General features: G+C 40.5%; 1 protein-coding gene, 1 pseudogene and 3 gene segments (V, D, J or C); 4 read left to right on the forward strand and 1 right to left on the reverse strand.

Moving 5' to 3' along the window:
- The first annotated feature begins 7,689 nt into the window (after positions 1-7,689).
- Positions 7,690-65,501, forward strand: LOC122739518 (zinc finger protein 2 homolog). The gene is made up of 8 exons (XM_043981241.1): positions 7,690-7,788; positions 13,278-13,349; positions 16,451-16,577; positions 34,604-34,758; positions 35,164-35,292; positions 54,404-54,530; positions 55,144-55,239; positions 62,808-65,501. The coding sequence occupies exons 1-8, from the start codon at positions 7,690-7,692 to the stop codon at positions 64,346-64,348; spliced, it is 2,346 nt and encodes a 781-aa protein (XP_043837176.1). The 3' UTR covers positions 64,349-65,501.
- Positions 28,280-30,667, reverse strand: LOC122740208 (annotated as a pseudogene).
- Positions 65,502-80,676: 15,175 nt separating the features above from the next.
- Positions 80,677-85,084, forward strand: LOC122739519. The segment is given in 3 exon segments: positions 80,677-80,735; positions 80,970-81,395; positions 84,921-85,084. Coding segments are annotated over 3 exon segments (642 nt in total).
- A 10,052-nt stretch (positions 85,085-95,136) lies between these two features.
- On the forward strand, positions 95,137-95,864 carry LOC122739520. The segment is given in 2 exon segments: positions 95,137-95,216; positions 95,533-95,864. Coding segments are annotated over 2 exon segments (381 nt in total).
- Positions 95,865-100,395: 4,531 nt separating this feature from the next.
- Positions 100,396-101,192, forward strand: LOC122739521. The segment is given in 2 exon segments: positions 100,396-100,447; positions 100,681-101,192. Coding segments are annotated over 2 exon segments (564 nt in total).
- Positions 101,193-108,709: the final 7,517 nt, after the last annotated feature.

Raw genomic sequence — 108,709 nt, forward strand, 5'->3', positions numbered from 1 at the left:
ATTCCCTTTTAAGGGGATCCTTCATCTATCATTAAGATCCCTCATTTGCTTCTACCCTTGAACCAACATAGCATTTTATAAGCTCTTTCAACTGTAAAATGCTGTTAGTTCATGTGCAGAAGCAAAACCAATTTGCCTGACTGGAGAAGGGTAAGGAGTAGCAAATGAGAAATTAGTAAAGAATTAGCTTTGTGTATTATATATGTTGTATAATGGAATGCAGCCAAAGCAGTCCTTAGAGTAAATTTTCATTAACACTTTCATTAACAAATGGGAGAAAGAATAGATTAATATATTGGGCATACAAGTAAAAAAAAAAAACAATTCAGAAAACCAACAAATTAAAAACCACAAACTTTGAAATAGAAATCCTGAAAGTTAAGCAAAAGATTAACAAAATTGAAAACATAAAAACCCTTTGAAATAAAAAATAATTAGGAATCAATAAACCGTGCACTAATTTGATGAAAAAAAATAAAGAGGGACACTAACTTACGACTATAAAAATTGAAAAAGAATTCACAAGAAATGAAGAAAAATATAAGGAATATTATTAGAAACTATTTTAGAGGTAAAAGAAAGGGAAAACATGAAGGAAAGGGAATAAGCATTTATATACTACCTAAAACATGCCAATTAGGCAGCTGGGTGGCATAGTGGATAGAATGCAGGGCCTGGAGTCAGGAAGACCTGGGTTCAAATCCTGATATATTACTAAGCTGAGTGACCCTGGGCAAGTCACTTAACTCTGCCTCAGTTTCCTCATTTGTAAAACGAGCTGGAGAAAGAAATGGTAAACCATTCCAAAATCTTTGCCAAGAAAACCATGGAGATGGGGTCATAGAAAATCGAGCACGACTGAAATGACAGAACAACAACAATAGACACTATGTGCTACCTGCTTTTACAGATATCTTATTTTGTCCAATTATATACCAAACAAAACCAACAACTTAAATGAAATAAAGATTTACAAAAATATAAAAAACCAAATTAACAGAACAAGAAATAAGGAATTTAAACAATTCAGTTAGAAGAAATTGAACAAGCGATTACTGAACATCCAAAGGGGGAAAACCCTAGGACCAGATGGATTCACAAATGAATTCGACAAAACATTTTAAACAACAATTAATTACTTACATAAATTGTTTGGAAAAATAGCACATGAATGGATCCTACCAAATTCCTTCTATGACACACCTTGTATTGATAAACTGGGGAAAGTAAAAACAGAAAAAGAAATCAACCTTAGGGACCAATATCCCTAATGAATATTGATGTAAGAATCTTTAACAAAATATTAGCAAAGAGGCTAAAACTATGTATCACAAAGATTCTACACTATGACCAAGTTGGAGTTTTGCCATGATTGCAGGGTTGATTTGTATTAGGAAAACTATAAACAACTGAAAATAACTACATGATGCTTATCAACAGATGCAGAAAATCTTTTGACAAAATATAAAACCCATTTGTTTTAAAAACCACTAGAAAGCATAGGATTAATGGTTTTATCTTTAAAATGAGAAATGGTATATATTCAAAGCAAATATGTAATGGAAATAAACTAGAATACTTTCTTTTTGTTTTTGTTTTTGTTTTTTTTGCTGGGCAGTTGGGGTTAAGTGACTTGCCCAGGGTCACACAGCTAGTAAGTGTTAAGTGTCTGAGGCCGGATTTGAACTCAGGTCCTCCTGAATCCAGGGCCGGTGCTCTATCCACTGCTCCACCTAGCTGCCCCCACTAGAATACTTTCTAATAAAATCAGGGATGGAAGGAGGATGTCCATTGCCACCATTTCTATTTTATATAGTACTAGAAATGCTGACTATAGCAATGACACACATGAAAGAATAAGCATGTAAAGAAGAAATGAGAAAAAAACAAAAAAGAGAAAACATTTTTGTGGATGACATACTAGTGTACTATAAGCACCTTTTTACATAATAAAATTGAGGATTAGAGAGTGAACTAAAATTCATTGAAATAATAACCAGCAGATTTGCAGATTATAAAATAAATCCATATAAATTATCCATTTCTATATAATACCAACGTAAGAGCCAAATTTAGTATGGGAAGAGTTAATTGGGCAGCTCGCCATGGTATTGGGGTAAGAAAAGAAACAGCCTCTTTCAAAAACAAAACAGGTTTATTAATGGGAACAAATTTAAAACACAAGTGAGGTTAATAGAGCTAGGAACAATGTCTAAATCTCTGGGGTAAAAAGGCCCCAGGCACCCTGAACCTGCCTCCAGCCCAGTTAGCTCCAGAGAGCTAGCTTTGCCTCAAAAACACAAGCTCACCAACACCCAAAATCTGTAGCTCTAAGGAGAATTAGCTGTGTAGTCTCTTCTGTTTTTGTCCGAAGGTCAAACACCAGCAGCTCCTCTAAATGTCTCTGCCTTCTTTCCCTGTTTCTCTCAGAAAAATTCAGAAAAACTCTCTAACTACCTCTAACTGTCTCTCCCACAGGAAGGGGTGGTTCTTAGTCATGCCGAGTCTCCAATTGGCTCAGCACACCCACATAGGCTGTCCCCATTATAATCTGGCCAGGCCCATGTGGGCGTGGGGGAGCTGTTAGAGGAGGCTTAGTTACTTAGTTTCAATAAATGTTCACTGTGGTCAGAGTTCCTCTTGTTCAATTATCTCCCAAAGTACACACCCATCTTCTCTTAGGCTTTTCAAGCTTACTTTTTTTTCAGTCTGACCATAATAAAGCAAAGATAGGGTTATGAAAACCCCAAATCACACTTAATTCCTTACTCTAATAAAAACTCAGCAAGAAGAGACAAAAAGAGAAATTTCATTTAAAAACAACTGCAAAATGTATAAGATATTGAGAGTTTACTTACCAATATACATACAAGAACCATACAAATATTGCTACAAACCACTATTTATAGAAATATAGACAGACCTAAATAATTGGAGAAGTATTCATTGCTAAGGGGTAAGATGAGTCAATGTAATAAAGTGTTGTACAAAAAAAATTATTAACTAATCTAACCTGGAAAATATAATTTTGCATTTATGAAAAATTATGATTATATGAAAAATTATAAGTTCAGAAAAATTATAATTGGGCCGTAAGTCCCATCTGGGTCGCCATTCAAATGTAAAATATTTTAAATTGACTAGGGCCTGATTTTGAGGGGGCTAATCTGACTGGGGTACTTAATCTGGGACTGTTGACTGTTTGGCTATCTGACTGCTATTAACTTAGCATGGGCCGTTTATAAAGTTCCACCATTACTGCTCCACTCCCAAATTGATAAGCAAAATATTAAGAAGCCTCTTAACTAAATAATCAAAGCAGAGTTTATTTATGAGATACTATTTAAAATTAAGAATACAGGGAAATAAAATATACAACCTGACTGCATTGTGGTGCGTCTCTTTCCACTGCGTCTCTGCGGAATTTCTTTAATACAATAAGGGCCTTAGCTGCCTCTTGCCTCAGGGCACTCAGGTACTTTATTCTAACTCTGAGCCCCTTTCACTTTGTAAATCCCCCTGTTTCTAACTTTCCTCTCCTTACTGGCACCACTGAACCCCTGTGTTTCTCCCTCACCGACCTTCTGTCTGTCTGCTCTGTCAGTCTGCCCTTCGGCCTCTCTTTTCTCTGCTCCTAGTCCTTCTCGTCTTCTCGTCTTCTTTGCCATCTCATCAGCTGCCCCCTTGACCTCTTTTCAGCCCCTCCTGAGTCTAACCCCCAGGTCTATATATACCTTTTCTTCTCTCCACTCCAATCTCGGGGCTTCTTGCACCCCCACAGACCAAGCTAATCTGCCAGCCAGGGCTGCAGCTGGTGGTGGTGGTGGGGGGGGGTGTGCTCCAGCCTCACGTGCCTCAGGCTACGCCATAGCCCAGCCTGGACGAGCCCAGGATCTCTCAGGTAGCTCCGCTCAGGTAGGAGGGAGCTGGGGGCTTTTTTTCCCCAGCTGTCTGACCTGGCGTCTTGTACAACCCACGGGGCTTTTTGGCTCAGCTGAAGCAGAGGGGGAGGGGAACCAGCACCTCCCACCCAGAAGAGACCCTGAGGGCCTAAGGCTTTCTAATCTCAGCCTAAAGGTAGGGTCCCCAAATCAAAATAAATTTCCACAGTGTCAATACCTAAATTATTTCTTCAATGTCATACCAATTGAACTACCAAAGGATTACTTTGTAGAACTGCAAAAATAATAATGAAATTCACATGGAGTTAAAAAACTGGTCAAGACCATCAAGAAATGAATGGGAAAAAGTGGGAAAGAAGGGGAACTAGCAGTACCATATCTTAAACTATACTACAAAGCAGGAAGTCTCAAAACACATTTTATGCTAGCTAAAACAAGAGATGGCTCATTGGAACAGATTAAGTACACCATGTTTAGAAGCAAACAAACTAATAGCATTTGATAAAACATGAGTCCAGCTACTTGAATAAGGACTTACTATTTGGAAAATTAGACAGTGTGGAAGGAATTAGATTTAGACTAACACCTCAAACTTTATGTCAAGAGAAGCTCCACATGAATATGTGACCTGGATATAAAACACCACTTCCTAAGCAAATTAGAGAAACATGGAAAAAATTACCCATCATCAGATATTAAGATAGAAGAATTAATATCTGAACAAGAGATAGAGGATCACAGAAATTTTGATAACATAAAATTAATTTTTTGCACAAACATATAACAAAGCTAAGATTAGTTTTATTCATTCATTTATTTATTTTTAGGTTATACATTATAATCATGTTAAACATTCTACGTTAGTCATGCTGTAAGAGAAGAATCTGAACAAAAAGAAAAAAACAAGAAAGAATAAACAAGAACAATAACAAAAAATCAACAAGAAAAGTGAAAATAGTATGCTTCAATTTGCATTCAGATTCCATAGTTCTTTTTCTAGATGTGGAGAGCATTTTCCCTCATAAGTCTTATGGCACTGTCTTGGATCATTGTACTATATTATATTAACAGAGAAGAGTTAATTGTATCACAGTTGATCATCCCACAATGTTGTAGATACTGTATACAATGTTCTCTTGGTTTCACCCAGCATCTAAGTCCAGGTTTTTCTGAAATCTATCTGCTCATCATTTCTTACAGCACAATAGTATTCCATTACATTCATACACCACAACTTGTTTAGCCATTCCCCTGGGCATCCCCTGAATTTCTAATTCTTTTCTACCACAAAAAGAGCAGATATAAATGTTTTTGTACATGTGGGTCCTTTCCCCTTTTTTTTTTTATGATCTCTTTGCGACATAGACCTACTATTGGTATTGCTGGGTCAAAGGGTATGAACAGCTTTAAATCCTTTTGGGCATGGTTCCAAATTGCTCTCCAGAATGTTTGAATCCAAAGCCAAAATTAAAAGGGAAGCAAACATTTGGGGGAAAACATCTTTACAGCCAATTTCTCTGATAAAAGTCTCATTTCCAGAGAACTGAGTCAAATTTATAAGAATAAGAGCCATTCCCCAAATGATAGTCTAAGGATATGAATAGACAGTCTGTAAGGAAAGAAACCTAGGGTTTATAGTCATATTTAAAATGTTCTAAATTAGTCTTGAACTAATTGAGAAATACAAATTAAAGCAATTCTGAGGTTTGACCTCACACCAATCAGATTGGTAAAGTTGATTTTTAAAAAATGGCTAATGTTGAATGGGTTGTGGTAAAAACAGTGTAAGATTAAAATTGGATATTAGATCATAAATCTCCCCTACTTAACCTTTCCCTTAATTTATCTCCCAGACTAGTAAATGGAAGAAGCTTCTGGTTTTCTAGTTAGAGCTTTTATTGTATGGTAGTCACAAGGTGATGTTGATTAGAAGGATAGGAAAGTAGAAACACAATACAAATCGTCTTAAGTCTAGGCTTAGTCTATATTCCGTATAAAACTCACCAAAACCCAAGGCCACCTTTGGGGAGAGAGACCGAGTCAAGCGTGTGCTGTTAACCGAGAGCCGGGCCGAGTCAAACTCCAGTCAGCGTCTGTCTGTGCAGCGCAGCCAGGAGACCAGCGGAGCAGGAAAAAAGCCCCCACTTCCGTTCTCTCCTTGCCTTTTAAGCTCGCACCCCGGAAGTCGAGTGCTCAGCAGGCAATCTGGCATGTGTCGCAGGCAGACTGGTGTGCGTAGCTCATGCTGTTGGTCTCCTCCCCAAAAGGGTGGTCCTAAAAAAAACCTGGCATCTCTCCATTATCTAACCGACTGTTAAAACTTTTTACCACAACAGGTACATTGCTGCACCTGTTGGTGGAGCTGTGAATGGGTCCAAGCATTCTGAAGAGCAATTTGGAATTCTATGGAAAAAGTTAGTGAATAGTGCACGTCCTTTGACTCATCATTGATGCCACTGCTAGGCCAGTAGCCAAATAGCATTTCTCAGAGTCAAGTAAAAGAGGGACAGCAGAGGAAGGATATCCTCCCCCTTTTGTCAGTTCAGTTCATGGCAGCTGTGGGTTAACTGGACCCTTAAACCCTCTGGACTCAGCAGGAAAGACCAAGAGTCAGAAACCAACCAAAAAAGGTTACGCCCACCTGAGTGGTCAGAAAAGAAAGGAGCCTCTAGGTTAGGTGATCTGGGTATGCCCCGTCAAGCCCCCTTTACAATTAGAAAAACAAATACTTTTGAAGGCTTTAACCACTTGTCCCAAAAGACTTAGTGCAGTTTTCAGCTATTAAAAGAACATAGTATAGACATTATGAAACACATACATATGCATGTAGTCTGTATATGTATATACATACACGTATGCATATGGCTACAAATACACACACATATGTATTTGTGTGTACATGTACATGTAAGTATATTTTTATATACACTTATATGTGTTGTTCAATCATTTTGGTTAGGTTGGGTTTGGTCTCTGTGACCCCCACAGCTAAATTGGTTCTGAAAATATTCCCCTATTGAGGAATTACACTCACACGCATTTCAATCCGAATTTAAGTAAAAGTTTTTATTATTTGGCACTTAGAAGTGTGGCCCGGAGAAGTCTAAACTTCAACTCCCAGAACAAAGCAGAAGATGACAGTCTTATAGAAGAGAGAAGGGGGTAGGGGGGAGAGACTTAAGACTGAAAAGTTACAACAACCTGGAAAATGATGATGTTAGCTATTTGGACATATGAATAATAAAAATTCCACATTTTTAACTTGAGATTATTGTCACTACCTGGTCCTAATCACATAGCAAACAAGCTCATGCTGTAAATTCAAGGCACCTAGCTTTCTGAGTGACTGCTTTGTTATCTATTTGACTAACCACTATCTGGTTAATTAACTACTTTGCTTTTCTAAGGAAAGAGTAATCTCTAACTGACCTCAGCAAGTTGATCGGCTGTATTTCTCCATGGTCAGAATGTCCCCCTCAGGGCCAGAGCATCCCTAACTGAACCTACTAGGCTGCTACTACAGGGTTTTCTTGGCAAGGATCCTAGAGTGGTTTGGCATTTCCTTCTCCAGCTCATAAGATAAAGAGCGAGAAAAGCAATTTCTGTTCATTAAAAAAATCTAATATTTAATTTAAACAAAAAATATAAAAAACGGGGCAAAAATAGCCTGTGGACTACATTTCCCATAATCCTCGGAGCTGCGGAATAGTCTTAGGATGAAACTCCGACTCCCAGAATCCATCCCCGGAAAGCCTCTGAAGTTCATTTCGATCATTTCCGGTTTTTGATGGATTTTGGGAATTGTAGTTCAGAGCTCAATGTGAACCAGCCAGGGGAGGTTTCAGCTATTCCAGAATTTGGCCACTCCACGCCTACACAGCTGCAGGTGAGTGAATGTCTGGGATATGTATGTAGGTGTGTGGGAGTGGGGTGGGGGTGGGGGTCTGGCCTTAGCCCCATCTGCTGCTGGCGGGGGGGGGGTGGGTGGGGGGGGTTGGGGCTAGGGGAAAGGCAGGGCCCTTCCTCAGTTTCCTTCTCTGTTAATCGAAAGGGGAGGGGTTGGACCCCAAGAGGTAGGATGTTACAGTGGAAAGAGAATTGGCCGTGGGTTCGGATCCTCCCCATGTCACACACCACCTGTGGGATCTTGGGTGCAGGACGTCCAGCTTCCACACAAAGCCAGGGGGTGAAGATGAGGAGGGAGAGCATTCTCGGCAGGGGGCACGGCCCGTGCAAAGGCTCAGAGGCTGGAGATTGGGTTTCATCTTTGAGAAGCTGCAAAGCAAGATCTCACAGTGGGCAGGGAGTGAGGGCAGCTTGTTCAGGGCTTTCAGCCAAACCCCTGTTGTGGGAGGAAGTCTTCTCTTCCAGGGGTTCTTTGTACTCAGGACAACCAAGATAGACCCTGGGGGCACGAAGTTTTTTAAAAAAAGTTCTCTGTTAGTCCTAGATCCCCACGTTTGGGGTTTTCTTGGCAGAGATACTGAGGCAGGCGGAGGTTAAGTGTCTTGCCCCAGGTTATAGAGATACTGAGGTGGTTTGCCATTTCCTTTTCCAGATCATTTTACAGATGAGGAAACTGAAGCAAACAGGGTTCAGTGACTTGCCCAGGATCACACAGGTAGGAAGTGTCTGAGGCCACATTTAGGGCAGTTTGGTGGCGCAGTGGATAGAGCACTGGCCCTGGATTCAGGGGGACCTGAGTTCAAATACATCCTCAAACACTTGACACTTACTAGCTGTGTGACCCTGAGCAAGTCACTTAACCCCATTTGCCTCAAACATTCAGGGCCATCTCCAGTCATCCTGATATATATCTTGCCACTGGACCCAGATGCTCTGGAGGTGAGAGTGAGGTTGGTGACCTTGCATAGCCCTCCCTCCCTTAAATACAATTTACTTGAAGTCATGACATTTGTCATGGTTCTCTTTGAGAACAAAGGACAAACAAAAACAACAATGAATCCAGATTTAAACTCAGGAAGATGAGTCTTCCAGACTCCAGGGCCCATGATCTATCCCTTGTCTCACACAGAAAGTGTTTAAGGGCATATTTGAACTCAGGTCTTTCTGGCCCCAAGCCCAGTGCTATAAGGGGAAGGGAGATAACAGCTCCATACATAAATACATGATGTATATAAAATAAATACAGAGTAATTTTGAGGGGAGGGGAAGGGCACTTGTAGCTGGAGGATCAGGTGGAAAGAAGGTGTATTTGAGCAGAGTTTTGAAGGAAGGGAAGTCAAAGGTCTGTTTCAGAGGGTCAGCTAGGTGGCGCAGTGGATAGAGCACTTGCCCTGGATTCAGGAGGACCCGAGTTCAAATCCAGCCTCACACACTTGACACTTACTAGCTGTGTGATCCTGGGCAAGTCACTTAACCCTCATTGCCCTGCCCCCCCCCCCAAAGAAAAGTCTGTTCCAGAGAGCCTGAAGGGATGGGTGAACCATCTTCTGGGGCTTCAGATGCTGGACCTGGAGATTTGTGGGCCCAAGGCACTGAGCTGGATCCTGGACTTACTGGGAGATCATAGTCTAAGGGAAGGTGAGCAGGACACTGATAAGGCAGAACTGGGGAGAGGGTGGGAAGGTCCAGGACTCCAGGATGAGATGGGGGTGGGACAGATGGGGAGGAGAACAGGTAGACAAGGAAAAGTGGATGCCTAGTACTGATAATGCTCAGAATGAGGAAGGGATTTATCGGAAAATGCAGGGGAGGTAAAAACAAAAAATGTCAGTAAAAGTCAACAAAAAATAATGATTTCCTGAGCCGTTATTGGCAAAGGTAACTCCTTCACCTCTTCTTTAGTTAATTTTTCTTTTATATGGTGTGAAATGTTGGCCTAACTCCCATTTCTGCTAGACTTGATTTACAGTTTTTCCTAGCAGTTTTTGTCTTTTTAAAAATTCTAAACTTAACAACACACACAATCAGCATTTCCATATACAAAGGAAGGGAGCAGCTAGGTGGAGCAGTGGATAAAGCACCAGCCCTGGATTCAGGAGTACCTGAGTTCAAATCTGGCCTCAGACACTTGACATTTACTAGCTGTGTGACCTTGGGCAAGTCACTTAACCCTCATTGCCCTGCAAAACATATACAAAGTAGAATGAAATAAGGCTTATAATGAAATCATAAATCTTTATTATATACAAATTCTAATATGTAACTTTTCAAAGCTTTCTTACTTGTCTGTATTTTCTTTTGGCCTTTCTCTTATTTTCTTCTGTGCATTAAAAAAGCTTCACTCACTTTTTTTTAAAACAACCTTATTGCTAGTATGCTTCTCCTCTCAAGCCTCCTTCTCCAAAGTTAAAAAACAAGAAAAACAAAATCATTCCAACAAATAACACATCATCAATCAAAACAAACTTTCACATTGTGTTAAAAAATGTAGGTCTCATTCTCCAATTTGACCTCATCAACACCTCTTTCAGGTGCTTTGTCACTGGTTCTCAAGAATAATAGTTGGTTATTGCAGTGATCAGAGTTCTTAAGTCTTTCAAAGTTCATTTTCTTGACAGATTAGCAAACCGAGGTATAGAGATGGTAAACCCAGGGTCATGTAGCTGGTAAGAGCAAGAGGCAACAAAGGGCTATAAAACTGTGCATGCCCTTTGATCCAGCAATACCACCGCTAGGTTTATATACCAAAGATATCCCCAAAAGAGAAAAAGACCTATTTGTACAAAAATATTTCTAGCAGCTCTTTTTGTGGTGGCTAAGAATTGGAAATCAAAGGAATGCCCATCAACTGGGGAACGGCTTAACAAGTTGTGGTATATGATAATGATGGAATATCATTGTGCTATAAGAAATGACAAACAGGGTGATTTCAGAAAGGCCTGGAAAGACTTGTATGAACTGATATATAGTGAAGTGAGAAGAACCAGAACATTATGCACAGTGACAGTAATATTGTTTGATGAAGAATTGTGAATGACTTAACTATTCTCAACAATACAACGATCCAAGACAATCTCAAAGGACTAATGATGAAACATACTATCCACCTCCAAAGAAAGAACTGATATTGATGGAACACAGACTGAAGCATGCTATTTTTCACATTTGTTTTTTCTTTTATTCAAGTTTTCTTGTACAAAATGACTAATATGGCAGTGTTTTACATAATTGCACATGTATAACACGTATCTGATTGCTTACTGCTTCAGGGAAGGGTAGGGAAGGATGGAGGATAAAATTTGGAACTCAAAACTATAAATAAAAATGTTCTTTTATTTAATCAAATAAACAAACAAACAAATAAATAAATATTTTGGGGGCAGCTAGGTGGTGCAGTGGATAAAGCACTGGCCCTGGATTCAGGAGGACCTGAGTTCAAATCCAGCCTCAGATACTTAACACTTACTAGCCGTGTGACCGTGTGCAAGTCGCTTAACCCCAATGGCCTCAAAAAACCACAACACTATAAAAAAATAAATATTTTAAAAGATCATGAGGCAAGTTTCAAACTCAGGTCTTCCTGTCTCCAAGTCTGACACTTTATCCACCTCACAACCTGGTTGGCTATCTTGTCCTCATTTTCTTCATCTGTAAAACAGGAATAATAATAGCCACCTCCCAAGATTGTTGTGAGCATCAGATAAAAAACTATGTAAAGTGATTTGAAAATCCTAGTGTTAAATAAATGCTAGCTTTTAAAATTTATTGTACAATAATACTTTTATTATTGCACAATAATATTCAATTCCATTAATTCTACATTTCATAGATTTTTTTCAGCCACTCCCTCATGCATGCGTACCCTTTTGTTTTCCAGCCCTTTGGAACTACAAAGAGGGCTACCATGAATAGTTTTATAGATATTGGATCTTTGTTTCCATCTGGAACTTCCTGGGTCATATACTAGGGTATATATGCCCCATAGAGGGATTTATTGGTCAAAGGTCAGGTATAGTTGGATTATTCTTCTTGCATAATTGCAAACTGAAATCCAGAATGGCTAGACCACTTCTACTTACTGTGTGTATCAGTGGTCTGTCTTCCCACAGCTACCCCGTTGTTGACTGTTCCCACATTTTGCCTTCTTTGTCAGTTGTCATGGTATGGAATGGAACCCAAGAGCTGTTTTATATAATATGCATTTCTCTTATGCTCAGTGATTTGGACCATGTTTTTATGTGGTCAAGTATGGTTTGTAATTTGTGACGTTTAAAATCCAATGTGTGCTTGCCTTGTTTCTACCCCTAGTATGGGGGGAGAACTAGCTAAGGTTTACTTGTAAGCTAGAAATGTCAGCACCAGTTTTGGCATTAAGCATTTATTAAAGAGTAAAGAGAACACATGGAGTATAGAAAGTAAAGCAAGAAAAGCCCATCTCCTTTCCCCTCTCTCTGCCACCAGCCTGAAGTCCTGGAACGAAAAGGGCAGACTCAGGGAGCCAACCTCACCTCCTACTTCCTGTCCCCCTCCCCCAGAAGGGGAGGTCCTTCAAGCTGATTGGTTGAGGGTGGTTTGGTGTTGATGTCGTAGTCCATAGCCTCTGAGAACAACACCCCATTCAGGACTGGCCAGGTGGCGGTATTGATTTAATCAACCTTAAGTAGGTTCTCAAGTCAGTCTCATCCAATTCAATCAATTCCAAATCAGTCTTCAGGTGGGGTTCCTGGGCATCTGCCAAATCCCATTATTTTCTCACAAATTCTTTTGAAAACCGTTGTTATTCTTTGATTGCTTATCTATTGGTGAATGGCTGTTGGTGTTAAAATATTGGTGTCAGTTTCCTATCTATTTTAGAAATCAGACTTTGGTCTGTGGTAATCAAGTCTTTCAAAGCTTATAGGAAGCTTGGCAATCACAGCGACACATTCTTTCAATACTCTGGGGAAGGAATTCCTCTGATTTGAACATATCAAAGTTAGCTAGGTGCTTTCTAGCCACCTTCATACTTCTCCATAACTAGGACTCCCCATTAGTAATTTTCATTATGTCTTTCCTCATCCAGGCAGAGAGCTGCCTGCAAACTTCAGTAAATGGATTCTTCACATAGTATGTCAATAATTTAATGACTGTGTTACGTAGAGAGCTTGACTTACATACTTGGTATCAGGAGCACATTGGGGAATTCAATTCAGGTCTCCTAATTCCCCTTACTGGAGCTCTGTCCCTTCAAACTCCTCAGGAGCTGAGGGAGAGTGTCAGGGTCCAAGACATTCATGTCTGTGACCCTTCCCTCTGACTAGGAGAATATGGGCCTGTTCCTGGCTGGGATTGAGTTCTTTCCCTCTGGAGGACCAAGGAACTTGTACCCAGATAGTGTGGAGATGATCCTATCCTAGGAAGTTTGGGAGATGCCCGGCAGAATTAGTCTCTCAGGTAATTTTTTTTCCTTTTTCAATTCTGTCTTTTCAGGACTCTGGACAAGAAGTGATAGTCAAGGTGGAGGTGAGAATGACTTCTGGGAACCTCATAGCTGGGTCCCAGGTGAGTGATTTTTTTCCTTTCTCCTCTGAAATGCCATATCATTCCTAAAAGTATGGATACTTCTTTCTCTTTTCCTACATTTCTAAACGAAGTCACATCCAGGGACCTGAGCATCAGTCATTATCTCCTAGAAGATTCTGTCTGTCCTCACCTTCATTTTTTGGCTCCCAGAACTGCAGCATTGTTGGAGTTGATCCAGATACCTAATGTGATACAGGAGCTATCTATGGTGCTGACGCTTCTTTCTGTAGCTCACCAGTAGACCTGGGATGCCAACCTGGATTCCTCAACATCTCCCCACATTCCCTTCCTCTTATGCCCTGGTACTTAGTCTTCTGAGACTGGTCCTACTTGCCAACAGCCTTCCCTCTCTCTCCTTCCTCCCAATCATTCTTTGAGCATAATGTTTGCTCCTTACCACACAAAATGCTATGAAGCAAGCAAAGATATGACAGAATTCCTATCCTTAGGTTTTTATATACATACATATATGTAATATAAATATGATATAAACATATTTATATCTATATTTTATTTATTATATTGTTGTTGTTTGGGTCATTTTTCAGTTGTGTCTGACTCTTTGTGACCCATTTGAGGTTTCTTAGCAGAGATACTAGAGTGGTTTGCCATTTCCTTCAGCTTATTTTATAGATGAGAAAACTGAGGAAAATAGGATTAAGTGACTTACCCAGAGTTACACAGCTAGTAACTGTCTAAGGCCAGATTTAAACTTAGAAAGATGAGTCTTCCTGACTCTAGGCCCTGCACTCTATCCACTGCACCACCTAACTGCCCCATTATATCAATATCATCTATATATCTCCATCTACCTATCTATCTATCACCTATCTATGTAAGTCACAAAGTTATGTTTGCCTCAGTTTCCGCATCTGTAAAATAAGCTGAAGAAGGAAATGGCAAATCATTCTAGTATCTTTGCCAAGAAAACCCCAAATGGGGTCACAGAGTCAGACGTGACTGAAACAACTGAACAACAAAATTTTATATTATAATAGAATATATAATATATACATATTCCTGAATCTGTTATCCATTGTGTTAGCCATGTCCAGCCCCCTCCCCCTAGCCTCCACTGTGCATATTTGATGAGCATGCATACCTTTATCCAAGATGATGATAAAAAATATTAAACAGCATAAACAGCACAAGGCCAGGCACAGATCCCTTATGGGCTCTACTGGAGACCTCCCATTACCTTGACAATGAACCACTGACATTTCTTCTTTGAATCTGGCCATTCAGCTGGTTCTGAATTCATCTGATTGGGTTATCATCTAATGATATCTCTATATTTTCTCCACATAATGGTATGAGATACTTTATTAAAAGTTTTTGAGAAAATACAGGTTAACTATGTCCACGACATTCCCTTCATCCAGTAGTTTAGTAATTCTTTCACAAAAGTAAATGAGATTGGGGCAGCTAGATGGTGCAGTGGATAGAGCACTGGCCCTGGATTCAGGAGTACCTGAGTTCAAATCCGGCCTCAGACACTTAACACTTACTAGCTGTGTGACCCTGGGCAAGTCACTTAACCCCAATTGCCTCACCAAAACCAAAACAAAACAAAACAAAAAAACCCAAAAGTAAATGAGATTAGTCTGGCATGAATTGATACTCTTGAAGAAGCCTAATAAAATCCAGCCAAATCTTTGATGTTGTTTTTGTTGTTTTGCTTTTTAGGGCAAATTTTCTTTTTAAAAAATATTTTTATTCTAAAGTTAATAAATCTAAATAAAATGGATATTTTCATCTGCCTAGTAGAACAGAAAAAGAGGATTATGCCTAAAACTGTGAATCTCTATTACATATATCTTGATTTTCTTTTCAATCATACTAAATTCAAAATTTAAGTTAAAATACAATTTGCTCAACCTATATAGCCTGTCTGTGATATTTTTCCTGGCCTATCTTTTTTCTACATTGTTTTTTTTATTTATTTGTTTTCATAAAGATTTCTTAATGCCTTTTTCTCTTGCTACCTGATCCCTATCACTATTATATTTCCCTTTCTCTTTCACCTCCATGGGAAAACAAACAAACAACAAAAAATCAGAGCTGTTATAATGCTTACAAATCTGAACAAAACAGATTTGCACATTGGCTGTGTCAGAAAACCTGCATCTTATTCTGCATCTTGGGTCCACCCTTCTTTGATATTAGGTGCATCACTATCAGTCCTTTTGAATAATGGTTGACCATTAAATTGATTTCAAGTCTTTCACAGTCCATGCTAGCTCTTTGTAGTCACCAGTTCCCTTTCTATGTTTCCCAACTGTCTCTTTAATGATCTATTTTAGCATATTGACAGTTATCAAAGTCAAATTCAATGGCCTATAGTCTACAGTTGTAGAAGGATTGTTTTATGGAGTGGGCATGATGAGATGGCCAAATTCTAGTCTTTAATACTAATTTCCTCCCCACAATCCCCTTGTACTGGGGGAAATGAATTTTTGTGTTATTGATACTTGGAAATAAAGTAATAGCTTGGGAGAGAACAGGCTCAAATTAGTTGTGAGGGGGTAAGGGAAGAGAGAGAAAAAGAAAGAGAAATGAGAGGAAGAGAAAGATAAAACATAGAGAAAGGGAAGAAGGGAGGGAGAGAGAGGGAGGAGAGAAGAAGAGAGGAGAGAAGGGGAGAGAGAAGGAAAGAAAGATGGGGAGAGAAAGTAAGGGAGGAAAGGAGAGAGAAGGATAAAGAAAGGGAAGAGGAAGAAAGAATGAGAGAGGGGATGGGAGAGAAAGGAGGGAGGAAGGGAGGGAGGGAGAGAGAGAGAGAGAGAGAGAGAGAGAGAGAGAGAGAGAGAGAGAGAGAGAGAGAGAGAGAGAAGCAGGAGATTTCCTGACATTCCATTTGTGGTCTGCCTTCAGAGTAATACTGTGGTGATCAGCAGTGGTGAGTGAGGGATGTGAGATGTATATGAAATATAGAAAGCTATGTGATTTTGAAAAATGAAATGCATGCTTTGCTTGGGGTAAGCCTTTGTTTCCTTTGGCCTCTGCTAGCTTTATACTTCCCTCCTGTGCCATGTGAGAGCTGGTTGCTGGGTGAACAGGAACATGTTCTCATCTTTCAGAAATCTCTGACCTTCCAAGATGTGGCCGTGGACTTCACCCATGAAGAATGGGGGCTGTTGGAACCTTCTCAGAAGGACCTTTTCAGGGATGTGATGCTGGAGAACTATGAGAACTTTGTCTCCCTGGGTAAGAACGACTTCTTTTTCCTGAGTTATTTGTCCATTGGAGGTTATTCTCATTTTCTAAAATTTGGAGGGGAGTCATAAGTGCTTTGCTTTGACTTGGTATGCAGAGATACTCACCTGAGCATGTTTAACATGGGAAGATTCCCCAAAGATTCCCAAATCCTTTGGTGGAGGAGATATAGTATTTCTACTTACTTTTTCCAGATAAAGTGTATTTGCTTTGTACATTTGGAAATCAGAAGCTTTTCTGTGTTGACCCCTGAAGCCACAACTCTCCTACCCTATGCTTATCCTGGTCAGATTCTGCACTCAAGTTCTAATGAGCCCCTTGAAGACATGAAAAGTTCCTAGCCTCCTGTGTGTTAAAAATGAATGTATTTTCTTGGAACCCAAATGAAACCCCTTCACTCATTCTCCTTCATGCTTTTTCTTCTATTTTTTCATTCTTTTGGTTTTGTTTTATTGTTTCTTGATTTCTTATAAAGCCATTAGCTTCCATTTGTTCAATCCTAATTTTTAAGGAGTTATTTTCTTCAGTGAGCTTTTGTGCCTCCTTTTCCATTTGGCCAATTCAGCTTTTTAAGATATTCTCTTCATCATTGGCTTTTTGTACTCTTTTACCATTTGCCCTAGTCTGTTTTTAAAGTGTTATTTTCTTTGATTTTTGTGTGTGTCTACTTTACCAAGCTATTGACTTTCTTTTCATGATTTTCTTGTATCACCATTATTTCTCTTCCCAATTTTTCCTCTACCTCTCTTACTTTATTTTTTTCTTACTTTATTTTCAAAGTCCTTTTTGAGAGCTTCTTTGGCCTCAGACCAATTCATATTTTTCTTTGACTTTTTTATCTTTTTCTGAGGGTGTATTTTGATCTTCTTTGTCACCATAGTAACTTTGTATGGTCATAATTGTTTTTGTTTGCTCATTTTCCCAGTCTATTTCTTGACTTTTAATTCTTTGTTAAAGTAGGGCACTACTTCCATGGTGGAGGGTGCATTGTCCCAAGCTTCAGGAGATTTGTATAGCTTTTTTCAGAGACATTTCTTGTGATTTGTAAGTCTTTAGTTCTTCCAAGGTGGTATGATTTAAGGAAAGGTACATTTACGACTCTCCTGGCCTGTCCTCTGGTCTGCAGGCAACCACAGGCCTGCTTTTTTGCTCTGGAAGTATGAGGAGCATTCAGCTCCACTGTGGCTGCAAATTTTGGTGTGCTAGTACTCCTCCCCAGCCTGGGACTACCACCCAAGATTGCAGCCTGGGTCTGTGTATGGGCAAAACAACAAATTCCTGCCTTAGTGCTAGTAAAAAGACCCCTTTAATCTCCTTCTGGCTAATTGTTCCATCCCTTTACCCTCTGTGGGCTAAGAGTTCCAGAAGCAGTTGCTGCTGCTGCTGATTCAGTAGCTCCCAAGGCCTGCTCCTGGTTTGCTGGGCCTGGGGCTGTGTTGGCAGGGCCTACGCTCCACTCTCACTCAGGTGCAATAGGCCTTTCTTCCCCATTTTCTAAGTTGTCTTTGGCTGGAAAATGATTTCACCCTGCCCTTTTGTGAGTTCTGCTGCTCCAGGAATTCTCCTATGTCATTATTCGAAGGTATTTGGAGTGGTCTCAGGGAGGGCTCAGGTGAGTCACCGCCTTTCCTTGGCCATGTTGGCTCTACCCCACCCCATCCTCATGCTTGATGGGAACACAATCTAAGGCATCCTTCCAAAGGCCTTCCTTGGATGCATCGATTCTTTAAAATGATTGTTCTTTAAAAAGATTGAACTTCTGAGCTATCTTTCTGTTCTTTGTCCTTTTCTAATTATTTCCCCATGAACAGGGCTTACAGAATCTAAAGCGGCTATGATCTCCCAGTTGGTGAGAAGAGAAGCGCCAGTGTTTCCAGGGGGAAAAATCCCAGGAAGCATTTTTGTAGGTGAGTGGGGGATAAGCAGCCGGATAGGTGGGTGTGATTGGGAGCAGCTGCCCCTCCTCAGCTTTTCTCTGCCTGTTTTCTAGATCCACTCTTTTCCCGCCTCTTCTTGGTATATTCTGCCCTTCGATCACTCCCTCATTACACAGTCCTTTCTTTCTCTCTCAGGTATAGAAGAGTCTCACCCACATTTAAAAGCTCAAGCCCATTGGTTGTCCCTAGCCTTCCATTTCATCTGTTCTTTGCCCAAATCCTGCACACTCACGATACTCACTCTCTTTCCTTCAGCTTTTGTTCTTTCTTACAGTGCTGAAGTCTGCCCTTTCTTCCCTCTGCTTCATGGGAAATCATGATTAAGCTTATCACAGGCTTCTTTAATGCTAGTCTTATAAACTAATGGTACTTTATGACTCACTAAGTGCTTTTTTTAGTCTCACCATGTTATAGGTGAAGAGGCTGAGTGAGGCTCAGTGAGGGTTTGATTTGCCCCCCGGTCTCTAGGTTGGGAGCAGCAGGATGAGGCTCAAATCCAGGCTTTCTATTTCTGAGTCCAGAACCCGCCCCTTGTGCCATGATGCTTCTCTTACTTCTGCCTAAAATTAAAGGATATGTTCTCTGGTCTTATCCTCTTTCATAACTTTGGCTGACCCTCAATGCCATTTGTTGGTAGGGGGAACTTTTGGTTGGTTACAGGCTGGAGCTTCTGCGGACCTGTCTAGCTCAGACTGTGATAGTTCCTGTGTATACTCTCCTCTTGGCAGGTCATGTCTGGTAATGTGGGTGTGGTTCCTACAAATTAGGAACAAATTGGAGGAGTGGGAGCATAATGGGGCAAGGGGCTAGAATGGCAAGAGGATTGGCAGAGTGAACTGGGTTTGTCTCACCCAAAGGAGAGAAGACTGTAGAGCATAAGATGCCTGCTTCCCAAGGATTGGAAGGGCCATCCTGTGGAAGGGGAATCAAACTCCTCCTTGGCCCCAGAGGGAAAAGACCATGGAATAGAGCATGGATGGTGCAGAGAAAGTTTTTGTTTTGATGGAGGGACAGCATCCATTAATTAGAGCTGCCTGTAAGTGCACATTGTGGGGGGGGGGGTAAAGAGAGTGTGGTTTCTCTGTCAGTGGAGACCTTCACAGAGATTCCAGTTGGCCTCTCATCAGTGGTCTTGTGGAGCACAGACTTGGTTATGTACAAGATTTAGGCCTGATGTGAGGAAAAGCTTCCCAGTAACCAGGTATCTGAGAGGCTGCCCCTCATTTGAGATGTCTGGGTAATAGCTGGATGGTTGCTTTTCTTTCTTTTTTCTTTTTTTTTCTTTCTTCTTCTTTTTTTTTTTTTTTGCAGGGCAATGAGGGTTAAGTGACTTGCCCAGGGTCACACAGCTAGTAAGTGTCAAGTGTCTGAGGCCAGATTTGAACTCAGGTCCTCCTGAATCCAGGGCCGGTGCTTTATCCACTGCACCACCTAGCTGCCCCTGGATGACTGTTTTTCAGTCTTGTGTTAGGGGAGACTCCTACTCAGGTCCAGCAGGGCTCAAAGGTCCTCTTGGATCACTCTCGTGTCTGAGATGTGGTGATTTCCTTTCTTGACACTTTACCATCTTGGTCCCCTTTCTCTATATAGAACTATCTTACTACTGTCCTTTTAATCTCCTTTGTCTCCCCAACTCTTTCTCATCCATCTTGTGTGTCCCTTCAAGGATGCCATTCCTTTCTGTTCTTCAGAGAGCTCATGTAGTGGTGAGACTTTGCTTGGCCTTTCCTGTCTCTCTGGGTACTCTCTTCCTTTGTGATTCCATTAGCTCTCATTGATTCACATATACTTAGCACAGTGCCTGTCACAGCACAGGTGTTTAAATGTTTATTGACTGACTTATCTATGCAATGTCCCTCAGATCCACATCTCCAGTTTTAATATCTCTTCTCAGCTCTAGTCCCCTACACATCTGCAGCTGCCTGCTGGTTCTTCATCAGCCTCTCTGAGTCAGTATGTCCAAAATGGAACTCACCACCTTTCCTTATAGACATACCTCTCTTATCTGAATTTTCTTGTTTCTGTCAAGGGCACTGCCATCCTTCTTTTCACCATTGACCCAGCTTTGTAATCTCAGTGCCACACCTGACCCTTTTTCTCTGTTAGCCCCTGCAGTCAATGAGTTGCAAAATCTTATCAGTCCTATCTCCATAACTTCTCATGCATCTGTTCTCTTGCTTCCACTTAGGAAGCCCCTAACCTACTTTGGACCCTGATCACTCACTGGCACTAGAAGAATATTCTGCATAATTGGCCTCCCTTCTGCAAAAAAAAAGAAAGAAAAAAGGGGGCAGCTAGATGGCACAGTGGATAAAGCACCAGCCCTGGATTCAGGAGGATCTGAGTTCAAATCTGGCCTCAGACACTTGACACTTAACTAGCTCTGTGACCCTGGGCAAGTCACTTAACCCTTGTTGCAAAAAAAAGATTGGCCTCCCTCTTTCCACTCTTCTTCCTTTCAATCTGTGCCCTATCCTACTATAACATTCTGACACTGTGCTAAGTCTTGCAAATATAAAAAGGAGCAAAAGATAGTCCCTGCTCTCAAGGAGCTAACCACATAATGGGAGAGACAACAAGCAAAAAATATATGTCTCTGTGTGTGTGTGTATACACACATTCATTCATATATATATGTATATATGTACATACATGTATATATTCATGTGTGTATATATATAACATACACATGGACATATAAGCTATATACAGCATACATAAGAAATAATGAACAGAGAAAAGGCCCTGGAATTAAGAGGGATTGAGGAAGGCTTTCTATAGAAGGTGAAATTTTAGTTGAGCCTTAAAGGAAGCCAGGGAGGTTAGTAGTTAGCAGAGAAGGGAGGGCATTCCAGGCATGGGGGACAGCCAGGAAAAATGCCCAGAGCTGAGAGATGGAGGGTGTTGTTCATGGAACAACCAGGATGTCAGTCAGTTGCCATTGTAAACTATTCAGACTTTGTATTTTCATGTTTTTAACAAATGGTTTTAAGACTGACTGGAACTTTTTGTTTGGAAAATATTATGCAGGTTATAAAATTCTGTTTCTAAGACTTTTTATGTTTGCAGATATGAGTTGTTAAAATGATAAACCTACATCATTTTTGGCAAAATAAAAGCTTAGTTTTAAAATACCTTGATAATTGTGATGGTTGTATATTGTCATCTAATATTTCAAGGGAGTTCATAGTTAATGATAGTGGCTGTAAATGAATATTTCAAATAATCTTGATAATTTCTTGGCAGATTTGCTTAGACACTGATTGTTTTTAACTTGCAGTGTAGCTTATGAAGAGGTATGTTTCCACTGTCACCATTACCTTTAATTTGTGGTTTCTTTGCAGAAATCTTTTTAAGCTTCTTGTCTATCCTGTGAAAGTTAATTTAGTTAAAATTAGGTAAAATAATCTGCAAATCTGCTTGACCTGACACAGGTAAACTGATACCTTGCAGTACTCTGAAAGGGAACGATTCATGGTGGTGCTATCAATTCCTCGTCATGAAAATCCAGTTCTTCCTTCAGGTACCTTACACGCCATATGAGACTATGGCATTTGGCATCCAGATTGAGTGAAGGCACTAGTGTCCATTTGTACAGTATATCAGATATTAGTATAGCTAAATATTAAGAGAAAATTCCCAGTCACCAATGGATTATCTTGTGTATCTCCTGAGCTACTTCACTTTTTCCACCTCTGTACTAAAGAACTCCCTAAGTCGACATGGACGTATAAATTAATAATCTTTGGCCCTGATCATTCACCCTTTCCTCCTCCTCCATCTCCTCTATCTTATTCTTCATTGTCATCATCATCATTAGCATTAGCATTTCTGTTGCACTTTAGGGTTTATAAAGGGCTTCACAGTTATTACTTCCTTTGATCTTCTCAACAACCTGGGGGGTAGGTGCTATCATTATCCCTATGTTACACACGAAGAAAATATGGCTGAGAGAAGTTAAGTGATGGGCTGAGGCTCACACATCTAGGAAGTGTCTGATGTTGAGTTTTAACTCTGGTCTTTCTGACCCCAGGTACGGTACCTGTCTAGCACATCTATCTTGTCCATAGGAATAGCATGAGAGACTTGGTTAAATGTTTTAGAAAAATCTAGGAAAACTACTAACAGTGTTCCTCTGATCTGTTTATAACTGTTTTTCTGGGGGAAGGGACCCCCAACTTTTGATTTCTTTCCATATAGATAGCTCCTTGTGAAGAAACATAACAATGCAGCTTGGCAGGTCTTTGGTCACTCTTTGGTGACTTGGATTCAGGAGTTTCTTGGAGTAGTAAGAGGCCAAGTGGCTTGCCTGGTATCTTCCTAATTCTGAGACTGGTATGCTAACCATTATTCTATGCTGCTTGCCACTGGTCCTATAATTGTCAAAATAGGAAAATGGGGTAGTCTTCTGTGATATGTTATTGATACATCTTGCTGACTCTTTGCTATCATTGCTTCTTTTTCCAGATTTTCAAAAGCATCCCTTTAGTAACACATTTTAGAATTTCAGCAGATATTGAAGGTAGTTTTACTGGCTTTTAATTTATAAACAACTCTTCCAGTTTTTGAAAAAAAATTGATATTTGAATTGTGAGGTGAGATTTATTTCCTTGCATCAGATTTTCTTGTTCCTTTGCTTATTACTCATACTTTGTGTATTCATTCATCTTTATAGAAACATCGGAAGCCATGAACTTTATTGCTGGATTTTGTCTAATCAGATTAGTAGCTATGTTTACTACTTTTTCCCTCCTGTTATTGTGGGTGCTCTCTGTGGTATTTAGATTTTTACATTTACAGAAGTTGTTTTCCTTCTTGTCTTGCCCCTTTAATTTAAAGCCTTTTTTTTGAGGCAGTTGGGGTTAAATGACTTGCCCAGGGTCACACAGCTAGTAAGTGTCTAGTGTCTGAGGCCGGATTTGAACTCAGGTACTCCTGACTCCAGGGCCGGCACTCTATCCACTGTACCACCTAGCTGCCCCTTAAAGCCTTTTTTTTTAGGTAACGTTCCAAGTTTCTAGGTTAATAAAACCTTACCATCCCTTCCTGAGTAGTGTTTACCCAGGACTTCATAATTCCTAGCTATCTTTTCTAGGTGTCTTTTGGAAATATCATTTGTCCCTATAAAAACCATTAGAATTGGGTAGTAATCATCTTATTTGGCCAGAATTGGGAGTTTGGTACTTCTCAGATTACATGCACAGGTTAAGCCAATAGTTCTTTTTATAGCTAATGTCATCAATAGATGGCCAGGCCTCCTTGGTACACTTCAGCAGGAAATCTCTAATCAACCCTATTTATCTCTTCTTCCTTTGACTTTGAGCAAATGATCTTTCTCTTGTCAGCACATGTGAAGTTAGAACATGGTTCCTTAAAGTGTAAGGAGTTTCTCCTTTAAAGGTTACATTCCCCACTCTCTTGGAAGAGCTATATGCCTTTTAGTTATTTCCGGTCATTCAGGGGTCCTTCTTTCCCTTCTCTTCTGTGCTCACATTCTTCCATTCTTCAACTTTTAGATACAGAAGGTTTCCTCTCTTTTTTGTTCAGTTTTCTTTGTTTTTACTTTGAAGTCTTGCTTCCCTTTTGCTTACATCACAGACAACATTGAATATTTATACCGGTTTCTCCCTCCAGATTTTCTTCATGAATGTAATATACTAGGAAGACTTCATCCTGGAGAAAAACCATTTGAATGTGATCAATGTGGGAAAGCTTACTGCAGCAAGCAATACTTAATAGAACATCAAAGAATTCATACTGGTGAGAAACCTTATAAATGTAAGGAATGTGGAACAGCCTTTAGTCAGAAGCGACACCTAAAAATACATAATATAATTCATACTGGGAAGAAGCCATTTGATTGTAGTCAGTGTGGGAAAGCTTACTGCAGCAAACAATACTTAACTGAACATCAAAGAATTCATACTGGAGAAAAACCCTATAAATGTAATGAATGTGGGGAAGCCTTCAACCGGAAACACTCCCTAGGCCAACATGAAAAAATGCATACTGGAGAGAAACCCTACAAATGTAATGAATGTGGGAAAGCCTTTGGTCAGACAAGACACCTTAAAACGCATAAGATAACTCATAGTGGAAAGAATCCCTTTGAATGTAATGAATGTGGGAAAGCTTATTGTAGTAAACAATATCTAACTGAACATCAAAGAATTCATACTGGAGAGAAACCCTACAAATGTAATGAATGTGGGAAAGCCTTCAACCGGAAACATTCTCTAGGTCAACATGAAAAAATGCATACTGGAGAGAAACCCTACAAATGTAATGAATGTGGGAAAGCCTACAGTCAGAAGAGACACCTTAAAATACACAAGATAATTCATACTGGGAAGAAGCCCTTTAAATGTAATGAATGTGGGAAAGCTTACTGCAGGAAACAATATCTAACTGAACATCAAAGAATTCATACAGGAGAGAAACCTTATAAATGTAATGAATGTGGGAAAGCTTTCAGTTCAAAGGCAAATTTTTATGTACATAAGAGAATCCACAGTGGAGAGAAACCCTACATATGTAATGAATGTGGCAAGGATTTTACACAGCAAGGACAACTTAAAATGCATAAGATCATTCATACTGGAAAGAAGCCCTTTGAATGTAATGAATGTGGAAAAGCCTTCTATACCAATTCTGGCCTTAAAGAACATAAACTAATTCATTCTGGAGAGAAACCTTTTGAGTGTATTGACTGTGGAAAAGGCTTCAGATTCAGTTCAGGTCTTCTGAAACATCAGAGAAGTCATTCGGAAGAGAAACCTTATAAATGTAATGAATGTGGGAAAGGCTTCAGGCGGAGTTCATACCTTATGCAACACGAGAGAATCCATACTGGAGAGAAACCCTATGAATGTAATGAATGTGGGAAAGTTTTCAGGTGGAAGGGAAACCTTGATTCACACAAGAGAATTCATATTAGAGGAAAACCATATTCATGTAATGAATGTAGGAAAGCCTTCAGGCACAAGGACAGCCTTAATACACACGAGAAAATTTGTACTGGAAAGAAATGCTTCGAATAAAAGGAATGGATAGTAGCTTAGTCAGAGGCTAAACTTTGCTGCACAGAGATGCTTTGAATGTAAGGAATCAGTGAAAACTTTGTCATTTAATATGTGCTGTTTACCAATTAAAACGTGGAATTCATACTGGGCAGAAATCCTATGACTAATGAATGTGAGAAAGCCTTCTGTTGGAAGCAAAATCTTAATATACACACAAAACCCTTGATATTTATAGGAAACTTTATTTTTGGTGTAATGACTATGGGAAAACCTTCAAATAGAATGAAATACTTAAGGAATTTGAGACAATGATGAAGATAACCCTGTTAGTGTACAAAATGTGGAAAAGGCTTAATGAGAAAGCAAACTTACCATGAATCAGAGCTTTCATACTGAAGGCATTACATTTAATGTGGTGAATGTGGCTTAACTAAAACAGAATAGAAACCTGGAGGACCACAAGAGATTTCATACTAGAGAAAGAAACCCTTTGGTTATAATGAATTGGGAAAGTCTTTGGGCGGAGTGAAACCTTTGCTACACATCATACAATTGTTACTGTGGAGGTTATTTTAAAAAAATGTATTTTGGGAAAACTTCAGCTTTACTTGACCTCAGATAATTTATCTGGGGGAGAATCTCCATGAATGTAGTAAGAATAGTTGCAAGTCCATCATTGACCTCATACTAACAATTAACTTTATGATGGAATGAATGCTTCAAAGAGTTTATAGTTTATAGTTTCAAAATTTCAGTTAAAGGGGGCCTTAGAGGCCATTTAATCAAGTTTTGTATGAAAAGGAATCTCCTATACAAGATGCAAGTCTTATCTAGTCCTTATTTTTGAGACTTTTAATGAGTGGAAAGCCATTTCTTCCTTAAGGCAGTGGGCTCCACCTTTGGATTAATCTAGTAATTCAAATTTTCCTTATATTAAGCCTAAATGTGTTCTTTTTGCACTTTTCCCCACTTTTTTCCTAGCTCTGCCTTCTGTGTCAAATGTAACATGTTTAATCCCTCTTCCTTGTAACAGTCCATCATATATTTGACGTCAGTTATAATGACCTTCCGTAGTCTTATTCTGCAGGAACATCTTCAGTTCCTTCACCTCAACTTCATATAACATGAACCAAGGCCCTTCACTGTCCTAGTTGCTTTTTTTAAGCACTCACGTTTATCACTTGTCTTCACAAAATATGGCATGAATGAATGAAATATGTTAATTATAATTACTAATTAGTTACTGGAGATACAAATACAAAGGAGAAACAATTTCTGCCCCCAGGGAACTTACATTTTAATAGGGGAAGAAAATATACATAGGGTAGTGATAGTTTGGAATAGTTGTTTTGGAAGTCCTAGAGATGATGAATTGTTTGATGGACCCTTTTCCCAGTAGCAATATTAATTCGATCATGGGTACAGAGTTGGAAAATTAGAGATGAAAGAGAGGGAAGGGTAGAAGGGTAGATGGTGTGACAGGTTAGATGGCAAAAGATGACAATGGTAGAATGTCAAGCTTGGTTAGAAATGGCTGGATATTGTGGGTTACTTTATATGCTCACTAATTAGAATGGCACTACCCAGTGCTAAGAATTTCAGAAGTGAGAGGGATAAGTCCTTGATAGCATGACATCTGGCCTATGAAGGTGCAGTGCTAGGGAAGATAGTAAAGTCTGGAGGGAGTGTCATAGGGCACAGAAGCAGGCAGGGCAGATGACTCTGTGGTAGAATTTCATGTGTGGTGTAACTACTTACATATGGGTCATGTGATACACTGGCAAGTCAGACAGTGAAGAGCCAGGAATTCTAGAGCTGAGAACATAGTCTTTGGTCTTCAGGATATTAGTATGATGGATAAAAAAGTCTGGAAGTCTAGAGGGTGCAACGGTAAGCAGGGGAGAGGGAAAAATGACTGGGGTGGAATGTGAAGCATGGCTCAGGCCAGCCAGATATACATGGGTCTTATGGTGGGAATTCCAGAGATGAAAGATGTATTCCAGAAATAGTGAAAATATTTTGGATAGATGTGGTCTGAGCAGTGCAATAATACACCAGTACTGTCTTCATACTGAATATTATGACGTGCCTAATGCATCCTGAGATTGAATTAGCCTGCTTTGGCCGTACTTTCACAATGTCTGACTCCTTTTGGGTCTCTCATCCACCAAGATCTCCTGACTCTCCAGCAATGCTTCCCATGTCTTGTCCCTGTGAAGTTGATGTGATAAACTCAAGTGTAAGACAGTGCATTTACCCCTATTGCATTTCATCTGATCCAATTTGGTCCAGTGTTCTAGCAGTTGAGCTTTTTTGAATACTGACTCTATGATCCTAGTGTGTTAGGTTTTCTTCCCAGGTTTCTTCCATTTGCAAATTTGATAAGCATGCCTTGACCTAACTATTAATAAAAATGTCAAATAGTACAGATCTCTGGAATGCTGCACTGGAGAACATCAAACAGTTCTCATCCAAAGAAATCATACTTTATTCATTGCTGAGGAAGTATTGTGTCAAATGACACCCCCCTCCCAGCTACAATAGTATTGCCTTGAGAAAAAAATGACTTGGAAGTTCCTTCCTGTGGTGTGGATCAGTGGTCTCTGCTGGCCGCATATTGACTTAGAAAACCATTTGTTAAAAATTTCCCAATATAATTTTTGGGCGGGGCAGGGAGGGTTAAATGACTTGCCCAGGGTCACATAGCTATCAAGTGTCTGTGGCTGGACTTGAACTCAGGTCCTCCTGAATCCAGGGACAGTGCTTTATCTACTGCACCACCTAGCTGCCCCTTCAATAACATTTTTTAAAGGTAAACCAACCATTTTATTTTCCTCTGATTAGTTCAGGAATTTTGATAGGCAGATCTTGACATTGGCTTTGAAGGGAGTGGGGGCAGCACCAGCAGGTCTGAAGCGGGGTTGGGGTGTCTGATCCTTTCGTGCCTCACGAGACCGATTCCTCACTACCTTGCTGTGGATCGTGCAGCTGACACAGTAATGCAGTTTCACATACAGTTTGGGGAGCACATAAGAGTCGAAAACACTGGCCTCGGAGATGTCCCTGATGGCCCCGGCTTCCACGATGTTGCGGATGATGAACTTCTTGATGGCCTTGTCCTTGGGCACTTAGCGGAGCACAGTTGGTGCAGTAGATGGGCTGCATATGACCGCGGCCCTTCTTGGTGCGCTCGTTGTTCCTCCTTTTCCTGGTCATCTTGTAAGTCAGAAGCTGAAAAAGGCTTTCAATAATATTTTAATCTGGTTCACACTGCATTGGGGAGTCTACAGGGCTTCTGAGTTTGATACCTTTGGTGTAAATAATAATCTGTACTGCCTTAAATTGGCCATAGTGAATCCACCTAACATTCTGAAGTGCTTCCTTGAATTCTGATATCATGAGGGCACCAGCTGAGTACTTTATTCACCTATCATTCATTACCTTTGCCATGTGACGAGCCCGTGTTCTTTCCCAATTATATGATTCGTTGATGGCATCTTTTACTCCTGTTCTTTGGAATTCCCCTTTGGTTATAAGTTATGCCCTGTTCACACCTACCATGGACCTCTCCATTGTCCTCTGTGTGATATTCATATCTAATTCTTTGGAGCCTTGTATCCCATATTTTATTTTCTGACAGTAATATTGGTAGAATGTTGGTATTAAAAAGATGGGCCTTTGCTTTCATGGGAAGCTTGGAGACATTAAATAAGCTTTGCAGTTTCCTATTGGCAATCCAGAACCCTATCCCACTGGTTGACTTTGGATCTGCCCATCTGTATAGTCTTTCCCAAAGATACATACTGTTGGATAAGTTGGCCATCAACATGCATGTTTTAAACTGGGCAGTAGACATTCTTCATCTACTTGGTCTTCCCTTTTTGGATGGTTAGGCTACAGTCCTTTGAAAGATAACAGATTTCTTCCAGAAGACTGCAGTATCCCAGACTTGATGCAGTCAGCATCAAGTCCACAAACAGAAGATATCACCTTTTCAATTTAGACTTTATGTTCAGCCTCCTCTATTATGGTGGTAGTTTTGGCAAAAATACATCCCCCTTTTTTGTGCCTTGCCTGATATTTATGAACATGGGGTCATAGAACAGGATCATGTCATCTTTAGAATGATTTTAATGTCTGGGTGGGGAGCCTGTTATTGCAAAAGGATCTGTAAAATGATATTTTGTTCTGTTTGATCAAATGTTTGTGTACAAACAGTAGGCACAGTGGGATCCCAAATCCCATACATCTTTCAATTAATTGTGCTATGGTATTGATGTGGCCCAATGTTGATGACCACTTGCCAAGATCCTGCTTAATCTTGAACCCTTATTAAGTATATTCTTAATTTGTGTTGTGTCATACTTCTCGACTCCATTAGATTATGAGCTCCTTGAGGTCAGGGACTGTCTTTTGCCTCTTTTTGTATCCTCAGCACTTAACACAATGCCTGGCACATATTAGGCATTTAATAAATGTTTTTTGACTGACTGACCCATGTAGATGATTCTTATCAAGATTTTGTATAACTAGAAGAGAAGGTATGTACAGTCAGTAGTTACTGATGTTCTCTTGGTTACTTTTTTCAGTATTAATAAGTTTCCAGATTTTTCCATTGCTTTGGTATCTTCCTCTCAGATACCTTGGCTATCCATCCTTCAATGGCCTCACAATTGTGTCATTTCTAGCACAGGTTTCCTCAATGTACACTTGGTCTTGGCTGCCCAATTTTCCCATCCTTGTTCTCTTTGTCATTTCTCTCTTTCCTGTGAACACACCCGATATTGTGATGTTAGTATATGTGTAGGATGATTCCACGGTTGTTGATGGAGAAAACATTTTTATGACAACTGTTACAAATCTTTTCCATTTGTCTTCTGTTTTCCTTCCATTTTCATTTTTAAGGCACTTTGGATGACTTTGCTTAGTTGGATACCATGCCAAACTTTTATCCTACTCTGCTTCTTCTGCTCTATGAGACCATGTTCCTGAGTACAACTCACCATTCTTCATTATAGGACTTTTAAAATGAAGTCATATTCTAATTGCTCTTCATATGTTAAGTCAGATGTTTGGTGACTGCTGTGCTTTCTGTGCTGTTTAAGCTTAGTAGCAAATTAATTTACATTGAGTTAACTTCTATGTAAAATTCTTATAGTTGATCTTGATATCTCTGTTGTTCATTATCCATTTTTGACTGTCATTTACTTGTTTAAATAGTTCAAGATTAGATTATTTCAGTTCACTTTCATGCCTTTTTCTCATTCTTGTTTTTTCTTTGTTTTTCTTTCTTTGCTTTTCTTTCTTTCTTTCTTTCTTTCTTTCTTTCTTTCTTTCTTTCTTTCTTTCTTTCTTTGCAGGGCAATGGGGGTTTAGTGACTTGCCCAAGGTCACACAGCTAGTAAATGTCAAGTGTCTGAGGTTGGATTTGAACTCAGGTCCTCCTGAATCCAGGGCCTATGCTTTATCCACTGTGCCACCTAGCTGCCCCTGTTTTAACTAATTATAATCATAGCTTTGATGATATATGGTTTGACAACTCAGGTAACTGGTTCAGGGATAACTCCTCTTACTATCTAGTCCCTTTTTGTCTGTTAAAATATAGTCTACTTTATTTTAAAAATGTTTTTATTTGGTTCTATGTTTTAAAATGTTTTTATTTGGTACTGTGTTCTAACACCTACCTATGTGTAGAGGCACATTCCAGTAAGCTTGCCATCTAACAATGAATTGTTTTGGTCATGGCAATACAAGAAACAAAGTAAAATGAAAAATGGCCCTTGGTCCTTTTCTACTCTCAATCTGCTGGTGATGACAAGAGTGGTGGGAAAATAGACCAACAACAAATATTAATTTGACATTTGATATTCTAAAGCAAGATCCTTGTCCAGTGGCCAAATGAACATATTGCTGAAGGAGGAGAATCATATCAATATGGATGTTCTTGTTATAAACAAAACTAGAAGATGGAAATTGTATCCAAATTATAGGATGTTGCTAGAAGACAACCTTAAAGGGCCTAATTTGAGATGCAAAGAAAGCTGGTAGATTGGGATATTTGATTAACTCATAATACAGCCCACCATAAACAAATCATATCTTCTATTATGGGAGTCTCCCATTATTTCTGTAGAGTGCTTTTAGTTTGTATTAATGTAAGACCTGAGTGTGACTTGGTAGGTGGACTCCAAGATATATTAAATATTTATAGATACATTGAATGGAATTTCTTTTTTTCTTTTCTTTTCTTTTTTTTTGCGGGGCAATTGGGGTTAAGTGACTTGCCCAGGGTCACACAGCTAGTAAGTGTTAAGTGTCTGAGGCCGGATTTGAACTCAGGTACTCCTGAATCCAGGGCCGGTGCTCTATCCATTGCGCCATCTAGCTGCCTTTTTTTTTTGTCTTTTTTTTAGGCAATGGAATTTCTTTTTGTAAGTCCTACTGAGTTTTGTTTATAATATACAGAAAAGCTGAAGATTTTAGAAGTTTATTTTATATCTTGCTATTTGACAAGTTATTGTTCAGTTAACTTTTTAGTTGATTCTTTATCACATCATCTGCAAATAGTGATAATTTCCCCCCTTTTCCTGTATTTATTCTCTCAATTTCTTTTTTTTTCATAGAGCTTGCATTTCTAGATTTGTATAAAATGATGACAATGGACATTCTTGATTTTTCTTTAGTCTTACTGCAAAGGCCTCTAGTGTTTCTCTATTTCAAAAAATGCTAGCTTTTGGCTTTAGATACAGGTTACCTTATTAAGGAAAAGTTCATTTTTCCTGATTTTTTTTAACACAGGTGTTTGAATTTGTCAAAAAGTTTTTCTGCATCTTTTGATATAATGACATGATTTTTGTTTTTGTTATTAATATGGTAAGCACAGTGACCATTAATGACTTTTAAAAGCTGATAATGAAAAGTGCCTCTCACCTCTGGATGGAGAGATGATGGAGTAAAAATGCAGAATGAGATGCATTTTCAATTATGACTAATGTGTTGATATGTTCAAATATATTCATTTGTTAGAAGGAGAGGGATTCTATTTGGGGAGGGGTGATTTAGTGAGAATGAAACATCACTAAAAAATACAAAGAAGGAAAAAGAAACAAGAAAATTTTACTACCTTGTTAAACAAAATGAATTTTTTTATCTTTTTTGTATATTAAAATATTTATGTATGTGTTTTATTAAGTTGGTAGGAGAGAGTTAAACATTTTTATAAAAAGAAATTCTTTGGATGTGGAGGAATCTACCTTCCTAAGGGTGCCTTGGTAGTTTTTGTACTCTTTGCAATTGTTTTTCATTCAAGATTTGTAAATCAAATCCTTCAATAAATTCCCTTGGAATATATACAAGTTATGTGTTGGGTTCTATTTTCACACCCCCCTCTCCTCAAGAACTGCTTTACTTCCTCCAAGTACCTCTTTAGTTGGATCTCCTAAGTTTTGGTCTGTTGTCTTATAATATCTTTGATGATTGAAATTGACTATTGTTTCTATAATTTGTTCTTTAACCCACCAGTTTTTTTTTTTGTTTTGTTTGTTTTGTGTACTGGGCAATGAGGGTTAAGTGACTTGCCCAGGGTCACACAGCTAGTAAGTGTCAGGTGTCAGGTCAGATTTGAACTCAGGCCCTCCCAAATCCAGGACTGGTGCTTTATCCACTGGGCCACCTAGCTGCCCCAATCCGCCAATTTTTTAAGATCATCATTTAGTCTCTAATTACTTTTCAATTCTTTAAGAGAAAAACCCCTGCATTTCAAACACAGATAGCTAGGGCAAAGGCATGGGAATGGGAGATGGGTTTGTCAGGTTTGATGGCAGAGTATGTAGAGTGGAGTTAAGCTGGAAAGGTAGGAAAGGGTCAAGTTGTAAGGCGCCTTACAACTGAGGAGTTTAAATTTACTCCTGGAGGTAAGAGGGAGTCATGGGAACTCATTGGGCAGGAAGGTAACATGATAACACCCACTTTAGGGGGTAAAAATCAATTTTACAGGAGGTAGAGAATGCATTGAAGTTAGGAGAAAGGTGGCAGGGCAACCCCCTACAAGGCTCTAGCCTTGTCCAGGTGGGAGATGATGAAGTTCTGAATCAGGATTTGGGCTGAGTGGGGAGAAAGGGAGTTAGGTTAAGAGAAATAGAAATGGAGATTGGATGAGTGGGGGGCAACACTGAGGTTTAAGGGCCTGAGTGATTAGGAGAATGGAGAACCCCATTTTCAGGTTTCCTTAGCAAAGATATTGGAGAGTGTTATGGGCACATCAAAGAACCTTCTCCTTGAGAAACTAAACCAGAGGACAGACATGCCTAGAGAGATAAGTGGAACCAGATTGGACTGAGCTAGCTCCGGGGACCCCCCACCCTTCATTCTAGTTTCCCTCAACCCTGGAGCGATAAGATTAGGTGTGGCTGCTTCCTTTGTGTCAGGAGGAGATGGCTTGTGAGAGATCTGCAGCCACCCCTCACCCAATTCCTCCAGCCACCACCAGTGGGGGATGGTCCTCTCTCACTAAAGGAACTTTCCACAGTCAGATGGTCACCCCCTATCAGTCCTCTATAAAAGTATCTGCCTGTCTCCTGCTGGAGGAGATTGGTATCTCAGAGCCACACTCTCTGTGCCATGCCTTTCTCCCCATGAGAAGTCCAAGGACTTCCTTCATGGTTTCCCTTCCCTTCCCTTACTCAGCCCCGAAATAAACAACTATCTTATTCTAACTGCTTTTGTGTGCAAGAGGGTATAATTCTTTAAAGAGGAATTCCTAAGGACCCCAAACCCCTACCCCTACCCAAACCCCCTACCCAATTTTCCCCATGACAGAGAGGTTTGCCATTTCCTTGTGCAGCTCATTTTACAATTGAGGAAACTGAAGCAGAGTTGAGTGACTTGCTCAGGGTCACACAGCTAGGTGTCTGAGGCCGGATTTGAACTCAAGATTTCTGGACTCAGGGCTCTCCCCATTGAGCCATTTGGTTGCTCCCACGGTTCTTAAATCTGTAGCCCATAACTTTTTTTGTGTGTGTACTGGTAACTGTCGTCCAGTGTGTCGGTCTCATTCCAGGTTTCCCCAGCCTTACAAGGAGGTCTCTGGCACAAAAAAGGCTGGGAACTCCTGAAATAGCAGAAGGGGGGCAGGACCGGACCTTCAGGGACACAGGAGTGTGGTGGACGGGATCCAGCAAGATCTGGGAAGGAGTGACCGGGCAGGTGGGGCAGGTAAGAGAAAAGAGCGCTGGGGAGTATGATGTAATGGACAACGAAGTCATCCACAGGCTCCAAGGCCTAGCTAGATGTCTGCCCTTTCTGCCCACGCAGCGGTCTCAGACACGCGTGGACGCCCCTGCCCTGCCCACCCCGGGGGGGGGGGGTTGCTCCCTTCTTCCCCGCAGCGTTTCCTGCTCCCCAGATACAGACCTGGTGCAGAGTGCGTGTAGGGGGAATGGGGGACGGGTTCTGAGGAGGAGGAGGAAGGGACGGGGCTGGGCCGGGGGTGGGATTTGGGAGAAGACAGATCATCTTCCACCCCTGCTCCGAGAACAGCAGGGGTGCGGCTTGGTACAGGCGCAGTAGGGGGACCTGGATGCGCCTGCGCAAAAACAGCGCCCGTACTACATCCCCCAGAATCCTCTCTTTGGGACGAGCCTTCATTACTGCGGTTCCCTCGCTGTAGTGCTTGGCGTGCGCAGGCGCAGTTCCCATCAGGTTGGGGTTTGCCGCTCCTTTGCTGGCTCAGCGCCACCCGGGTTGCAGGTGAGTATCTGCGAAAACTGGGGCACGAGGTGGGCGGGTCTGTGCCCCTCCCCTCTTCGCTCCTCCCCGCTCAAGGCCCGAGGTCCCTGGCACAGAACCTCCGAGAGTCCTTGGCTCCTCCAAGCCTCAGTTTCCACCTCTGTCAAATGAGATCGGGGGGGGGGGGGGAAGGGGAGGGGGCGAAGGGAGCTCGATGGTCCCTCCCCTGCTCCCCAAGGAGGAGGGCGGGGCTGAAGTGGGGAGGCTGAGGGGGCGGGTCTGACAATCTGAGGGGCGTGGGGACACCCCAGGGCGGGGGGAGGACGAAGTGGGCGCAGCGTGGGGGCGGGGTCTGGAATCTCTAGGGGGAGGGGGGGGGAAGGAGGGAAAGGGGGAGGGAGTCTGAAAATCTTCAGCAGGGAATTGGCTGCACTTTCTCCCTCCTTGATACCCCCCCCAAGTTGTTTGGGCCACGCCCTTCTGTCCCAGTTCTTGGTCTGTCACTCACACAACCTCCTTGGTTGAGAAGAGATGGGATCTGGGGAGTCAGGGGAGACCTGGGGTCAGATTTGCTTTGACACTTAACCAGCCGTAAGACTTTGGTTAAGTCCAGGAGGGTTGTGAGGCTCAATTGAGTTCATTGGTGTAAAGCACTTGCAAGCTTAAAGCATTTTACAGCTGCTAAATCACCAGCATCATCATTGTCAACCTCATAAACCACCATCAGTCTACAGTCGCCAGGTCTCCAATCTGGGGGTCCAGGTGGAGGGGATTGTATGCTCATATATTTTTAAATTTAATCTCTGATTTATTAACTTTCTCCGTTGCTTTCTTAAGTCAGACAATCAACAAAAGAATAAATCAAGCCCTAATTTGTAATGGTTTTCTGAGGCGTCAATGTCGACACTGAAAATTTAACAAGAGCTGAATCCAGCACATCCCTGGGTAACTCAAGGCACTTTCTAAGACCAGGTCTGGGAAAGGAGAATAAATAGTATCACTACTTATTTCCCTGGGATGCAGCGAGATTCCAAGGTGATCAATGGTAGGCGTGAAGTGCTTTGTAAACTCTTTATGAAGAACAATATACGCATCTGCTGCGATCTTGAGAATTTTTTGTTGTTGTTTCAGACCCTTCCCCAAACTTTTAGATCATCCTCATCTGCTTGATGAATTGAAAAGGGAATTTTATTTTGAATCAAAAGACTTGGGTTTTAATCCCGGTACTGTTATTTAGCCTTTCCTAACTTTTTAAACATTTTTTTATTCGTTTTAAACAAATACAAAACAAGAAAAGGAAAAAAAAAACCAACGTTCAAGTAGACAGCTGAACACAAGAGAAGATTCAATATAAAACAACAAAACCTATGTAATAAATACTACACATTGTTTTCAAAGCTACCCAGCTTTTCTGTGTTCTTCCTTTTAGGTTTTCTTTTGTTTTGTGCTGTACACGTGTTATTTTTTTCTCCTTCTGCACCTGTTCCCCTCTAACTTACCTTCAATTAAACATAAGTATATACATATATATCTATAAACATACACACATTATATATATATGCATATATACATACATACACACAAATATATATAGTCATACTATGCATATTTTTATCATTTCTTTTTCTGGAGGTGCATAGCATCTTCCTTCAGAGGTCCAGTCCTTCTAAAGTCAACCAGCTCATCATTTCTTATATCACAGTAGTATTCCATCACAATCATATACCACAGCTTGTTTAGCCATTCCCCAGTTGAAGGGCATGTATCTTTTTAGCCAATCTGATGATATCTCAAAGTCGTTTTGCTTTGCATTTCTCTAATCAATGATGATTTGTAGCATTTTTTTTTCATATGATATATAATTTTAGTTTCTTCATTGAAAAACTGATTTCATATCCCTTGACCATTTATTAGTTGCGGTATGACTATTCTTATAAATTTGACAAAGTTTTTTATATGTTTGGGAAATGACACTCTTTTCTGAGAGATTGTCTATTAAATTCTCCTTCCCCCCTAATTTTCTGCTTTCCTTCTAATCTTGGCTACATTGGTTTTATTTATATAAGAACTTTTTAATTTAAAATAATCAAAACTATCTATTTTACACCTCAACAATGCTCTCTGTCTTTTTTTCTTCATATATTAATTCTCCTATCCATGAGTCTGATAGGTAATATGTTCCATGTTCTAATTTTCTTGTGATATCGCCACTTATATCTAGGTCATGTATCTGTTTTGACTTTATCTTGGTACGTGGTTTAATATATTGGTATATACCCAGTTCCTGCTAGACTGCTTTCCAGCTTTTCCAACAATTTTTATCAAATAATGAATACTCATCCTCAAAACATAAATCTTTACATTTGTCAAATACAAAGTTACTGTAGTCCTTTACTACTGTGTATTGTGGGTCTATTCTGTTCCACTAATCTACCCAATTTTTAGCCAGTACCAGATAGTTTTGATATTTATTGTCTTTTTATATAGTTTAAGGTCTGGTACTGCCAAATCTCTTTCCTTTATATTTTTTCCCCTTAGTTTCTTTCTTTTTTTTTCTTTTTTGTGGGGCAGTGAGGGTTAAGTGACTTGCCCAGAGTCATACAACTAGTAAGTGGTCCCCTTAGTTTCTTTAAAATTCTTGACCTTTTGTTCTTCCAACTTATTTTTACTAACTTAATAACATAGTTTTTTAGTAATTCAATTGGGATGACATTGAATAAATTAGTAAGGTAAAATTGTCATTTTTATTATATTGGTCTTGCTTATCCATGAACAATTGGCCTTGCCTACCCATGAACAATATTTCTCCAATTATTTAAATCTGACTTTATTTGTATAGTGTTTTATATTTATGTTCATATGTCTATTTTGGCAGGTATACTCTCAGGTATTTTATCTGCCTAGTTATTTTAAATGGCCTAAAATAATATTAAATAATATTGGTGATACATAGTGTAGTTTCCCTATTTTTCTCTTTTAATTAAATCTATTTTAGCTTTAACTTTGTCTGGGATCATGATTGCTATCCCTGCTTTTTTTACATAATAAATTCTACTCCAGCCCTTTATTTTAACCCTTTGTGTATCTAATTTTTATTGTGTTTCCCAGAAGCGACATATTGTTGAATTCAGATTTTTAATCTATTCTGTTATTGGTTTCTGTTTTGTGGGTATATTCATCCCATTCACATTCAAAGTCATTATTACTTGTTGTATTTTCCCCTCTATCCTATTTTTCTCTTCTTAACATTTGAAGAATTGTAAACTGTAGGAGATCTCACCCTTTCTGGGCCATGTTTTCTTCGCATCTAAAATAAAAGGATTGGACTAGATGATTTCTAAGGTCCTGCCCATATTCCTTCTGTGTTGTCTCTTTCTCTTAAGCTCTCTTCTCCCTGATTACTTTTTTCTCTCCTGGCTGGAGGCAGCTTGGTAGATAGAGTGCTAAACTTGGATTCCAAAAAGCTTGGGTTCAAGTCATACTTGGGGTATGACCTAGGCAAGACACTTGGCTTTTCTGAACCTCAGTTTCCTTAACAACAGAAGGGTGGGGGGGTCATAGAAAGCAATAGCATATACCTCACAGGGTTGTTGGGAGAATCAATTGAGAGAAGTTATTTATTTACCTTAAAGTGCTACATAAATTTCAGCTATTGCTGTTTTTCTTCTTTTTGGCCTTGTAAGTTGAGCTTATTGTGATCATAGGTATGTGTTATATATACATGTGTATTTATGTGTCATCCTTGGATATGTAGAAATGTTTTTTATTTCTCTAGTATGATATTCTCTGCAAGTCAGACTTCAGCCTCTTTATGCCTTAGTAGACAGTTCTTTGTGAATTGCTATAGCCAGGTGAAATTCATTAACTTATTGATGAGATTCTGAAAATCTGACCAGACTGGTCCTTAGGCCCCTATCTGAAGCTTTTTCAGCTTGGTAGGATTTATTAGAAGAAATATCAATAGACTATATATATCTATCAATCTATATCTATATCTATATCTATATCTATATCTATATCTATATCTATATCTATATCTATATCTATATCTATATCTATATCTATATATCTATATATCAGAGTGCAACTCTATACATTCATGAACACACACAGGATTTCCTGCAAAGATTTTTCAGTTTATAACGTCTTCCATGAAAGTCTGTTCTAATGGCTTATTAGAGTACAATTGGCCATGATTTCCTGAAGGCCATATACCCCTGGGGCACAAGCCCTGGAATGGGTCACCAAGTTAGAAAGGACTTTGGTATGGACTGTGACAGATTGGAAAGGACAAAGGAACATGGGACAGCGTAAAGATCCAGAACACCGGGGTTCATGTTCTTCATCTTGGCCTTTACTGCATGTGTGACTTTGAGTGGTCTCCCCATCTCTAAAACTAGAGGCTTGGCCTACATGGCCTCAAAGGAGACTTCCTACTGTGGTTCTGTAATACTGTAAGTAAAGTGACTTGCTGACAGTCATTAAGCATTTATTGAATTAAACATTGAAGATATGAAGAAAGACAAAAGACAATCCTTGACAGTCACACATTCATAGAACCTGGGCAAGAACCCTGCTCTCTTGATTGCCAGTCTAGCTTTCTTTCTTCTGTCTCATGTGCTTGGGAGGTAAACATCTTGAGGGCAGATGCCATTTTTGTTTTTCTATCCATAGTGTATGCATCAGGGCCATGCACAAAAAAGATATTTAACAAATGTTTGCTGAATTAAATTTAATAGAATGTGCCCTATTATAGGTTCCCTGCAACTGTAATTAATTTATGCTTTTTAATATATTTCTTCATAGAGTATTTTTGTATGACTTTTGTTCTTTTACATCTTTTCTACTGATTTCCCAATAAATTCCATAAGCATGGGGATCATACTTTCCATTTTATATCTTCACACAGACTCTAGTGCTTTGCAGTACCATATGGTTTTTGTTTTTTGTTTTTTTTTGCAGGGCAATTGGGGTTAAGTGACTTGCCCAGGGTCACATAGCTAGTAAGTGTTCTTTGAGTAAGTGTTAAGTGTCTGAGGCCAGATTTGAACTCAGGTCCTCCTGAATCCAGGGCTGGTGCTCCATCCACTGCACCACCTAGCTGCCCCTACCCTATGGTTTTTATGGAACTGGTGTGTATATAAAGTTGTGGAGTTCAGAAATGACCTATGTAAATTTTCCCATTCAAAGATACCTAAAGTGCCATCATCAAATGGAAGTGGGCCCTTCCTTACACCTTCTTCATCTATCTCACATGATGAGTGATCCTTCTCCTTTGCAAGACAAACCCCTTCAGATTCCATCCTTCCTTCTCCTGCAGATTGTTCCTTCTAAGATCCCCACTCTCTCACTAATCTCTCCCTTTCTACTGGCTGTCTCTGTATTGTCTACAAACATTTCCATGTCTCCCCAATCCTCAAAAAACACATTTGACCCATCCATTCCCACTAGCTATTGTCCTATACCTCTCCTCCCTTTTGCATCTAAACTCCTCAAAAAGGCTATCTACTCTCTTCTCTTTAGTCTTTTGGGGACACTATTCTCTCCTGGTTCTCCTCTGAGGCCAAGGAAACAGGGCTAGCCCATAGAAACAAAAGCTTTTGTGTGGCCCTTGATATCTACATAAAGAGTCCTTGTGTATTAAGCACATCCTTGGCAGTCTGATGAAGTCTATAGGCTCCTTTTCAGAATCATGTTCTTAAATGCATAAAATAAAATACATAGGATTACAAAAGGAATCAATTATATTGAAATATAATCATGAAAATACTTTAAAAAGAAATCAAGATTGTGGACACCAGATTAAGAACCCCTGCTCAAGATGGGCTATGATCATGGCATAGAAATTTCCAGTTTAATGAAGACATAGCTTTTTTCTTTGTGACCACAAGGGAGAAATCTTTTCATGGTAGAAAGGAATTCTGTGGAAGAACTTCTCATACGTGGGCAGGCTTAACAATTTTATACTCTTTAAAGTCTTCACATGATGGCCTTAGGCAAGATCAATGGTAGAACCATACAAAGTAAGATCATTGAAGTTCACCAGCTATGGGAGGGGCTGTTTATTAATGATTATTGCTGATAGTTACAAACACCTCCATTGTCCTGAAGAAAGCAAATTTTCCCACCTATGGTCCTTCCCTGTGCTTAGATCTCTTAGGCCTAGAATCCTGATTCCATGCCTTCTCATTCTGGGTTGTCGGCTTCTCCTCAGGTTGTCTAAGATTGAATTGACTTTTTGACTGCTGTATCACACTGTTAATATTTATTGAGTTTATGATCATCTGAATTTCTGCTCTTCATCATGGCCTTCAGAAACTCTTCATCCTGAAAGACCACATTAGTTCTGTAACTCACACCTCCTCAGTGCCTCCAGTCCCTGGGGCCATCTCATAGTACCTGACTGTACTATGGACTTCATCATGCCGCCATGACAGGAACTTACCCTCCCCTCCCCCTTTTCAGTTTTTTAAAAATGTGTTGGTTCCCCCATTAGATTGTGAACTTGCTTCTCTTTGTATTCCTAACACTTAGCATAGTACCTGGTACATGGTAGGCACTTCATAAATATTTATTGACTGACTAACCTTTTTCACCTGATTTGCTGTTTATCTAGTTTATCTCTTTTACCCTTTACTCCTCTATCCCTTCTGAAATTGATCATTTGAACCCATGTGAAACTTTACATTTACTCCCATTAAATGGTATCTCAGATTAAGTCCTATATTCAAGTCTGTTGAAGTTTTTCTTACCTCCTGACTCCTTAATCTAATGGGCTAGCAATTCCTTCCAGCTTTGTTTTTGATGAAAATGTTAAATAGTACATGGATACTAAGGGGGTCACAGGGGTGCTCAAATAGAGATCTTCCAAATTGATGACTTTGTTGTTGTTGAGTCATTTTTCAGTTGTGTCTAACTCTTTGTGATCCCAGTTGGGGTTTTCTTGGCAAAGATACAGGATTGGTTTGCCATTTTCTTCTCCAGATTCTCCCAACAAACAGGATTAAGTGACTTGCCCAGGGTCACAGAGCTAGTAAGTGTCTGAGGTCAGATTTGAACTCAGGTCTTCCTGACTCCAGACCCAGCGCTCTATCTACTATGCCACCTAGCTACCCTGTAAATAAACTTCATGTCTTGCTATAAGTTCAACCTGTTTTAGATCTACTCAGCTATCATGTTTGTTCATCCATATGTCTTTGTTTTGTGTACAAGGATAGCATGAAGCAAGCTATCTACATCACTTCCTTACCCTAACAGTCTAGTAACCATGACCTGAATGGAAATGAAGCTCCTCTGGTATAACTGGTTTATTAAAGTGCTATTGGTGACTTGTTTGTTACACAAGTTCTTTTTATCCCTGCCTTCTTGTCCCCACCAAAAATCCTCTCATGTACACAGTGGCCATGTCAGATAGCAAGGCAACATTCTGATTCCCTTTCTCTTCCTTCTCTTCTTAGATCCAAAGGTGTTTTTTCTCTCCACCTGGGCCCAAGATTCCTCTTCCTGTTGAGGCTGAGATTAGCTGCCTGTTTAGTGTGGTTTTCATTTATGTTAATGATGTGATTGTGCACATTCTGCTTTCTTCATTATGTATTAGTTCCTAAGTCTTTCTGTTGTTAAATCAAATAGACTGAGTCACTGCATGCTGTGTTTCAGGAGATTGGATTTTTAGAAACACATACTTATTAATTTATTATCACTTGCTAGGAGGGTTGTTGACTGCCATGGATTTCCCCTTGCCAGCTGAGAGTCCTACCTCATGAGAAATCTGAAGGTTTAAATACTTTTCCAAAGGTCTTATGAGCATTCTAAGCAGTTACCTCTAACTAAAAGTCTGGTATTATAGTTGCAACTTGAGTGGAATGTTTTTTTTTTTTAATTGGGAAAATAAGGTGAAGATATTTGTGGCATTAAATCATATCAAATCAGTTATATATAGGTTCAACGAAAATCTATATGAGCTCAAAGTATCAAAGACTACAGGATGCAAACAACTGTAAAATTATTCAAATAGGAAGTCTCTGTATTCAATTCAGTTCAATTCAGTAAACATTTACTTAGCCCCCTCTATTTGCTGGGAACTGTGCTAAGTACCAGGGATTCAAATAAGAAAAAGAGAGTCCCATGAGGAGCTTACAGTCTAATAGGGGAAGAAAACACATGATGCTGGAGGGGTGTGTGGGAAGGAGGCACAATGTTTGGTGGAACAGAAACCAAGCAGAGCGGCTGATGGAAAATGGAGAATTGTCTGCAACGTTCTGTTCTGAGCCCTATGTAAAGGAAGGCTTTGGGAGAAGTGACTGTTCTACCCTCCAGTTCTCCAATCAGAAATGCGAATGTTCCAGTGCTGTTACTAGAACAACATATTCTAGTCTGTTGGCATGGAGACAGTCACTCTTGATTTTATAGCTGGTAGTTTAAGGTAATGGTCCTTAGTGTCCTTATAGATGGTCAATAGATTTTCCTATAGTACAAACACCTAAATTCTGTTACCTGTCCTTGAAACTTTCATATTCTGTTTATTTACTACATTTCCCTGAGTTTTGTATACTCATTGTCTCTTGTGGCTCACTAATAGTTCCTCATATTTCAATGCCATAGTTTGTTCAGTCATTCCCCAACAGATGAACATCAACTTTGGTTCCAGTTTTTTGGGGACAGAAGCTGTGCTGCTTTGAATATCTTGCTACACATTTGGAATTTCTTTCTGTCTTTAACTGCATTGGAGTATCTGTCTAGTATTGGAATTCCTGGGCTTGGGGATATGCATATTTTGGTGATGTTCCTCACATGATTGCAAGTTATTTACTAGAAGGCTTGGACTAATTCACAACGTCACTAGTAGTATTATGGTGTGCCTACCTCCTCATAGCCCCTCCAACATTTGTTAATTCTTTTAATTCACTTAGCAAGCATATAGTAGGTGTTTATTGTGTTAGAGGCACTTTCAGTACCCATGTAACACTATGGCACAATAATTAGTTAATTTTAAGCCTGGAGAGAAGACTCCTAAGGTCTACATGGTCTCTCCCTACTCCTCCCTCCCCTTTCAGCTTTACGAAGTTTATTTTAGACAAAAAATTATGAGTTCAGTCTCAATCACTCAGTCCTACAGTGAGGAAAATTACTAACGTTTAGGTAGAGATTCTGCTCTTTGAATAACTTTACATTTATATCTATCTCTATTTAACCTTTGGCCTCTTTGTGGTTTAGGAAAAATTCAGTTCATTGGAAACATTTGAGTAATAAAAGAAAATAGCAGATTATATTTTAAGTGTTTTGATAGCATGGGAGGGGAAGTTGGGGAAAGAGCTGAATTTTTCTTGGGGTTTTCCTGACCCCAAGGCATCTCTGCTCTGAGATGCCTGTAGAATCTGGTGCTGATTACCTTCCTCAGTATCTCTTCTCTACCATAACTCAGTTTTTCTTCCTTTGCTTCTAAGGTGTGCTGGAAAAACTGTACTTGCTATGATCTATTCTTTTGCAGACCCTAGTTCTGATAGCATCTCTCTGGAAAATACTATTTGACATGTAGGATGGGTCTCTGGGATGGGGCAAGGAAGGGGGTTATTTCAGGTAACTATGGTGATATAAGAAACAGAAAATATCAACAGAGGCTTATTTATAGCATGATCTACTTGTGAAGAAATCATGCTGGCTTTTTGTGAGTGCAGCTCTTTTTTTGTGAGTTTTTCCATTATTTAGAGTTCCACTTTCTCTTAGTGATCATTTGTATTCTTGTAGTTATTGTGTATTGTACAGTTTCTCACACAAATTCTTTTGGTTCCATTTATTTCACTCGCATATTTTCATACAAATCTTCCTATGTTTTTCTAAGGTTCTCTTCTTTGTCATTTGCATAATAAAATTTCATTACATTAGTAAAGTATAGGGTTTTTTGTTTTTGTTTTGGGGGGCAGTGAGGGTTAAGTGACTTGCCCAGGGTCACATAGCTAGTAAGTGTCAAGTGTCTGAGGCTAGATTTTAACTGTGACGAGTAAAATCTAATGTGTGGTCACCTTTTTTCTGCCCCCAGTGTGGGGAAAAACTAGTTAGGGTTTACTTATGTTAGAAGTGTCAGCACCAGTTTTTGGCATTAAGCATTTATTAAGGGGCAGCTAGGTGGTGCAGCGGATAGAGCACCGGCCTTTGAGTCAGGAGGACCTGAGTTCAAATCCGGCCTCAGACACTTGACACTTACTAGCTGTGTGACTCTGGGCCAGTCACTTAACCCCAATTGCCTCACCGCCCCACCAAAAGCATTTATTAAAGAATAAAGAAGGCAGCTAGGTGGCACAGTGGATAAAGTACCAGCCCTGGATTCAGGAGGACCCAAGTTCAAATCTGACCTCAGACACTTGACACTTACTAGCTGTGTGACTCTGGGCAAGTCACTTAACCCTCGTTGCCCTGGAAAAAAAAAAGAGTAAAGAGAGAATACATGGAGTTCAGAAAGTTAAAGAAAGAGACCTATCTACCCTAGCATTCAGACTGGCCTCCTTCTTCTCCTTCCTTTCCCTGCCACCCACATGAGGATACAGAGCCAGGGAGCCAGCCTCAATTCCTGCTTCCTGTCTCCCTCCCTTGGAAGGATTGGTTATATTGGTTCACTGGACTTTAGGGTGGTCTCTTGTTGAGTTCAAAGTCTTTAGCTTCTGAGAACAATACCCTATTTAGGGCCAGTAGGTTCTCAGTCAATCTCACTTAATTCAATCAATTCTAAATCAATCTCCAGGTGGGGCTTTTGGGTGTTTGCCAAATCCCATTATTTTCTCACAGAACTCAGGTCCTCCTGAATCCAGGGCCAATGCTTTATCCACTGTACCACCTAGCTGTCCTCAGTTGTTTTTTTTTTCCCCAGCCATTGCGTTTGTAGTTCTTTGCAATTATATAAAGTGCTGCTATGAACATTTTTGCATATATTGGACTTTCATTTCTGTCTTTGGCTTCTGGGTCATTTACTGGCTTATATGTCTCATAATGGGATTGCTGGATTAAAGAATATGGAGGCTTCAGTTAACTTTTCTTGCAAAATGGAAATCCAGAATTGTTAGGCCATGTTACATTGCCCACCAGCTCTGGCCTGTCTTTCACGGCCCCTCCAAATTGGACTCTTTGCATTGTTTGGTATCTGCCAATTTTGGGGGTATGAGGTTGAAGCAGAGATTTTTCAATCCGTATTTCTTTCACTGTTACTTATTTGGATCACTTTTTCATGTGGTCATTTGTAGTTTGGAATTCTTTTGAAAATTGGTGGTCTCTTTTAGTTAGTTATCCATTATACAATGACTATTGATTAATGTTATGTAGTTATGTCAACTAGCTGCATATTTTGGAAATCATACTTTCCTCAGTGGTATTTCAGTTTTTTAAAGATAATGTGCAATAGCTCAGTAATCACTGATGCATAGTCTTTCAGGACCTGGCACAGCTCCCTGCCCCTTGTGATTCTGCCTTATCAAAGGAGGGGAGGTGCTTTCTTTGTACTTCTCTGGAGTTTTTGGCCTCTCTTAGCCATTTCTGGCATTTCTTTTCCTCCTCAGTCACCATGCTTTCTGCAAATATTTCAGCAAATTGATTCCTCACACAGAATGTCAAGGAGAAGAAGGAAATGTTTTTCTTAATTCAGCAAAGGAAAGACTGAGCCAAAGAGAACCCAGGTTGCGTATACTCAGCAAGTGGCACATGGTGGGAAATTGTGTGAATTCAACATATATTTCCTAATTTCTCTTTTTGGAAATGTGATCTTTAGAACTTGATAGGGGCAGAGGGAAAGAATTTCATTTTCTGGTATTGATATTCATTATCCTTCCTTCTGATTCTACAAAAAGAGTTTGTTCTTGGGTCGATTTGACTTCTTCTGTAAAGGACCAAGGAACTTACAGTCAGGTTGTGTGCAGGAATTCTGTCTTGATGAGTATAGGAACTGCTGGGCAGTGTTAGTCTCACATTTCACTTCTTGCTCTTTCCCCTGTTCTAGCTTCTCAAGACCCTGGCTTGACTTAAGAAGAGAGAATTGAGGTGGAGCAGAGAATGACTTCTGGGCTCATCAGAGCTGGGTCCCAGGTGAGTTATTACTCTGTTACTCTCCTGAGATATCATTTAATTCCTAAAAGCGTGTATGTATTTTCCCCCTCCTTCCTTCATCTTCTCTGCTCCATCAAATGTAATTCAGGAATCTGAACACCAGTTGTTCTCTCTTGGAAAATCCTGGCTTGTCTTGTGGATGTTGTAGTGTTCCTGGAGTTTGCAGATGTTTGGGTTTGGAAGTGTCTTAGGGCTCAGGTGGTTCAGCCCTCTAATGTGATGCACAATATATCTGAGGTACAGAGAGGGGACCAGTCTTACTCAAGCTCCAGTCCATTTCCACATCTTTTAGTTTTTCTTTTCCCAAAATCTCTTGTTACAAAGTCTCTTCTCCACTCATACGGCCACCACCTACTCCAGGACCTCATTTCTCATTTGCACTATTGCATCTTTCTTAAATTTTATTTTTTCAAATATCAAGCATTTTTTTCTCCTACTCCAAAACACCTTATTCCATGCCCCATCTCAACCACCTCAATAGACTTCTATGAACCTCCAGGATCAAAGGTAAAGTCCCTTTATGTGTCATTTAAAGCTCTTTACAACATGATCTCTTCTTTCCTGTCTAGTCTTTTTGTGCTTTTCTCTCTCCTTACCCACTCACATACTCTGTGATGCAGCTGTCACAAGAGGGGAAGGGGAAGGGTAGGGGTTCTTAGGTATTCCTCACTAAAGAATTACACTTTCACACACAGTCCAATTTAGGATTAAAATGGTACTAGAGAAAGTGACTGAGGGGTAAGTCAAAGACTTCACCCCTGGGGAGGAGGGCTCAGAAAAAATCCTCCTTCCAGAACAGAAGGAAGGCAAAAGCTTTTTAGAGGGTAGATGGGGTGAAAATGTGAAGTTTATTTTTGGGGTGGGTTGGGGAAAGCTTGAATGCTTGTCATATTCCTGAGAGTCAGGGGGATTGTTTTTTGTAATGATGGTCCTGACCTCTGGGGTTATCTCTGTCTCTTAGCTCTGGTCAGGTAGTAGCCAAACCTAAGTGACTTTCCTGCTATAGAATTTTATCTCCCCTTACTTCTTAGGTGTTTCTGTCCTTATAGCAATTTGGTCTATTTAAACTTTAATAGTCCTTTGATTCCTCTACATGTCTGTCCTGTTATTTGGTCACCTTTGGTTTTGCTTCATACAGGAGATACTTCTGAGTTATCCTAAGCCCCATGTCACATTTATACTGGTCTACTTACTCTTCCTTGTAAAGGACATGCAATAAATCTCCCGTCTCCATACCTTTGTACTGGCTCTCCTCCTTACCTGGAATGTTCTGCTTCTTCAAATCTCTGGTTTCCTTCAAGGTTCAGCTCAAACAGTGTCTTCTGCCTGAGGCCTTTCCTGATCCCCCAAGGCAGAACAAGAAGCTTGAGAATGGCGGGAGTGAGGTAGGGGAGGCCTAGCATTGTATTTTATCTTTTTTTTTTCTTTTTTTCTTTTTGTTTTTGTGGGGCAATGAGGGTTAAGTGACTTGCCCAGAGTCACACAGCTAGTAAGTGTCTGGGGTTGGATTTGAACTCAGGTCCTCCTGAATCCAGGGCTGGTACTTTATCCACTGCGCCACCTAGCTGCCCCCTTGCATTGTATTTTAAAAGAAGACACATTAAGAATTATGGGAACCATAAGCATGGCAGAGAACATTTGGGTAAACATCAAAGGACACAGGAACAAAGGAGATATTGTCATTAGTAGGTGTCACGGCCCCTTCTGGCAGTCTGATGAAGCCAATGGTCACTTTTTCATGTTTTTAAGTGCATACAATTAAAAACGGAGTATGATAAAATAAATCAATTACATTGAAATACAGTTCTCAAAATAGTGAAAGATCCAGGTTCACAGACACCCTCCCCTGCCCCAAATCTATCCATGGACCAAGTTATAAGCCTCTGATCTTGACAGGGAAAAGGACTCGATGAGGATTTGGAGAGAGATCAAAAGCCTGATACAGAGGAAAGGCAAGTTAGGATGATAAAGCACTAGGTGAAAAATATATTTTCATAACTGTCTTCTATGGAAAACAGAGTGAGAAATTCATGGAACAGATCACAGAGCAGTTAGGAAAACAAAGCATCCGTTTATTTGTCCCAAGAGCAAGCAGGAATGTAAATGTGGAGACTCTTTCCAAGAAGTTCAAAAACTCCTTTGTTAGTGGAAGTATATGAAACTTTCTCTGCTCACTGTTTGCAGATCTTAGTTATCCAAGTGTTAGGTCTCCACTGATAAATCAGTCAGATCCAGATTGATTCAATTTTGGTTTTCTTGTCTCCTTAATAAAGGATGTTATCATTTCCATCAGCATGATATAAATAAGTCTGATAGTTCAAACTTAAAAGCAAACAACATGATAAGAATATATGATTCAAAAGGGGTTGTCACAGATAAGAATACCCAGATGTTTTTACAAGTATTGAAGAGGAAAAACAGACTGACTCCAGCAGATGAAAGTGTTCCTTAGAGAGCCATACAGTCTGCCAATTATCCTGGGTAAAGAAGTCAGCAGATAAAAGCTTATCTGCTAGCTCCCAGACATTTGGAGAGGCAAATGACATGTGTTAACCTGGAAATTAATGAAACAATCAATATAGGATAAAGTAAGGTCTTTAACTGGGGCAGAGGGACTATAGCTCAAGATATCTCAAAGCAAGAAGCTAGGGAAGATGGGAAACTGAGGACAGGGTTTTTATGGGGTAACAGAACAAAAGGGAACTTAATGTTAAAGAACCTTTAACAAAAGAAACCATAGAACTGCTCCTGAGTTAAGTATAGATGCTACTTAACTCTAAATAGAAACTACTTAATGTAGGTGGACCCTTTTACATAATAACATAAAGTCCAGAGAGTAAAGTGGGGAACCTTTGGGAGGGGATAGTTTGCTTGGGGGAAAGTGGGGGAGATCCACAAGTCGATCAAGAGTCTGGAATTGACAAAGATTGGTTAGCTCCAGGCAATTCATTTGCCTGGAAAGGGTGAGTGGGTGGAGATCAGTCAGTTCTCAGTAAATTTGTAGTTATCATATGTCTCCTACAAAAATAATAATAAACAGATCAGAGAAATCAATTTTATAATATCTCCCACAATTTGTTTCCACACCTGTCTTCCTATGAACAAAACAGATCAGAGCACATAATGTCTCTCCTACAGGAAAAAACTGGATCAGAGAAAGAAAAAAACTTGATACCAATTTATTTTGTTCCAAGAAGAAATTATGTGGATTATGTGGAGACCCTTCCAAAGAAGGGAGCTTGAGGACTCTGTCTTTCTAAGGGTATTTAAGGTTTCTTTGCTTACTGGTTACAGGGTGATGTCAGTTTTATTAGCATGATACAAATGAACCTAAAACAAATACTATAACAGGCATTTTAAAGACACAGTAAGGGTTTACCAAGGACAAGGATGACTAGATATTTGCTTATGAGAATGATAATGATGTGGGCAGAATTTGGGATCAAATTGATTGTGAGTTGTCCCAAAAGAATTACAAGACTCAGTGACTCAGTTTCTCAAGTTTTATTGCAATCCTGTGGGTGACCACAGGGAGAGAACCAGAATAGTGGAAGGGTATCCCTCCAATAGTGAAAGAAAAAACAGTTATATTTATAGTATGGATAAATTGATTATCAGTCTGATTATAATTATCTCCACCTTGGCGAGGGCCCATCCTAATTTGGAGTTCCTGGGGTTCTAAGCCAACCCCGAGGCGGGGTACCTTTTTCAGCGGAGGTGTGTTTTTGGGGTTAACAAGTCATAAGGTGAATCTGGGCACAAATCTGGCCTTTTCTGTGTATGTCTCTTTTTTATTCCCATGGCTAGTTTCAAAACATATTCATTTTTCGTTTATTTCTAGTCTGAATTTCTATAGACTGTCATTTAGTTTAAGGTCATCATGGCCTCTTTCCCTCTGTTCCTGTTATGGGTCCTGATTTATGTGTGTAAGAGAACCTAGCATCCTGACTTGTAAGTTGTCCATTAACTGGGGTCTGACTCCCTTTTTGAGCTAATAATATCTGAATTAAAGCTTGGGTCTTAGGTTTTTCTGTTAACCCTTTTTTCACCTCTTACATCATTCCCCCCATTTCATATAACCGGGGAACGATCATCTCTTCTGTATCTACTTCCTGCTGAATGGGGACGAGGTAGGGGCCCATGGGGGGTTTATGAATTGAGGGAGATGTAGGAACCAGAGTTACAAATGCAAAAACCACAACACAAAACACAAATGATTTACGAACAGACCAAGGGGCAACAGGGACCCTAATATAGAATAAATCTAAAAGTTCCATGAAAAACTGGATGAAACAAGCAATTGTGAACAGTTTCAGCCATCCAGGTAATCTCTGTTTGGCAGCTCAACCTTCAGGAGGTGTTATGAACCATATAGACTCTGCTTTAGTCCAGGACCACATTTGCCAGAGACTTCAAGCACTCTTCCAATTCTGATAATCCTAATTCAGTAGAATTAGAAACTTATTCCATTACCAAAGTCAAATTTGTAAGCATATTCTTCATGTTCAAGTTACCCAACAAAAAGAATAGTGAGGGCAGTGCAGTTTTCCAGACCCACCAAAGGAAATTATCCCAGGTTCCTCTTCTAACTTTAGTATGAGAAGAGGCAGTAGCAGTTTTTCTCTGGACTCCCAATAGCCCAAAGTAACATATGGGTTTAAGCAAGTGGTAGTTAACACTAAAGACTTATAATATCCTTGTTGATATAAGAAGGGGAGATATCTCAGGGGAACAATAGGGTATAAAGGGACCAGGGCTAAGGTGGACCGGTGAATGGACCTGACAACTAATCTAGCAGCAAGGTCTGCCCTGTGATTCCCTTGTTAGTAGCTTGGTGCCCCTGGCAGTAAGTACATAACAGAGATCTGACTGGACAGATTTATAGTAAAACCTAAAATGTATAACTATGTTTCCTGGTTACCATCCTCCCTCTCATCTGAATGGGGAGGAATTTCACTTTCTTCTAAACCTAAAAGAATACCCAGTTAATTTAACCTTGTCATAATTCACCTCCTACATCAATAAGATCTATTGACTCTTTGGGGAGAAAGAAGATAGTGAATGGGGACTCATTAGTTGAAGTTTAGTCACAAGGGCCATTTTGATTTGTTTACTCTCTTGGGGAAAAAGTTAGAAAATAGGGACTTATCTGCTAGCCATCTGGGTTCAGCCTGAAGTTTTAGTCAAAGGGCATTTTCCAGGGTCTCATAAAATCCATTTGGATAATAAGGCAGCTCCATCCAATCCAGGTGATTCATACATTCATATTAACACACCCCAAATAATTCTAGGGTTTGCTTGACACTCACTTGTATATTGTCTGGGTTCAGTTGGAGGGGATTTTGATCTTATTAATCCAAAGTTTCATAAAATTCCTTTGGATAATAAGGCAGCTGTATTAAATCCAGATTGTTTATATATTCATCAACCATCTCATTGCAAGCCATGACATGGTCCAAGGACAAACAACAACAAGAGGGAATGTAGGAAGGGAGGAAGTTTTAGGGAGAAAGATAAATGAGTTTTATTTTAGATGTTGAGTTTAAGATGTGTCCTGGAATTCAGTTTGAGATGTCTGAAAGGCAATTGGAGATGCAAAAGAGATTAGGTCAGGGAAGGTGGATTTGAGAATCATCAGCATAGAGATAATAACTGAATTCACATGAGTTGATGAGGTCACCAAGTATAGTAGTATAGAGGGAGAAGAGAAGAGGGCCCAGGACAGGACCCCGAGGGACACCTATGGTTAGAGGGTGTGATCTGGAGGAGGATCCAGCACAGGAAACTGAGGAAGAGTGAGCAGAGAGGTAGGTGGAGAACTGGGAGGGAGGCATGTCCTGAAAACTTAGAGAGAAAGGGGGAGGTTTGAAAAGGGATGAGAAGATTTGGAAGAACTGCTAGGGAGAGTGAGTAGATAAGGGGGGGTGAGTCGTATTGTGGAGCAGCAGGGAGGGCCCAGTTGAGGTTGTATAACAAATTTATAGTGGATCCTATGAGAATAGGTGAGTCATTTTCTCCACCTTTGTTCAGCAGCACCTGTCTAGGTGCAAAGGCAATGAATTATGGGAGTGATCTTCCCTGCTCCACTATTTTTAAAAGCATTAAAATTTTTAATTTAATTTTTAACGAATTACATTGTTTTACTAATTTAAAAAGTGATATGATCTTTTTACTTAAGGTTTAGTATCTGTTTGGCATTTTTCTTGGTATATAGTGTGAAATATTCATCGAAACCTGATTTCTGCCAGACTGCTTTCCAGTTTTCCTACAAGTGATTTTTGAAGATGAACCCTTACAGCAGTAATTGGAATCTTTATGTTTATTGAACACTGTACTACTGTGTTTGATCATTTCTGGATCTTATGTACCTAATTAATTTCACTAATCAGCTTTTCCTTTTCTTAAAACTAATGCCAAGGGCAGCTAGGTGGCACAGTGGATAGAGCATCGGCCCTGGATTCAGGAGGACTTGAGTTCAAACCTGGCCTCAGACACTTGACACTTAATAGCTGTGTGACCCTGGGCGAGTCACTTGACCCTCATTGCCCTGCAGAAACAAAACAAACAACAACAACAACAAAAACCTAATACCAAATAGCTCTTATGATTATTGGCTTAGAGTATAGTATGAGATCTTATACTGCCAGGCTTCCATATTACCTACTTTTTTCATTTTTCCTTTAAGATTGTTGACCCTTTCGTTCCTTTAGATGGATTTTTCTGGTTATATAAAGTAAATCTTTGGTAGTTTGAAAAATAGTATAATTTTGAAGAGTAAAGCTCATGTTTTACTTGGGGTTCAGTATGGGAAATTTTTTGTTAGCTTTACTTTGAGCAATTAAAATAAAATCATTTATGATGCTCAGGGTATAGTATAAGGTGAGGGAGATGCAAGTAGAACCTCAAGAACTACTTCCATGGAATAATACTCCTAACCCTTAGTGTTGTGAAAGCTGCTTCCTCTCTGTTTTACCGATTCATGCCTCCCTCATGTTTCACGTGACCAGTGGTACCTGCGTGAGCAAGAACTTTTTTGATCTTTCAGAAATTGCTGACATTCCAAGACGTGGCCGTGGACTTCACCCAGGAGGAATGGGGGCTCTTGGAGCCAGCTCAGAAGGACCTGTTCAGGGACGTGATGCTGGAGAACTATGAGAACTTTGTGTCCCTGGGTAAGGATGGCTTTTTTCTTCTCAGTCACTGGGATGTTTTTGCACTCTCATTTTCTAAAGGAAGGCCTAAAATGCTCTCTCTGCTGAGTTTTGATTTGATGTGCAGGGAAGTTCTCATGAATTTGTGCATTGTGGAAAGATTCACAAATTCTAAGCCATAGCTTTACTGTGTTGTTTCTTCTTCTTCTCCTTCTTCTCCTTCTTCCTCCTCTTCTTCTTCTTCTTCTTCTTCTTCTTCTTCTTCTTCTTCTTCTTCTTCTTCTTCTTCGGGCAGTGAGGGTTAAGTGACTTGCCTAGGGTCACACAGCTAGTAAGTGTCAAATGTCTGAGGCCAGATTTGAACTCAGGTCCTTCTGAATCCAGGCCGGTGCCTTATTCACCACGCCACCTAGCATTCACCTTCTTAGTGGGGACAGTCTCAAGAATGATGCATTTCTTTTGAGTCTTAATAATACCCTTTCATCCATTCCCCTTCCTTAATGGGTGTACTCTGAAGAGCATCCTTCAGAGATCCTTTTGAGAGCGCCCTCTATTCTCCAAAGAAAAAGGAGTTAAAGTTGAATTCTGGGACATTTTTCTCTCATCACTTTTCCAACTATTTCCTCATGTTTAGGGCTTCCAGATCCCAAATCAGATATGATCTCCCAGTTGGAGAGAAGAGAAACAACAGGGCTACCAGACAGAGAAGTCCCAGAAAGTTCTTCCCTAGGTGAGTGGGGAAAAAACCAAACCCCGAAAACCCAAGCAGGTGGGTGTCATTGTAAGCAACACCTCGGCTCATCACTAAGGATACATTATCTTTTTTATAAAATAAAACTTAACTGTTTCAGTTAGTGAAAAATAGCCTTCTCCCCACTTCCCAAGTGAGGATGAATGAATGTGCATGCGCGCACGCGCACACACACGCACACGCACATGCACATGCACATGCACATGCACACGCGTGTGTCTCATTTTGTTCCCAGAGTCTTTTACCTCTCCAGAAGTGGGCAGCATGTTTCATCATGAGTCCTCTGGAATTGTGGTGAGTTATCAGGCCAATCAGAGTTCCTAAATCTTGAAAAGTTGTTTGTCTTTACAATATTGTTGTCACTGTATAAATTGTTCTCCTGGTTCTGTTCACTTCACTCTTCATCACTTCATGCAAGTCTTCCCAGGTTTCTTTGGAACCATCCTTTTCATTATTTCCATTGCTTCCATAGATCATAAATTGTTTAATCATCCCCCAATTTATGAGTACTCTCAAATTCCCATTCTTTGCCACCTCAAAAAGAGCTATAGATATTTTTGCATATCCTTAGAGTTTATTTTACTTAGGACTAATCCTTTTCTTAATTTACCCTCCATCTAATTCTCTCTTCTTCCTTTTCCCTTCTATTTCTCTGTTGAGTTGTGTGTGTGTTCTTCTCTCCCATGACCAGATCAGATGAGGATGAACTTCAAGTGGCAGCCACTCCTTCTTGTCTCTTCCTCCTTGTTATAGATGACTACTTGTGTACCCTGATTAGGAAATCATTTTCCCTAACCTTCTTTTCCCTCCCTTACTCCTCACTGAGTACATTCCTCTTTCTCTCCTTTTCCAGTTAAGACATAACAGAAGTACTCCCAGACCTTCTATCTAATTAGATTTCCTGTATGACCCCTGATGATGTTAGGGTTGAAAGGAGACATATGTCTCATGTCCCTATAGTAGAATGTAAACAGTTTATCCTTGTTCAGTCCCTTATCGTTATTCATTCAAGTTTACCTTTTTATATTTCTCTTCAGTCCTGTGTTTGAACTTCAAAGTTTCTATGATGCTCTGATCTTTTTATCAGAAGTGCTTACATGTCTTCTATTTCATTAAAGCTCCATTTCTCTCCCCATAGGATTATATTTAGTTTTGCTGGGTAAGTTATTCTTGGTTGCAAGCCTATATACTTTACCTTCCAGGATATTGTATTCATTCAGCCAGTCAAATAACATTTATTAAGTGGTTACTACATACCAGGCACTCTTATAAGAGCTAGGGATATAAGGAAAGACAAAAGACATTCTCTACCCTAGAGGAGCTCACAGTCTAAGGAGGGAGACAACATGAAAATGACTATATACAAGCAAGCGGTGTACCGGATAAATAGGAAATAATCCATGGAAGGGAGGCACTAGGGTTAAGAAGTAGAGGGAAAGGCTTCCCATAGAAGATGGGATTTTAGTTGGGACTTGAAGAAAACCAGGAAAATGAAGAGGTGGAGATAAGGAGGGACAACATTCCAAGCTCTCCTCTTCTTTTTATCAGTAGCTGTTAAATCCTGGATGATCCTGATGATGACTCTTTACTACTTGATTATTTTTTTTTTCCTGGCTTTTTGCAGTTTTGGCTAGAATGCACTTGGGAAGTGTTGAAGTAGGAGCATGGTCAGGAGAGTATCAGGATTTCCAAAATATTAGAGACCATAGAGATCATTCTTGGATCGGTTGAATGACCTGAGCTGTTTGGACTAAGAATAGGAAGACTGGAAGGGACATGGTGACTGTCTCCAAATATATGAAAGAGCAAAGTATGGAGGAGAGACTCAATGAATTCTGCTTTATCCAGAGGGCAGAACTAGCAATGATGAGTAGAGCTTGTGGAAAAGTGACTAGGCTTAGTCTAAGGGAAAACTCGACATCTCAAGTTATCCCTAAGAGGAATGGGAGGTAGTTCTCCCTCGGTAAAGGCCTTTAAGCAGAAACTAGATGATCACTCTTTAACCGTAGAGAATAGATCTTTTCTATTGGCTTCCTTCCCCTTCACTCTAAGCAGGAGAAGAACATTTCTGATTACTTTGTTTTTGTTTTTTGCAGGGCAGAGTGAGGGTTAAGTGACTTGCCCAGGGTCACACAGCTAGTAAGTGTCAAATGTCTGAGGCCAGATTTGAACTCAGGTTCTCCTGAATTCAGGGCCGGTGTTTTATCTATTGCACCACCTAGCTGCCCTCCGTGATTACTAGTTAAAATGTAATCAACATCAAATCTCAGTAGGTAATGAACGCTTCTTGTAGAGGGAATCTTGGTCATGTACAGATGTACAAATTTTTGACTTGATGCAAAGAAAAATATCCCAGGAATCAGAGCTGTCTAAAAGTGTGATGGGCTAGCAAGGTAGTGGGTTCCCCAGGTCTCTAAGTGAAGGCTCTTCACTTAAGGAATCCTTATTCATCCATAGGTCAGGCTATAAGTCTTCTTAAATTCCTGAGATTCTGTGACACTTTGTGATTTTCTTTCTTAACACTTGTCTTTCTTGGTTCTTCTACCTCTTGATTTCATCCCTTCTTTATTGTGTCTTCTCTTTTCTAAATCATTCCCCCCCCATCTTTAGGTATCCCTTTGAGGCTCTGCCTTCATTTTGCTCCTCTTGTTTTCAAATAGTTCATCCAATCTTTTGGTGTTAGTTATCCCTTCTCTTCTCATTTCTATGTTGGCAATATCTTTAACCCTCAGTGGTTCAATGATCAGATCTATGAGGATGATTCTCCTATCCATGAATCTATCCCTAATAGCTCTCCTCATCTCCAGTCTCTCATCTCTACCCTCCAGCTTAGATGTATGTTTCTACCTAGATATCCCATTGACATTTTTTTTTTTTGGTGGGGCAATGAGGGTTAAGTGACTTGCCCAGGGTCACAGCTAGTAAGTGTCAAGTGTCTGAGGCCAGATTTGAACTCAGGTCCTCCTGAATCCATGGCCAGTGTTTTCTCCACTGTGCCACCTAGCTGCCTCCTACCCCCATTAACATTTTAGACTCAGTACATCAAAAACAAAGATCATCACTTCTGAAAAGTTGCCCCATCTCCCAAGTTTTCTGTTTATGTTGCATTCATTGCAATCCTTTTACTCAATTTGTGATTGTAGAGTTGTCCTTGACTCTTCTCTCTCCTTAAAGCCCTCTCAGTTCCCTATTCAATCACTAGACAAGCCCACTTGAGTCAATCCATGCATCTTCTTTTCTTTATTCATGCAGCCACTACCCTAGTTTAGACCCTTGTTACCTCTTTCTTGGAGTATAAGTAAATCCTCCTTAATTTGTTTCCCTTCTCCCTTTCCTGCAAACAAGTGCAACAATAATCTTCCTAAGCTTCCTAAGGCAAGTGTGATCTTTTTACTTTCATGCTCAAAAGATTCCAGTCATTTCCTATTCCTTCTAGGATAAAACACAAAATGCTAGCCTGGCATTTAGAGTCTTTCCTTAACCTGGCTCTGACTGATTTTCCAGCCTTAGTTCACACTGTTCCTTTCCACGCTCTTCGTTCCAGCCAAATGGCACAAACTCATCATTTGCTCTCCCAGCCTTGGCATTTTTGCTTTGAAGGAACTGTCTACTCATCTCTGAGTAGGTTTTCCTCTGACACCTACTGAGAATTGTCCTCTTAAAGCTGAGTCTTTTTTTTTTTTTTTGCGGGGCAATTGGGGTTAAGTGACTTGCCCAGGGTCACACAGCTAGTAAGTGTCAAGTGTCTGAGGCCAGATTTGAACTCAGGTACTCCTGAATCCAGGGCCGGTGCTTTATCCACTGCGCCACCTAGCTGCCCCCAAAGCTGAGTCTTAAAGACTCAGCTGATATCTAACTTGTATGATTCTTTCTGGTATTAATGTTTTTACTCTTCTCAAATCACCTTATCATTTTTAATGTTCTATCCCAGGCACATTGTTGGAGCCAGTTAATTGATGACACCTACTTGATGTTTATAATCTCTTTCCTGTACCCCTCAGCTATTTCTGGTGTTGTCGGTACTACCTATGGTATCCAACTTTTTAGATATAAATAAGCAGTTTTCTTCTTCACCTTTCCCTTTGAATTTAAAGCCATTTCGATTAGGTTTCCGAGTTTTTAGGAGAATACATGCTTATCATGCCTTCTTGACCACACATAATTTCTGGCTAAAATCTGATCATTCCTTTATTTTAATCTGGTCCAGAGATACAAACTATTTCTTATATACCATATTCTTAGAAACCACACATTTGATTTTCCAAATTTTGTTTGCTTTGGAACCCTTGCCTTCTATTGGCTTCACTAATGAGAATACCACCTGTACATGTAATGACTTTGATTCTTTGCTCTAGATTTCATAATCTCTAATAATGCTTTCTAGTTTCCTGATGGAAATATCATTTGTCCTGTTAAACAAAAACCCATCCCCCACAAAAACATAAGCAGAGTGAATCACAGTTATAAAGACAAGCTCCCATTTTTATTCTTTTCAGCCACTGGGTTACATGCAATTGCATGGAAAATCTTAAGAGATTCCAATGAGATGTGGAAGAGAAGAGTATTTAAACAGTTGGAAGGGGAGGTCGTGCAGTCCCTAGATCAGCCAGTTTAGGATTAACTCCCTGCTTCTGGGGTTTACAAGAGAATGCTCTTAATTCTAGTTGCACAATACAAATCAGTCTGATAGCTCGCTCCTTGAAAGCAAACAATGTGGATGCGGAACAGAAGCCTCTTTGGATAAGAGAAATCCATGTAACCCTCCAATTGGCTCAGGGATACTGGGGAGCCTAGACAGCAGATAATGATGTCTCCAGCAGATTCCAGAGAATTTTCAAGAATGTCTGATTATTTACATATCATCCAGGTTCAATCTCTATTACCATAAGAGACCTTTGATTTGTTAGGCTAGGTTTTCATGTAGTTCTTCTGGAAATATAAGGGAATTTTATGAAATAATAATGAGTCCCCACATGGCTTAGTGAGAATTGGGTGGTAGTGATTGGCTATTTCTTTTGAGTTCCCCATGTGTAAATTGTTGGTGGTTCTTCTTCCTTTTCTCCTCCGTGTTCATGTTCTTCTATCCTACAGCCTCGTGACACAATTCTGCTGGACCTCTCCCTATCCTTTTCTTCTTTGTTTTTATATTAAAGACTTCCCCCTATTTTTCAAAAGGTCACTTCATTTTGTCTCAGCTTGAGTAACAGACGATGTTTCTTGAGCCCCTTTACTTTCCCTTTCAACTAACCTTCATTTTGGCATAAACATCAGTGACCTAGCATGGTGCAGCACATGGTGGATGATTAATAAATGTTTTTTGATTGATCGTGGCAGAAAGGCAAGCTTGACTCTGTAATCCTGTTCCTTTCCTCCCTTGCTGAAGTGAAATGATCAGCCCTTACTCCCCTTTCATTCTTGATAATCTTGTGGTCAACTCTCACCTACTTAGGCTGGTTTCTTCTTCACCAGACTTTGATAGGATTGCCTGAAAGAATCTATGGTCATTTATATGGGTCTTCCAGCCTTTCCTCAGGAAGTGACTCAAGACAGTTCATTTACATTTGAATGTTGATTAACAACTTCCTGCCCTTGGCCACTATCCATGCCTCTGAATGCGTAATTTGTCAATTTCTCCATTTAATTATGTCCAGAACCAAGTGGGAAATTCTATCTGTGGTCTGACTAGAGCAGAGTTTAGTGAAGACTATTATTTTCTGTGATCTTAACACGACACATCTTTTATCTCAGCCCTAAATTATTTTATCATCTTTTATTTATATAATATATAATCAAATTATATATTACATAATTATATTATTTTAGTGGCTACAACATACTGATTCTTTTTTTAAAATTAAAAAAAATATTGCTGTCTTTTTTTTTTTTTTTTGTAGGGCAATGGGGGTTAAGCGATTTGCCCAAGGTCACACAGCTAGTAAGTGTTAAGTGTCTGAGGCTGGATTTGAACTCAGGTACTCCTGAATCCAAAGCCAGTGCCTTATCCACTGTGCCATCTAGCTGCCCCTGCTGTCTTTTTTTTAACATTACCAAAAATTTCTGTTCCTTTTCATAGAACAAATAATTCCAAAGACAAAGAAAAAAATTCCTAAAAAGAATGAATATACTGAGGAAGTCTGGAAAAATGTGCAATATACCACATTTGTAGACCTCTCATTTTTGCAAAAGTGTAGGGGTAGAGCTATCTTCTCATATCTCTTCTTTGGAGACATGCTTGTTCTTTGTAATTTTGCAATACTCATTTTTGTTTTTTTGTTGTGGTTCTGTTTACATTCTCATAGTCATTGTGAATATTGTTTTCTTTGCTCACTTGCTTCATTCTGCATCAGTTCATGTTGAGCTATGCATTCCTTTCTATATTCATTGTCATATTCAGTCATTTCTTATGAATGAAATGTAATATTCCCTTACATTCATGTACCATATATATATATATATATATATATATATATATATATATATATATATATATATATATATATATATATATATATATATTTAGTGAGGCAATTGGAGTTAAGTGACCTGCCCAGGGTCACACAGCTAGTAAGTGTTAAGTGTCTGAGGCTGGATTTGAACTCAGGTATTCCTGACTCCAGGGCTGGTGCTCTATCCACTGTGCCATCTAGCTGCCCCCATGTACCATAATTTGTTTAGCAGTTCCCCAACTGATGAACTTTTACGTTGTTTCTTATTCTTTGCTGTCACAAAAAGTGCTGCTATATGCCTCACATATCCTTGGATCATCATCAGAATTGATAAGTATTTTTGTGTTTTCATCCAAACTGTTGATAAAATTGTTGAACAGATCAAGTATAGGTCTTTAAGGCTAGAATATAATCCAGATGGACAAAATCCTTTATTTAGGGTTTTTCAACTAGCTTAAAGTCAAGTAAGTTGTACTACTAAACAGATCACATTTCTTCATCTTATGGAGAAAGATTTCTTTAAACTAGATACTGTATATCTACATCCCTTATATACCTGTCTATATGGCTTATTAATAAGGAAATAAGCTTTGTTTTGCCTCATCTATTCCTGTTGAATCAATGCTGGGTTTTAAGAATTGACACTTTTGGGGGGGGCAATGAGGATTAAGTGACTTGCCCAGGGTCACACAGCTAGTTAAGTGTCAAGTGTCTGAGGCCGGATTTGAACTCAGTTCCTCCTGAATCCAGGGCTGGTGCTTTATCCACTGAGCCACTTAGCTGCCCCCAGAATTGACACTTTAAAAAAACAAACCTTATGTTTGAAAATGGGTAGCCTAATTTTTCCAGGGATCGACTTAAGGTTTAGGGCTCTCTTTTTTTTCTATTGTTATGAAGTCCTGTGCTTTTAGGTGCTGTGTTACTCTCTTCTTACATATATTGGGCTTTAGTTCCTTTTTAATGAATATTTTTTCTACTTGTTTCACAGTGATCATAATTACCATTGATGAAATAGACTATATATTCTTGTATAGTGAAATTTCCTTTCAGCACCAAGGGTATTAAGTTGACACTGAATACTAATACTTCTTTTCCCCTTAGATTTTCTTCATGAACATAATACATTTGGAAGAAAATGTAGACTGCGGTCAATCCTTGTTCCACAACAGAGAGTTTCTACTGGAAAAGACCTCCATAATTATGATACACTTGGAAAAAGCTTCAAGAAGTTTTCAGACCTAATTAAACATAATAATAAAAAAACCTCCGTAAGGGAGAAACTTTGTAAATATACTAAACCTAAGAAAACTTTCATTTACCATTCAAAACAAATTCATTATCATAGAATATACACTCAAGAAAAATACCCTAAACTTGAGAGATTTAGCAAAGCTTCTAGGAGCATTTTATACCTTACTGTACATCAAAGAATTCATGCTAAAGAGAAACCATTTGAGTGTAATAAATGTGGCAAACCATTCAGCAATAATCAAAACCTATCTCGACATCAAAGAATTCATACTGGAGAAAAACCATTTGAATGTAGCAAATGTGGAAGAGCTTTCAGCAGTAACCAATGCCTAATTGAACATCAAACAATTCATACTGGAGAGAAACCCTATAAATGTAATGAATGTGAGAAAGCCTTTAGCTGTAAAGGAAACCTTTATGTACATAAGAGAATTCACAGTGGGGAGAAACCCTACATATGTAATGAATGTGGGAAAGCTTTTAACCAGCAGGGACACCTTAAAATACATAAGATAATTCATACTGGAAAGAAGCCTTTTGGATGTAATATATGTGGGAAGGCTTTCAGCAACAAACAATACCTGGGCCAACATCAAAAAATCCATACTGGTGAGACTCCCTATAAATGTGATGAATGTGGGAAAACCTTCTGCCACAATTCACACCTTAATAGACATAAGATAATTCATACTAGAGAAAAGCCATTTGAGTGTCATGAATGTGGGAAAAGTTTCAGGCAGAGCTCATCCCTTATGCAACATCAAAGAATTCATACTGGGGAGAAACCTTACAGATGTAATGAGTGTGGGAAAGCCTTTAGGCAGAAGGGACATCTTGAGACACATACCATGATTCATACAGGTGAGAAGCCCTTTGAATGTCATGAATGTGGTAAAGCCTTCAGCAGTAATAATTATCTTTTTCAACATCAAAGAATCCATACTGGAGAGAAGCCCTATAAATGTAACGAATGTGGCAAAGCTTTCTGCACTAATTCACGCCTTAAATCACATAAGGTAATTCATCCTGGAGAGAGACCCTTTGAATGTAATGAATGTGGGAAAGGTTTCCGGTTCAGCTCAGGTCTTACACAACATAAGAGAAGTCATACTGGAGAGAAACCTTATAAATGTAATGAATGTGGTAAAGGCTTCAAACAGAGCTCATACCTTATGCAACACGAGAGAATCCATACTGGAGAGAAACCCTATGAATGTAATGAATGTGGGAAAGCATTTAGCAGGAAGGGAAATCTTAATACACATAAGAGAATTCATACTGGGGTGAAACCATATTCATGTAAGGAATGTGGGAAAGCCTTCAGACATAAGGGAAACCTTAATACGCATAAGAAAATTTATATTGGAGAGAAAACTTTTGAATGCAATTAAGGTGGAAGAAACTAGTTAAAGGTTGAACTTGACAACATGTGAAAAGATTCAGAATACACAGACATCTGTTAGATATAAGGAATTTGGGGAAACCATTTGGTGAAACTCAACTTTTAAGAAACATGAAATTCATACTAGCAGAATCCCTATGACTCACAAATATGAGAAAACCTTCAACTGGAAAGGAAACCTTAAAGCACAGCAGAAAACACTCTTTTTTTTTTTGTTTTGTTTTGTTTTGGTTTTGCAGGGCAGTGGGGGTTAAGTGACTTGCCCAAGGTCACACAGCTAGTAAGTGTCAAGTGTCTGAGGCCGGATTTGAACTCAGGAACTCCTGAATCCAGGGCCAGTGCTTTATCCACTGCGCCACCTAGCCACCCCCAACACTCTTGAGAGAAAACTTTTGTTGTAATGAATGTGGGAAAGCTTTCAAATGGTATGGAAACATTAGGGAACACAATATCATCCAGGAAAGAAATGTTTTAATGTAAGCTTCATGAGAAGGCAGAACTCATTATGTATCAGAGTTTTCACACTGGTTGTAATAATTTAATTTTGACAAATGTGGGCAAACTTTCAAAGAGTAGAAACCTTAAAGACCATAAAATACTTTGTATTGGAGAGAAACCCTTTGAATATAATGAATATGGCAAAGCCTTTAGGATGAGGCAAATCTTTGCTAACAATAAAGACATCCTCAAATGCAGAGAATTAAAAAAAATGTGTCCAGGAATGTCTTCAGCAAAAAGAGAAAGAAATTAGAGAACATCATGTTGTTATGGGCCTGGGGCACCTCAGAAGTTTTCTGGGGGAACTCAAGGAACCTTCTCTATGAGAAGCTAAACCAATGGACAGACACACCTAAAGAAGCCAGTCTCCCATACCCCTTGAGGAGATAATCCCATTAGTCCTGACTGCTGCCTGAGTATCACCAAGGGGACAGAGATAACTCCAGAAGTCATCTCATTCAAGCCTTCACTCAAGCTTTCCCCACTCCCAAAGGGAACTTTCCATTGTCAAGTGGTGATCGCCACATCTGTCATCTATAAAAGTTTTTGCCTTTCTCCTGTTCGAGGAGATAAGTATCTCAGAGAATCATATGTCTCTGCTATCTCTCCTTGAGAGAAGTCCAAGGACTTCTTTCTTGGTTTCCTTTCCCTAAAATAAAAGATTATTTTGTTCTAATTGGATTTGTGTGTGAGAGGTTGTAATTCTTTAAAGAGAAATACCTAAGGACCCCCACGCCCACCATTTCCCCTGTGACAATGTGATAATTCATACTGGTCAGAATCTCCATAAGTGTAACGAAATGATAAATAAATGCATTTCAAACTCATTAGAGACTTTTTCCTGGAGGTTGACTAAGATAAACTAATAGCAGAAAAGTTTCAGAAAATTTCCCAGAGTTTCAGTTTCAGAGTTTGAAGGGGCTTCTGAAGCCATTTAATTCAATTTTATCTGAAAAAGAATCCCCTTCACTACATACAACAAATTATCCAGTCATTTAAAAATATCTCTAATTGTGTGTGTGTGTGTGTGTACGTTCGAAAAGAGACACTTATTGCCCCCCACACTCCAAATAATTTCTTCCACTTTTAGAGAACACCAATAATTAGGAAGTTTTTTCTTACACTAAACTTAAACTTCCATTGATCTTAGTTATACCCTTTGGAATCAAACAGAATAAGTCTAATCCTTAGCCATAACAGCCCTTCAAGTCCATTATGCCCAATTTCTTAGACTCATCTTCATAAAATAAACTGTTGGCCTTTCTTGCCATTCCTCATTTCCCTCCTCTAGACATTGTTTGGTTCATCAATATCTTTTCCAAAATGTACCTAGAAATTACCATGGTATTCTAGATATGTTCTGACCAGGGCACAGTATAGCAAGCATATTACCTTCCTTAGTCAACCAAAGTTTGAATTTGCTTTTTTTTTCTTTTTCTTTTTGGCTACTCTTTTGAGCTGGCAACCCCCTAAAATTCCCAGATTAAAAAAATTTTTTTTGGTGAGGCAATTGGGGTTAAGTGACTTGCCCAGGGTCACACAGCTAGTCAGTGTCAAGTGTCTGAGGCCAGATTTGAACTCCAGTCCTCCTGACTCCAGGGCCAGTGCTCTATCCACTGCCCCCCCCCCTCCCCGCCCCAGATCTTTTTTAGACAAACTATTGACTAACCATATCTTCCCTACCTTGTACAATTGATGTTTTGAATCCAAGTGTGAGACAACATTTATCACTATTAAATTTCAATTGATCCCAGTGATCTAGCCTGTCAAGTTCTTTTTGAATCCTGTCTTGGTGATCCACTATGACCCAGCTATTTCTCCCAGGTTTGTGTCATCTGTAGATCTAGTAACCATATAAATTATGCCTTTATCAAAGTCATTAATAAAAATGCTAAGCAGGACAAGACATAGCACAGATCTCTGAAATACTCAACTGGAGACACTCAACTGATACTGAACCTATTATCAAATCAAAATTGAATACTGGAAAGTTAAGATGTCAGATTTTGTCAACTACTACAATGATTGTTGTCTTTCTTTTTTTTGTGGGGCAATGAGGGTTAAGTGACTTGCCCAGGGTCACACAGCTAGTAAGTGTCAAGTGGCTGAGGCTGAATTTGAACTCAGGTTCTCTTGAATCCAGGGCTGGTGCTTTGTCCACTGTGCCACCTAGCTGCCCCTATGATTGTTGTCTTGAGAGAGAAAAATAACTATGCTTGATGCTTGCACTTAGAAACCTTATAACCTGGCCCATTCTACCTTTCCAGCCTTCTTACACGTGGCTTCCCTCCATTCTGTGGTCTACTTGCTGTCCTCATAAACAACACTCCATCTTACTTCTCTGTGCATCACATTGGAATGCTTTCCCATAGTTCTTTCTCCTTGAATCTCTCATTTTCTTTATGTTTAAGATCAAGTGCCAGCTTCTGCATGAAACCTTTCTTGGTCTCTCCATCCATACTCCCCTCTTTACAGCTATTATTGCCTTTTCCTCCAAAGTTACATGTATGCTTTATTTGTATTTATACATATACACACCTATATAATATAAGCACACCCATGGGAACAGGATATATACATACACACATGTATATATTAACATATACATACATATGTATATATACATGTCACACACACACACACACATATATATGACATTTATATATGTCCTCCCCTTTGAGGAGGGCAGGGACCGGCTTTTTTTCTATTGTCTTTCTATTGATAGCACCCAGAGCAGTGCCTGACACATAGTAGGCACTTAAATTCTTGTTTGACTAGGAAGATGAATGAAAACAACTTTTTTGCTAGCATGTAGCTCATAGTCAGGGTTTGAGAATGAGGTTGAGGGATGTGCCACATGTTCAAATAATTGTAATGAGGCACATAGTTTATAGACTGCATTTGATAGTGCAATGTTAGTGGCCAGGTGATGAGTGAATATCATTCATGATTGATTCTCTGTCCTGCTGAGATTCTCTGTGATTGACAAAATTGACAGGTTCTGCACAACGGGTGCTACTCATTTTAAATCTTTAGACCAATGGCTCCCCAAGTCTAACAAATTCACCAGAATTACCCCATCCTGTTCCAGCTACAGTGAGATAATCCAGATAAATCAACACCTTCAAGTAGTTTATGTCATCAAATACTTTTTCCATGTGTTGCTAAAAAGCAGCAGGGACCCGAGAAATTCCTTGGTGGCATGTAATCAACTTAGTCAAATACTACTGGAAAGATGAAAGTCATTTTTTGCTTGTCTTCCTCTGCCAAGAAGATTATTCAAGAGGATCAACTGCTTGGCCACAATATTCAGAACTACTGGTTGCCTAGAAGATTATCCAGGGTGTAGTTCTCTTCTATGTCAGATGGTCCAGACATGTCTTAACATTAAAAACATTTTTTCCATTGACATATCAATACAATTCAGTGTAACAAATATTGTCATCTGAATTTACATTGTTATGTTAAGTGCTAGGGAAAATGAAATGAAACTTTAGGAGCTTGGTATATAATGAAGAATTCAACATGTATAGAGGTTAGAAAATAGAAAAGTAATCTAAGTGTGTATTTTAAAATTCTAAATGTGGGTTCTAATCTGTCCCCCTAGTTTTGGGGGAAAACTGGCTAAAATCACTGATAAATGAGTTTAGGCTTTTTAAGGGTTTATTAAAAGATATAAGATAGTAAAGAGAGAGAAAGATTGAGAACAGATTTATTATGGCATGGAAATCCTAGCTTTCTTAATCCTCCCACTTGATGTCCTCTGCCACCAAACTGGTGTCTCGAACCAAAAGAGGCAGTCAGTCCTCCACAAACGTCCACTTCCTACTTCATGTTCTCCTCCCAGAAATGGTAGGTTCTTCAAGCTGATTGGCTAGTGTCATTCAAATCCATTGGTTCACTGGACCCGAAGATGGTCTCGATGTAAAGTTCAAAGTTTCTAGCTTCTGAGAACAATACCCTCTTAAGGGCCAGGCAGATGTGCTTACAATCTAGTTAACTGAAGTAGGCTAATCAGCAGTCAATCACTCTCATTTAATTCAATCAGTTTAGATTAATCTCCAGGTGGGCCTTTGAGTATCTGCTAAATCCCCTTTTCTACCACATTCCATTATCTTGACACAGAGGGAATAGAGAATTAATAACAAGGGAATCAGGAAAAACTTCCTGGAGGAAATAGCACTTGAGCTACCATGAGTTCATGAACTTTTCCCCATTCCTATAATTTCTTTACTTTCTCTGGGGGCTCACCTAGGCTAAAACTTCTGTGTTGTCCTTGATTTTTCACTCGAACTCCACATATATAATTAGGTGTCAGATCTTGCTTCACAGTGCCTCTTGAATTCATCCTCTTCTTTCTACTTACCTAGCCACTAACCCAGTTTGGGCTCCTATCACCTCTTGCCTGAACTGTCTCCCACCTTTGTTTTTACCTTCTCCAATCCATCCTCCACCCAGATGCTAAACTGGTTTTCCTAAACTGTAAATGTGACCCATGTTATTCCCTTTTTAATAAACTCCATTGCTCCCCCCACCCCATTACCTCTAGGACTGAATATAAATTCTGTTTAGCTTTAAGAACTCTTTAGAACCTAGGCCCAGACCACCTTTTTAGCCTTATTGAATACTATCCCCCAACCCCTCTGCACACTGTAGTACAACCAAACTTTCCATGAGGCCAGTACCTGTTTTACTTTGGCCTTTCTATTCCCATCACCTAGCATAGTACCTGACACATAGGAAGTAGGTGATGACTATTCAACTGAATTATCAATCCATCTGGGAAACTTATACTGTTCAACAGCCACAGTGCTATACTTTATTTACTTTATTCCTGCATGCATCAGTATTTTGGCACTAATTTTCATTCATATCAATGTGACATGAATAGAGAGCTAGACAGGAAGACCAGACAAGTCAAGTCCTGCCTATGGCACATGCTGCCTCCATGACCCTATAAAAGACATTTCATCCCTGTCTGATTAATCTCAGCCTCTTTGTATTTTTTCCTCTTCCTTCTAGTATTATTTATTATATAAATTATGCCTTTCCTAAAGGCATTAATAAAAATGTTAAGCAGGATGAGACATAGCACAGATCTCTGAAATACTCAACTGGAGATACTCAACTGATTCTGAACTTATTAATATAATTAATTATATTTAATATAATTTTAATTATTTAATATAATTAATACCATTATGTGCATTTGCAATGCACATAATTTATGACTAGTTCCTGCTGGAAGACAGATGGCATGTGCCAGGATGGTTGGGGTGGTGGTGGAAAGGAAAATAATTAGCCAATTGACTACACTTTTCCTTGGTCTAAAGATGAAATAGAGATGTAGATTTTCTTGAAAACTCAAACTGAGAATTACCCCCAGTAAACTGCATGTTTCCACACATGTTAATCTGTAAACTCTGTAAGGGCAGGGACATATGTGGGACATAATATAGCCCTGCCTTGTGAGGCATGAAATTCCCAGAATGCACAGCAATAGATCATTCAGAACAGAGACTCTGCAGAGGCCATGTGGAGAGGGTGTGATACCCATCTTGTTTCCTTCCCAGCTGTTATACTGACTGTAGAAAAGGTATATTCTAATAGAGACTCAATGGGCTTTCTCTTTGTCATAGAAAATCCTCAAGCTCAGCCCAGCTCTAGAATTATGGAAAGAAGAGGAGTATGGTATTGAGGGACACACACACATATACATATATACATATAAAAATTCTAGCATTGATGTTCACACATACATACATATATGTGTATATGTATGTAAATTCTGACTTCAAGGAAGACATTTTCTTCATTGGTCTCCTAGTGTTTTCTCCTGACCTAAAGACCAATGAAGGCAAATAGTTTCTGGTCCATACTTAGGTCCTTAATTGCCATTCTGGGTCAAGTTCCCCACCCAGTTGTCCCTGCTACCCTAGCCACCCCATCCTATATGCCCCTCCCCCATCCTTTTTCTTTGATCTGACTTCCTATAGGTGGGGATTACTATTCCGAGAGAAGAATCTATATTAGAGGGATTTAATAGGGTTAGATTATCAGAAATTTATATCTCATTCTTTATTTACTCCTGGTAAGGCCTCATTCACTTGTAGCCCTCGAAATTGGACTGCTACTTAGTCATGACTTAGTTTATTGTTGTTGCTGTTCTTCTTCTTTTTATTATTAATAATAATTGCTTAATAAATGTTTGTTGACTATTTTCTGCCTGCAGCAGTGATGTGGGATAGAATGTGGGGTCAAATTGATTATGAGTTGTCCCAAAAGAATTACAAGATTCAGTGACTCAGTTTCCCAAGTTTTATTGCAATACTATGAGTGACCACAGGAAGAGAACCAGAAAATTGGAAAGGTATCATCTCTCAAAGAGTGAAAGGAAAGACACTTATATTTATAATATGGATAAATTGATTATCAGTCTCATTATAATAATCTCCGCCTTAGGGAGGTACACGGGAAGGCCTGTCCTCATTATAATATTCTCCACCTTTTGGAGGTACTGGGAAGGCTTATCCTAATTTGGAGTTCCTGGGGTCCTAAGCCAACCCCCAAGGAGGGTACCTTTTTCAGTGGAGGTGTGTTTTTGGGGTTTATCCATTATAAGGTGAATCTGGGGACAAATTTGGACTTTTCTGCACATGTCTCTTTCTGTTTCCCATGACTAGTTTCAAAATATCTTCATTTTTCTTTTATTTCTAGTCTAAGTTTCTATAGCCTATTAATTTTATCATTGTTATATTCTTAGGCTTTCATGGCTCCCTCTGTTCCCATTATGGGTAATGATTACTGTGGGTAAGAGAACCTAGCATCCTGACTTGTAAGTTATCCATTAACTGGGGTCTGAATCCCTTTTAGAACTCATATCTGAATTAGAGCTTGGGTCTTAGGTTTTTCTGTTAACCCCTTTTTACCTCCTATATCAGTAGCATCATGATGAAAAGCCTTATAATTGGTTTCAAAGCCAGAACTGAATGTGTATACAAAAGAAAGACTTTAGATTGACTCAGTCTCCAAACTTCTTCATTTGTCTCTTGGAGAATGTCCCCATTGCCAAAAGGGTCAAAATTGTCATTAACAATATATCTAGGGTGCAGCTAGGTGGCGCAGTGGATAAAGCACCGGCCCTGGATTCAGGAGTACCTGAGTTCAAATCCGACCTCAGACACTTGATACTTACTAGCTGTGTGACCCTGGGCAAGTCACTTAACCCCCATTGCCCCATAAAAAAAAAATGTCAACAATATATCTATGGGAATGTAAGTTCCTTAAGAATAGAAATGGTTTCATTCATTGTATATGCATCCTTACCATGCATGATGGGGCACACTGTGGCACAGTGCTTGCCACTTGTAGATAGTTAATAAATATTTGTTGATGCTTTTAATTCAGCTAGGTGGAGCAGTGCATTGGTCCTGGAGTCACAAAGACCAGAATTCAAATCAAACCTCAGACAATTACTAGCTGTTGTTGGGACAAAAACCACTCCAAATGACTAAAAGAGAAATTGAGGCAGACCTCTGCACCAAAGCACTTTATAAAGGGACCTGGCCCCTCCTAATGAGCTGGATTCCTAACAGTCTGAGATACCCTCTCTGTCCAGCACCTTATTTTTATAGGGCTTGATACCAGATTTATTACTTTAACATTCTAAAGAGGTTATGTAAGTACAGAATCCCATTAGTTGACTAATCTTGCTTTGCAGGTCAAAAATGATTCATAAGCTAAAAATGATATATCATCAGGGTGATGGGTTGGGGAAAGCAGGGGATATCTTCAGTTACTAGATGGTCATAAGATGAATGGGCCTTGGTGGCAGCCAGGTAGCACTAGCCCTGGATTCAGGAGGACCTGAGTTCAAATCTGGACCTCAGACACTTGACACTTACTAGCTGTGTGACCCTGGGGAAGTCACTTAACCCTCATTGCCCTGAAAAAAAAAAGAAAAAGAATAGACTCCCTCCTTAGTTTGGCCAAGAGGAGATCATAGAAGTCATACATATATTCCAAAAACAGATTGGAGGGGACTTTCTGTACCATGCTACCCATGCTTGGTTTGGCCACAGAACTGAAGTGAAGTAGGATGGATATATCTGTGTCAGCATTCTTGTGGTTAAACAAGTAAGCTTCATAGCTGGTCACAAGTAGGGAACATTACATTAAGATCTGAGGTCTATTCGAGGGGCCTTTCTATTAAAACCTATATTCCCATGTGATTTCTACAGAATATAGATTACTACATTGTTTATTCTTATACCTATTATGAGATGACTGACTAAATATATATTACTAGATGAATATAGTAAAATAATCGCTAATAATCATTATCCATTATAGAATCATAACTAACTGACTAATACTAATTAGTATTTGAATAGGGGTCCAAAATGAATGATCACTCACACTGTGTGACCCTGGGCAAGTCACTTAATGTCTCAGTTTCCTCAGCTATAAAATGAGGATGATAATAGAACCCAACTCACCAAATTTTGTGAGAATAAAATAAGACATTTGTAAAGCACTTGGCAAAACTTAAAGCACTATATAAATATTAACTATTACAATTTATTATGGTGATATATCAGCAGGGTGATGGGTTGGGAAAAGCAGGGGATATTTCCAGTTACTAGATGGTCATAAGATGAATGGGCCTTGGTGGCAGCCAGGTAGCACAGTGGATGAAGCACTAGCCCTGGATTCAGGAGGACCTGAGTTCAAATCTGGACCTCAGACACTTGACACTAGCTGTGTGACCCTGGGCAAGTCACTTAACCCTCATTGCCCTGAAAAAAAAAGAAAAAGAATGGGCCCCCTCCTTAGTTTGGGCAAGAGGAGATCATACAAGTCATACATATATTCCAAAAACAGATTGGAGGGGACTTTCTGTACCATGCTACCCATGCTTGGTTTGAGGGGACAGCTAGGTGGCACAGTGGTTAAAGCTCCAGCCCTGGATTCAGGAGTTCCTGAGTTCAAATCCAGCCTCAGAAACTTGACACTTACTTGCTGTCTGACCCTGGGCAAGTCACTTAACTCTCATTGCCCTGCAAAAATTAAAATAAAAAAGTCATTAAAAAAACCCATCTGAGAGGGAGGATATGGTTATCCAGGTACATAGGGAGAAAGGATCCACGTCCTCTCATTTTCTTTCTCTAGCTCATCTTACCACACCTCACAACTTTCCCTCTTGTTGAATGTTAAACATTCAAGTACACAATGAAAAAGCCCAAGAATATAATGAGGCAAAGAGAAATTGATCTTTTAGGGTATCCCATGGGATAAAACCCGGTTTAAGGATTGGAGTACTCTGGACCATAGGGTATAAAGTAGCACTGTGTCTAAGCAAAGAAAATGTCACACATTGAAGGCACTCAGGGTCTGTAGCAGGTCCAGGAGGTTTTTTTTTTTTAGTATACTCTTTTAAATTTTACTTTTAAATACTTTAAATTTTTTTCCCAATAATATGTAAAGAAAAATTTTTAGCATTCATTTTTACAAGATTTTGAGTTCTGAATTTTTCTCTGTCCCTCCCTCCTCTTTTACTAAAATGGTAGGCAATTGGATACAGGTTATATATGTGCAATTATGGAAAATATATTTCCATATTAATCATATTTGTGATATAAAAACATCAAAAGGGGAAAACAAACAATAAGTTAAAAAACTATGCTTTGATCTGCATTCAGAGCCCATAAGTTCTTTATCTGGATGGCGATAGCATTTTTCATTGTGAGTCCTTTGTACTTGTCTTGGATCATTGTGTTTCTGAGAAGAGCTAAGTCATTTATAGCTGTTCATCACACAATATTGCTGCTTCTGCTCATTTCACTTTGTATTAGTTCATATAAGTCTTTTCAGTTTTTTTTCTGAAGTCTGCCTGCTCATCATTTCTTGTTTTTTTTTTTTGTTTTTTTTGCAGGGCAATTGGGGCTAAGTGACTTGCCCAGGGTCACACAGCTAGTAAGTGTTAAGTGTCCGGATTTGAACTCAGGTCCTCCTGACTCCAGGGCCAGTGCTCTATCCACTGCACCACCTAGCTGCCCCTCATCATTTCTTATTGCACAATAGTATTCCATTATATTCATATACCACAACTTATTCAGCCATTCTCCAGTTGATGGGCATCCTCTCAATTTCCAATATTTTGCCATCACAAAAAGGGCTGCCATATTTTTGTACATATAGGTGTTCTTCCCTTTTATATGCCCTTTTTGGGATAAAAACACAATAGTGTTTTTTTGGATCAAAGGGTATGCACAGTTTGGTTGCCCTCTGGGAATAGTTCTAAATTGTTCTTTAGAATGGTTGAATCAGTTCACAACTTCACCAAAAATGCATTAATGTCCCAATTTGCCCACATCTTCTCTAACATTTATCATTTTCCTTTTTTGTCATATTAGCCAATCTCATAGGTATGAAGTGGTACCTCAGGGTCATTTTAATTTTCATTTCTCTAATTGAAAGTGATTTAGAGCACTTCTTCATATTCCTATAGATAGCTTTGATTTCTTCATCTGAAAACTTCCTGTTCATATCCTTTGACCATATATCAAATGGAGAATGGTTTGTATTCTTATACATTTGACTCCGTTCTCTGTGTATTTTGGACAAATGAGGCCTTTATCAGAGACACTTTCTATAAAGATTGTTTCCTAGTTTTCTGCTTTCCTTTTAATCTTGGTTGCACTGGTTTTGTTTGTGCAAAAGCTTTTTATATTTTGTAACTCTCTCTATCTCTTATTTGGTCATGATTTCTTCCCTTATGCACAGGTCTGACAAATAGACTATTTCTTGATCTTCTAATTTGCTTATGGTGTCACCCATAATGTCTAAATCATGCACCCATTTTAATCTTATCTTCATATATGGTGTAAGATGTTGATCTATCCCTAGTTTGTGTTCTATTGTTTTCTAGTTTTCCCAGCAGTTTTTGTCAGATAGTGAGTTCTTATCCCGTAGGCTGGCAACTTGGGGTTTATCAAACACTAGGTTACTGTGAATATTTACCACTGTGTCTTGTGTACCTAATCTATTCCACCAATACTCCACTCTGTTTCTTAGTCAGTACCAGGTAGTTTTGATGATTATTACTTTATAATATAGTCTAAGATCTGGTATTGCTAGGCCACATTTCTGTACATCTTTTTCATTAATTCCCTTGATATTCTTCGCTTTTTATTTTTCCAGATGAGTTTTGTTGTTATTTTTTCTAGCTCTATAAAATATTTTTTGGTAGCTGGATTGGTATGGCACTGAGTAAGTAAATTAGTATAAGCAAAATTGTCATTTTTACGATATTGTTTTGGCTTATCCATGAACAAACAATATTTTCCCAATTGTTTAGATCTGACTTTATTTGTGTGGAAAATGTTTTGTAATTTTGTTCATAGAGTTCCTGGGTTTGTCTTGACAGGTATACTCCCAAATATTTTATATTGTCCCTAGTTATTTAAAATGGAATTTCTCTTTTTATCTCGTGCTGCTGAGCTTTGTTGGTAATATAAAGAAATACTGATGATTTAGGTGGGCTTATCTTTTATTCTGAAACTTTGCCCTAGTTGTTAACTATTTCTAGTATTTTTTAAATTAATTCTCTAGGATTATATAAGTATACCATCATATCATCTGCAAAGAGTGATAGTTTTGTTTCTTTATTGGCTATTCTAATTCCTTCAAATTCTTTTTCTTCTCATTGCCATAGCTAACATTTTTAGTACAATATTGAATAATAGCGATGGTAATGGGCATCCTTACTTCACCCCGATCTTTTTGGGAAGGCTTCTAGCTTATTCCTATTACAAATAATGCTTGCTGATGGTTTTAGATACTTCTGTAAAAAAAAATTATTAACTTAACTTTAACTGAAAAAAATTATAACTATAGGCTATATGAAAAATTATAATTATAGCTGTGTTAGCATCTGAAAAATTATATATATAAGAAAAATTATAACTGGTCCATGAATCTCTTTGTGGTTGCCATTTAATGTAAAAAATATTTTAACTTAACTGGGCCTTAATCTGTGGCCTTTTGGCTGACTATCTGACTGCTTTTAATTTAGTATGTGCTGTTTAAAAATTCCCACACTGCTTCTCCCAAATTGATAAGCAAACTCCTCTTTTTTCAATTAATCAAAGCAGGATTTATTTACATGAATAAGTGTAAGAGATAAGGGTAAAGAAATGCAAAGTATATGACCTGAAACACTCTCTCTTTCAACTTTCTCTCTGGCTTGAGGGTATGCTGCAGCCAGCCTCATTCAGACTGGTTTACCTTTAGTCCTCTCCAACTTTCTCAGTTCACTCCCTTTCACTCTTTTTCTCCTTCACTCCCACTCCCCTGCGCTTCTTCTCCCACTGACCTCTCAGAGTCTCCCCTTCTCACTAGCTCTCCTTCACTCTCACTTCGTGCCCCTCTCACTTTCACTGCTGCGCTCCTCTCTCTGTCTCTGTAGCATTCCTGTTGCATCCCCCTGCGTCTCCTTAGCGTCCTCCTCTTTTTCTAACTGCCAGTCCCCTCTGTGTCTCTGTAACATCCTTGTAGCATCCTCTCACTGAAAGCACTTTCTCTACCATTGTGACCCCCCAGTGTCTCTAGCGTCTCTCATTCTCTAACTGCAAGCCCCCTTTCTTTCTGTCACATTTCTCCCTGGCGTCTCTTTTTATTAACCTCCTCTCTCAGGTGAAACTCGGGCTGGCTGCCCCAGGGACATGGCAGAGCCCCCGTGCCTGACGCTCTGGGACCTGGGGGCTGGGCGAAGGAAGCTCTGGCATCCCTCAGGCCTTTCGTGGGTATCCCTGCTGAGCAGGGGATAGGCGCTTGAGGCTTATGTGTCTGGGGTGGTTTTGGAGAGCTGTAGCGCTGGAGGAGGGGTGTGGCCCATTTGGGGTGCCCTAAGCCAATTTCAACCGCTCACAGTGCTTACCATTTTAAGGAACAGTCCCCTTATTCCTATGCTCTCTAGTGTTTTTAGTGGGAATGGGTGCTGTATTTTGTCAAAAGTTTTTTCAGCATCTATTGAGATAATTGTATAATTTCTTTTGTTTTTGTTGCTGATTTGGTCACTTATATTGAGAGTTTTCCTAATATTGAACCAACCTTTCACTCCTTATAAAAATCCTACTTGATCATAGTGTATGATCCTTATGATATATTGCTATAATCATCTTCTTAGTATTTTGTTTAAAATTTTGGTTTTGATATTCATTAGGGAAATTGGTTTGTAATTTTCTTTCTCTGTTTTAACTTTTCTGGTTTATGTATCAGCACTATATTTGTGTGATTTGGTAGAATTCACTTGTGAACCCATTTGGCCCTGGGGATTTTTCTGAGGGAGTTCATTAATGGCTTGTTTAGGCATTCTATTTTCTCATCTGTTAATCTGGGCAATTTATATTTTCATAAATATACACTGATTTTGCTCAGTCCATTAGATTTATTGGCACATAATTGGGGAAATTTTTCCTAATGATTGCTTTAATTTCTTCTTCAATGGTGGTGAATTCACCTTTTCCATTTTTCTTGCTGAATATTTGGTTTTCTTTTTACTTTAAAAAAAAATCAACCAATGGCTTACCTATCTTATTGATACCCCCCACAAAATCAGCCCCTAGTTTTATTTATTAGCTCAATAGTGTTTTCACTTTCAAGTTTATTAATCTCACATTTGATTTTCAGAATTTCTAATTTGTTGCTCAACTGGGGATTTTTGATTGTTCTTTTTCTAGTTTTTTTTTTTTAAGTTGCATGCCCAACCCATTGATCTGCTTTTGCTCTATTTTGTTGATATAAGAACTTAGAGAAAAATTTCTCCTAAGTACTGCTTTGGCTGCATTCCATAAATTCTGGTATGTTGTTTCATTGTTATAATTTTCTTTAATGAATTTATTGATTGTTTCTATGATTTTGTTCTTAGATCCACTTATTCTTTAGGATGAAATTATTTAGTTTCCAATAAATTTTTTTTTGTGGGGTGATCAGGGTTAAGTGACTTGCCCAGGGTCACACAGCTAGTAAACACCAAGTGAGACCAGATTTGAACTCAGGTCCTCCTGAATCCAAGGCCGCTGCTTTATCCACTGGGCCACCTAGCTGCCCTCTCCAATTAATTTTTGTTCCACTGCCCTTTGTTGAATGTAATTTTTATTGTATTGTGATCCAAAAAGAATACATTTAATATTTCTGTCTTTCTACATTTTGAGGGTTTTATGCCCTAATACATTGTCAATTTTTGTATAGGTGCCATGTGCTGCTGAGAAAAAAGTATATTATTTTCTCTTCCCATTCAGGTTTTTCCAAAGATCTAACTTTTCTAATGTTCTATTCACCTCCTTAGTTTCTTTCTTGTTTATTTTTTGGTTGGATTTATTGAGTTCTGAGAGGAGACAGTTGAGGTGCCCTACTAGTATAGTTTTACTATTTCTTTCTTTTTTTGTTTTTGTTTTGTTTTGTTTTTTGGTGAGGCAATTGGGGTTAAGTGACTTGCCTAGGGTCACACAGCTAGTAAGTGTTAAGTGTCTGAGGCTGGATTTGAAATCAGGTCCTCCTGACTCCAGGGCTGGTGCTCTATCCACTGCACCACCTAGCTGCCCCTATTTCTTTCTATAACTCACTTAACTTCTCCTTTAAGAATCTGGATGCTATACCACCATGCTCTGAATAGTGTTGGATATGTAACATGGCAACTCACTCACTCTCTCTCAGATTCAGTTTCCTTATCTATAAATTAGGAATAATACTAGTATTACCTTACAGGGTTCTTGTGGGAATCAAACAAGTTAATATGTATATTAATTTGCAAACCTTAAAAAAGCTTTATAAATGTTAGGTATTATTATTGCCCTTAGGATACCTTCAGTAGACCCAAAGAATGAGAGTTAATATCCTAATTTTTCATTCAAACACAGAAAGCAGTTATTTATTCCTGTCTGGCATATTCAATATAAAATATTAGCCAGTAGAATAGTTATTTGCACAAAGACTGTTTCTATCTGAACTCATTAGAACAAGATAAGAAAAATGAGGTAATAAAAATGAATAATCACTCACTTTGTGATAGGACATGGTATTTTTTTTGGATGCAGTTTTGTCTCAAAACCATCTTGCTATAAAGATGGTCCAATTATTTTTCTCCTAAAGGATCATTAATTAGTGGGATATCAGGCCATGGGTTGGAGTAAAGGGCAGGATGTCAGAAGCTTCAGATCTTTCCTGACTTCAGGCCCTGACCTTTTTCCAGTAGGCAATATTGCCTCTCATGCCAGCCTTCTGACATTATGGAATGCTATTAGTTGCTGTTCAGTCATGTCCAACTCTTCTTTACTCCATTTGGGTTTTCTTGGGAAAGATAATGGAATGATATGGCATTTCCTCCTTCAGCTCATTTTACAGATGAGAATACTGAAGCAAACAGGGCTAACTGACTTGCCCAGGTTCATATGACTAGTAAGTGTCCAAGGCTGGATTTGAATTCAGGAAGATTGTCTTCCTAGCCCCAGGCTCAACACTATCCATTGCACCTCCTAGCTGCCCCATGAAACAGCCTGAAGCTAAAACAAACAAGCAAAATCCAAGTAAGGATGGGAGGGAATAACAGTAGCAAACATCACAAAAGGTCCCAGAAGCAAGGACATCTTCAGGGCACCAAGATCTCAGGACCTTCCCCTGAGCTGGAGTCAGTCACTTCTGCTCCAAGAGCCCCCACACCCCCAGCTGCTTTGCCTAAAGAGATCCTCAAGGGGCGGGCCTGCAGACGCAGGGGCATAAACTAGGCATGGGGGTAGAGCAGCCACAGGGCAGGAGACACTGCACCATGGAGTCCCTGTCCCAGCTTCTCTGTGGGCTCCTGATGCTCCTGGTCCCAGGTGAGAACAAGGGACAACACAACAGGCAGACGGGCAATTTTTCATAAGATGAGAGAATTCAAAGGAGCTTAGAGTCTCTGGGGACATGAGCCAATACAGGGCAAGGGGGAATGTGGATTCCTCGGAGGTCAGTGGGGTTGGCAGGGCCAGGCTGTCTGGGGACCAAGTGTCCAAATGGAAAGAGACTCTGTTCTGTTTATTTCCTGTTGGTTGATCATTAATTCCTGCTTTTAGGTTCCAGGGGAGAAATTGTGCTGACTCAGTCTCCAGCCTCAGTGTCTGTGACCCCAGGAGAGAGAGTCACCATCAGCTGCAAGGCCAGTCAGAGTCTCAAACACAGTGATGGAAACACTTATCTCAGCTGGTTCCAACAGAAACCTGGGCAGTCTCCTCGGGGCCTCATATACTATGTTTCCACCCTGTACTCAGGAGTCCCGGCCAGGTTCAGTGGCAGTGGGGCTGAGAAGGACTTCACCCTCACCATCAGCAGTGTGGAGGCTGAAGATGGGGCCTCTTATTACTGTTTTCAAGAATCTTTTTCTCCTCCCACAGTGCTACAGCCCCGAACAAAAACCTCCCCAGCCCAGGCTGGCTGCTCAGGGAGGCTCAGCTGTCTCCTCTGCTTCTGCTCCTGCAGCAACTGCTGGGCTGCCTGCTCAGGTGCAGGGTCTCTGGGGCTGGACTGGGGGAAAGGGACTCAGGGCTCAGGGGAGAGGCCATGGACTGAGAGCTCTGTCCCCTGGGTGCTCTTGTTCCTCCCCAGCCATGAGCTGTATGTATAGTCAGGGGATGAACCAGCCCCTCCTAGCCTGGGCCACCCTACTGTACCCTGGGCCTGAGGCACTTTCCCATTTGTATTTCCTCTATCTTCCCACTGACCAAGAAACAAAGAAGAAATTTGTAATCCAGGGCAAGTGCTTTATCCACTGCGCCACCTTGCTGCCCCAGCATGTGTGCTTCTAACACTATTCTCATGCCCGCAAGCCCAATTTCATAAGACTCTCTACATGGGTTCATCTGTTCGTACACTCAACATATTGGTTATATATTATCATATATAATATATGTTATATATATATTTCTATATTCCTCAACATGGTGAGACTATGAGATTTATGTGGATTTATTTTATAACCTGTAACTTTGCTAAAGTTGTTAATTGCTTCAAGTAATTTTTTAGTTGATTCTCTAGTCCAATTCATTCTAAGTGGGAGATGTAACCCCACCAATACTTCCTGATCATCCTAATCAAGTCCTGGGCCATTAATAAGTGGTGTGAGTGACACAGAGACAGGACCTCAGGTGGGGGGACCTTGAGACAGGAGGATCTGGAGCCCATTCCCCTTCTCAAGGACAGAGATTTATCTTTCAACCTTATTATTTTTTTTTTTTAGTGAGGCAATTGGGGTTAAGTGACTTGCCCAGGGTCACACAGCTAGTAAGTGTTAAGTGTCTGAAGCTGGATATGAACTCAGGTCCTTCTGACTCCAGGGCCGGTGCTCTATCCACTGTGCCGCCTAGCTGCCCCCAACCTTATTTTTTTCTAAGCTGCCTATTCCCTTTCCTTTGTCCTCCCTGCCTGGGCTCCAGGGGTCTCTGTGATCTAATAAGCCTGGCAATTATAACTCAGGTCCTTCATATTCCAAATCCAAAGCTCAAACTGTTGCACCATCTGATGTGTTAAAGGCTAAAATTCTAGCTAGTCTGTCTAAAATATCCCTTCGTGGTCGCCAATAAATTATAAGCTTTAGCAAGAGTTAGGCTTTTAAGCATTTATTAAGGAGAATAAGAATTTGGTAAAGAGAGAAAGAAAGGCCTACATTCATCTATATATTAAAGGGAGAGCGCATTCCTAGCTCCCCTCTCTGCCAGAGTCCCCAGGAAAGAGTGAGAGTCAGAGCACCAGGCCCCCCCTTCTTCCTCCCACAAGCAAACGTCACTTCCTGATGCCAAAGAAAAGACGCATGGTCTGGCCCTCAGAGACCTTCACCTCATGGGCGGAGCTCTTCTATAGTAAGTCTCCAGCAGGTGGCGTCATTCCAATCATTACAGATGGCAGATAGAGTGCCAGGCCTGGAGTCAGAAAGACATCTTCATCAGTTCAAATCTGGCCTGAGACACTTATTAGCTGTGTGATCCTGGGCAAGTCACTTAACCTTGCTTTTCTCAGTTCTTCATCTGTATAATGAACTGGAGAAGGAAATGGCAAATCATCCCATTGTCTTTATCAAGAAAACCCCAAGAAGGGATCATGAAGAGTTGGACATGACTGAATAACAACAAAAAATATATCTGGGGCAGCTAGGTGGCGCAGTGGATAGAGCACCGGCCTTGGAGTCAGGAGTACCTGAGTTAAAATCCGGCCTCAGAAACTTAACACACACTTATTAGCTGTGTGACCCTGGGCAAGTCACTTAACTCCAATTGCCTCACTAAAAATATATATCTATATATATATCTATATATATGTATACATATATGCTGTTGAAAGAATGCTTTATTATATTGTTTGGAAAACTTATTTTAATGCTGCTTAAATCTACCTAAAGACTGTTTATACCCAGGTGTCATCCTGACCCTATAACACTCTTTTTTTTTTTTGGGTGGGGCAATGAGGGTTAAGTGACTTGCCCAGGGCCACACAGCTAGTAAGTGTCTGAGGCCAGATTTGAACTCAGATCCTCCTGAATCCAGGGCTGGTGCTTTATCCACTCTGCCACCTAGCTGCCCCCCTATAACACTCTTAAAATGCCTGAAATGACTACAAAGAATTTTGGGTTCCCCCACATCCTGAATCCATCCAAAATATCCACCCAAGCTTGTGTTTTGTGTTCCCTTCATGTGATTCATGTGTGACTCATTATAAAATCCTGATAAAATCCTTGATAAAAGCCTATATAAACCTTCCAGAATCTTCAGAGAAGGAGCCATACTTCCTGTCTGGCTCATTCTCTTCTACCAAATGACAATAATTTCTGTCTAAAATGGTTTCAGGTTTTGGGGTTTGTTTCCATTAACAACAATATATATGTACACACATATCTATATGCAAAAATAATTTTATAATTCCCACTGTCTTATTTTCTACTAGCATTGTTGGTGGTACAAAGGATAGAGTTTTGAATTTAGAGTCAGAAGGACCCAAGTTCAAATCCTGCCTCAGTTACAGGCTGTGTGACTGTTAAAAGATTTGGCCTCATAGTCTTAAGCTTACTATGAGAGTTTCTTTTTGAGGGAGGCTACAGCTTATAGAAACTATGTTATAAGTTTTGGCCTGATAGTTCTGAGGCCATCATGACAGTCTTCCCTTAAGGCATGCTATGAACTTATAGAACATACTCACATAAAAATACTGACAAAACCATTTTTTGTAGGTTAGTATAGCTGTGTCCCCTCAATATTTCTTTTTGTCTACCACTGGCTTATCTCTGATAACAAACTGCCAAAATAAGATTTTTCTCTGAACCCCCGATATGCAAAATTGGCCAGCTCCAAGGAGGCCATCCAAGATCATAATATAAGAAGGGCACTTTGGAGCATCTTCTTTCCAGAAGAAGTACCCCCTCCTCTCCTGATGGAGCACCCCCTGCCTGGTGAATGATCCAGTGTCTCTGTGCTCCCCAATGCAATGCAGCCCTCATGTGAATTATATTCTTTTAGTGTTTATGCCTGAGTTGTATGTTAGGTCTCCTTTCTCTCTCTCCTTTTCCTCTTCTTCCCCATTGTTTGCAATAAAACTTTGCATTTAATTGGCTCCCATTGTTTTACATGTTATTTGCAGCACCTTAACTTATTAAGGGATTGTTAGTTGACCCACGGACCTTTCCTTAGACATAAATTGGGACAGAGACTTAACTTATTGACAATTGTAGCTACTTTGGAAGAGTGGGGGCATTATGAGCCTAGTTGTAGAAAGCAAGGGTTAATAGGGGAATCCTAAATCTTCCCAGGAGGGACTCCCTTATACCTGAGGATGGTCACTAAACAATTGGTGCTTTAAGGAGGGTCAAAACAGTGGCCCATGGCAAGTCTCAACCCTTTCTCAGTCTCAGTTTCCTTTTCTGGAAAATAGGAATAACAGCAACTACATCACAGGGTCAAAGAAGTTAACATAAATTACTTCGCAAACCAAAAAGGGCCATATAAATGTTAGCTCTTATTACTGCCCCTGGACACTTTAATTAGGTCTGCGTCTCATGGGGCTGGGCCGGCCAGGCCTCCAGGTACGCCGTCCCGGGAGCGCGGAGGCTCCCCAGGAGTCCAGGGTCACAGTCGCCTTCAGGACTGCTGCTGCTGCTGCGCGGGGATCCCCGCCGTCAGGGTCGGGCCGCCTAGGCTTTCCTCGGTGACCTTGGATGAGTCACTTCTTCCTGGGCCTCAGTTTCCTCCACTGGAGAGAGAGGGGGTGGGACTGGGTGGCCTCTGGGGCTCCTTCCAGCTCTCTAGGTCTACTCTTAATATATAATTGGATGTCAAGTTAATAGATTTAGAGCTGGGATGGACCTGAGGGACCATCTAGCCTAAGACTTTTTTTTTTTTGGTGAGGCAATTGGGGTTAAGTTACCTGCTCAGGGTCACGCAGCTAGTATGTGTTAAGTGTAGATGAGTTGCCATTTTCATAAATCCTTCAGGATTATATTGGATCATTGCCTTGCTGAAAATAACCACATGCTTCCCAGTAGATCATCTTACACTATTGCTATTATTTTGTATACAGTACATTTCACTCTGCTTCAGTTCATGTAGGTCTTTCCAGGCTTTTCTGATAGCATCCTGTTCATCATAACCTGAATAAAGTACCTTAAACTTGACAAAGAATTTTCTTCATATTAGCCCAGCAAAGTAGGTACCATACGCTTTGCCATTATAATCAATTATCATAACTATTTCCCTCCATCCTATTCCCTTTCCATGATATTTATTCTATTTTCTATCTTCTTTTAAATTATTCCTCCTCAAAAGTGTTTTACTTCTGACTGTCCCCGCCTCTACTCTGCACTCCCTTTTTTTCACCCTTCCTTCCTTATCCTCTTCCCTTCAAACTTTCCTGTAGGGTTAAATAGATTACTCCTCTCAACTGGGTGTGAATGTTATTCCCTCCATGAGCCCTCTCTGATGAGTTTAAGGTCTTTGAGCTAATTCTGTGTTCCAAATTTTCTTCCTCCTTCCCTCTTCAACCCTCCCTATGAAATCAAGCAATTCAATATGTCACACATATGCAGTTATGCAGAACATCTTTACCTTCCTCAAAAGTGTTTTGCTTTTTACTGATCTCTTCCCCAATCTGCCCTTCCCTCCTTCCCCTCTCCCCCCCCCTTATCTCCACCCCCTCCCTCAGGGCAAAAATATCTTACTATACCTACTTGAGTATGTATGTTAGTTCTTCTTTGAGCCAATTCTGATGATATTATGGTTCACTCACTCCCCAATTCCTTCCTCCTCTTCCCCTCCCCTCCATAAGCTTTTTTTCTTGTTTCCTTCCTGTGAACAACCTCTCCCCAGACCATCTCTCCCCTTCCCCTTCCCCCAGTCTATTTCTCCTACACCTCAACCCTATTTTAAAGATGTCATCATGGGTTAATTAGGTGGCACAGTGGACAATGCACCAGCCCTGGACCCAGGAAGCCCCAAGCCCAAATCTGGCCCCAGACATAAGACACCCCAGAAAGAACAAAACACAACATCCCTTCGTATTCAGTTCAGACCTGTGTCTTCTGTTAAATCCTTACTGAGATAGTTCTTATGAGTTTGAAGTTTTATCTTCCCATGTAGGAATATAAATAGTTTGATCTTTTAATATCCCTCATGAAGTCTTTTTCCTGTTTATCTTTTTATGTTTCTCCAGGGTCTTGTATTTGAAAGTCAAATTTTCTATTCAGTTCAGGTCTTTTCTTAACAAATGCCTGAAAGTCTTTCTCATTGAAATTCCATTTTTTCCTCTGAAAGATGATGCTTAGTTTTGCTGGGTATGTGATTCTTGGCTGTAGTCCCAGTTCCTTTGCCCTCTGGAATATCATATTCCATGCCCTCCAGTCCTTAATGTAGAAGATGCTAAATCTTGCTTTATCCTTATTGGAGCTCCACAGTATTTGAATTCCTTTTTTCTAGCTGCTTGCAATATTTTCTCCTTGACCTGGGAGTTCTGGAATTTGGCTATAATATTCCTGGAGGTTTTCCTTTTGGGATCTCTTTAAGGAGGTGATCGGTAGATTCTTTCAATTTCTATTTTAGCTTCTGCTTCTAGAATATCAGGGCAATTTTTCCTCACAATCTCTTGGAGGATGGTGTTTAAGCTCTTGTTTTGGTCATGGTTTTCAGGTAGTCCAATGATTTTCAAATTATCTCTCCTAGATTTATTTTCCAGGTCAGCTGTTTTTCCAAGGAGATATTTCACATTGCCCTCTATTTTTTCATTCAATTGGATTTGCTTTACTGTGTCTTGGTTTCTCCTAAGGTCATTAGCTTGCATTTGTTCCATCCTAATTCTTAGGCAGTTATTTTCATCAGACAGTTTTTTAAATCTCCTTTTCCACTTGGCTTTTCAGACTGTTGACTTTTTTCTCATGACTCTCCTGCATCGCTCTCATTTCCCTTTTCATTCTTTCCTCCCTTTCTCTACATCTTCTTTCTATTTCTCCTACTTTCTCTTCAAAGTCCCTTTTGAGAGCTTCCATGGCCTGAGACCAGTTCATATTTTTATTGGAAGCTTTGGAAGTTGGAGCTTTGACCCTGTTATTATCTTCTTCTTCTGAGGTTGTATTGTGGTCTACCTTTCCCCCAAAGAAGTTTTCGGTGGTCTTCTGCTTTCTCTGCCTACTCATCCTGGCTTACTATTTCTTGGCTTTTTACTCCTTCTTAAAGTGTAGTGCTGCTTCCAGGACACACTGTTCATGCTACAGTGTGGCCCAGGGGGTGATTGGGCTTCTTCTCATCCTGCATGGCTTGTGAGTAATCATGGCCGCTTTCTCTTTGACCCGGAAACACAAGTCTGATTGAACTCTAATTCTCTATGGTCAGAAACTTGGCGTGCTTTTGCAACTCCCCTACTGGGCCACCACCACTCGATTCAGCCCACTGGTTCAGACCCAGGGTGCTTTGCCCCAACTCCAGTAGATACTGCCTCCACTTCACCCCGGCCTACTGCCGAACCTCCTCACCAGTCTGTAATCGGAGCCTCAGAAGCTGCTGGTGCTGAAGACTCTGACATGCGCTGGAAGCAGTGTCTCTGGCTGGGTCCGGACTGTGTGCTGAGCTGCTCAGCCTGATCAGTAGGTGATTGGAACTGCCCTCTTTTGCAGAGAAATAGTCTTATTCTGTTCTTATGTGCATTAGGCTGTTCTGGGTTTTGATTTTTTACCGCATTATTTGGGTGTGAGTGGATGGGTTTATCTGGAGCTTGTGGGAGTCACAGCCTCTCCTCTGCCATCTTGGCTCTGTCCCCCCCCCCGCCCCCAAGACTCATTTAAAAAATGGGCAGGAACTAGCAGAGCCAAATTTCAAGTCTAAGTTGTTCTTGTTAAGCCATTTCAGTCATATCTGACTTATTGTGACCCCATTTCAGGTTTTCTTGGCAAAGATACTTTGGAGTGGTTTGCCATTTCCTTCCCCAGCTCATTTTACAGATGAAGAAACTGAGGCAAACAGGATTATGACTTGCCTAGTCACACAGGTAGTAAATGTCTGAGGCCAGATTTGAACCTAGGATGATGTTTTTCTGACTCCAGACCCAGCACTCTATCCACTCTGCCACCTAGCTGCCCCTCAAAGTACAAGTTATTTGACTTTAAATCCTACCTTCCTTCTACTGAACAATTCTGCTTCCTGGGATCATTGCCAGTCATCTGACCTAGGTCTTGCCATTGGACTCCAATGACTCCAGAAGAGAGAGTGAGGCTGGTGATTGGCACAGGTCTGCTTCACTTAAATCTAATTTACTTTCAACTCATGACATCATCCTCTTGATGTTATTTGTACTCTTTAAGAATGAAGGATGAACAGCAATCTATGAGTAGTAGTAGCTGCCCCCCTGGGCACCCAACTGGCCAGTTAAAGTTGGGCAATACTGCTATTTTTCCTTCTCTTTCTCCCCCTCCCCCTCCTCCTCCTTTTCCTCCTTTTTCCTCTTCCTCTCTCTTCTCCTCTTCCCATTTTGCCCCCTCCTCTTTTTCCCTCCTCCCCCTTTCTCTTCTTCACGCTCTATCCATGCTGAGGAGTCATATCCTTACATGTAGGTGCTCTGTCCAAATGATTACTTATACATCACAAGGTATCATGGGATTTGGGGGCTAGATGTTTTCTTCCCTACTTATTTATTTTATCACCCCCCCAAAACTGGGACAATTAACTCTTTTGTATTATATAGTTTTCATTTATGATTTCTTCAAATACAGCTCTGGACACATGAGGTCAAAGAGCATCGTTAATTTTTTCCATAGGAGTTAAAAGATTGGAAATTATGCTTAGGGAGTTTTATTTAGCATTTCAAGATCATGGTGTTTGTATAGTTCTGTGACATAAAGAGGTCTATAGTATAAGCATGTTGTCAAATTAAAGAGGTTCCAGACTTGTGTGATCAAGTTGTTAGAGGGCCAGCCACGTGAATATTTGGACCTTTGAGGATGATGGCAGGGGAAGAAACAAATAGAAAGGTTAGTAATGTCTGAAAGGACTTGAGAGTAGATGAGAGTGAAGGATGGGATGAAAGTCATTGGTAAAAATAGTCACATTGAGTTAGCTACAGAAGCATGGTCTGGGCTGGGTTTTGGAGAGTGAGGGCCAAGACGACCCCCTCCTTCTGGCCCTTTGAGTCTTGAGGAAGTGGGAGGAGGACTTTTGTAGAGAGTTGGGTAGGATAAGATTTACTCAAGGAAATGTGAGGCTTAAGTTAAATCTTGGAGGTAAAGTATGAGGGGACTAGGGAAAATAGAATAGAATAGAATAGAATAGAATAGAATAGAATAGAATAGAATGGAAGAGAGAGAGAGAGAGAGAGAGAGAGAGAGAGAGAGAGAGAGAGAGAGAGAGAGAGAGAGAGAGATCTTCAAAGGGTGCAGTGGACTGAATGAAGTAGAAGGGCAAACCAGGTTGGAATGGGCCTTGCAAATGTAGGGCCTTGGCTCAATTGTCTGACATGAATAAAGATAGGAGAGGCAAGTAATAACAGGGACATGCAGCTTGTATTTAACAGCAGTGAGTATACTGGAGAAGCATAATGGAGTGGCACATATACACTAGAAGAAGGTGATACTCTAGTCAACAGAGATTAGATAGAGGAACTTGATTATCTAACAGGTCCCCAAATTTTGATGGAATATAGAACGGTGGCATTTTGGACTTGTACAGGAGCTCAACCTTAGACCTCAAAGTGTTCTGTTGATGTTCTTAGCATAGTGTCTGGCACATAGTAGGGGCTTGTTAAATATTTATTGAATGAATAAATGTTGCCCTTATGAGTGAATCTTCAAGGCAGGGAGGAGGACTCTGTTAGCACATCTGAAATAAGAGGCATATTCTGGGACCCATGAACAATGGGTAGCTGTGTCTGGTTCTAAGATGGCAAAATCAGAAAAGTAGTTGATTCCACTGGTATACTTCCTTTCCAGTTAATAACACTAGAATACAATCCCCATCCTCATTCCCCAACATTTACCACCTGTCAAGTCAGTAACAACTCCAAAGGTATGTCCTACACATGGAGAGACCCTGAGAACACTTCTTTCATACAATGATCTAAGAACCTCACTGATGTGAGATGGTATCATAACTTCACTGTCTAAATATTAAAGACAGGTGGATCATAGAATTTAGAACCAAGGGAAACCTCAGTTCCTTGTACCTCCCACTTCCTTAAGACTCAAAAGGCCAGAGGAGGAGTTGCCTTGTCTCTTGTTCTCCGAAAACCATCCCAGACCATGCTTCAATGTAACCATTTGTATCATTTGATCTTCATTCCATCCTTTGCTATTATTTACTGACCTCCAGCTTACTCTCCCAATATTATCTATTTACTCTAGACATTATTAGGCTTTCTCTTTATTGTCTTCCTTGCCATCATTCTCAAGATCATCAGTACAATCTCCTCATTTTATAGATGAGCAAGCTGAAGTTTCTTTTATGGTTAACAGTAATGAAACTGACAGTTGTTATGTGGATAATTCACAAAATGCTTCCTTTAGAAATCCTTCCATGAAGTCACTCCAAATTTTTGTCCAATTTTCATCTCTATTTGACATTTCAGGAAACTGAATTTCAGCAAGAAATACATTAATTTTTTTTAAATTTAGAATTTTCCCCAAGTTACATGTAAAAAACACAAATTTTGTCACATTGATTTTTTTTTTTTTGCGGGGTCACACAGCTAGTGTGTCAAGTGTCTGAGGCTGGATTTGAACTCAGGTCCTCCTGAATCCAAGGCTAGTGCTTTGTCCATTTTACCACCTAGCTGTCCCCCACATTGATTTTTTAAAACTTTGTGTTCCAAATTTTCTTCCTTCCTCCCTCTTCAACCCTCCCTAAGAAATCAAGCAATTCAGTATGTCATACATGTGCAGTCATGCAAAACATCTTCACATTAGTCAGATTGTGAAAGAAAATAGAAAAAATAACTTTAGAAAGAAGAAGAAATAAAATTATACTTCAATCTATATTCAGATATCATCAGTTCTTTCTCTGTAGATGGACTGCATTTTTCATAAGTCCTTCTGATAGCATCCTGCTCATCATTTCTTTCACAGTTACTACCCCTAACTGTATTACCATCCATCCTATTCCCTCTCCTTGATATTTACTCTGTTTTCTATCTTCTTTCACCCTATCCCTTCTCAAAAGTGTTTTGCTTTTTACTTCCCCCTCCCCCACTCTGCCCTCCCTTCCTTTGCCTCTCCTCCCCTTATCCCCTTCCCCTCCCACTTTCCCTCAGGGCAAAATATATTACTATACTCATTTGAATGTGTATGTTATTCCCTATTTGATGCAATTCTGAGGAGAGTAAGGATCATTCATTCCCCTGGTCCTTCCCCATCTTCCCCTCCACTCCATAAGCTTTATCTTGATTCTTTTATGTGAAATACTTTACTACTTTCCAACTCTCCCTTTCCCTTTCTTCCAGTGCATTCCTCTTACCCATTAGCTTTATTTTAAAGATGTCATCATGGGTCAGCTGGGTGACACAGTGGACAAAGCACCAACCCTGGATGCAGGAGGCCCTGAGTCCAAATCTGGCCCCAGACACAAGCCACCCCACCCTGCCTGCCCTATAAAAGACAAGGATAAGCAAAAAATAAATGCTTTACAGATATCATCCCTTCATATTCAATTGAGACCTGTGCCCTCTGTCTAAGTATATTCCTTTCAGCTGCCCTAATACTGAGAAAGTTCTTATGAGTTAGAAGTATCATCTTCCCTTGTAGGAATGCAAACAGTTTAACCTTTTAATATCCCTCTTGATTTCTTTTTCCTGGTTACCTTTTTATGCTTCTCTAGGGTCTCATATTTGAAGGTCAAATTTTCTATTCAGTACAGGTCTTTTCATCATGAATGCCTGAAAGTCTTCTTTTTTCATTGAAGTCCCATTTTTTTCCTCTGAAAGATTATACTGAGTTTTGATGGGTAGATGATTTTTGGTTGTAATCCCAGTTCCTTTTCCCTCTGGAATATCATATTTCATGCCCTCTGGTCCTTTAAGGTAGAAGCTGCTAGATCTTGTGTTATCCTGACTGTAACTCCACAATATTTGAATTTCTTTTTTCTAGCTGCTTGCAATATTTTCTCCTTGACCTGAGATCTTTGGAATTTGGCTATAATATTGCTGGAAGTTTTCCTTTTGGGATCTCTTTCTGGAGGTGATCAGTGGATTCTTTTAATTTCTCTTTTACCTTCTGCTTCTAGAATATCAGGGCAATTTTCCCTGACAATTTCTCGGAAGATGATGTCTTAGCTCTTATTTTGATCCTGGTTTTCAGGTAATCCAATGATTTTTTGGGGGGGCGAGGGGCAATGGGGGTTAAGTAACTTGCCTAGAGTCACACAGCTAGTAAGTGTCAAGTGTCTGAGGTCAGATTTGAACTCAGGTCCTCCTGACTCCAGGGCTGGCGCTTTATCCACTGTGCCACCTAGCTGCCCCTAGTCCAATGATTTTCAAATTATCTCTCCTGGATCTATTTTCTAGGTCACCTGTTTTTCGAAGGAGATATTTCGTATTGTACTCTATTTTTTTATTCATTTCGATTTGCTTTATTGTGTCTTGATTTCTCATAAATCATTAGCTTTTATTTCCTCTATCCTAATTATTAAGCAATAATTTTTTTCATAGAGTTTATGTATCTCCTTTTCCATTTGGCCAATTTGGTTTTTCAAGCTGTTGACTTTTTTTTTATGACCCTCCTGCATCACTCTCATTTCTCTTTCCATTTTTTCTTCTATCTCTCTAAGTTTTCCCTCTACCACTCTTACTTTTTCTTCAAAGTCCTTTTTGAGTGCTTTTATGGCCTGAGACCAATTCATATTTTTCTTGGAAGCTTTGGATGTAGGAGCTTTGAATTTGTTATTATTTTTTTTGAGGGTGTATTTTGATCTGCCTTGCCACCAAAGAAGCTTTCAATGGTCTGCTGCTTTCTCTGCCTGCTCATCTTGACTTCCTATTTCTTAGCTTTTAATTCCTTCTTCTTCTTCTTTTTTTTTTTGGTTGGGTAATGAGAGTTATGTGACTTGCCCAGGGTCACACAGCTAGTAAGTATCTGAGGTCTGATTTTGAATTCCAAATCATATATAGATAAATTGATACCTCTGTCAATATATTTCAGAGAACCAGGTAGTGTGGGCATAGATTCAGGAAGACCTGAGTTCAAATCCTACCTCAGACATTTACTAGCTGTGAAACCTGGACCATGTCACTTCACCTGTCACTGTCTCAGTTTCCTCATCTACAAAATGGTAATAGTATCCCCAGGGAGGGCTATTAGCTAATAGTTATTATAAAGATAAAATTATAAAATTATAGAGATAAAATAAAAGATAAAAAGTAATTATAAAGATAAAATGAGATAAAATTTTAATGCACTTTGCAAACCTGAAAACACTCAATAAATGCTAGATATATAATAATAGCTTTTATTATCATCATCATCATCTTCATCACACCCTCCCTTAGACTATGAACACCTTTGGAGCCTAGAGTATTTCTGCTTTCCCTAGCACTTAAAATTTTGTTTTTCCATAGGTTAATAAGTGATTTTTCAAATGATGGTGACTGAATGTGATCAAAGTATACTTTTTCATTTTTTATTTTTCTTGTTGCTTTTTATCTAACTATGTCTTCTTTCATAACATGACTGACTTGGAAATATGTTTTACCTGACTGCACATGGATAGCATATACCAAATTTCTTGCCTTATTGATGAGGGAGAAGAAGGAAGAAGAAAATTTGAAAATCAAAATTAAAAAGAAACAGGTTAAATTATTTAAAAATGTAATTGTAAAAAATAAAATATTTTCAAAAATGGTAAGTGGTTTTTCATGAATTCATTCTTTGTTGGTTGATTAGGGAGAGGAGACACTGGAGGCAGGTGGATCAAACAGGGGGCACTTACAATCCCTCAGGACAGAAGAGATTAGCCAGAAGTGAATAACTCCTTGTGTCAGTCTCTGAGCCAGTCACCCTCATCTTCACAGCTTCACAATGGGCACAGATTCATCCAGATTCACGGTCATAGCCATGATATGGGAAGGATCAGAGTATGGGTCCTCACTTTTAGTGTATGCCTGGAATGGGAAAATTGGGTCAAGGGAAGACACAAAATTTTCCTCAAAAATACTCAAAACAACTACAGTAATCTCATATAGTGACTGACAAATCTCATTCATCCAGGAACGAGACTTTACTAGGCTTTCCCAGGGGCCCAGGCTAAGATCTGTCCAGTGTCAGCCAGCCCATCCTCTCTGTCTCCTCGAGTTCACACCTTCTCCAGCAGGGGGGCAGTAGAGGGGTAGTTACCTGATCAGAAGCAGGTGAGGCACCTCCAGGGCCTACAAGCTGTGAGCTCCTGCCATCTCTGACCCTTGCCCAGGACTGGGAGCTCTCTCCTGGTTATGGGGGATCTAGTCCTGGGGCACAGAGAGAAGCCTCCCCTCATTCATCCACAACCAGCTCCAACCATTCCCATGTCAGACACTAAACAGGAGCCTGTCTTTGCATTTGAAGTCACACATTTGAGGACAGAGAGGAGGGAGGCCCCTCCCCCAGAGTCAGGCTCAGCCAGGGTGACTCAGGGTGACTCACAGGGTCCTGAGAGGAGGCTCAGAGCAGACCTGGGGCTCTTTTGCATATGGAGCCCAGGGGCCTGCAGGGAGCCCTGCTTAGGGTACAAAAGCTTCCTCCCTCCTTGCTGCCCCTCAGGGCTCTGAGTGCTCTCTCTGCAGGTGTCTGAAGGCCAGGATGGTCTCCCCATGGCAGCTCCTCTGGCTGCTGGTGCTCTGGGCTCAGGGTAAGACCCAGCAGGGCAGGGAAGGGGTGAGGAGGGCACAGGTTTTCAGGGATTAAAGATATGATGACCCCTTGATGTAGTGGGTGAGGAAGCTTAGACACAACACAGGCAGGTGGGGGCTGAGGAGCATGGCAAGGGATCAGATTACAAACATTTTGAAGTTAGGGAAAGACGATTTATGTCTAACATTGAGAGGAAATACATCTACTTATCAGTCCTTTGGGATTTCAGGTTCTCCACAGAATTGCCTTGTTCCTACCCTTTGACTTGAAGATTCACACATTTCTGTCTTCCTCTAATTTTTCTGGTTTCCTAGATTCCCAAGGAGCCATTGTGCTGACCCAGTCTCCAGCCTCCTTGTCTGGATCTTCAGGAGAGAGAGTCACCATCAGCTGCAAGGCCAGTCAGAGTGTAACAAATAGTTTTGGTATTAGCTTCTTAAATTGGTACCAGCAGAAACCTGGCCAAGTCCCCAGGCTCCTCATCTACAATGCTAACAGGCTGGAATCTGGAATGCCTGCCCGGTTCAGTGGCAGTGGGTCTAGGACAGATTTCACTCTCACCATCAGCAGCTTGGAGCCTGAGGATGCTGGAGATTATTACTGTCAGCAGGGTTATAACTTACCTCCCACAGTCCTTCAGGCCTGAACAAAAACCTCCCCAGGCTGCTCAGGGGATTCAGCTCAGAGCAGCAGCTACTTCCTCTCTGGTCCCCAGGGCAGAGCAGCCCCTGCTCTCTGGGCAGGCTCACATCTCCCAGGGCTTCCCCAAGCCCTGTCTGTCACATGCCCTGTCCCTAGGCAGAGGGGAGGCAGCACAGCCCCCTGGGAAACAAGTAGGGAAATGCAAATGGGGGAAATGCTGACATTTGGAGTCCGCTTGAGATCTTTCCCCCCACCTAAAGTGTTTCTCTTGTTGGGAGCATAAGTTCATGTCGAGGGGGCTTTGCTTCAGTTCTTTATAGCAATGATTTGTTTGTTTCCATGTTTGTTGCTGTGGTTCACTCACATCAGACTCTTCATGGCCCCTTTGGGTTTCCTTGGCAAAGATCCCAGGATGACTGACATTTCCTTCTCCAGCTTGTTTTACAGATGAGGAAACTGAGGCCAACAGGGGTAAGTGACTTCCCCAGGGTCTCAGAGCTAGTAAGGTTAGATTTGAACTCATCAACATGAGTCTTTCTGATTCCAGGCCCAGGGCTCCACCAGTGGGTACCACCTGGCTGCTATCATATAGACTCGATTCCTTTTTCTCCAGCCCTGGACACCCTGGTCTCACAGGCCTGGGTTTCTTGTGACCTGGGCCTGGCCAAGAGCCAAGGTGAATGCCCCACCTCACCCAGCCATCCCTCAGTCAGGGACTCATCCCTTCCTGCATCTGGAGGACAATGTTATTATTGATTGACTTGGGCTACTGTGTGCCCCTGTGTGGGTTAGAGCGTTCCCCCCCCCCCCAGGCACTTGGGAGTTCCTAGGAGAGCAGGTGGCAGGGTCACACCCATTCTCCTGGCCACCTCTGCTAGGTATGTCTCACTCTATTCTCTACCCTAAGGGATCTCTTGATGGTATGAAGGCCCATTTCCTCATTCCCTCCTCATTTTGAGGATAGACTTTTCTGGAAAATCTGGATCCCTGCCATCCCTCAGGTGTCACTTGTTCATCTCCTCAAAGCTCTAGAACCCCAGGAATTGGTGTGCCAATCCTCTCCATTCAAAGGATACCTTTGTGTCTCCTTCAGGGTGCCCTGATGCCTCAGATAGGTGGACTAGACTGACCCCTGAGTGAATGTTGCTTGGTAGGTAGTGTGGATGACTGGACCCTCCTCCACAGGAGGTACTTCTCCAACATAACCATGAGTTCTGGGTTGAAAAAAAGAATGAGGGGAGGGCTAGGGTGCTGCTACCAGCTGGGCTCCTGTGTCTGTCCTCTTCTTGGTATTTCTTTTCATCCAGTCATTGTTGGCAACGTGTTGCAGCATGTTTACACCTGTGATGTATTGATCTATTGCCTTTGGGTCACCTAGAATTGTATTGGAGCAGATTTCAACTCTAATAATCTGTTGAAATGTATGTAGTGAATGATCTCTTGCTAATTAACAACCCTCCTCAACTTCCTTTCCTTAGCCTTAGGTTGAATGACCACTTATAGGGGGTGTTGAAGAGGGGATTTTCATCCTCTTCTGGATTGGAATCCTTCCCCTTTCTGATTCCTTCCAACTCTGAGATTCTGTAAATACCAAGGATTTACCTAGTTTGGGGAATACAGTAGCCACTGCCTAAATACAGCCCTGGCTTCGAAGAAATGTGGTTTTTTGTTTTGTTTTGTTTTTTAATCCCAGCAATGCTTCCTATTCAGCAGGTTATTCCTTTACCTGGAATTTGGAGAGGCATGGACAAATATTGCACACAATCAGAAGGCATGGAAGGGTGGTGTGTCACATTGATAGAAGGAGCAACAACATCAGTGACATAACTTTGGTTAAATGGAGAAGGGGAAACTTTCTCTGTTTTTCTTCAAGCAGTGTCTGGTCCTTCCACAGCCCTGTCCAGAAAGGGATTCTGAGCCTCAACAGCCAAGACCTTGAGGACACAGCACAGAGACACTCCTGTCTAGTGCCCTCAAGCTCAACTTAAAACAAACAAACAAACAAACAAACAAACAAACAAACAAAAACAACAACAAACCAGCATATTCCCCAGTGACTGATACTTGTCTCTTTTATGGAACACTCACTTTAGCTCAGAATGGGGACTCTTTATACCTCCCTGTTTAATCTCTGGTAGCTAACCCGCACCCAATCACAGTTGGCTCTTTTGTACTCTCCTAAAAATATCCTGTCACGAACCTCAGAGACTAGGGTTCTTCATTGCCTTGATTCTAAAATTTTCTTCGGAAATATCTGCATGTATAAACTTAATGTGGCCAGAAAAGTGAAGGTTTGGGCACTTTTACTTATGAATAATCCCTAAGACTACACTCTTTTTTCCCTCTGAGTAGTTGCCTAGTGATTCACATTGAGGTTTCCATGCCATTAAGCATCCCCTCCCCCATCCACTGTCCTAAGGACTGTCTATCCTGTTTGACTTGGAATCTCCTTGGGAGCCCAGACCCTTCTGGCCTTTTCAATCTCACTCTTTACTCTTTTCCAAGTACTTTGTGGTCCCAAGAACATGGCCTTGCTCTTCCTCAAACACAACCTTCCACCTTTCACTTCTGGACCTTTTTTCCTGGCAGTCTTCCATTGGTAGAAAGTTCTCCCTTCCTCACCTCCAACTGTGTTCTCTGGACTATTTTAAGAGTAAAATCAAAATCTACTTTCTCCAAGAGGATTTTTCTGTTATTCCCCTTCCTCAACACCCACTTCCTGCCTTCCTAATTACCTTCGCATACACTGTCTCTACCTTGTAGTTTCCTATTTACTTACAAGATGTCTTTCCCATAAAAATCTATGCTCCTTGAGAGCAGGGACTATATTTTAGCCTTTCTTTGTATTCCCTGTGCAGGGTATCTTGCAAGGCCCAGTATAAGAGCTTAATGAATGTTTGTGGATGACTTCCTTCCTTCCTTCCTTCCTTCCTTCCTTCCTTCCTTCCTTCCTTCCTTCCTTCCTTCCTTCCTTCCTTCCTTCCTTTCTTTCTTTCTTTCTTTCCTTCTTTCTTTCTTTTTCAGGTAAAGGGCTATATGGAAATTTCTAGTAAAACCCATCTCATTAAATTGGGCCCAGTACTCCAGCCTTTGGACAGATTTTTAGATTCCATCCCCATCCTCCTCCTCTTCCTCCTCTTCCTCCTGCTCCTCCTCCTCTTCCTTCTTGTCCTCCTTCTCCTTCTCCTTCTCCTTCTCCTCCTCCTTCTTCTCCCCCTCCCTCTCCTCCTCCTCCTCCTCCTCCTCCTCCTCCTCTTCTTCTTCTTCTTCTTCTTCTTCTTCTTCTTCTTCTTCTTCTTCTTCTTCTTCTTCTTCTTCTTCTTCTTCTTCTTCTTCTTCTTCTTCACGGGGCAATGAGGATCAAGTGACTTGCCCAGGGTCACACAGCAAGTAAGTGTCAAGGGTCTGAGACTGGATTTGAACTCAAGTCCTTCTGAATCCAGGGCTGGTGCTTTATCCATTGTGCCCCCTAGCTGTCTCCCCCCCATCCTTCTACTTGTAAAATAATTCCCCAAACAATTTCCCTGCATACTTCATCTGTCGGTAAAGAATGATTGGGGGGATAAAAGGTACAAATTACCTTGAGCTCCTCAGAGCTCCTTTTCTGGGGTCAGATTCCCACTACCCAGGTTCTTTCCCCCTTGGCTGCCCAAATGCCTTCAGGGAAGAGTGCAGTCAGTTCTGCCTTTCCTCAGCCAGACTCTTCCTCATCTAAATTACTTTCCCTTCTGCCTTCCACAATGCCATTACCTGAGGAAAGCTGATTTCTTCAGGAAGTGGGGGTGGAAAAGAAACCTGGTTCCCCTAAACCCTAACAAGCAATAAAACCATGGCAGGCCTTTCATTTTTGGAGGCTCCATACTAAGCCCCCAAAAGATCATTAATTAGTGGGATAGCAGGCTATGTGTTGGAGTCAAGAGCAGAATGTCAGTAGCTTCAGATCTTTCCTGACTCCAGGTCCTGACCTTTTGTCACCAGGCAACATTGCCACTCATTCAATCCCTCTGGCCTTTTAAAACCATTTTTCTTGTTGTTCAGTTATGTCCAACTCTTCATGACCTCATCTGGGATTTTCTTGGCAGGTACTGGAGTGGTTGTCATTTCCTTCTCATTTTACAGATGAAAAGACTGAGGCAAACAGGGTTAAGTGATTTTCCCTGCTTCACACAGCTAGTATCTGTCCAAGGCAGGATTTGAAGTCAGAAAGATGAGTCCTATTAGCCCCAGGCTCAGCACTCTATCCACTATACCTCCTAGCTGCCCCATGAAACCATAAAACTGACTAAAACTAAAATAAACTTAGCACAGATGGGCATAGCAAGAGCACACATAAAATAAGTCCCAGAAGCAGGGACATCTTCAGGGCACCAACGTCTCAGGACCTTCCCCTGAGTTGGACCAGTCACTTTTGTTCCTGGAATGCCCACACTGCCAGCTGTTTTGCATAAAGAGATCCCCAAAGGGTGGGTCTGCAGACTCAGGGACATAATCTAAGGCCGGGGGCACAGCAGCCACAGGGTAAGAGACACTTCACCATGGAGTCACTGTCCCAGCTTCTCTGTGGGCTCCTGATGCTCTTGGTCCCAGGTGAGAACAGGGGACAACACAGTAGGTAGATGGTGCATTTTTCCTAAAATGAGAGAATTCACAGGAGCTTAGAGTCTCTGGGGCCATGAGTCAATACAATGCAAGGGGGAACATGGATTCCTATGAGGTTTGCTGGATTGGCAGAGCCAGGCTTGTCTGTAGGACCTAAATCCCAATGGAAGGAGACTGTTCTGTTTATTTCCTGTTGGTTGATTATTAATTCCTGCTTTTAGGTTCCAGGGGGGAAATTGTGCTGACTCAGTCTCCAGCCTCAGTGTCTGTGACCCCAGGAGAGAGAGTCACCATCAGCTGCATGGCCAGTCAGAGTGTCAAAGATAGCAGTGGAAACACTTATCTCTACTGGGTGCAACAGAAACCTGGACAGTCTCCTCGGGACCTCATTTACAGAGTTTCCAACCTGCACTCCGGAGTCCCTGCCAGGCTCAGTGTCAGTGGTGCTGAGAAGGACTTCACCCTCACCATCAGCAGTGTGGAGGCTGAAGATGGGGCCTATTATTACTGTTTTCAAGAATCTTTTTCTCCTTTCACAGTGCTACAGCCCCGAACAAAAACCTCCCCAGCCCAGGCTGGCTGCTCAGAGAGGCTCAGCTGTCTCCTCTGCTTCTGCTCCTGCAGCAGCTGCTGGGCTGCCTGCTCAGGTGCAGGGTCTCTGGGGCTGGACTGGGGGAAAGGGACTCAGGGCTCAGGGGAGAGGCCAGTAACTGAGAGCTCTTGCTCCTCTTAGACATGAGCTGTGTGTAAAGAACCAGCATCTCTCAGACTGGGCCACCTACTCTAACCTGGGCCTGAGGCACTCTCCTGTTCATATATTCATCTGATTCCACCGAGGGAGAAACAAAGCAGAAACCAGTCATCCCTGGCCAGAGGTGCATTCTCTCCTTTCTTCCTCAATCCATATCCATTGAAAGTACTGACACTTTGACCCAAGAGCCCAAGAAGACCAAGTATCTAAGGATACCAATGGGCCAAGCTTAAATTTCATATCCTGTGCCTATTTTCTCTTATCATGTTTTTAAATCAGATTTTTATCTGACTTTTTATCCATTCATGCCAGGGGCCAATAAAGGGATCTCTCAAGAGTCTCCTCTGCCCTCCTCCCTCCCCTCCTGGCACCCCCCCCCCCTTCTAAGGCAGACTTCAATTCCTACAAATGGGACCCATGGAGGGGACAAGTGATTGGTGCCAGAAGCCTGCCCACTCTGCTCAGAGTGAGAGGGTGATTGCTCAGATTTATAACTACCCTCCCCACCTTATTTGAGTCCTTTCCAACCAAATGCCAATTCTCCAGAGACCATACAGAGTACATATTAAATGGACCCTTTTATCCAAGCTGATAGTAAACAGAAAACAGAATACTGGTACAGACTTGAATATATCCCACAATACACAGAGTGAATGAACTTTCCTACTCAGAATGAAATACCTCTATTGGACTTAGAGAGCATCCCAGATATCACCAAAGAAATTCCTCAAAGTCTCTAGTCTAGGATGCTTGGGATAAAGATACAACTGAGGTGCTGCCTCCTCCACATGTTGGCTCCTTCACAGACTCTCTCTCTCTCCCTTCAGGGAATGCTCCATGGAGAGAATTAGGAGCTACCTTTCATGTGGAAACTGGAAGCCTGAAGACTAGGCTCACTCTGCTGCCAACTCTACCCCTCACACAGGCATGGGACATTGAGTATGTCAACATATAAATATAGACATAAATCTATAACATGTAATATTATAATATATAACATATATAATAATATCTAACCAGTATGTTGAGTGTATCAACATATCAACCCATGAGGAGAGTCTTATGAAACTGTTCTCAAGGACATGTGAGTAATGTTAGAAGCACACATGCTCCTTTACTGACACTGCAAGTGAGTCCTGCCTGCCTTTTCTCCAGCTAGATTCTTGCAACAACACCCAAGCCACACAGATACTCATTGACAAGCAGGTGCCCAAACCCACCACTCAGCTCCTTTCCCATCTGTCCTCACACTCTTCAATCACTAGGCTATTAATCCTATCTGGGGAGATTCCAGTTAATTCTAAATAGGAGACATAACCCCAGCAATACCTCCTGGTCACCCTCATCGAGTCCTGGTCAATTAATAAGTGGTGTGAGTGACACAGAGACAGGACCTGAGGTGGGGACCTTGAGACAGGAGGATCTGGAGCCCATTCCCCTTCTCAAGGATGAGGTTTATCCCTCAATATTCCCTTCTCTAAGCTGCCTATTCCCTCTCCTTCATCCTCCCTTCCTGGGCTCCAGGTGTCTCTGTGATCTAATAAGCCTGGCCATTGGATCCCAAAGTGAGATGTGGATCTGGAGAGAGGACTGCCTCACACAGGGCCCATAAGGACCTGTCCTGGGAATTACTAATGGCAGATCCTATTTACAAGGGAAATGAATTGTTCCAGGACTGCCAGACTGGGAAAGGCCAGAAAAAGTAGGTAAAGATCAAGGAGCTAAACATGGACAAGAGACCATCTATTGGTCATCTCTGCAATTGGCACCTTCATTGTATCAAGCTCCTCCAGCTGTGATGAAGGGGCTTGAGTAGCTCAGTGAAACCATGAGCTTTACTGTGCAGGGCTATGAATAGCAAACAGGCCACAGTGGAGAGTTCTGATAAAAGGAGATTCCCTGGGGAAGGAAATACAAGCCTCTCCAGAATCTTTACCAAGGAAATCTCATGGACAGTTTTAAACTGATGAAAGATATGATACTGGGGCAGCTAGGTGGCACAGTGGATAGAGCACCGGCCCTGGAGTCAGGAGGACCTGAGTTCAAATGTGACCTCAGACACTTAACACTTACTAACTGTGTGATCCTGGGCAAGTCACTTAACCCCAATTGCCTCACCAAAAAAAAAAAAAAAGAAGAAAAGAAAGATATGACACCAGGGGATGAGTCCTTTGGGGTGGAGAGTGTCCAACATGCTACTAGGGAAGAGTAGTTCCACAAGGAATAAAGCAACTAGGCGAACACCAAAAAGAAGCTCAGCTATGGATGTATCTGATGACAAGGAAAGTCAGATGCTGTAAAGATCAGTCTTGCAAAGGAACCTGGAATATCAAATCTATAAACCAAGATAAGTTGGATGTGGTTAAACAGGAGATGGAAAGGTTGAACATCACCATCTCTAATCTCAGTAAACTAAAATAGATGTGAATGGGTGAATTCAGGTGATCATTATATATTATCCACTTATCTATCTCTATCTATCATCTCTCTATTATCTATCCATATTTATCTCTATAATCTATTCATATTTATCTCTTACCTCTATCTATCTATCTATCTATCTATCTATCTATCTATCTATCTATCTATCTATCTATCTATCTATCTATCTATCTATCACTGTGGAAAAGAATGCCTTAGAGGACATGGAGCCACCCTTATGGTCAATAAAAGGGTGAGAAAAGCAATACTGGAGTAGAATCTCAAAAATGACAGGTGATAGCTATTAAAATCCAAGGCCAACCTTTCATCTATGCTCCCACTACAGATGACAAAGAGGCCAAAGTTGATTTGTTCTATGAATAGTTACAGCATCTTTTAGAAATAACATTTAAAAAGACATCACATTCATCATAGGGGATTGGAATTCTAAAGTAGGAAAAGAAAATATTATTGGAAGAACAGGACATTTGTGCTTGTAGTACAAAATGAACCAGGTGAGGGTAATACAGTTCTGTCATGAAAACTTGCTGGTCATAGGAAACACTTTTTTTTTTCAACAACCCAAGAAGGGACTCTACACATGGACGTAACCAGATGGTCAATATAGAAATCAGAATGGCTATATACTGTATAGTCAAGGGTGGAGAAGCTTGATGTAGTCAGTTAAAACAAGTTGTGGAGCAGGCTGTGGCTCAGATCATGAACTTCTTATTGTAAAAGTCAGGCTTGAAGAAAGAGGGAAAACCAGATGATAAGTTGTTTGTCCCTTGTCCTCAAAGAGCACCATAACACTGGGATGATATCATGACTTTCAGCGAGGGTGGTCTGTGCAAAGTCACCAACCCTACTTTCTCCTCCAGAGCCATCTGGGTCCAGTGGCAAGATATACATCAGAACAAATGGAAATGGCCCCAGACAGTTAAAGCAATTGGGTTTAAGTGAATTGCCCAGGGTCACACAGCTAGCAAGTGTCTGAGATCAGATTTGAACTCAGGTTCTCCCAACTTCAGGATCAGTATTCTATCCATTGTACAACCTAGCTACCCTAGAGTAATGGGTATTGTGATGAATGAAAAGTTCAAGAGACATAATTTCTGGGTCACCATGAATCATTTTATTTGTCATGGGTCACAAATAATTAATAAAAGGATGGTCATTTGGATTTCTGTAGTGACCTAGACCTGTAGTGAATATTGATGACCTCTGAATGTTTAAAAAAACTTTGGAAAAGGGGGTATGCCTGAGGGTGGAAATCAACTCCACTGGTTAACAATCAATGAGGGATTGTATATATTATTGAGGGCATGGGGGAAAAGGTCCTCTGCTCTTCCTGCAGAGACCAAATCATGAGACTCAGCCACCTCTAGCAATCTGGGCAAAAGAATCCATGGCCACCCAGATCCCAATTGTTAGTTACCCTCTTCCTAAAGAATTTAGGTCACCCAAAATTCTAATGGAAGGTCCCAAGGACAGAAAGAACTTATTTCCTAAGGGAAAATCTTTTTTAGACTGAATTCTGTTTGTAAGGACTCCTAGTTGGGTGGAGTCCTACCGGGATTGAAAAGTATGTACCCAGAGGATTTGGGCAATCTCATCTATCAGGAATTTTCTTCAGGTGCTGGCTGAATAACCATCCAGGGGCCTGATTTCTGAATGAGGAAAGACAAAAGGGAAAATCTTCATCTCAGTGAATAATTGGTTATTAATAGAAGACAGAAATAGTCATTTCTTTCACCTTGGAGTCTTAAACATCTGGATCTGAACCCTCCTTTTCCCTGAACCTTAATAACCATATAACTTTTCAAAGCCTCCATTTTCTCCACCATAAGGTGGGCCTAATAGTAAATAGCACCCACCTTCCCAGGATTGTTGTGAGGGTCAAAATTTACAAATTATACATTCCTGTATATATTTGAGTTATTGCATTACTCCTTTGCTTATCTGACCTGGTTAGCTCATATCCACTGGAACAATGAATGGCTGGACCTTAACCACCATATAGGTGATTTCTTAGGTCCCTGGTCTAGCTATAACAATCCATGCTGCTGGACCTTGAGAAAGGATGAGGAATTGCTATCACTCCTCCATCTGACTAAAAGAGGGCACCATTGCTCTTCTCCTAGTCACACACTACTCAGCTCCTTGGTCCCAGACCTGGAATCTCCTGAAGCCTTTGGTGGGCTGATGGAATTAATCCCTGAGCCCAGGATCAGAAGTCTCCTTGTGCTACAAGATGTCAGAGTGAATCCTATTAGCAAAAGTACCATGGACAGTTCACAGCCTTTAGTCGGAATGGAGTTTTGGTGTGCTCAGCAATTCTTGGAATAAGGGTGGCAATGGATAAGAGTTAGACGTTGTTTTCTTTGGCAAGGACATCTGTTGTAAGGGAGATGATTGTAGCAATATTCTAATCAGTTCCATGCAATTCAAAAGCACTTATTGAGTGCCAACTGTATATTTAACACCAAGATAGGTGCCTGAAGAGTCCATTTTATCAGATCAACCAAACTGGACTAAACTTGAGGAATTCCCTCACTCATTTGCAATGGCTTAGGCAGGTTCTAGGGGAACCCATGCCTGGACATGGCCTCAGACTTCCAGCATCAACTCTAAAAGAGACTCCAAAGTATACCAACCACTGGTGGGCACAGATCCTTAGGGGAGGATCTCAAAGCCCCTTCTGGATTCCAATCACTTTTATTTCTGTTCTTGGACACCCCATATTCTGATAAAAAATTTCTAGCTCTAGTTGCTAAAGGCAACTTTAGCTGTTTTTCAGATATGAGGAAGGAGGGTAAATCTAGCTTGAGAATCTGTGGACTAAGCCTTCAGGCCAAGAATGCAGCCAGGGGGAGGGAGAATAGAACCGGCTTCAGAGAGGGCAGAATGAGAACATGACAACAATTCACGCCCAGACTCCAGCTTCCTAAATCTGATGGCCACACTCAGTCCTTCTCCACTGGCGGACTTGGAAGTAGGCCATGGCCTGGCTCTGGTCACTTGACATCAGTAAAGCTCCTTGAACCCTGGGCTTTCCTGGATCACAGTCCTCCTTACCCTCTTCAGGCAGAACTGTTTCCCCTGACCCCTCAGCTCTTAGCTCATGACCCAGGCCCGCAGTCCTCTGTCTCCTTGTGTACCACTCCCCCAAAGGCAGGGTCCCCATCTCATCAGAAGTTGTAGTCATAAGTTAACAAACACATCAAAGTAAAGAACAATAAGCACCTATTATGTACAAAAAAATGGGGATTCATGGACCATAGAGTTTTCCTGCCCTTGTGGAATTTTTTTTTTGTGGGGCAATGGGGGTTAAGTGACTTGCCCAGGGTCACACAGCAAGTAAGTGTCAAGTTTCTGAGGCTGGATTTGAACTCAGGAACTCCTGAATCCAGGGCCGGTGCTTTATCCACTGCGCCACCTAGCCGCCCCCTGCCCTTGTGGAATTTAACATTCAATTGGGAGAAGGCAACTGGTGTCTAGAGAGGAATTTCAAGAGGGAAAGAAGACATACATGGGAGGAGCAACGGAGGCCTCCCTAGTGGAAAGGAACCCGAACTGTGCTCCAAAGGAAGCTGGGGATCCTGCCTGGTGGAGGTGGGTGGGGGGTCTGCATGGCCCTCTGAGGGAGGGAGCCCCCTGTGCAGGGCCTGGAAATACACGAGGGAAGCCTGTGTGCAGAAAGAGCCAGCATGCTGGTTATACTAGAACAGAAGGGATACAGAGCTGGGTGGTATGACATGATCCTGGGAAGAGAGGAGGGAGCCGTACTGTGGAGAATGTGAGATGCCAGGTTGGGGACTTTGTGTTTTATTCTAGAATGAATAGGAAGGCAGTGGAGATTTTTGAGTAAGAAAGTGATATGATCACATTGATTTCAGGAAGATTATTTTGGCACCTTTGTGGTGTGTGGAAGAGGGAAATTGCAACAGTTTCTATTGATCTGGTGCTTTAGGGTAATAAAGTTTCTTCTGTACCTTAGTTCTTCTGATCCATATATAGATCCTATGGGCTCAGTCATGCATTAGAGAAAGGGTGAGATCGGATACTTTCATCAAGTCCTTCCAACGCAGAGATTCCTTGATTCAACATAGATTTTATTTTTCACCATTTTGGCAACTCAGAGAGGTTTAGTAATGTGATCAAAGTCACACAGCTAATAAGTGGTAGAACTGACACTTAGTCGGGCCAACCTCCAAAGCTGACAGTCTTCCCCAAAATGCCTTGCCAGGCTGAGGACCATCTTTCCACAAGCGGCCTAATGGATCCTCAGCCCTCCCTCTTCTCTCTCTGTCCTTGTTTTCTCTTCCAGTATAGGTAGGTAGCAACTTGGATAATATGGATGGTCGCCATAGATGATGCAGACGTAGTTATCAATGATACAAAGATATGCAATTTAGAGGGCTTAACCTGGAATACTAGACAGAGAACTGCCTGCTTTGTGCAGATTTGTTTGCTTGCTGACTCCCCGTTAGATCATAAACTCCTTGAGGGAAGGGACTATGTTTCACATATTTTGTCTATCTTCAGCACTTAGCACAGTGCAGTGTACATAGTAGGCACCTAATCAATGCTTATTGATTAACTGATTGACCTGAGAGTAAAAAAAAACACACACAGCATAGAGTCCTGTTTCTGACTCAGGCCAGCTGGGTATTACTGAATAAGGTGTTTAACCTCACTCAGATGTTGGCACTTCCCGAGAAGTATAAGCAATAGAGACGTTTCCAAGCTGCCTGGGGAGAAGTTTTGATTGGGAATTTATCACTCTCAACTTAGTCTTCATAAGATAGAGAGAAAGGGAGGGAGAGGGAGAGGGAGGGGGGAGAGAGAGAGAGAGAGAGAGAGAGAGAGAGAGAGAGAGAGAGAGAGAGGGAGAGAGAAAGAAATGGATGAGTGGATGGAGAGATAGACAGATAGATCTATGTCTATATCTATAGAATTGAGGCAGCTGGGGAGTTCAGGGGGTGGAATTGGAATTCTGGGCCTGAAGTAAGGAAGGACTGAGTTCAAATCCTGCCTCACTCAGTTACTAGCTGTGCTACTAGGAGCATATCACT

The sequence above is a fragment of the Dromiciops gliroides genome, chromosome 2 (assembly GCF_019393635.1).
Source record: "Dromiciops gliroides isolate mDroGli1 chromosome 2, mDroGli1.pri, whole genome shotgun sequence".
NCBI classification, from domain to species: Eukaryota; Metazoa; Chordata; class Mammalia; order Microbiotheria; family Microbiotheriidae; genus Dromiciops; species Dromiciops gliroides.

Coding starts and splice junctions, on each gene's coding strand:
- LOC122739518 (XM_043981241.1), top strand. CDS start 7,690: ATGGATTTTGGGAATTGTAGTTCAGAGCTCAATGTGAACCAGCCAGGG. Junction 54,531..55,143: donor TGAGAACTTTGTGTCCCTGG/GTAAGGATGGCT, acceptor CCTCATGTTTAG/GGCTTCCAGATCCCAAATCA. Junction 55,240..62,807: donor CCCAGAAAGTTCTTCCCTAG/GTGAGTGGGGAA, acceptor TTTTCCCCTTAG/ATTTTCTTCATGAACATAAT.